The sequence below is a fragment of the Myodes glareolus genome, chromosome X (assembly GCF_982192425.1).
Source record: "Myodes glareolus chromosome X, mMyoGla1.1, whole genome shotgun sequence".
Lineage (NCBI taxonomy): Eukaryota > Metazoa > Chordata > Mammalia > Rodentia > Cricetidae > Myodes > Myodes glareolus.
The window spans coordinates 45174130-45296025 of record NC_142053.1 but is presented as its reverse complement, the minus strand read 5'-3'; the positions used below and the strand labels follow the sequence as shown (position 1 = coordinate 45296025).

Sequence of the window (121896 nt, the reverse complement as noted above, 5' to 3'; positions counted from 1 at the left end):
GAAAATGGGACTTCAGCACCTAGCTCAGCAACAAAGTGAAAATGAGTCTGCTATGCCACCCCTAATCCTAAGGTGGACACAGGCAGGCCTGGTCACTGTATGTGAGACTACTTCACCTTGGAGGCATCACCCCCTTGGAACCAGCTTCATGGGATTCAGCTCACTAGTTTCTTTTCAATCTGCACTTGGGTCTGAGATAGCCACATGGCTGGGTACCAGTTCCAGAGGGTTGGCCACCAAATCCAGGGCGAAAGCAGTATTTGTGTTTTCAATTGCATTGTGTTCGAGGCAAAATGAGGAAATCTCACCCTGTCCCACTATCTCTTGTTCAGGATGAGTCTTTGTCCACTATATCATACATACACACAATATATACATACATATATATATATATGTATATATATATATGTATATATATATATATATATATATATATATATATAACACACATATTACACACACCTACCTGTTAGCCACTTAGCAGGCATCTTATTACCAGACTAACCATGCAGTATTGTCATATTTGGGTTCACAGAACCCTTATTTGACTTAATAATAGTCACGAATTCAAGACGAGTGATGCCCATGTCTTGTATTACAGCATGCTTTTGCACCTATTCTTATTAATCTTTTATGGGTCCTAATTTATAAATGATGCTATATTATAGGTAGTACTAGGCATTTATTCAAGGACTTGGTATGTTTCCCCCTACAAATAAAATCTATATACTGTCACAGGAAGGGCCATTTTTCTTGCTGGTGATAGGGATTAAATCCAGGGCCTCAGGCACATTAGACAAGGACTCTATAATAGAGCCATATTTCCACTCTTAAAGGATCATTTTTAAAGAGATAGCATCTAAGGTTTTAGCAAAAGTAGCCTGGTTTCTAAATGGTACTTAAGATAATTCCTTCCATTTCTTGAGAGATTTCTTCCATCAGGCTTGGGATCTGGAAATTAGGGGGCTGCAGGTATGGAGGGAAGGCCTTTCAATACAGTTGCCAAAAAAGAAAAAAACCCAACTCCCCCAAACCAAAACCAACCAAACAAACAAAAAAGAGTCTAACAAGGGCTGGCTTAGCTGCAGTCTCCCATTTAGCTTTCCCTCTTGAAACTGAAAAGCCTGTGCAAACACCGATGGGCAGTTACCAAGAGTTCAACTGTTCCAAATCAACACTGGTTTCAGCACACAAAGGCAGAGCCAAAGAAAGCAGAAGCTATGTTGGATGAGCAGTCATTTATTTCCCAGCTCCCCCAGCTTGCAGCTCAGAGCCAGAGGTGCTTCCCTCCCCACCCTAGCTCACAGTGACAGGATCCCATGGTGATGATGGTGTCCCATGAACAGAGAGGAGGTGCCTAATCTACAAAGCTCCACTTGCCTTCTGAAGTAGCAGAGCTATTTAAAAGGTTCCCAGTGGGGCATGAAATCTAAAGCAGGAATACTGAGATTTGGGGAAGAATTGAGGGAGGCAGAATGTGGTTAGCGATGCTGAAATCTGTCCTGGCCATTGAGTTCACCACTAATGCCACAAAAAGAATGCTGTGGGCCCATTATAGTACTTTATTCTACCTGAAACTATTAATATGGCCTAGATGATTAAGAAATCTTAATGTCCCATTAAATACAAATGATGAAAATGAATAAACCACAAGCAGAACATGACTGCCTTAATAGAATACTAGCCCAAACCACAATAGTTCTTTAGGGCCTGAGATGGCTGATTTTAGCTACCATGATTGCCATAAGCACACGTTATAAAATTCACATGGCACTAGGGCTTTGGGGCAATGTAACTGAAAATGGTTCTGTTTATATTCACGTAGCAACTAAGGTGGAAGTGTGCAAGAGGAAAGTGAGACAGCAAATGACTGATAAGGAGCCAGAGGTATGTCAACAATCTGGTTAGTAGCCTTCCCATAGAAAGGAGACACAGGGCAGCAGCTGCCAGAAATCACACCGCCAGTGTCTCCCTTTCCTGATGCAAGATTCTTGAAAGTTGTGGCACCAGTTGCCCTACCCCCAAACCCAGGCATTTTCCTCAAGCTGGAAGCCACTCTGGAGCTGGCAATGTACGTGGTGGTCAGTTTTGGTGTGTAGCATGCCCACTGTGTACAGCCTTTGGGTTGCCACCTATACCGTGAAGATGGGCAAAGCCTGACGTCAAAAGAAACAGTTTGCACTTAATCAGGTGTTTCCCCCCATAATTTAGCAATGTCTTCTACAGCTTGTGAACAATCACCCTCAACTACAACGTGACTTTGAGGCTAGCCTAAGGCACAGGAGACCCTGTCTTTTAAATACAGAAGTACCATGACCCTAAAATCCCATCATGAGGCAGGTTAAATAAATTAATCAATCCAAATCAAAGATTCAGTTTTAACATTTTATTGGGTAAATGATTTTAAAGGTAATAACAATAGTGTCAAAACCACTACAATATCTTTCCACAGCCATACCGTACAGACCCACATAAACCTTTTCATATTTTTTTCTTCATTTTTAAAGCCATACAGGTCATATAAAATGCCCACTTCCAATAGCTTCCTCAAACTAGTAAGCAATTCAACGTGGGAGGGAGGACCTAGTTATAATGAAGGGGTTTCAGGGAGTCTGTGACGTCTCACTGTAATCAAACACCAGGTTCCTAAGAAGGAAAGGAAAAGCTACTCCAGGTAGCTTTTTGCTCGTTATATCTCACCATTGCATCACCAAAAACTCTTTATGCTGGTGACCGATTCAAAGTAATTTTGGGGAACATATAAAACACTAAAATAACTTAGAAACTAGATCCAAATATCTCAAAAGTAATCAACTTTGATATACAAAAGCAGTCAGAGGTGGTTATAAAAGTATTTTTTTGTTTGTTTCTTTTGTTTTGTTTTTCTCAGTGCGTCTATTTATCAGCGCAGTTACTGGGTCTGGAGCAAAATAAAAGGTTCATTTTCTTCTGAAACAGTAATAAAAAACAAGGAAAACATATCTTTGTATATAAAGGATCAATGCTGGTCTTAAGAATAATGTAATCAGAAACCCTTAAATCGAGAGGCACACAATGGGTTTCCACTTGTAAAAAATAAAAGGAAAGTCACCAGTTTATTTAAATGGAGGAGGTGCTCACACTCCTCAAATAAACTTAATTCAGTTTAACATCACTAGCAAAAAATCACTTAGAAACTGTACAAAAATAAAAAAGTTAACACATGTAATCCTGCAAGGTTTTTGTAAGGACTGGAAGGCAGGCTTTTGGAGCAGCATTTGGGCATGGCTGGGGGCTTCTTTGGTTTGATCTACAACACAGAAAAGATGGAACCTATTCCAGATGACAGTTTTGAATTCTTGCACATTTGAAGACAGGAAAAGAGGCCAGTAATCAAACTTCCGGTGTGCTATGTGTGCAATGGAACCATTTGTATTGGACTGGACATCCAGGTGTGGGGGTGGGAGTGGGGGGAAAGCAAGCCTTGCACTTCCTCCATCACTTTCACTGACCTCCTCTGGGTGGGGGTGATTAGAAAGGGTAGTAGCACATTCGTGCAATCAGAAGGCCACTTGAGGGGGGGGCAATTGTTCTTTTAGAATCTGGTACCTAGCTGACCTTGTTTAAGAACAACAGAACTTTCCAGAAGTGGAAGCCTTTTGCTACATACCAAAGTAAAATACACACTGTTTTCCAAGAAAATACCCAGTTGCATTTAAAAAACAAAAACAAAACAAAACCAAGAAGAAAAAAAGGAAAACTTAACTGGAACTAATTAACATTTAAAAGGGGCTCTGTAAACTTTGTGCTATTCAAATGAAGTTCAAGTATTACTTCTGAGCTGTTTAAAGATCACGGAACTTATACAATATTCTGGTGATAAAGAGTGCAATTCACATTTGTGTTTCTGGACAAATAAACCACAACTGGCTAGAACACAGCTTGTGCAATTAGAATCTTTGTCTGAGTTAAAGACACATGCTACATATTTCCACATGTTCAAAGTTATTTCAAACCACATATTTAACAGCTTTGTAATATACAACAGAAGTGAAAGGGCCTTTGTTTGTTTGAAGCACACCATTACAGCTTGTATAACACCCTTTACACTACAAACTCTTAGTCAACAGCTACTTAGACACAAAAATGCACTGTGTATCAACTTGAATACAAAAGGAGACAAAACTATCCTTTTCCCCCAAGCCATGGTGGGAAATATTGCTGACCTCGTCCTCTGAAGCCTGCAGGATGGTTATTCTTCAGTATAACATTATTATACTGGTAAGAAAATCTGTATAACATCTGCATATATCAAGGATTTAAAAAAATCTGATATGATTTTTAGAGTCCGCATGACCAGTCACGTGACCTGCTCAAGATTGATTAGCACCGTTAAATACATACACAGATATGCATGTATACATGTGTAAGTATATGTACACATACATGCATATATGTATGTGATAGATCTTTTCTTTAAAAACAATAACAGCAACAGAAAAAAAACTAGCTGTAAGCTCACCCGGGACGAGGAGCTATTGAAATGATGAGATGATGGATAAGATGGATTTCACAACAATATTGGTCTATTCTGTCTCTCTTCAATTTTCTTCCTTCTTTTTTATTTTATTTTTTTGCAGCAGACAATGCCATTTAGCTTGTGCTCACTTTCCCTATAAGGGCAAGAAAATGTCAGGTAGCCTCTTGCTTTTATACTGAAAGACTAATCTATCCCAACATGCTTTTAAGCAGAAACAACAGGACTTCAAAGCCCATTCTAAAGTCCAGAAGCTTATGTTTTTCTGACAAATCTCTGCATTCAATGGAACTGGCTACCGAGATTGCCTTTCGGGCTAGCAACTGGTTTCTTAGTTAAGGCATTATAACTGAAAATGGTTACTTCAACAATGGATGCTGTGGATGAAGGAATACCAAACTTCAAAGAACTCTCATCAAAAACAAGCTGTGCTTTGCTCTGGTGGCAAGCAGACAATTTCAGCCAAATGTCTTACAAACTAGAAAAGGATTTTCTGAACTACCAGTCTGTCATTTATCACAGCGATTAAATGTCTAAGCTTGACCATTTCAATAATCAGCGGCATGTCATAGTTTTATAGTATACATTCTGCAGCATAATTTCACTTACCACTTGTTATATTGACTTTGTTTGAAAACATTATATATTTTCCCAAATATATATATGTATATATATATATCTAGATATACCTATATATATATTACCATAAAACAAAGGTCATCTTCTGCCAGAATCATCTGTGGGTTTTCCTGGGCATAAAGATAAAGGCTTCCCGTTGACATCAGTAAGTTCTCTTTGATTGTGTCATGGGAAGAATAGCCCTGCAAATGAACTGGGCTCTAATTAAAATATCTGAGTGCCATTTTCACAGGTCCAACATCATATCTGTCAACATAGAAATGTGTTTCTATTAAAAGTATGTAGTGCAGAAAGAGATTCAAGCTCTTTATCAAATCTCGGAAACTCAGACAATTCGGAATCATAGCATGGATGAAATTTCCTTTCACTAGATTATCTTTATCATGTCTTAGATAGTAGCTAAAGTTGTCTCTGATCAATTATGACTTGTTGAAACCTAAAGCTAACAAATTTAAATTAATACAAAATAGACAAATGTCTTTTTTGGTTACTCGCTCAAAATAATTTTTCAGCTAAAAAAATACTTTGGAGTAAGGAATTTGTGTAATCTGTTGTTTCTTATATAGAAACAATAAAATTTTACAAGAATATTTCTCTAAATTGCCTTTTTAAAAACCCCTCTTAATTTGACTTAATTATAGTCTTCTCAAAGGCACTAAATTCTGCATCTGATCTCTTCCTAATATTTGCTGCCTTTCAAAATGATTTCTACATCCCATTTGAAAGGCAGCTTATGCTTTTCTAAAACAGTGTTTTAGATTGTAAATTGGTTCTCTAACTTGAGGCTGTCTCTCCTACGATGACCAGCACAGAAGGCTCTCTGTGACAAGCCCTATCATGGACCTTTGAATGTTCATTACTTAAACTAAAGCTTACTTGCTTTAACCATGGGAAAAACATGTACTTGACCCAAATACAAAGCTGTCATAGCAAAGAGAATTTCAGGCAAATTCAAGAGTAATATACAAATACCTGAATTTGTCATGAATTAATCCCCAACTCAGCTATCAAAAAATGACTATCTTACTGAGGAATACTAAAGACAAACCTAATAAATCCTCAAAAACTGCGTACTTTCTTCCATCCACAGTTAAAAGAAGGAAGGAGGAAGAAGAAAAAGAAAAGGGATAGAAAGACAGAAACCTGACTGACACAGCAAAGCAAAAATATACCTAATATTGTAAGGAAAGAAACTCCAAAAGCTGTATGTGCTGCAAAAAAAAATAGAAAAAAAAAATCAATGATCTAAAATAGTAACAAGATCTTCTTAACAAATGCCATTTTCCTACCCGTTACCATGATGGTCTTAACTGACAATGTTGAAACTTCACCATGGCAACGGAAACTATCATCATAAAATGGTACAGTAAAAGAGATAGCTAGACCAAGAAGGTGTAGGGTCTCCTGGAAAGAGGTCTGCAGAGAGGCCCAGGGACTGGTTGTGCGGCTCAGTGTCAGGAATAATGGTTGTATGGCGGAAGGGGATGCCCGATGCCATTTTGGAAGTGATGATGCTGGCGATGAGCAAGGTATTCAGCATAACTCAAGGTCATCTTTTCACTACGGTACCTAAAAGAGAGTCAGGGAAGAGAAAAGTTAATATCAAGAAACAGATGATATGCTATTGTCGAGCTAGGAGGTCCCTAAGTGATCATTTTATGTAGTAAGAAACAAAAAGCCCTCAGAGAAGCAGTTACTTGCTCAAGGTCACAATGTTGGTAAGTAGCAAAGCTGAGATCAGAACACAGGAATCCAGCCAAGCAGTGGTGGCCCACGCCTTTAATCCCAGCACTTGGGAGGCAGAGGTAGGTGCATCTTGGTGAGTTTAAGGCCAGCCTGGTCTACATGAGCTAGTTCCAGGACAGGCTCCAAAGCTACAGAGAAACCCGGTCTCGAATAAACAAAAACAAACAAACAAACAACAACAAAAAAGAACACAGGAATCCAAACTCTGAGTCCAGTGCTCTTTCTGTTCTTGTACTTGTTTAAAGTGCATTCCCTTTCACCCAATTTGAAGCAAGAAGAAATGGAGAGAGCTGATCTTTTTTGTCATCATATCTATCTGATCATATATACATCTCATTCACTGGGCTATTTTTCTTCAGAGACCTTCCATCTTTTCCTCCCTTACCATTCCTTTCTGTGTCCACACTTCTTGGCTTTTGACACTATGTTACAACCGATTGGCACGGGAACCCTCCTCTTTGCTTATATCTTGTTATCTTTCCACTGCCTTACTTTTCAAGGAGAAGCAGTTTCTCCCTTCGGTCTCCTTCTTACTCAATCCACTGACCAGCGTTCTTGGTTCTGCCACTGTTCATGGCTGTCACAGGCTTCTTTGGATTCTGTTGGACCTTTCCATGATGGTCCCACTTACTACTTGCTCTGTAGTCTCATGGTTTACACACCCCCACCTGTCCCTGGTTTTGTTCCAGATTCTCAAATGGCTTATCTCTTTGACAGTTGCTCTTACTCCTACGTTGTAGAATTTTCCTAAGTTCATATATTCGCTGTTTAGATTTTACACTCTGCCCTCCTCGGTACACCAGATCCTTAAGAGTTTCAACTTGGAACTTCTCATAGACTATTCCAAGATATCAGCTGTATCATGAACTTTACACATATACATTTTCAGTGTCATGTTAGACAGTTCTATGCAGACACAATTCAAATCCAGGACTGAAACATAAACCTAAGTCTTCTCTCATGGTTCCTATATGTTTTTTCAAGGAATGGCCTTGGTCCTTTTTATCTTGCCTTCTTCATGTCTAAGTGATAGTCAAGTGCTTCACTTCTTTCACAATATGCTTCTCCCAGCTTCCCTATCCTGCTGCCGCAGCTCTAGTTAAAGACCCACACTGTATTTTGTTTAGACTGCTGCACACATTCTTAGATAACAGGTTTCTTATATCATTTACCTGTCTGTTCCAATCCTATACTTCCCAAGTTGACATTTTTAGACAGAATCTTTCTACATTGCCCTGGATGTCTTGGAACCGACTATGTAGACCAAGCTGGCCTTGAAATCACAGAGATCCACCTGCCTCTGCTTCCTGAAGGCTGGGATTAAAGGTTTGTGCCACAATACCTGGCCTGGAGTATATTTTTTAAAACCCTATAATGGCTATCAAATGTCTGTAGAATCAGGTCCAAATTTCTTAGTGTGGAATACCAAGTCTTGCATGATCTGACTCCATTTACTTTCTGGGCCACATTTTCCTTTAATGACATGTCCTATATGCAATGAAAGACCAGCCAAATCATAGTGCTTTGCATTTCTTAAAACTGGCTTTCTACTTCACCACACATGCTTTGATTCATAACACATCTTCAGGGAATCCCTTTCCTCCCTCACTTTCTGCCTGTCATACAGTCTACCCATTTTTCAAGCCCAGCCCTAAATCCACCTCCTCTTTGGAGTCTTCTGTCGCCCACTGACTTCCTGGAGTTCCTCTTTCCCAGCATTATGATCCTACACATCCATAACACTCTGCCTTGTAATAGTAATTATTTTTATCCATGCCCTTCTATTCTCTTCAAACTATAAACTAGGGGAGAACAGAAAAGGGGGCATTTTCAAATTTATAACTATGCAGAGCTGAGAACAATCCATTTTTAAACCACAGGCATGAAATGCAATTTTCTGGAATTGAAATAAGTAAAAACAGTAACCCATTTTCCTAAAATGTTCGATACTTTCTTTCTTAAGTATCCCTATTATTCCATGATGAAATTTATTTAGCATTCAAGTTCAGCTCAATTGTGTTTTTCAATAAGCTTTCATAGTAGACTCCCATCACTGCCAACATTCTAAGGTTAAATTTAAATTTTAGGACTGCTTATCAGAATCCTGGGGTTCTGCGAGGCCATGTCAAAAGCTAGTGAATAGCTAATTCTGGTACTTTCTTCAATAAGGTAGTTTAAAATCTCAGGGGGTTAGTTGTAAAAAGCCAGAATAATCACACGGAGCTAAAGATAGAAAGGATGGGCTCATATATCATACAGTATTTACTGCCAAGCAGAGTTTCATTCTATCTACTCTCAGGATGGCCCTGCCATTTGTTTCCACTATTTTAGACAAGAGAAGCAGTGTAGTTCAAGAGACTGAAGCAATCAAAGCATTATACGCATACACTTAGAAGTGTACTGGTTAGTCTTATACTATAAAATGCCATGGTACCTGGTCAGCTTTATGGTTTTCCTGAATTCATTAGTAATCGGAGCTTTGTAGCCTCCTTTCCTCAGTAAGGAGTCTATGGTCTGAATATGGTCCCATCCTGTGGAGAGGCAATAAGACAAAATATCAGTCAAGCATGTATCACAAAGCACCTTTGGTTAAGTACAAAAATAACTTTGTAGCAGTCAGCTATCACTGTGGCTGTCAACTCCTTTGGTCCTAAAAAAAAGTCACAGAGAAGAGCTAAGATTTTATCTTGTACAGAAACAGGTTCATCACCACATGCCATAAATTGTCTAAGGAACTGTTCAGTCATGTCTCTGTACCAAATGTACTCTTCTCTAATAGTTATACCTTCAAAAAGGAGGGAAAGCCTAAATAAATAAAACATGACTTGTGTTAACTCACTAGTATTTGGGGATCCCATAACTATTTCATGGTGACTGCCGGTCTTAATGGCATCTTCTATGCTCAATAATCTAAATATGTGTGAAATATTCAAGGGTATTTTATTGTTTCTGATATGAATATTATTCTGATATCCTTATGAAGTCAATGATCCTGCAGTATTAAGATATTTTCTAAAGCAATCCAAATAAATCTTCACATAACTGCCGTAAAGATTAACATCTCATTTGAGGATTAGCACATTAAAATTTGTTGTTATACCTTCCATATTTGTGAGCATACACAGGGAAAGCACATTTCAAATGCTTTCTGAAAAGATAAGCTCTACAGAATCTTAAAAAGCATTCATTTGAACTAATGTGTGACTAGTGGCTTGAAAGGACAAAGTTAGAGCAAAGTTGCATGGAGTCACCATATTGGTTCATAAAGGTGTGTGGCATATCTGTGAAATAAGAAAATTGTTATCGATCATAAAGTATAGACTAAACATAAAGTGTTGCTTCGTGGATTCACAATGCTCCCAATCTTAATGGGAAACTTACAGTTTCAATATGAGCAGAATGAATAATAGCAATTACCTAAGAAGAATGGTTAGATACTGACAATAAGTAACGCTGACAATGAGACATGCCTATCTCTAAGCCCAAGGTCTCTTCATGCACCATGCTAATTACCGCACACTGATGCAGGGGAAAATTGTCTTCCAAAGCAGTAACAAACTGTTGCTTAAAATAAACCCCAACTTTTATAAATTGGTGCTACTTTCAAAGTATGGGTTTATGAGTATATGCTGTCAAATGTCACGGCAGAGATGCAGATTCTGTGTGAGTGATTCACCGATTTGAACCAGACATTGCAGTGGCAGCGATGAAAGGGTCACTTATTATAATGTGACGTTGATCAATTAGCGGACATAACTGCGAGGTCGGCTACTATACTTCAGCTTAAAATTGTCACTAGATCATATGAAATAAAGTACAACAATGACCTTGCTCCTTTGCAACCTCCGGTAGGTAGGTGGCGGTGCGTTTTGATCCTTTTTCATTGATGAATTCTATTCTAATGCCATGTACACCCACCTGAAAGAAATTGGCAGTTTTATTAGTACAGACTTCTTCATAGAAGCAGAAAGAAAAGGTTATCATTTAACTTTCAATGCAATTCTTCCCCACCTTTGTTTTTATTTATTTTTATTTTTCCCAGAGCTGAGGACCAAACCCAAGAACTTGTGCTTGCTAGACAAGTACTGTACCACTGAGCTAAGTCCCCAATTTGTTCCCCTTGTTTTCAGAAGTATGTAGTTTTCTGTTTTCCAACACAATGATTTTTGGATTGGAAGGCCAGTATTTTATCCATAGAGACTAAAAAAAGATGCTGACTTGTATATGTCCTACATATGCCAGGCTATGCTATTTTGTTTAGAATCTGAAACAAACTACATGCATAGAGGAGGATAGTTGATGGCAAGAATCCTGCCACAATTCCCAACCTGGAATAAGAAACTGACTTCAAAGAGATAGCAAAAACCCATGCAGTCACACTCACAACTTCAGGCTGTTTCTCCAAACTTCCTGTACTGATACCCTCACAAGTTTTAGTTCCTTTAAAACCTTAACTCCTATGTAGACAAACCAACACCATCTCATAAGTCTGGAAAAACAGGCTGGGCTGGGTGGTGCAAGACAGGCTGGAAGGCAAGACAGGATGATCATATATTTGAAGTCAACCTGCACTACACAGTGAGCTCCAGGGCAGCTTGGACTATATAGTAAGACCCTGATTCAAAGAAAAGACAAAAAAAGAAAGGAAAACAATCCGACTGTACATTTTATAATGTTTCAATTTAACAGCAATAAAGACTTCAAATTACCTCAGGAGAGGGCATTTGTGTAGTTTATTATCCTAGCCCAGAAACTACTGTAACGTTTTGAAGTGTGAAATAAACTTAGTGATACCCGAAAAGAGAAGTCTATTGACTGTAGGAAGATCTGTTGGTAATGTTTTGTTTTGTTTTGGTTTGAAGCAAAACCAATGTGCTTTCCCTTTGATTAGCATATAATCAAAAGGAAGTGGTCCTTTCCCCTCATAGAAAAAGCTGCATACAAAGCTGAAGAGAAACTATTCAAAGTTCTTAACCCCTTTAAAAACACTGATAAGAAAAATGTAACGTTTAAAGCATGACCATCCTGTTGTATTCTCGCCATCTCCATGTGCCTCAGATCAAGAGTGCCTAAGCACATACTATAAGGACGCTGACACACTAGAGGGCAGATGTAAAGGCAGATCCACTCTATTCCCAGACTGAGGCTTCTTCTTAGATCAGATGAGTGAGGGCAGAGTCACATGTTTCCATATGTGTACACATGTAAGAAGCTCTTGTGCTGTTTCTGCCCTTTGGCAGAGTTTTCTAGTTTTTCAGGGAATGAAATGTCCCTTGGGAAATAGATGTCATCCTATCTTCATATATGTACCACTTAAGCCTAGCAGATCTTTGGAGCAATTACTGTTTATTATTATTATTATTATTATTATTATTATTATTATAGCATGTCCTTGTGGCTATTCTATCTATTATATACCACTATTCCCACGAATCTCCTCTTGCTAAAAATGCAGCCAGGATGGCTGTTTAAAAGCCATCACAGTAAGGCCTATCAGATCCTGTGGGATGTGACCGTGGACAGCTGGGCAGAAATGCCAGTGTGTAGTTATCAAATATTTCCAGGATGAAGGGCATCTAGCAGTCACCCCAAAGTATGACACAGCATTGAGGCAATGACAAATCTGATACTTTATACTAACTTCCTGATCAGCGACTCCAAAAGTTTATTCTTTGACAATATCAGATGCTTTATAATTTGTTTCTTTAAAATACACAGCACAGGTAATTTATGCTCTATTATTCACTGCAGTGAATTTTGAATCGTTACCTCTATTTATCAAAAATTCTGTCATGTTAAAATTGAAAATAATTTTGGTGTTATTAAGATGTCTAGTCACAACTCTGAGACAGTTCCTTATCTGCACGATGAGAGTCAGGCAAGGATCAGTGATATTTAACTGTCTCGCAGAGAGGGCGGGAATGAAAACATCTGAATCGCAGGGCTGTTCACAGTTCAGCAAGTATGGTTTGGAAAAGGAGCAACTACTGGAGGTTATTTTTATCTTATCTAACCTGAATAATCTCTACTAACCAGGAAAGCTCTGGCAAACTACAAGCTCTGTGCCTACATATGGGGGGGGGGAATAATTAACTAGATGGAAAGCTGGTTTAGACATAAAAATCTTTTCTTTATAGGAACACATTCTCTTCAATGAGAATCTGACATTTTAAATCCTAGTAATTTAATAATTAAAAGAGGCTAAGACTAATTGCATAGTATATAAATTGTTTCTTGAAAAACTTGTATATCTGAGATCAAAACTGAAGAACATGCTGAATAAAATAAAAATTACTCACCAGCAGGATTGTTTATTTAGTTTTATATTGTGAGAAGACCCAGGCAACAAATCTGATTTTAAAAAAGCCACTTATTTTTCTCAGTTCCTATGATTTGAACAACTGAAAGTTTCTAAAAATGTGGTCATTTTAAAGTAAATGCTTTGTGAGAAGCAACGTGTTTTTTTCTTTTAGTTTTTTAAAATTTCATTTTACATTTCATCCACAGTTCTCCCTCCCACTGCCCCCTCCCCTCTCTCCAGCCCACCCCCATCTACACCTCCCAAAGGGTAAGGCTCCTATGGGGAGTCAACAAAGCCTGGCACATTAAGTTGGGGCAGGACCAAGTCCCTCCCCACTGCATTAAGGCTGAGCATGGCATCCCACCATGGGGAATGGGCTCCAATAAGGTAGCTCACCTCCAGTAGTTGTTCCTTTTCCAAACCATATTTGCTGGCCTGTGAACAGCCCTGCGATTCTGATAATGTTTTCATCCCTACCCTCTCTCTGAGACAGTTAATTATCACTGATCCTTGCCTGACTCTCATTGTGCAGTTAAGGGATAGATCCTGGTCCTACCGCCGGGGGCCTCACACATAGTTCAAAGAGAAGCAACATTTTTCATAGGTCAGAAAGTTATTCCACACAGCCAGAAAGCCCAAACTAGGATGACTCATTTTTCAACTAGCAGAATCGGGAAAATGGGAATAATGCTTTATTTGGTACTTGTTAAGTACTACTTGTGCTTGGACCCATGAATGCCAACAAATAATTATATTGAACAATCAACTCAGGAGAGTGGAAATCAATTCTGATCAGCCCATAGAAATCCCTGGCTTTGCAAACTGTCTTATTCACCAAAATGAATGATGCTATAGTTTCAATACAAAAAGTCCTCCAAAAACTCCTGTGCATGGACACTTGGGCTCCAGCTAGTGACCTTTAGAAGGTGAAGTCTTGCTGGAATAAGTAATTCAGGCAGCGGTGGTGAGGTGGTAAGGTTTTATAGCTTGGCTCCACTTCTTGTTCCCTCTTTGCCTGTTTCTGAACTACTGATGCATTGTGAGGTGCTAGCCTCACCCTCCTGCCACCCTGCCTTCCTCACTACAATGGACTGTATTCACCACGGAACTGTAAAGTCAAAATAAATGCTTTCTGCCTTAAATTGTTTTTGCTGGGTTGTTTCATAACAGCTACTGTTGAAGTTATCAATGAGATATGGGAACAGTTACATAGAGAACTGGGATTCCATGAAGTAAGTCTGCTCTAAAACTATCTTAGAACCTGTCTTAGAATGGAAAAAGACAAAGTATCTAGGAACAGAATGACAATCAGAAATATTTCCCTAACTAACTGTGCCACTCTCCAAAAATACAGCCAAGTAGGCAAAACCTGGAGACTTACAAATCTAGTTTCAAGGGACTCTGCAGGTCAGTTTCAAAATGATTAGAATGTCTGAGAAAAAAATGTTTTCAGGGTCCACTGCTGCTATAATATTGGTTTAGTCGAGACTGTACTTTTGCTAAGTAGAGCCATAAATCAACTAGAATTATAGTAAATTAAATATAGGACTTATAGATAAGAGGATATGGAGTTAAAAAGAGCTGTATCTATATGTGCTGAGCAAACATTATGACCAGTTCAACAGATTTCTATTTCATGCTAAAAAGAAAGCCATATTTATTCAGAGTCATTCCATAGCAAGTAATTCTTACTAATAATATACAATCTTTCATTTTAAAACACTGTTCAGAATAATTACATATCAAGATTAATGTTGAACCTCCAAATAAATTATCTTGATTATTCCCTATTTGATTGTCCAGTTTGGGGATTATGTGTCCCCAAGTCTAGCAGGCCTCAGCTCCCCATCATCTTTCCTTTCGTCTCCATTTTTCTATTTGTTCATTCTATCAGTGAGCATGTGTGTACAGGGAGAAGAGATACATGCAAATTAATCAATTTTGCTTCACGGTAAAAGGTTTGGTAGAAGAGATTAGAACTAATGGCTGAAATGAAGCCCCGAGACTGTCTGCAGATTTCATTTATCCTCATTATCTGGCCCCTTGTTAGAAACGTGGCTTCACTTAAAATTATTATTCTCTAATGCGGTGACCCTCAACGTAAGAGTATTAAAAAAAAGTGCCCTCTCCCACTCCATTATAATACATGGTCCATATTATGTTCTCTACAGCTGCATAGCCAAAGCTTAATAAAGCCTCATCTATCTGTAAGGCAAGTGTTAGTCTTATAATACACTAGCAGAACAACAAAAGGCTTCTGCTTTTATGGGCGAGCCTAATCAGTGAGCAGACAATCTGAATAGGTTAAAACATGAAGAAGAAAAAGAGGCATCTGGCTAAGAGTATAATTGCCTATAAAATGTGCTCTGCATTGAGTAGGCTCCATGAAATCTTTGACCACTGGGGTCTACAATTATGTCCAAAGTCCTGACCTTTGAAGTTAACTCTGCACCTGATAATATTTTGGCCAAGAATATTAATCCGTTTCCTCGGGTATTATCTTATCCCAGCCAGTAGTGGCAGGGCCACTTCCATTAATTCCCATTTCGGGGCCTCATGCTTTTTCAACAGTATGGCCACGGCTCACCATACTCCTTTCCAGGGAGTTCCCCTCGGATAACAAAGAAATATATAGCAGGAGGTCAGAAAATTAAAAGTTGTTCGGCATGCCTTTTTGGATGAAATCATTTGGCAAAACATGCTTTGTAATTAACAACACAGCTAGTTACTGGCCATTCACAAAAGACTGACCTGCTAGGCTTAATATACCAGTACTATTGAAGTAAATGAAAGGACTCAGTTCTTAATGAGAGGAACAGGGATGTCTGGCACACTCCCAGCTCTTTCAAGGCTTGCATTGCTGATGACATACATATGCATCCAGAAAGCAGCCTAGGATATTGTGGCCAGAAACAAGTGCTGCACAGGACAGTCCACAGATCAGACCCAGACTCTTACTTCTGGGTGGAAAAACTCAATGCTTTGTTTCCCTGAAAATACTACAAACCCACGGTGCTATACATCACCGTCTCAGACTCATCATATCACAGCAAATTTTGTCCCACTCTAGCTCAACCTACCACAATAGTGACTTTTCTTAGTGAAAGGAAATTCAACATCAACGACAATACCTGAAACCCAGGCCTACTTACTCCAAGTCTGCAATCTGGAATAATTCTTTGGGTAGGGTTTTAACTGTAAAAGATAATACTGATCTATATGGGCCCTACTCAGTGTTTGCCCCCAAACTCAGTAGTACCAAAAAATATTTAGACTGCATATTCTCTAGATCCTCCATTTAACTTCTCAGTCATGTAGCTGGCTGCGTCTCTCTGCCCACCAAAGTAGAAATTCTGGAGTTCTGCAGGTGTCTATCTGGTTAACAGGACCCCTCTATAATCTGCCTAAATTACAAAATTTTAAAGTCTTGCAGCAATTTGGATTTTTTCTTTGCTTTTGTTCCTTAGTAGCTTTTAATTTGTAAATTGTAACAACTGCAATCATGAATTTTTTTCAATAATAAGAGAAGCACACATGCAACTTCTCTTTAGAAGAATATAATGGAGGAAAGGTGGTAGATTATTCCGTAATCCCTAATATGACTAACAGGTAAATTAGTGACCTAAAAACAATTTTCTTCTAAACTGGGCCAATCAGAAGTACATCTTATGTTACTTTATCTATTACCCACTCAGTTCTTGGAACTCTCTTAATACCTCTTGAGATGTTTTGTAGAAAAAAAACCAGGAATATAAATCAAAAGAGATAACTGATTATAAATTTATCACTTAGACATTAATAATCTTTAACATAATTGTGTATAAAAACTTGCCTTCATCATCTACCTCAGCTAATGGATTATTTTTTGTCGTTATGTAACAACTGCAACTGTCCCCTTGAATAAAATGCATACATGCTGCTCTGGTCTAAAATCTTTATAAATTGGTCACCTTAGCTTAGCAATAAATTGATTCAGTCTCTTAGGACCAGTTCTTAGCTTCTGTAGTAATTTTGATTCATGTAGGAGATTTAGACATCATGGTATAAGGAACACAAGCCTGCCAATTTAGTCACAAAGACTCATGAACAAAAATCAGATATAGCATTTATTTTACCTAATAGGGTGGAACTCTAATGTACCTGAACTATCTAACAATAACCCCTATGAACTTTTAAAGAATCAGTTAAAATTTTAAATAAAGCAGTGGTACATTAAAAAGCTATGAAGCCCAATATATTTATATATCATTTTCAATGAAAGAAAATGTTCTTCCTCAAAGATTTACAGTGAACAAGGGACAGTTCAGAGTGTAATTACAGGAAAAACACCTCTATATTATGACTAATTATAATAAGCTTCAATGAAAGAAAATGTTCTTCCTCAAAGATTTACAGTGAACAAGGGACAGTTCAGAGTGTAATTACAGGAAAAACACCTCTATATTATGACTAATTATAATAAGTATTCAGAAAAATTGAACACTGAAGTTTCCCATGCAAAGTTCAGGCATCATAGGTGACCTTTAAATAAAAGGCCTGCTTTTCATCAAAAGTTATAAAAATGTATTCCTACCATTTTTTAAAAGAGGAAATAACAAAGGAGATGACTTTTAAGATGAGGAAACTGAAGTTATGCGTATTTTTCAAAACCTAGAGCTATGACTTAGTTTACTCTTCAAAGGCTGGGGTGGGGCAGTTGTCTCTGGTCAAACATGTTCTGTAGTAAATCTCTGACTGGTAAGAGATTAAGAAAAATGTGTCCCAGTTCTAACTGTACACTGAGTATGTGGCTCAGGATGGGTTAGCTCAGTTTATGGAAGAGGCTTGTTTCTAAACAGTTACATGGAGGTTGATTAATAAAAATGAATTAATCTTGAAATCATGAGGAAGACCATAAAGAAACTACACTTAATCTTTCTGCAAAGCAAAGTGCCTCTTGTAAAATGAATAATCTCTCCCTAATGTGACTGTTTCACTTCCATTTAAATATAAAATGCTGACTTAAAGAAATGACACAGTAATAAAATGGAGGCATTAATGGCTTAGAATATTTTGTTACCATAGAGAATTCTCTGTGAAAATGAAATGTAGAATGCATAATTTTAAAAAATGGACTCTTTGACAAGTTTTGGCCAACATTTACATTGACAATGACCATTTCAAAAGTTTGGGAACTCCTTTTTTTTATGATTTCTAAATAGCTGATTCATTCTGTGGATGTAAAATGAACCAGAAGCCATTAAAAAAAAAAGTGGAGGGGAGCCTGCCACAGAACCATACTGTCAAAGGGACCTTAGTCCAACCTTTTTAACTTCCTAGTACAGAAATTGAGGTTCAGAAAGGTCACAGAACTGGGGAGGGGCAGCTAGGAACATAACCCAAGTCTTCTTGTTCTCAGAATTCAGCACTTTGAAAAAAATGAAATGCTGGGACACATGCAAACCACAGATGAAAGAACTGTAACTGAACCTCCAGGCAAGAAGGAAGACAGTGTGGAGTCTAGGGCAGGAAACAGAAAAACTTCCTCCACCAAACAATACAGACAGGAAGGCGGGAGACCCAAGCTCGAGTGGACTCTGTTGTCCATTTTTAAGGGTCCAAATGAGTAATGCAAATATTTATGGACTAAATCCCTTTCTAAGAAGTTGCTTTAACTGCTTGCTTCCTCCTTAGGCTTCTTGTTCTGCATGAGGACTTGTTGATACCCAGCAAATCCTCTGTAGACAGTCGGTAAGAGCAAAGCACAGCAATGTTTCACAGCACTGAGAACAACGCTCAAAGCAGAGCTTCGTGACAAGGACTGGATTCCCATAACCACAGTGGCATCTTCTACTCCATCTAAGGTCCTTCTAAAAATAACAATGAGGCACAATTTCCAGAGCTAGGTAGACTGATTTTTTTTGTTGTTTGTCTTGTGTTCATAAAGGCAGGAATTTGAAGGCAGAAGAAAAACAGAACATAATGTACATCATAGTTGCGGAAAAATAATCACAGGGAAAACAGACTGTATACATGCGACTAGAAGTCATTTCACTTGGCGACTTTGTGAGTCATGCTAGCCATCTGTGTATGAATGGGGACTCTGTTTTCAGCTGTACATTAAGAGGATCTAAAAAAAAACTGGAAACCTTTATGGGGGAAGGAGAGTGAAAAAGAGAATATTAGCTTCTAAAATTTAGGGGGGGATAATGACAGTAGCCAATTTGTTCATCTCATCTGTTTATTCTCATGAAGGATGGTACAAAAGCGCCCTATTATTAACTGCAACCAGACACATCAGAAATGGAACTGTGCTTGCTTGAGAGGTGTGCATTAGAGGTTCTTTTGAAAATGAAGTACAGCTCTCTGAGTAGCAGGAGTCCTCAAGGCTCACACACAATGACAGATGCTTTGTTCTATTAGGGACAGAGTGGGACTAGAGACATGAGGTCTAGCTTTAATAGTCCAGGGACAGATTTTTGAATCACACAAGAATCATGCTGGCCGGCCCCATTAAGCATGGGATGGATGATTCCATGTCAGTGTGATGTACTAAAAATGAATCCCCCAGAAAGCAGTCTTTGAAGCCAGATAAGGAAGAAAAAGTCTTCAAGTTTGTGCAAGTGTCATTAATCTATGTAAATATGATCTAAGCTTCTGCTTTCGGATACGTTAGAAAACATTTCTTCTTCGTGCCTTTAAATGGTCTTCCTTCTAAAGCCCAGAAGTAAAAGATGCCTGATTGTAATTTAGTAAAATATTTTGACTTCTGTCAGTTATGTGCTATATTAGATCCCAACAAAATCATTGGTAGCATCTATGCCATACAAATTCTATAAACACGAAGGCTATTCATTTCTAATATCCTGAAAATGAGTGCCGAGGCGACTGTACCTAGCCTCAACCCGTCACACTCTGCCCCTTGTCATTTGTCTTACAATCTTTCATATTGTTTGAAAAGAAAACATGACTCCCAAACAGTGGGACTGTACTACTGTGTCCTTTTGGAAGATTCTGACATGCGATGTGAGGTTTTCTTTCTTTCTAAAGTGCCATGTCTGTCAATCATCCTGTCATTTAGAATTAGCATAACACTGTCAATGGAAGAACACAGAACGGTGGTTGTGGTAAGTTTTACGTTCAAACACAAGAGAGATTGTGTTAGAATTCTCCTTGAGGGAGGAATTTTCCTCATTTAACAATCATTTTAGCATTGCAGGTGGATATGACAACACATCAGTTTATGAATATTTTCCACAAATTACTCACTTTTCAGACCTTTAAGAGATCCCTTTAGTAAGGGATTTTACTGAAGTAATATACTTTATCAGTTGCCCTATTCCAACTTCTGCTTATATCAAATGTACTCTTTTATTGTTTTAACTTTATAATTCTTTAATAACTTTGTTTTCCCCTATGGCATAAGCACATGTAGAACTTCGCATTCCATGTTAAAATTAAACACAGCAAAAAGGGAAAAAGCTCTAATTACTTGACCATGTAAAACTTCTCAAAGAGAAGGTTATAGCTTTCATAGTATAGTCTGATTTCTCAAAATGAAAGGTTAAAAATATATAATTAACTAATATACAAGGATAAACCATAAGGTCATCTTTATAATTTTCTTTTACATAATAATCATATATATGACTAAGCATATACAAAAAGATTTACACAAATGTACAAAAAACATTTACACAAAGAAGGTAAAGAAACATAGTTTAGGATACTCAAGTCCAGTGACAAGACTAATGTACACATTTGGTAAGATGTATGCTTTCCAAACACTTTCAGTTTGTTGGATCTGTGCTTGTAGAGCCCACAGATGCTACTAAGGTCTTGATGTATTCAAATGGTGAGATTATAAGGGACTTATATTTCTTTATACTTTAAATTTTTTAGCGTTTTCTTCAATAAGTCAAAATTACTAAAGATTCTCTATGTGTGTATTTGTAAAATTTATTTTACTATTTTTATTTTGGTAAAATACAAGTAAAAATTTACCATTTTGGTAGGCTTTTTTGGTTTTAGCCTTTAATAATTTTTAAATCACACAATTCAGTGACATTAAATGTATCTGTCCTTTTATATAACCACCTCTGATTCGAGAACTCCTTCCCCACTGCTGATGGAGATGCTGTACCCACTAAGCAGTCACTTCCCATTCACCCTTTTCCCAAGTTCTGACAACCACTAATCCATAAACTTCCTATAGGTTTGTCTATTCTGGACATTGCACATAAATGGAATCATACAGTGCATGGCCTTTCGTGTCTGGCTTCTTTCGTGTAGCATGATGCTTCCTAGGTTCATCATGCTATATCATGGATTATGGCTGATATGGATACACTATTGGTAACAAACAGTTGGGTTTTCACTTTGTGGTTATTGTGAAAAGTACTGCTATGAGAATTCTTATTTAAGTTTTGGTTTCAATATCTTTCTTAAATTAATTTGGGTATATATATCTAGAAATGGAACTGTATCAGCCTATAATTAAAAATATTTTTACTTCCACTTTGACACATTGTTTAAAGCTGTAATGGTTTTCATAATTAGCAAAGTCAACCTTTAAACTATCCTTCCCAAAAGAACAGCATTCTATTTTTAACCACAATAGTGCACTTAAAACTAACTCACATTCTTAGAGTTAAAATTAGAATTGTTTCTCTGAGATGTATTTCTTGTAAGTTTCAACTGTCTTATTTGAAACAGTGATAACAGAAAGAGACAGTCTCTCCCTCCTGGCACAGCCATTATAGCAGTGTGTAATTCACTTTCAAATGCTGATATACTAAAAGTACAAAATCCTGTGTGTTAATTCAACAAGAGAATGTTACATAATAAGACAAATATTTATGCTCCCAAATACCAAGTCAAAAGAATATGGAATCTTGTACAAATTCAAGCTGGCAGAAGGTGGCACTTGATAGAATACATAGTGCTAATATTTCAAGTGCTATACTTCCCATCCACCTAGCAGAAAACAGATACATCTTATGAACATCAAAGCCAAACAGCAAGGTGAATTTTTGCTATTGAGTGCTCTTGATGTGAACTGAAGGGGATGTTATTAACTCTGTTTATTCATGCCTATTCATCAGTTACTTTTTTCTTTTTTTCAATTTTTTCTTTCCCATGAAACATATATACATTTACCCAATATGTACATATGAATAAAATGAATGTGTTTATACCTTCTCAAATTGTATTTTCAATTCAGTGGCTGCAAGTAAGGGTTAAAAGGGTGTCTGTAGCTTGACCATCCCCTTGATCTGAGACCTCCCCCCATTCTTACTCCCCATGCCACCACTATACACATTAAATTCTTCAATCTACAAAGCAAAAATTAAAACTCTGGCTAGAGAAAAGAAAGTAACAGTCCTAAAACAGTAAAAGTAACCACTGAACATAGTAAGTGTTCATCAGTGGGAACATGAATTGGAGCCATTAAATAAAAACTACTGGGAGATAGCTCCATAATACTGGTAAACTTCTCTTCAAAACAACAACAACAACAAAAAAAACAAAAACAAAACACTCTAAACATGCCTGGTATAATGGAGCACATATTCAATCCTGCTATTCAGCCAGCAGAGGGTAAGAGGATCTTGCATTCAAGGGCAGCCTGGGCAACAGGGTGGCAAACAAACAAAAACGTCAACAGAGGAAATGAAGAGAAGGAGGGAAGGAAAAGGGAGGGACCATCAAATAGGAATGTCAAACGTAACAAAAAATAAAGAAGGAAATTTTAGTGCTATAAAAGGGTTGACACTTTTCAAATTTTCCAGTATAAATGTTATTAAATTATTTCATTTCTTCCTTTATAAAGGTCATAAGATGCTTTCATATTCTGATAACACAAAAAAGCCTATCACAAAACTCAGAAAGGACACTTTCATCCTCTTCTATGCAAAAAGTTATAAAGTATCTCTGGTGTCACAAAAATAATTCATATCAGAGATCTTCTGAGATGAATCCCCAGAATATTACTTTGTACACATAGTAGTGAACTGCAGTGGAGTAAACCATCTGGAGTCTCATGAGCAATCATGGAAAAATCAAAACTAAAATTCAACTCCAGTTAACTATGAGGACAATGATCTGGTTACAAGGCAGTCTCAGTAACAATAGAAATGATTCTTCGAAAACAGCAGCAGAAAGAAAAGCTCTTGTAAGGATACAGTAATTCCGTTTATAAGTGGTGTGTGAGAGAATGCTATTTATCAACAAATGGCACTTGTTTCTTCTCCCACTAGTTTCTTCATATCCTGCATGTAAGATTCTCTCTGCATCACGGTAGGAATCCTATCTTGACATTTCTGTACATGCAAAACATTGCCTATAACACAGCTGTATTTAGGAATACAGGCATGGCCTCTGTTCAGCTATTTCAAGTGCCAAAGTAAATCACCCCAAGTTTTGAATTGTACATAGTAAATCAGAAAAATACAATTAACATAGGTTTCTCTGATAATAACAAGGCAAGACATACTCTAGATAGAACGGTATTTTCAGTGTAATTTCAAGTATGTATATTAATGTAATCAAGAATGAACTCACATTATTTAGTTCTAGTTTACTAATCCTCTGTCACTGTCACAAACTGCCTTCCCCCCACATGGTGTATTTTGCTAACTCTTTTATTGCTTCTTTCTGACATGTATTGTCTGACTGCCTAATCATTCAGTGGTGGTCACAGCATACTGCAGTGGAATGGAAAGACGGCAGAAATAGAGTTCAGTCAGTCTTTCTCACTACTTATTAACAGCCTTATTGGGTACTTAGGTGAGGTAGGAAGATAAAAGAGAACACCACATTCAGTTTGGAGAATCTAATGCCACAGAATATTTGGCCATAAAAATAAGCCCTTCACTTGTATCTCATTGTTCAATGGGGGAGCTTTATTTCAGTATTAGAATGGACAGAAAGCCTTATATTCTGGACTGAATTGGTAACGTCTACTCAGGAGTTACCTTCATGTAAAGTATATTATAATCTTACCTCCCAGTCCAAATAGTCACAGACATCTTCAAAGTTAGTGAGCAGAGACACCGAGCAGAAAAGCCGTGGCAGCTCATCCCTTGTCATTGGTGGAAAACGGCTGTCTTTAAGGGCACTGTTGAAGACAGAGCAGAGATTAAAGGCATTACTGGATGTAAAGGTTCCTAAGTGCAAACACTGACAATCATTTGAAATAGGTAAATAATTAAGAATCAGAAATGTATTAAAGGTGCAAGGGATCATCCAAGGTATTTTAGGAACCTAGAGATTTTATAAATCACTATTTGTCATTAAATAGATTGTTTACTGGCCAAGCCTGTGACTACTTCAACTGTAAAGAGTGAATGTTCACTCTCCTAAGCAAGTTTTGATGTCTCTCCATGTTACTTGTAAAAGCAGAACATGCTTTATTTTACATTTGAGGAGACTAAAACTAGAGTAGTGGAAACATGCTAGAAGGCCTCAAAATCACTGACTAGAAGAGGAAATGTATGCATGATCACAAAGCTGTCTTTTTACACATACAATTACATTGAAAACATATAAAAGTTAATCCAAGCTACAACAGTTACCACAGAACAATAACTCAAAAAGATAAATTTTTTTCATCAAAGAAATAAAATCAAAGAAAATGAAAATAACCATTCAAATAGTAGACTAAAAACAAGGATTTCATTGCCCAATAAAGGACAACTGAAGACAGGACTCAAGAACCTGAGAACTAAAAGAAAGAGGGCTCATCTGTACAGCAGAGGTCTATTTAGGAGATTGTGAGGTCATTAACCCCATCAGCGGAGCTCTGAGTTTCTGCATACATCAACTCTGATTAGACCCTTTAATCAAGTAGCACTGTGCTAAACTCTAGAGACCCTTATAAAGGATAAAATGGTTTTCTTCTAAGAGTAGAAGAGATAAAGCAACGGTGCCCCCACCCCACCCCCTTACTTTCTCTTTGCTTGTCACACACCATGTTTCTTGTAGTTTTTAATCATTTCCCGGTTAAGCGGAACACAGCTCTGATTATCTAACGTATAAGTGCAACTATTGAAACAGCATCCATAATCAAACAGCCTATATAGCAGCCAGGCTTAGAAAACGTTCTCACTGCTTCATTCTCACAGATTACAAACTCAGAAACATAATGAAGTCCATGGTCTTTGGAAATAACTTAATTCCCTTTTAAGTGACTCATCGCCAAATCCATTCTTCTTCCACTTTTGGATTTTTGAATCAGGCTCTCGTTATGCACCTTTTTTTTTAACAAAACAAAACAAAACAAAACAAAACATTTTCCTCCCTCTTGACATTCTGAAACTTACTGCATTTATGTTTTCAGTGCATTCTGGTGCTCCATCTATCCCACCACACAAAAGAAAATGTTCTCAGGAAGATACAAAGATGTTATATATTTATAAAGTATAAATATGCATGTCATTCAAGAGGCCACGATCAACCAAGAAAGTCAGGAAATTGCAAACTCATACTCCAAAAGAAGCAGTCCACTATTTTACAATTTAGCAACATAAATTTCCTATGGCTTGGCTCTCTTTATTTTCCTCCTGACAAATAAAATTCTTAAAAATATTCTCAGGCTTTCATCCCAAGGCAAGTTGAAGACACACTTATATTTAAGCACCTCTTTTACACACAAATACAGGAAGAAAATGCTAACACGTTGTGGAGATGTATCCCTGGTGTAATTAAAAGGCCAATCATATTTTTCCGTTTTCCTGTTAAAAAGAACAAAAAGAAAGACAATAAAACCTTTATACATTAGAACCATGTAAATACAATTTTTGGAATTAGGGAGGGGGTTTTATTGTGGTAAAATATGCATAAAACTTAAGACTTGAATTGTTTTAAGTATCTATGTTTTGGTAGAGTAAGTATGTTCATAATCATCAGCACCATCTATCCCCAGAAATTCACTGACTCCCCCCATGAAACAGCACACTCATTAAACACTCATTTCCCACTCCTCTTTTTCCTCCAGTTCCTGGCATAAAATATAAGTAAGTATACTTTTATAATTTCCGACAGTTGTGCTAGGATACATACCACTAGAGTTACCCTTTAAAAGTACACACTTTGATAAGTTGTAGTGTATTTAGAGTTGTACAGCTAGCAGTGTTACTCAACAGAGTATTTCATAACTTCAAAAAGAAATTCTCTGCTTATCATCAATGAATCCAAGTTCTCTCTACTCCCAGTTTCCTGGTAATCATAAATCTACTTTTTCCCTATGGATTTGCCTATTCTGAACATTTTATGCATATAGAATTAGCCATACAAAAAAGTAAAAATTATATTATAAATAAAATAAAAATATTGCCTTTTGTGCTTGGCTTCTTTCACTTAGCATAATGTTTCTGGGATTTCAGCTATAGAGCAGCACTTTATCCTTTCTATTATCTAATAATATTTCATTATATAAGTAAACCACATTTTGTTTTTATTTGTGGATGAATGGGCATTTAGGCTAGTTTCCTCTTTGAGACTATTATAAATTATACTGCTGTAAATATCTACATAAGCTTTAGTAAGGACATATTTTTTTTTATTTATCTTGGGTACATATCTACAAGTAGAAGGATCATTAAGGTAATTCTGTTGAACTGGAGATATGGCTCAGCAGTTAAGAGCACTGAGTTAGAGGACAAGGGTTCAATTCCCAGCACCTATCTGACAGCTAACAACCACATGTAACTCCAGTTTCCCTCCAGTTCCATGAGATCCAATGCCTTCTTCTGAACTCTACAGGATACAAGGCACACATGTGGTACACAGACATACATGCAAGGAAAACACACATATCAAATAAGCAAATCTTTAAAATGAAGTTTTTCTGTCTTTAACTTTGTGAGGAACTAGGAGTTCCCATAGAAAAGGCTAAATAATTGTACAATATATTAAGGTTGCCACTTTTTTATATCCTCACCAATGCTTGTTGTCATCTGCTGTGTTTTTTGCTTGCTTTCTCTTGTTATTTTGCATAATTCTGGGCCTGTTTTAAGATACATTTTGCATCCAGCTCTATCTTTTTACTAAAACAAGACATATAGTTCTCAATACTTTGTGGTAAATTACATTGTTTGCTGTATTTCTTAAACTGACCAATGAAAGCATAATTCAAGCCCACTAAAATTCAATCTATTTCAAATGGATGAATATTTCAAGTACCTAAAATGGAACAAATTTTCCTCGTGCTTTTGGGCCTTGCTGTTCAGTTACTCTAGGACTTAAGGGAAAAAAGGTATTTAGAACAATAACTAGATAAGAACTGATAGAAAATGACGGTGCTGCCTCAGTACCCTAGGATTCAAACACAATGCTTCAAAGCTTTGAAATAACAAAGGGACATTAGTCATGATGGAAATCTCCTGATTGTATCAAAGAATTCAAACAAAAATGTTGGTATTCGCGTTTTCCTCCCATCTCCAAGTAACTTTTCATTCAACTTGTGAGCAGAGAAACATCAATGGCTCTCAATGCAAATTCCTAGAGAAATACACTGGCAATGAAAGCCTAGCAAGGATTTAAGGGATCCTAAAGAGATAAAAGTTCCGCTGGGGACGCACCTCTAAGCTGTCAGGCCAGTGTGGATGGCTGATACCCAAGAGAATTGAGCTTATCTCGACCAAGCTCTTTTTTATAGAATACACCATACACAACTGTTAAACCTAGGGCTTTGGAGAGGATGCTGTGTTTTGAAGTTGGGCAATGACATATGAGGTGACTCAGCTAAGCTAAAAATGGAGGTAAACCTATAACTCAGATTTTTAGGCTCAAGTCCAAAATTAGTATCCACACATTAGCCTTCAACTTTGAATAGATAATAGTTTTAAATCTGAAAATGAAATACTTGTCTTACATTTTTTTCTAAGACAGGATTTCTTTGTGTAATAGACTTGGCTGTCCCAGAACTCACTCTGTATACCAGGCTGGGCTGGAACTCACAGAGATCCACCTGCCTCTGCCTGCTGGGATTAAAGGCGTGCGCCCCCACCGCCCAACAAAATTTGAGACAGAAGCAGATGAAGACTTCTTAATTTGTTTAATGTATATTGGTATCTTGCCTGCATATATGCCTGTGAGTGTCAGATCCCCTGGAAACTGTTGTTACAGATAGTTGTGAGCTACCATGTGAGTGCTGGGATTTGAACCCTGGTCCTCCAAAAGAGCAACCAGTGTTCTTAACCACTAAGCCATCCCTCGAGCTCCTTGGCATTTTTCTTTCATCTCAAACCTGTAGAGTCTCTGCCTAAAAGAAGATAGATAATCATTCAGTAGCATTCATTAGTAGCCAAATGGAAAGCATTCATAGATTTCTTGGCTACTGGAAATTACAAGAATAAATTACTAATATCGTCCACTGAAGATATCGTATATCCAACAAGTATCTGCCCATTTAAATTCTAGGGAGTTTAAGAAACGAACAGGAGGATCATGTAGTATACTGATCATAAAATTTCTCTTTAAAATGATAGGAAGCCATTTTCAAATGTTTAAACGGTACTAGGGAAAATAACCAAACTATTTATGCACAACATCAGCTGGCTGCCCCATCAACCATATGATGGATATGAAAGGTTTAAACAGTAATTTAGTTCACATACGAAATTCAAATGTATTCAGTTTAATCTGGCATCTTCCCAAGAAGACATTTCACCTAATTGAGAAGCAGCATTAACATCTGTCAAAGTTAATATCTAATGTTAAATAGCACTTCAATGACTATATTAAGAAAATAAGACTTCAACTATCAAGGAATCAAGAGGCTTGTGAGAGTATCTGCTAAGAAGAAATAAAGCAGAGAAAAAGAGGCACAACATTAGATACTACAAGGCTCATCCCAAACAATATTATTGCATGCAACCAAAATGACTGACACGCACCTGTCGAGCCATTCATTTGCTTCCTGAAACAGAGTCTGTTAATCAGTTAAGTAGTGGGAAGTTAACGAGGTGACAGGGCTTCCTATTATAGACAATCATTTTGAAGCACAAGTAATTAAATACACAATTAAGCACTGCTACTGGAATGGATAAAGAGAAGCCAATAAAGTGTATGTGAATTTTTTTTTAATTCTTTCTGAGAAGTTTAGGCCATTAGGAAATTCCTTGTTCTGTCATTCCTGGACACTGTGACCCCAGGAATAGAATGTATATGTGACACGTTTGCACCACACAAACTTAGAAAACTAGAATCTTAGAACCACATCTGAAAATTGATACATAGCTTCTCTTTCTCATTGAGTAGCATGTTTTAGCATTTTTAAAGAAACAATGGGGCACAAACCAAAATTCAAACATGTTACTCTTGTTCAAACTTAAGCACATTGCTAGCAGGGGATTAAAAAGGAAACCTGATTTTGGTAAGGGCTGTGCAGGGAAAAGAAATTTCCAACTCTATGTCATATGTACACTGCTGCCTGGCTGTGAAGTCTTTTTTCCTTTATAAAGGCAACTTACTTGCTGCTTAAGAAACATTTCTGTTGGTGAATCTTGATGCCCATTTTAGTATGGTATAATAATAGGCAATTCAAGAGGAATGGAGACAAGAAAACAGGGCGGGAACAAAAGGAAGTGGGCTGAAAAAAAAAAGAAGTGAGGAAAGGGAAATGGATGCAAAAAAGTATACAAGGAAGATACCTAGAAAAGTGGTAGAGATGCACATGCAAAGGGACAAAGAGAAAACATGGAAGGGAGGATTAGACGGTAAGGGAAATAAAGGGTGGTAGCTTCTGTAGGGTTTGCTATACATGTTTGGCTCCTATGAAATTCATAGAGGCTTCAAGAGTGCTATCACCCACTGGCCTTCTATTGGAGTTCTTGGATTCTTAAAATGTCTGCATGTATTTATATTATAATCTCAAACCATGAAAGAAACAATTGTTTTAAAAACCCGTGCTCTTTGAGATAGCCATGGCTGCCCACCAGAAATCTCTTTAAGCAAGAGTATCATAAGAATCTGCCTCTGTAGGCTGCAAGCTTTTCCCTTATACATTAGATGAATTGATTGCAATTTTGATTTAATGGAGGAAGACGAAAATTGCCAAATACATGATACCTAAAGAAACAGATGGCTAAATGTGCATATGGCAAATATGTCTCATTTCATCCCGTGCAATGTCCATGCAATGCTTTCTCTGTGGAGTTTCTGGATTACTCTACCCTGGTTTTGGAAACAACAACGAAAAATATATATCTTTTTTTTTTTACATTTTATGATGAAAGTCTTTAAAATATATTCTGCCAGAGTAAATGGTAATTTAATTTTACTGTATGAGTCAGGTTCATCTTTAAGACTCAATATGAGTTTGAGTCATTCATTACTACACACGATAAGAACAGTACTCTCATCATATTGAAAAGGAAAGGCTGTGTGGGCTTGGAAAACAGACTATAATATCGCCATGAGCAATTTCCATTTTGGCAAATTTAAAAACAAGATTAGTTCTGATTTCAAGTGACTGGAATACAATAATAAACTGATACAGACTAAAATCTCCCAAGGAGCTCACCCTCATTTAAATTAGAGCACTCTAAAGATGATTGAAGTTTTTTTTTTTTTTTTTTTTTTTTGAGAAAGGGTTTCACTATGTAACTTTGGCTAGCCTGGAACTTGCTATGTAGATGAGGCTGGCTCTGAACTTAGGGATCTACTTGCCCCTGCCTAGGATTACAGGTGTGCTGGGATTCAAGGCATACACCACCACACCCAGCTTATTAAATTTCCTGAGACAAGGTCTCACTACATGCCCAGGCTGGTTACTAATTCACAATATTCCTGCTTTAGCCTTCCAAATGTCAAGATTACAGGCAAGTACCTTCATACTTGGCTCTAAATGAATTACTTCTTAAAATAGTTGGAATGTATAAACTTTGTCTATATCCCTGAACCTTTGCTGCCATCGAAAACAAGTTCCAATGGTAGAGCCACTAATACAGCACCAAAAATGCAAAATTGAAGTTGCAGTTAACACACCTTTTAAAGTTGTTTGGTTTTCTTGGTCTTTCAAGACAGGGTTTCTCTGTAGCTTTGGAGCCTGTTCTGGAACTCACTTTGCAGACCAGGCTGGCCTTGAATTTACAGAGATCCACCTGCCTCTGCCTCCCAACGCTGGGATTAAGGGAGTGCGACCACCGCCTAGGTCACTCTTTACACTCGGAAAGAACCTAATATATTAACATGGTCAAGAGCTTGGGGTTCTGGAATCAGAAATCCTTGCATGTGGATATTGGCTCCATTGCAGATTACCTGTAAAACTGCCTTAATCTATGAAAGTTCTGTTTATAAAATGAAGATAACAATGGTACCTCCGTAGTCCTTATAAATGACAGATAGTGAGTGTATAGAATGTTGAAAACGAAGGAAAATGAAACAAAGGCTTTTCAAAGCTACTTGTTAAAATCGTCCTATAGTGTGACTAAAGGGCCAAGCTTAGTCCTGCAGCTCCTTTCCTTTCACCAGACCAGTCACTGGCCTCATGGAGTTATTATGACAATAAAAGAATAAATAACATAGCTGCAGAAGTGACTTGCATAGTGTAACTAGGTGCTTAAGAAATCATGCCTGCTGAAGAACTCTGATAGCAGGTGTATTCACTAAGTTTATCCCCAGGGGTGGTTTGGAGAGAGGAAAGGAGCTGCAGGACTAAGTGTGGCCCTTTAGTCATGCTATGGGATGATTTTAACAAGTTGCTTTGAAAGGCCTTTGTTTCATTTTCGAAATACTTATTAAGCACTTACTATCACTTGTGAGAAGGACTACAGAGGCTAGAAGAGTAATGGTTGACCATCTTAATGGGAAAACCTAAAGTCCAAAATGTTCCAAAGCCCAAAACTTTTTGAGCACCAACAGAGATTCATAATGTTTCTGATTTTAGAGCATTTCTGATTTCTGATTCAGATCAGGTACAGCAAACACCCGAACACTGGAAAACCACATCTGATCTTAAGCACTTCAGATCCAGGACACTCAGTTTTACAATGAGTGGATTACGAAATAACACATGGGTGTGTGTAAAATACCCATTAAAATAAATTATAAAATGCTGAAGAGGAATGATCAGACAAGGTTAACTCCCTTTTTGGAAAGATCTAACTACTGGTTTGCTGGTTGCCAAATGACATAGGATTGTAGGTAACTTTACAGAAATGAACTTGTTTTATCAAGTAAGGTATGCCTTCTTCAAGAATTACACCAACAAAGAAGAATGTAGTCATATATTATATAACATTTTCTTGAGTATCCTGAACTAGACTTTTCCTAACTCTCTAGGGCAGATTTTACTTCTGTGCAAGAGATGTTATCAAGCAATGAAGTTTGTACAATGAAGCTCATTTTATGCAATTAACATACACTAATATAAAGAAATAGTGCTCATGAAATTATAATCACTCTGTATTATTTTTTATTCTACTGGTTGCAACCTAAGAAAATGATCAGCATAAAGACAACTCCCTAAGATGCAAGAAATGAGAGTCAACGACAGAAACCAAGAGAGGCAGAGAGAGAAATGGGACAGAAAGAGAGGCACGTGGGGAATAGGGAGAATCAGACCCCCAAGGGCAACAGCTTTCTTTCCTTAGTGGTTTCCAACTACTTGGGTTGAGCATTTACATCAGGAAAAAAAAGGAATCCCAATTACCAAATATTAGTAGGGCTTAAATGTTTTCACATATTCTAGATAAAATGATCCTGTAAAGAATTTCTAATATTTTTTCCCATTCCTCACTTGGGTACATCTCTCTTTGAAGCTCCTGGCTGACTTTTCTTATCAAGTTTAGAAGACTGGTCCTCATGTACTTAGATGTGATACTTCGAGCCAAAGCAGCTTTAACCACTAGAGTCAAGATTTATGGAGCATTTATTGTGAGCCAAGCACTATGCATGGAGTCTTCTGTTTAGTCCTCAAAATAATCCCATTATATATGTGAAGAAACAGAAGTTGAGATTAAGCAACTTGTGTAGGGTCCCAAAACAGGTGAGAAACAGACTGTCTGAAGTTGGCACTGCCTGCTTCAAAAGCCCCATTTGGTTTTGGACACCAATATGATTATGAGGGCAATAACCATGTATGTATGTATGTGTGTATGTGTGTAATTATATATATACATGTATGCATATGTATACACACACACACACACACACACACACATATTTAAAACCAGTTTCAAGAATTTCCTCTTTTGGGGACATTAACTAGAAGCTCTACGTCCAAGTGTGAGCACACTCTGAAACCACTGCAGTGAAAGCACTCACTTGTTTTCCTTCCTCCTCTTCCTTCTCCCATTTTGATCCTGGTGATTCAGAGCTGTTGCCACTGAAAAACATCTGTTTTGTCTAAACTTAATAAGTCTTATTAGTGGGATACTAAGCCTCGCCTTATTCTGAAACCTTTCCACAGCTTGAAATTTAATCTGCTGGAAGTCATAATAGAGTTACCAAAGTACTAGGATTTGGACCTATCTAAACTGGTGGGCCTGTTTCTGATTTCTATCTGCTATTTGGACCTGAATAAGTTGTCTCATATTTGCCACAAATGTCATGTTATTTTTCTTCCCCTTTTCCATGACAATCAAATCTATAATTTGAACTTCATAAGCCACAAGACATGTGTTATTACTCTAACTTGTGTGCCTGCCATGTTAGAGCAGTTCAGTCTTACCTACTGGTTTAGTGTCCTTTCTAACATATTGCCAGTCCTTGATGGTGGGGCTGGTGACAGAGCGCATGATGGTTTGTCTTGTGTGACCTGTTGATAATTTTTATAGTTATCAGTGGCAGAGAACTAAAAGCAACTAAGGGAAGAAGTGAAGCTAACTATAAAGACCAGACACAACGTGAGCTTGTGTGCTCTATCGTAAGAAATAAAGAGAAGGGAGTGAGCGTTCCCTATTTCCTCATAATGTCTTCCAGCTGTATTCCTCCTCCCCTGTGTCTTTCTACATGTTTTCCTCTCTTGCCTGCTTACCCTAGTGAGGTAAGGAAGGAAAAGCAGTAAAATGCTAGAAGGAAGACATGAAAGAAAATGCTGAATATGGGAGAAGAGAAGAGGTGACTACCAGACAGATGCCCACAGTCGCCACCTATGACATTCCGTGTGCCTGCGAATACAGGTGCAACAAGCACCCGTGAGGCAGGTTTGTGCTCCTACATATTTTCCCACTGGGTTAAGATGACCTTTACCCTTCTGAACAGTTTTCCATGTTCTAGTTCATTTTCTGAGGAGACAGAGCAAAGTGAGTGGGGTTTTAGAGGAACCCTCATTAAGTAGAAAGGGGAAGGAAAGTAGCATGTCTTATCCTCACTGCCTACCTGCTTTACCAACCACTGTTCGGTGATGCCTCCTACCCAGTTCATCCGTACTTTCTCCATGGCCTGTTTTTCTACAATATGTGTAAGTACACAAAAGTTCTTAAAATCACTGTAATTTGCTATACGTTGATTTAAATATAACTATTTTAATATTGGCTGCCACAGGTTATCTTTGGGGAGAGGCATTCTTTTATTTTTGCTCATCCTTTTATTTTCCATGATATTTCACTGTTTTCAAAGTATGTTTACTTCTTTTACCTCGACACAGCCCCATGAAGTAGACAGAACTAATAATACATTTTGTTAGAAACTATAATAGAAGAATTCTAAGAACAAGTCCCCTATAGTCATGGGTTCAGCCAAAGGGTACTGCTAGAAATCCTTAGAGAACATGTATTCTTAAAGGGACAGTTGACTTCATGTATCCAAAGTTACTCAGCTATCTGGCAGCAGGACCAAGACTCTACATACATCTCCGGACTTCATGTTTCCACTGAGTGTTCCATTCTTCTGCCACATACTACTTGATCAGCTCCATCCTGATCCAATAACATGCCATAGCAGATGTTTAAGAAACAAAGAGGAAACTGGTGCCTTTGGCACCAGGGGGTAGCTAGAACAATAAAACAGTGAGCTGCTGCTAAGCATAACTCAACAGTTGGGCACCTGGCACTTGTTAGCCTTCCGAGGCCAAGGACAACCTAGAAACTGAGTAGATAAGGGAATGGGAGCAGCAGGGTACCAGATGGCCATTGTAGTCCTAACTACTACCCTCCTGCATTTCCTGTCCACTCCTTCCTTTCCTGCTCCTTATACATCTTACACAATGGGGCTCTTTCCCTGCTCTGCTCTTATCCAGTGGGGCTCTCTCCCTGTCCTGCTCTTATCCAGCGGAGTTCTTTTCCTCTCCTGCTTGTCCCTTGTTCATCTTATCCTGCATTCCATCTAGTCTGATGCATCATTTCTCCTTAGCTACTTAGTTACATAAAGGACCATTCAACAGCAAAAGTTACATAGTTCTAAAAGAAGATATTTCATTTCTGTTTATTAAAGTCTAACAACGGTAGAGTCTTGTCCCCATGGGAAAAGCCACTGTATGTTCTGTTTGTTTGTGTACAACTATGTAGGAATATAAGCTGGTCAGGGCAAGATAACCTCAGTGCTCATTTTCAAGTAAATAGCAAAATGCCATGTGTGGATTCAGTACAGGGAAAATATGTGGTGCTCGATGTACTCAAGCTCTCTTGGACTTTAATCCATCCTTCTCCCCAATCTTTTAAATTGGAACAGATTTTACTTCAGATTCTCCAATATCTTTAAACTGAGTCTGATAAACAGAAAAGGGCATTTCAACTCCTTGCTTCTTGTTTGGTTGTAGCTTAAGAAACCCAATTTTCAAAGGCAAAGACCAATTTTACTAGTATAGTTTTCCATTCTTTTACTATCAAAAATGGAGTAACTCAATGAAAAAGTTTCCTAATTTGATTGTTTTCATGAGAAAAGCACATAAAATATATTGGAAAGACTTCACAATATGCAGCTGAAATAGCAATTGCTGATTCTGCCCTATGATGCATTTTTATAAAACCACAACTGATACTAAAAGGGACAGCATCATCTGAAGGCAGAAAAAAATGCAATGGATAAAAGCCATTCAACTTAAATCATAATCACGCGACAGTAGTGGTTTCATCTATAGCAGAACTTGCTATGAACAGGTAGTGGCTATAATGACTATGGGAAGCAGGGAATAGCAAATGAACACGACTTATTTTAACAGATATTTGAGTGCCTGCTACAGTGAAAGCACAAGACTGTATCTAGGGTCATTCCATGGTCTACTCAGTTTTTTAGAATACCTTGCTTCATGGAAGTATCACTACACTACAGTAACATGAATAGATTTGAAGGGAGTTGAAATTTGAAAGGCCTTTTATTTGTACCATGTATATATTATAATTTAATTATACCCAAGGTGAATGGATATTCTTCTTATTTTTGTTCACTGCTATACATTCACTACCTAAAATACTGTAGCTGGTAAGTAGGTATTTAATAAATAAAATAAAAATATAGGAAAAGCAGTCTCATATAGCCTCATTTTAATACATATTTATTGGTAATATAATAAACATTAAAATAATTGTGCTGCATATACTTTATTAAATGATTGATGGTCCCTTAAATTCTTTCATCTTTTATTTTTCTGTATACCTTTTATTGCTCAGTTTAAAAACTATGCCATTTAAAGTGTATCTTCCTTTTTTAAAGCCATTAAATGATGTTCACTTAGAACGTGGCAACTGTTTTTTTTTTAGTCTTTATTTAGATTACTGTGCATTCCAATGCCACTGTTTGACAATATTTTTCTATCTGAAACTCACACAGTGTTATAAATAGATAATAATCTCCCATGATAGAGTTGCAGAGTGGCTTTGATCTCACAAGCCTTTTCCCCTTGAGGAAAACATGAATGCTCGCATCCTGACGGAGCTCAATAGCATCTTATGTTTATGTTGCTATTATTACCACTTTGTTGTAGCATGAAACATATAGGGGCTCATAATACTAACCCATTTTATGCTTCTCACACCTTCTTATAAAGGGACATATTATGAATTGGATGAATCATAAGACATCGACATCAAGGGTAGGCACAGATGATAAAAGAAGTACAAGGGTCTGTTTAAGTGAACACAAGCCTGGAGGAAAACAGCTAACAATTCACATATACTCACACTGTTAAAATAAATCCTGTTGCCACTTCCTGTTCTCCGATGGATTTCATGTTAGCAAATGCCCAATGTTCAAAGGGAGAAAAGGTCTTGTTGAAAATCAAGCTTCTGAAGCCATGGGGATTATTTAGTAGGAGAAAGCAGATTCTGTGGAAGGTGTGTGGGAATAGTGTACAACTGGCAGGACTCTCAAAATGTTGTCTTGGAAGGTCTTACAACTCACCAGGCTCATGGGGGGTTAAAGTATAAGCATGCACTGGCATGAACTCTATCAATCACATTAGACTTTAAAATTTCAAGGTCTGATTTGATTTTTTATGGAATAATGTTGGCTTAGAATGCTGCTCAGAGCCTGCTCCACAGGTATGAGACCAGCCTATAGCACTTCATTTTCATCTGCATCTGCCATGGCCTCTCTGGAGCCCCATGAAACTAAAAGCCACTTCTTAGACTTCAGTAAATAACATTAAAGAAACTGAGTGAATATTTTCTGTGGATTTAACTTTCCTGGAAATAATTATCAATGATGGAAAACAAACTCTCCAAACAGAATAAAGTCTCATTAATTTAAACTCTACTATTTCAAAAAATTGGCCTAATTCAAGCAGACCTTGGCTGAAGGTTTCCTTTAGCAAATCTGGAAAATAAGGATCCGCTAAGCAAATCAAGTCTGTAATTAAGGTTGTTAGGGGAATATAGAACTTGCTCAAAGAGAACAAATTAGTTTCCTGACTTTACTCATCTACAAGCATGATAACATGCTAATTACAAATCTTCTGTGTAGTTTAAAAATGCAGTTCTCTGAACAACCTTTGCTAGACAACACAACCTATTCTGAGACATCTGTGTCACTAAACCAAGCACAACTAATTTTAAAATAAATATTTCATTTATTCTCTTTTGTATGAATTTTTATTAATTAAAAATTTTTATTTATTTTACATCCCAATCGCAGTCATTCATTCTTCTTGCTTACTCTTGTCTTCCTGAAACTGTTTTGAATTTGGAAGCTTTTACTTGCACGGTGATATTACTAGCCACTTGCCTACTGTGCCAATGACCACTAAGTTTATGGTTTACAATAGGTCACTAATAACTCAAAGAAAAAATAAAACTAAAACATCTGGACTGAGTTTGATTACTTGCCCACTATCTGAAACAATTAAATTTAATATATGAGATAGCTCTATCCACAAAAGAGGGAGAACAGAGGGTAAGAAAGGATTATGTTCATGAGGTTAGAGGTCTACATACCAAAACAAAAAGCCAAAACAATGAATAAAATCTTTTAGAACACTGTACGTTAAATACTAAATATCTAGTCATTATAAAATAAATATCAACTAAAAACCCAAGGAAGTATCGACCCTGTCCAAAGGAAGCATTCCTGGAAGTTGTTACTCCTTATGCATCCACACTGGCTCTCATTTCACCAGCACAGGGCAGTCTTCCAGCTCTCTATAACCACTCCCTCTGCAAGTATGGCTCACTGCCTAGGAAGCTCTGTTACCCTGTCAAAAATATACATCTGGCCACCCTAACTATAGTGCTAGCTCTTGGATTTATACAGGTTTCCCTAAAGCACCAGACATAGTAAACTAGCACATCATGGATATTTTACTAGTTTTGCTTCGTTGGCCAGGATAAGATGCCTCCTTTCCATATACAGAATTGTAAACCACAGCAATTAAAAAAAAAAAAGGCAACAAAATGTCTTGTTTCTATGGAAACCTTGAAAACACCAGAACCAAATTTGTTTGCTTAAGAAAATTTGGGACACTAAAATTGATAGGTATCCTTTCAAAGGCCTATATAGAAATACTGAATAAAATAATCACAGGTCAATGTTCCAAGAAAAGTAAAATGCTAACCACTAAATTTTATAGAGGGGAAAATTCAAAATGGTTTTGGGCAGGAGAGTCACAAAGAATCTGTGTTCTAAATGGAAGCATCTTTATGCTTTGAGTTAATCATTTAGGTCTGCTCTGTATTATCAGTTCAAAAATCATCTAGAACAGGACATCATAAGCTTGTGACCCTTGAAATGAGACTTTCTTGGGACAATGTTTCCAAGATAGTCAATATATGCAGGGCACAAACCAGCTACTGAGTTATTCCATTTAGGGTTTGCTTTTCTACAGAACATTATAAAAATTAGTAAAACTAAATGTAGACTACATATGAATATTAAAAATAAACATAGCTATAAATAATTTGGGCATTTGTCTGAAGTTTTACTCCTCAGTGCTAATCTACTACAACATACCAGCATTAAGTAATCTGTTACCTGGAAATAGTTCTGTTTTAACAATGTGCATAGTACATCCATCCTCTTTTTTCACTAAATTTCAAGAATTTCCTTTTAGAATATGTGTCAACATCTGCACTTAATGAACCATCTTTTTTTTTTTTTTTTCAGAACCAGCTTGACCCCAGCTGGGTGCTGAAAATGTTATTTTCTTTGTTAATGTACATTGCTACAATGAGAGCTAAGCTCTGCCTCCAGAAGACTTTCTCCATCTTCCTTTCAAGAAGATCTAAAAGTCAAAGTCAGGAAGGCCAAGTGTCACAGGGCACCATTCTAAATACTGAAAAGGACCCAATTCTTTGGCTAGAATTCTAAATCACCTAAAAGTTCATACTTAGGACATCACTCAGCTATATCACTCAGCTACAATGTAAAAACAGATCATATAAACTGGAATCATATTCACAAACATCTGGAAAGTTCCCCAAGGGAGAACATATTACTCAAACGTATTGCTAAATAGATGGAGTAGAAGACACTGACTTTTATAACAATCGAACTGTAGTACTCAAAGGGTACACGAGTTACCTTTAAAGAAGCCTACCGTCTATTTTAATTCAGACACAAAACTCAGACATACTTAAGTAATAAATAGAGATATTAAATAACATAACAACCATCCAGGGCTTATAAATATTTATTTCCTTATAGATTTCTCATCCACCAATGTACTTTTTGTTAGAAAACTTTTTCACGGTTCTGCTGTATTTTAACAAATGTCCTAACATGTGGAGGTCAGAGAGCACCTCTGTGGAACGTTTTCTCTCTTTCCACCTTTACATCAGTTCTTGGCATCAAGCTCAATTTGTCATGCTTGCATGATGAGAAATGATTTTGCAAATGGGCCATCTCATCAACCTTCCCCTATCCTTTACAAAAGTAATTTTTATCTATAACCAAGAAATGAATTGTTTTTAAATTACTTTTTACGTTTTAGATTGTAATGTAATTATATTATTTCCCTCTTCCCTTTCTTTCAAATTCCTCCCATAGACTCCTCCTTGCTCTCTTCCAAATTCACAGCCTCTTCTTTCATTAATTCTATGCAGACACATACACACATACGTGTAAACAACCTGTTCTGACTGTATAATGTTACTTATATGTAATTGTTCAGGGTTGATCATTTGGTATGGGATAATCAGTTGGTGTGCTCTTCCCTGCGGAAAACTATTAAAAGGCTAAATACTATTTAAAAATCTCACACATGCCAGGCGGTGGTGGTGCACGCCTTTAATCCCAGCACTTGGGAGGCAGAGGCAGGCGACCTCTGTGAGTTCAAGGCCAGCCTGGTCTACAAGAGTTAGTTCCAGGTTTGGCTTCAAAGCTACAGAGAAACCTTGTCTTGAAAAAACAAAACAAACAAACAAACAAAAAAAAACACCCTCACACACAGGGAGGGGGTAGATGGGAGGTGGGGGGAGGGAACAGGAAGAGGAGGGAGGGAAAACTGGCTGGTATGTAAAATAAATGAAAAAATTTAATAAAAAAATCTCACACACATTAAGTGTACACTTATACATAAAAGATAAATGTTGGGGACCCAGAGAGACGCCTCATTAGTTTAGAGTACTGGCTTATCTTTTAGATGACCTGAGTTCAGTCCTAGCATTCACACCAGGAGTCTCAGAACTGTCTATAACTCAACTCCAGAGGATCCAATGCCTTATGAACACCTGCATTTATATGCGTAAACACACACATACACACACACACACACACACGCACACACGCATACGTGCATACACATACATACTTAAATTTGGCAAAAAGATAGCTCATGATGAATTCAAAATGTTTTTGACATTAGAAGATATAGCATATTTGTATCATTGTGCCCATCTTTGTTACTAATATCTGTCCTTTCCAATACATCTTATATGCGAGTAACCAGAGACATCCCTGATAACCTTGTTCTGCTGATATTTTTCAATGGCAATTCAATGCCTTTACAGTCTAATACTATCTTCCTGTCTCCACTAGAAGCCAAGCCATGCAGCATTACTTACAATTCTTCCCCAAATAACACACACTTTTATTTGGGGGAATATCTTAGTTCAAGATATTTTTTGGATATAGAATGCACATCCTTTCCATATCCTCACCCTTAGATGATGGAACTGAATCTTGAAATGTCCACAGAGATTCAGCTTTAAAGTCCAGTACTTAAAACTGTCAATCTATTGAGCCTCAACTAATTCCTCCCACTTCCGTTGTCACTGTACCTCCACCTAAGGTGGACGTTTTTACTTTCTTCATCATAGAGCTTGTGTATATACACAAGTATTCCTTATAAAACTGCCAGCTCCTTGAAGGAGGACATGTCCTGATGGTCATCATTGGTAGTACTATGGAGTACTTAGTTCAGATATGTTTTCAGAATTAAGTGTTCACAAAACATGAAACTGAAATGAATAAAACCTTAATTCGGTCTGATGTGATTAAGGAGCAAAACCATAAGGATTTATGAAAAAGTCTGTCTTTAACTACAGCTGTGTTGTTATAACTGCTGCATATTTAGAGAAAACTGAATGCATCTTTCAATCAAGCTTTGGAACTATAGTAACTATTCTGTGTTGGAATTACCTTATTAAGAAAATAAGTAGAAAACGAAAAGGAGAGCAAGCACACTGAAGCCTCTAGTAACATGATGCCAGCTGGAAACTAAAGACTTTACAGTAAATCCAGCTGTACGAGTTCAACCAATAATCTCCAAAGGCCTCTTTTTATTTTTGTATTAAAGTCCGGAATATAAAAAGGGCAATAGTAAGCTGATAAAGGAAAACCAACTAGGAGCCATGTGGAAAGTGTATTAGCACTAACTCACAGACTGCTCTGTCTTGAGCTAGGTTTCCATCTTCTCCCACTGAAGGGCGGAGTAGACCTCATCGCACTTCATGAGCCCGACAAAACCACAACTTGCAAGTGCCTGACTGCTGGCAATTGGTAAACATAGTCAATCCCTTCTCTTTCTAGACAACCCCTCAAATGTCTTGCATTCACAACTTTTTGTACCAGATGTTTTGTTAAAATGAATTCAGTCCTATCAAACGCACACCAGAAGGCTATTTTCCCACTGCATCTCAGCCTTATTACTTTAAACACTCCTTTAACCCCCAAACTGTTCTTTCACCACACAGACATTTACTGTGTGGTATTTATTCCACAGGGAATGAGGAAGAAAGTCAAGTTGAGAGAGGGGTAGGACTCTTTGGGGAATGGATATTATCACAATTAATGCCTGTAAATAGGAGCTCTTAGAGGCTAGATTTCAAAAGGGCTTTTTGAATTTGCTAAATTCAATGATAAAAATGACTCGATCACTAGCTCAATTCCTCTTCCATAGGAAAAAGATATTAAGTAAAACTTCATTTGTTGAATTAAAGTTTTATTTCTGTACCAACACAACCTAAGTGCTTTAATACATTAGTAAAGTTAAACATAATTAATTTGCTACTAATAAATAGCAAATATGAACCATGACCTCAGGTGGCTTGCTTAGAACTTTAGTCCTCCAAAATTGTTCCCCTAGCACAGAAAGGTCATTTCTGTAAAAATGACCTCGCCTACTCACTCAAACTTTGTAACACAGAAACTATAAACAAAATGCCACAGAAATGGTATCCTTCATGAGGATTCAAAATATACAGGCAGTAAATGTCTTCTGCAAAACAATTCTAACAATGGCTTTATAGCATCTTCTCTTACAAATGTTTATGAGTTAGAACTGTGTTCTATAGTGTACACACACACACACACACACACACACACACACACACACACTGTACTTGCAGCTTCTCTTCTAGCTACTGCTCTTTTCCATTCATCTTATGTGGAGATTACATACAGGTTTTTTCTTGAGAGATTTCAAACTTGTATTGCAACTGCCTCATTTTTAGACTAGCACAACTTCCTTACTACAAGAGTATCTAAATGTGAAACTGAGTATCTCCAACCTTTATTAAATGATAACTGATACCCTTATAACACAATGAGGTAGAATGTCATGATTTAAAATTATAAGTAGAAAACAAAATATAGATACTTCTCCATTCCAAAGTAAATTACTACAAATGAAAAAGGCTCACTTTTGCGAACTGATTTATTTTCATATGATGCACCTAACACATATTTTCAGGTTTCTTTGCTTCACACATCTCTTAATATAGGATTACAGTTCCCAGTGCTTTAATTGCCTTAACCACCTTATAAACAGATACTTCAATTTACTGAGACAACTGGCTCTTAGTCAAGCACTTATTTTGGTCTATACCTAACTCCTAACAGTTACCAAGGGAATGTAAAAGTGTGAAATATTTGAAATATTTGTTCTTGAGAGGGGATAATCAACCTCAGTAGGGAACACAAGCATGCAAAAAATGAAGCAGGCAAGATGAAGCAAGGGCTGTAACACAGGCACATGTGATGTGAGGTGAGTACACAAAAGGAGGAACAGTAACTCTGGGAAGCAGTGTGGGGGGGAATTTCAAGGTGAATTCTTTGGGAAACAGAAAAGAAACTTTACACTATAAAAAATATAAACAAAGCCACAAGCATTTACTTATTTATGTGCTTTAAGAAAGCTTGAGTTTCTTTCTGGAAATCGTGAATAGAAAATGGCATATGCCTTCCACAAGAAAAGAATAGCAACAACCAACTCTGACACTCAACCATTTGGCAAAAATACCACTGTACCAAGTCCTATCTATCACTCTTTACTTTAGCCTATGACTTCAGGCTACAAATGACACTTAAAGTCGTGGGCTGGAGCACTTCAGTGGTGGGGAGGAAGTGATATGTCTGCCCTGGGTCAGCACATCCTATGTAGCAAGCAGAGGCCTGGGTGGGTGGGTGGGGGGGGGGCGGGGGAGGAAAATGAAACAAGCAACGTGTTCTGGGAAAGAGAATTAAGACTCCTACTGAACCCATATACTAGCTAGCAGTTTCAGGGGAGCATTGCTACAGTTATAGTGCTGTGACTCAGCCAGGACCAGACTCATCCTAGGTCTCAGAGACCTTTCAACCTGAACCCTAAATTCACACCTTTGAAGTCTTTGTTCTTAGTCATGACTGATCTGGGATCCACTGGTGATTCATACACTGATCCACTGCTGTGAACAGAATGCCCCGGAGAAGCTGATTTTGCTGACCCTGTCACCAGATGCTGATACTTTGTCTTGTACAGCCACATCAGCCTGAGAATCCACATAACCGAACAGAGAAGTTCAGCTTTATGAAGGTTTCAGATGCAGTCATGTTCAATACTGGCATTAATCTGGTAAGCCAACCCTTCTTGAGGCCAAGGAAGGATCCATTTGCTGCTTGAATACCAAATAATTTTGGCCTTCATTCAGACACTTCTTCTATTAACTTAAAGATAGTTTGACTAGTTGTCTAGAAATACAACTTCTAGTAAAATATCCGAAAATGCTAGGATTTGCTGACATAAAACTTAAATTAAGAGTAGACGGCCAATCAGACAATAGGAACACATCTTATTTTGACAAGAAAGGACAACTAAGAAATAGCCACACAATGATTCATTGATAATGTCTTCTGGAAAAACGATTCTGAGACAAGAGGGAAAACTATCAAAATATAAAATGAACTCACACTGACTGTGATGGTGCATGTCTGTAATCTGAGCACTTGACTTGGGAGACTGAAGCAGAAGGATCATGGGTTAGAGGCCAGCCTATATACTACACAGTGAGACCTTGCCTCAAAAGTCAACCACAAACATTTGAATCACTTGTGCTAGACCTTCCAACTGTACCTAGACAGAAAGCAATGGAGAAGAAGAGTTTATATACAGTTACCTGGTACTAAGGTATAGTTGGATGTCTTCCAATTTATATTACTACTTGTACTCTGCTCATGGGGCTTCCTTTAGGTGCAGGTGGTACGTGGCTCTTTCATACCTACATGTTTCAGAAGCTACTGATAGAATCTACACACCCATCCAGCAGGAGATGGCACAACATCCCCAAATTCATGAAGGATGAAAAATGGGCAAAAACAAAGGGACTGTAAAGAGGGCCTGGAAGATTAGATTTATTTCAGGAAATTTCATACAAGGAGGAGTACAGGCCACTCAAGGGAATGTTGGTGCCAGCAGGATTTTCTCACAGGGAAGGACTCATCTTCCAGTTCTAGAAGGTTGCCCTCACAGCAATATCTACAGATGAACATTCCTGCTTTTCCATTCACCTTTTCTATAAATTGCAACTCTGCTATAGGCAAGGTAGAAACAAATTGAGAGTTCTCTTCCTTCTTGGTTCTGACTAAAATGGTAAATAAATTTTTTCATTTTTTCTTTCTAACACAGTGACATGAGTACTGCCTAGGCTCACTGCTATCCTAAAAGAACAAAATGTTACCAATTTCTGGCCTAGCATCTCCAGCCACTTGCTTGTTTTCAGCATTAATTTGCCATGTTGCCATGAGCAAGTATGGAAGCCCTGAATATGTGAAACGACAGTATAATACACTGGTAAAATTCCTTGAAACTCTAAGAGATAAGTAACATGAATAATGTCCCTCCAAAATCTATCAATTTAATTAAAATTATAGGCAATATGTGAATAAAAATTAAAAAGATGTTTTCACTGCCAAATTTAAAAATATCTAGCCTGATAACAGGGTTCCAGATATATGATTTGGCGCAAAGAAAAGTTCTTATGTGGATCAGGAGAAAATCCAGAGGATGTTCAATAATACCTATATTTCTAAGGTTTCTATTATTCTTTAACTCAATAAATTAAAGACAATCCATCTATTAAAATACTACTATAATTTTAAGTATTTTCACTTCTCTATTACGCCTCAAATCTCCAATAAAGAAAACAGTATTCAAAAAATGATTCTTGTACATCTAAATATGGTAAAAGAGGCATAAGCTTGATACCACATATACACAATTCCTTCCTGAAATCCATTTTTTTTTAATTTTTCTATGAGGAAAATGTCAGTCATAGGTACTTTATGTTCCACTTATAAAACTGTTTCTTCTTTTATGCTAACTTTTCTTAAGAGACAAATTACAAGGCAAAAAGGGAAGAAGAAAAGAAAATGAAAGCAATGTTTGACCTAAATTACCTAGAAATCTGGGCTCTTTACTTAATTATAATTTCTAAGAAATGGACTAACTTCTGACTCTCCAAATGAGGCTTCCATGTGACCGGTTGTAGAGAAGAGCAGAGTCAGGGTGACTCCGCACAGTCACCCTATGGGAAATCTTCCCCCAAAGCCCTGAAAGTCATAGATTTCAGAGTCGTACCTTTGTAGAACTTGAGGATTGAACTAGTATTCCATGTAAATCTGGTGAGGTTAGATGCACACCTTACACAGAAAGGGAAATCAAAGTGTTTAGACTGAGATTTCTAATGAGAAGCCAAATGAGAAGCTCTGACTGGAGTACGGGAGGTCATAAGACCTAAATTGACTAAGAAGCTTCTTGTGAAGAAATAAAGCATATTTAAGGAAATAGTACCTTGAGATTCTATAAGACAACCCAGGAGAAGAGAAATTACACTGGAATAAACAAACTGGGGATACAAAGGAAGTTGTGGAAAACTAGGAGTTGAGAAACTGAATGCCCAAAGGAGAAGAATGCTTACTCAAAGACTTTTTTCCATCTGACATGAGACTGGAAGATTAGTTGAGTGAATGAAGCAAGAATCTATATATAAAGAGAAGGGAGAGAAGTTATTGGAAGAAGAGCTGTGTAGGACTGCGTTTTGGAATGCAAGTTTTGGAGTTTGAATCCCAGTTAAATCTAGGTGCTATTGTATATTTGCTGTTTTTCAGTAAAGTTGAGTTTTCCTACGCCTTGGATTTCTCCAACTATATATAACATAAGCGAAATAACTTCAACTTGATATGGTTTCCAAAGAGATTAAATGAAGCAATGTATAAAACACTTAACAAAGATCCAGTACATAGAAAATAAAGGTTATTACTATGATTAGGAAAAAATAACTATTACTATGTTTGAGACATTGTTTTTATTATGTATTTTTATTAATACAATGTATATTGATCATATTCATGCCCCCTGTCCTCCTTCCCATATATCTCTGAGTGTGGGATCACCGCATAGAGTGTGGTTAACCTACCAGGAGTCACACCCTTAACAGAAACTGACTCTCCCTCCCTCAGAAGCCAGCAACTGTCAATAGCTCCTGAGGAATGGAAGCTTGTGTACCTTTCCCACTATTGAAGATATTTTTGATAAAAAGGAAACCTACCACAATAAACAAGGGTTTTTTCAAGTTCTTATAATAGCTTCTATTACTGCAGGTTTAAAAGATGATTATACTTATTTATTTAGTGTGAGTGTATACACACACACACACACACAAACACACACACGTGTAGAGGTCAGAGGACAAATTATAGTGGTCAGGTATCTCCTTTTACCAAGTGGGTCCAAAGAATCAAATTCAGGTCATTCTACTTGGCAGCAAGTGTCTTTACTCACTGAGCTATCTTGCTGGCCTAGTCTCTACATTGTACGGAAATAATGGCAAAAACATAATACAAAGCATGTAGCTTGAGAGTTAGTCTTTACATTATGAAATGATTCTTTTATTATAGCATTCCTTGAAATCACATACATGCTAGATAAAACTAAAATATATAAATATGCATACCCATGTCTTTTATCATGTAAATATAGTCCAAGACAATGTCAGGAGGCCTGTGTTCTACCTCTAGTTCTAATTCTCTGTCATGAAGTTTTAGGAAAGCTGAAAGATATAGTTGTGGGTCTAGCTTGAAGTCTCAGAATTCTACTGCCCATCTGACTCTAAAAGTTTAAGATAGTGAAAAAAGTTGTGACGGCAGGATCTTCAAAGGTTTTAAAACAAGGGGCCAGTTAAAATTCTTATAGATGGGTAAGGAAGTCAACTGTAAAACTTTTATCTTACTACTCCTAAACTTCTGAAAATGAGGATATTACTTAGAGGTTAAGTTTGACCTCTGCTAGTTAATAAGGCTTTCATGAAGAAGAATGTGCTACAGGCAGTCTGTGGCTTCTGGCATTCTAGTTGTTTCTAGTGAAAGAATAACGAGGCAAGGTTAGAGGTGTCCAAAAATGAAATGGTCTACTTAGCTGGTTGTGGGCTCCAAGTCAATGGAAATAACTGAGACAGAAACTAAATGCTCATCACTTGGAGGATTTAAAAGCAAATCAAATAAGGACTGGCCCAGAAGACTTCTAAGGGTCTCTTCCAGCTCCATGGTCCTACAGCAAGTATCAGTTCATATGGAGGTTCTTCCATCACTTAAAGCTATTAAAATGAGATAGTCAGTCTTGTGTTAATCTGCTCTGTAAAAGGTTCTGTACCCAGTTCCTGTCCTACAGTTCAATCAAACTGCAACTGGACTTAAACCAACTCTTCATTATCAATTAACTTCAGCATCTCTTTTTGGCTCAAGTACATTGACAGCACTGAAAGGTAACAGAAGTCAACAGAGGCAGATACAAAGGAAGAAAGAAGACATGGGTATCAGGACCAAGTAAGGTTGCTACCAAGCAGTGAGACTGGTTTGTGTTTATTTGCTTTGACGTGGCTTGGTAAACTGCCATTAAGGGCAATTTTATATCAGACAGACAAACATATAAAGTCAATAATGATACTCTGGTGGGTTAAATATTTACAACAGAGGCCTGAACAAAGTGCTGTGGGAACACAAAAGACTAACCAGTTTTGCTGGGGAGTGTCAAAGAAATTTCATAGAGGAAGTAACAAGCAAGCTGGGGCTTGAATAATGAGTAGGAGTTGACTGGGTGGAAATGGGGCAAGGCATGGCTGGCAGAGGAAAAAAAGGTTCAAAGCCAGAAAGACCTGAAAGAACATACATAGAAAATGGTGAATAACCATGCGTGGCTGGATTGGAAGGTTGCAGCTGGGTAGGGTACGCTGCTTAGAAAAATGGGCCTTCTTCTGTACAGCCAGAGGGAAAGAGTAGCTCCTTTAAGCAGTGCCATAGACTGTGTCAACACAGCAACTCTGGAGACTGCTCTGAAATGGTTTTGACAGGAAGCATGTGAGCCCCATGAGTCAAAATCAGGGCCTTGAGTAAAAGAGTGGCATAAACGTTTGAGATCGAGAGATGAATTGAGGACCCACTTGATAGTGCAGAACCAGCTGAGACTATTGACTGGTGACATTTTGTTCCATGGTCACATTGTGTGTATGTGTGTGTGTGTGCATTTAAATGAGGATTTCATAAACAAAAACAAGAGGGTAACAGATTATATTGTCACTGATTTATTTTTTAATGATGGTTTTGTCTTTTCATACAATAAGAATTCCTGCTAATAATTTACATGTGCAAGAGATAAAGGAAAACCTAAATTCCTACAAGTATATTTAAAATTTTATTTGTTCATTATTCTTACTATTTATTTAATTTCAGAGATAGAACCAGAATGTACTGATGCTATATATAAACATGCCTCCTAATTTTCACAAGAAACCTATCACACTGGTATCATCTCTATTTTACAACTCAAGAAACTAAGACACCATAGCAGATCTTTAGCTTTTCTAATTTCACAAAGGTAAGGACCGGGGTAACCAGCACTGCAATGCAGTTACTGCCTGCTCTGAAACTCCGGCTCTTATATGATCTCACACAGCCTCTTTTCTTAGAAATCAAATATCAAAAACCTGTAATTAACAGGCAAATATTGTTATTATCAATCAGAAAGACTAACACCAGACTATTCTAAGTTATTTACATTGAGACGTAAAGAGAGTCAATGAGATAAACGCATTGCTATCTGGGAGAAGATCTGTCCGGGTTGAGAAAATGGCATGTGCAAATGCCCTGAGGAGAAACTGTGCTTAACACGGTCAAAGAAAAACAAAGAAGCCAACAGGCTAGGGCAACTGAAGGGACATATGAAGAGCAAAGCAGATTAGGAGAAAGGGAAGCAAACAGAGCACTGTAACATTGTAGAATATTAATTTTACTCTGAGTCAATTACAGATTGTATAATGATATTGGCTTTTACTAAGGCAGAAAGGAGTAGTCAGAAATCTTGTCTCAGAGGGAGAGGCTAGCTATGCCAACGAGTGTCTGTGGGTACACTGGCTAATGGGTGAAGTATGCTGCTCTTAGCAATAATAAAACCTATCAAGTAGAAGAGGCAATTGCACAGGAGGGCACACAGTTTGAGACCACAGACACCCACTTTAGTGAGCTGCTACCTGAGGCACAGGAACATCTCCACCCACAACAGATGAGCACTTTAAAATGTAGCCTTTTTAGATGTACTTTTAAATGAGAAGCAATTGTACTTGATGGATTTTGCACACTGGTAAATTTAATCTAGTCCCACTGAAATATTTAACAGTGAGACTACTCTCACTAATTCTAGCCACTACTTTCTCCATTACAGGTGGGAACTCTGAGAAGTAATAATAAATTTCTTTGGGATTTGAAGTCCAGATTTTCTTTTTTTTTCCCATAGTATTTTCAGGCTTGTTGAAGACCAACCTACATTCTCTGTTTTCCTTCTACTCCAAAGAGCGAGAAACCTTTTTCCCCAAAGTCATATAGGCCCTCTTCAAAGAGCTTTCGAAAATGAATCACCAAGTTTTAATAAGCATACTTTTTCTTACAAAGTCAAAGCAAATATTAACCCCTCTCAAGATGGTTCAGCGTTAGAAGTCTTACTGTAGCCTGTCAGAAAACATGTTTGGGTTTTGTACTTGACTATGCACAAGCTCTTGCCTGAGCTTTACCTGTCAACTACCTGGGCCTGGGATACAGGATGCTATGTGGAACAAACAAAGCAAACTGCCCAAACTGGAACGTGAACCAATGACCTTATTAGTAGCATAAGTCTAGCCTAGTGAATGTTCACTTCTTTTCATGTACAATCATGCCTGGCTATTCCAAAGACTTCTCTGGATCTAGTTAAGCAAATCAGTTCCCCTTATCTAGGGAGTATCAAAAGGTCATTTTATAAGAATGACTTAGGCTAAAAGCAGTCTGAAAAGTAAAAGGAAATTCTCTGCCCTGTCACTGCCAACAAAGTGGCTACCATTGGAACCTTTTAAACTGATTTTGTGGAACACATAAAGCAGGCATAAGGGTACCTGGGTATAGCAACAGGAAATTGAGCTCTCAGGAAATCCCTGTAATGAAAGCTTCTGCAGAATTTTCTATATAAATGTTTCTTATTTTTTTCTCTTTTAGTCTACAGAAGGACACAAATTAGTATTTCAATGTGGCAATGTTAAAAAAGTTGGGAGGTGGTGGAAATGGGGACAATATATGCTAATCTCATTTGAACAATGTTCCTACAGTTTGAATGTGGATATATAGGTTCATTTTGTGTAAAATAAGGCTGTAAAATAAATAAAATAAATAAAGGCTGTAAAAAAAGGCTGTAAAATAAATAAAATGAGGCTGGAGAGATGGCTTAGTGGCTAATAGTACTTGTTGCTCTTGCAAAGCCCTTGGGTTCGTCTCCTAGAACCCCCATAGTAGCTCACAACTGCCTGTAATTCAAGTTCCAGAGGATCCAATGCCTATTTCTGATCTCTCCAGGCACCAGGCACACACATGTGCTGCACATATTTGTAGGCAAAACATTCAAACACATAAAAATAAATCTAAAAAGTAATAAAAAAGTTTTTTGATCACAACCAATTATTAGGCAGCATTTTTATATTCTTCATGTTAGAGATTTTAAATATATTAAGAAGTGTGCTATATAATCTCTCTCCACATATATGGATATGAATATATGCATATAATTTATTTTGTTAACTAGAAGAAATTCAAACAATGCAGCTCTTTGGTTCCTTCATTTTATACCCAATATTTGTGATTTGTTTAAAAGTGAAAATAAAATGTAAAAATAACTGGAAGCTGTTTCTAAGAAAAATATATTCTTGATGCAACATGAAAGGCTAACACAGTGTTTGGCCTTAGAAGGACAACAAACTGTTATCAGCAATAAAAAAAGAATTTTCTTCCAGTGACTGCTACTTTGAATATACACATATGAAACACTTTACAATCTGAGAGAAGGGCAAGGATCACAGAGAAAGATTTTCTTTTTGCCTTTTAAGGAAATCTTTTCAAAAGCATTTCTCATGCTCAAAAAAAAGCTAAAAATTTAATATGAAATTGCCATACCCAAACCTCAACACTTATTATTTTAAACCACCCATATCACTAGAGACATCGCTCCTACCACCCCCCATCCCTAAATGTGGAAAAAGTGTATTGTTTGTGTCAGATTCTAGAATAATCACTTTGAGCTTACATCAATATGTCTATCTTATTCTTCCCGAAGAGGAAGAAACAAATCTGTTTTCTTGTTGGTGAAGGTGCTACCGACTCAAACACTTTAGAACTAATATTTATCACTGAAATATTCAGACCAAATAAATCCACTTTTAAAGCCAGCCATGGAGGCACAGGTCTGTAATTCCAGATACTCCAGAGACTGTGGTAGGAATATCATGATTTTGAGGCTGCACTGTACATGTAAGAAGACTCTGTAACTCCCCCTAAAAAAGCAATATACATATTAAATACCTGAGTATAAGTTTAGGCATCATTTAATACAATAATGTCAGATAATAATTCTATTCTAACATAGCTTTACTAATTCAATATTTCATCAGAAGAAATGATGAGACCTCTGGATTCTTAGAAAAGGAGGTGAGTATCAGCTTATACTACAACAAAATATGAATTAACTTTAATGTAAATGGATCAGAGAAAAAAACATTAATTTTTGTCATCATCTGTCAAACAATAGGGCTATGATTTAACTTAGTTCTAGATATATTTTGGTAGTGTGTGCTTGTATTTGTGTGTGTGTGTGTTTGCATACTTATGTGTGTGTATATGTACACACATTTTTTGAAATAATTTAATCTTAAAAAATTTAATGTGTATGAGTGTTTTGTCTGCATATATGTGTGTTGCCCACGGAGGCTAGAAGAGTACTTCTCTAGGGCTGGATTTACAGATGATTGGGAGCCAATATGTGGGGGTTGGGAATTGAACCAGGGTCATCTGGAAGGGTAGTTATTACTTTTAACTGCTGAGCCATCTCTCTAGCCCAACACAAACACTTTTACAAGTCTTTTTATTTCAAAAGATTTTTTTCATACTAAGTTCATTTCCCCTTTTTAAAATATGATGTGCTGGGCATGGGGATATATGCCATTAATTCCAGCTCTTAGAAAGCAGAAGCAAGAGGCTCTGAGTTCAAGACCAAAGTGTTCTCTTTTATTTTGTATTTTTTTATGTTTTTGGTTTTTCAAGACAGGGTTTCTTTGGAACTTTGGAGCCTATCCTGGAACTTGCTCTGTAGACCAGGCTGACCTCTAACTCACAGAGATTTACCTGTCTCTGCCTCCTGAGTGCTGGAATTAAAAGTGTGTGCCACCGCTGCCCGGCCAAGACCAGTGTGTTCTATACACCAAATTTCATTGTAGTCAAAGCTACATAATGAGACCTTATCTCAAAGAAACAAACAAAAACATTAAATGTTATTAATCTCTTGAAATATCCAAAATCATATATAAGGTTACTTGGCTGACAACACTCTGAATAAATTCTTTTAGAAAAATTCATATAAATAATTTACACCTAGTAAAACAACTGGCTAGTTGAAATAACTGTATAAACTGTATTAAGGGTGTTTCTGTTTTATCACAGTGCAAAGTGTCTGTGTTCATCTCTCTTGTCTCTTAGACAAAAACCTACTCTGCTTAGGACTGAAATTATTTATTTACCTTCCTCCTACTATATCATATTCCTCCTACTATATCCATATATCTATGGCAAAACACAGATTTCAGGAAGAATAATTTAAACATGATTTAAAAAGAGAAATATCAACATCACAGGAGCAAAGAGGTTAAGTTCACAGATGTATGTAAGAATACAGTCAGTTTCTTGTATTTCACTCTCTGCCTGTCAAAGTCAAGAATCAAGAGGCCTGACATGGAAAAAGCCCCATTTGCAGCTCTCTCACAGCTTTTTTACAGACTGCCCTTTTTGCTTTTCTGCCCTAAGGCATTGTGCCTGTGGCACTTAATCAAAGCAGCAGGGGAAATCCAAGTGGAGACGCAGGAGATCTGAAAGATGTGATAGGGAATTAGAATCTGATACATTCAGTGCATTTAATTTCTACAGCAGGAGGTGCTAGATGAGTTCAGACAATTCTCTCTAATTCAGGAGCCATTAGCCATACTGGGAATGGTTCTTGCTCTTTCGTTTCCCTTTCCACATTCTGCTGGCCAATCTTTTTGGCCACATCTCTGCACATTAGCACAACCTTGGGATAATGAAAAGAGTGCATTAACCCAGCAGCTAAAATGAAGACCTCAGATTTCTGTAGCTAAGTATCCTCATCATGCGTTCCTAAGGGTAATAGTGAATAAAAAGCATATGATCATCTAGGTTCCAAACTGTACCTTAAGTTAAATAATCTATAAAATTTGGCAAATTTTCATTTGGTAATTGCGCTGAAATGACTACAGCAGTTGTGAGCTTTAGAACCCGGACCATCCTCTTTTTTGCAAAGGATAAAACATAGATTATAAATTAAGGTAATTAAGTTTACATTGTATTTCTAATAAATCTCTTTTCCCAAAGCATACTTGAGCCAGGAGTCTTGCCATAGACACAAAAATAGTCTGTCCTCAACATCTCAGGAATGAGCTGCTATGACAATAATGTACAGTCAGAAGCAACTCACTAATTAAAAATCAATCTGGGTGATGCTAATGTAAGGACCAATATAACACGAAAATAGAAAAGAATTTGTTTAATTTAATTATTCACAATGAGCCATGTGTATTGCTAAAATCATCAATCTCAAGAATTGTCGCATAATAGTCTATTCTGTCTGAGTGGAAAAACATAATTATGTTGCTTTACAATGGTTGTAAACGCATACTACTCTACAAAAAAGAGAGATTATGCTACCAAATATAAAAGAAAATTCAGTTTACAATGCATCTAGTCACCCAGAAGTACATAATCTAAATAAGACCTTTCAAAGAAAAGTAAAAAGCAAAGCTTGTTTGGAATTTTCAATATCTTAAACAATCTAATCAAAAGCAAACATTTTGTAACTGGCAAAGAACCCCTCACTTGCTTTTCTTGTTATTCCATTTCAGCATACACACATATATGTACATATACACATCACTCAGGCGCACAGACTCAAAGAAAATAAAACTCGAAATCAAAACGGACTCTTTTCCTTTTATATGGTTACTCCATTTCTTAGAGAGAACTAAACCTCTACTGCTAATTTCTCAGAATTCAGAGCACAACAAAAGCAGCATAGTGAGGATTCCAGCTCCAGGCCCGGCCATAACCTAAATAATTAGCTGCTCAGAAGAGACATCTATGGACAATGAAATAGAAGAGAAAAAAGACAGTCATCTTGTAAGTGTGGTGACTGGTCTCATCCCTGTCCTTGCAAAGTATCAGTCACTTCTGTATTCTAAAATACCATGTTTTCATCATGGATTTATATAAAGAATAAATAAAAGAGAGCTGTGCTTTCAAGAGCAAATTATGAGACATTTTCATTGAGTGAAAAGATTGCATTCCTCTCTTAATCCTAATTCTCCTACATACAAATGTATGTTTTTAAGTAGCAAAAATGATCTATTTTCTAGTTTATAAAAGCTATAAATATACATAAATACTATAAGCTATTGGTTTAAAAAAATGGTACACACTATAGACTACCTTTATTCACAAACGACTATTTCAAAGTATAGGCACTGCAAAGGAAGGAACTCATGTACTTCACCGCCAGTCTGTATTTTATGAATGTTTATCTGTGACTCTCAACTCGACATCCTGCTTCACTGTATCTTTCCTGCTTTTGTCTAAATGAGCCTCCCAAGAGAAAGAAAAGGTTGTCTTCCTGCAAGTCCCACATCGTAATTGTTACAAAGTTTTCATACTTTGTAATTATGTATTTCTATCGTTGGGAGAAAATCATCAGCCAATTTATAAAGTCTTGTTTCAATTTAAAAGAAATCAAAATTTCAATTAAGCAAACATTTTGACGATGAAAAATTTCAATTAAAAACTTCATTTATGAATCAAAACTTAATCCAGGGAAGATGTTTCATTAAAAAAAAACCTGGTAATTTTTAAAGAACTATTTGAAAAGATTAATGGCTTACAAGAAGCTATGTGGCTGTCATGTGAGAGAGCTATCTTCTAATGGAATATTCAGGTATTTAGCATACCCATCTTCATTGCAGTATTATTCACAATAGCCAAAAGGTAGACACTAACCACGGGACAGATTAAACTGTTCTGGAGATAAGCAGTGGTGACGATTACATAACAACATGAAAGGTATTTATGATCACAAAAGTGTATATTTTAAAATTATTAAATATTTTATGTACATTTTACCAGAATAAGAAAGGTATAACTGTAAAACTGAATGTTTACCTAATCACGGATGAAGACAACAAATAACTAGATATCCTCATTTTTAACCTATCTGTTACTAAAGAATGGTTCATCATTCTACTGCCCTACTTGCTCCCTGGTTAATACCTTCCCAGAGTCCTAAGTTCACCTGATTCTATTTGTTTGGTTGTAAGGTGTGGACTTTATGATGAGGAGACTAGACCCCCCCACAAAAGAATCACTATTTGCTATGTTTAGAAATTCTGAGTTCTTCTTGATGTCTAGGCTATGCAACCAAAAATTACAAGTTCCTATCTCAAAGTAGTATTTTACATAAGCATTTTTCTTTTATATAATAACTATTCAAATAAACTTTATTCATAACTCTTGACTAGAATTTTTGAAAAATTTTTGATTACTGACTTATTAAATTCATGGTAACATTTTGAGTTCATTATTTTCATGATAAAGCTAGAAATAAAATCAAAATAGTAATTTTACTTCTGTTTTAAGGTCTTATTTTAATCTAACTTAATGAAAGTTTCCATTAAGGGAACACATGACAGAGATTTGGGTATATACGTCACAGTGAAAAATATGTAGTCAGTCCCTGGCCTAAATTTGAATCTGAGTTCTACCACTCACTAGATGCATGACTGAGTAAATTATTTAAATTCTTTAATCTCCAATTTCTCACTAAAAATGTAGGTATTAATACCTAAGAGTTATTATGGAGAGAAGCACAAAGGTCCTTCCAATGTCTAACACAGAAATAGCTTAACAACAGCACAGCGTGTAGTAAACAAATGCACTGTTGGAGTCAGGCGAGGATGAGAGAAGAGCTCATAGGGCCCCAGCACCTCACTGCTGAATGATGTCTGCCTGAGGATGGATGCAAGGGGAGAAGGAGCCATTGTCTTCAGTTGTGTACCAACTAGTAAGACCACCAAGCTTCAATACATCGTTTCAAACTCATGGTCATACAGAAAATCCAGGTTAATCTCAGTGGGTCATAAACAAAACAAAGACATGGATGTGGGAAAAAGACCTGTAGGGAAGGCGGGGGTTGACAGTGATCTGGAGATAAAGAAAGTAGGGTAAGAATCAGGATGTATTATATAAAACTGTCAAATAACAAATTTAATTAATCAAAAATTATTTATCTTTAAAAACACCAATTCAAAATATATTTCTCTAGACACTCACACATTCAAACACACACATACACACACACACACACAGGGGTGGGTATGTAAGCATGCTTTTGGGACTCTAAAGCACTGTAATATTAAAACTTCTAAAAATGACTTCATACAGTTTGTGATTCTAAAATGAATTTAAACACTGATTAAATTTTATAAGATTTCTTTTGTTTATATTTTTCAAATAACATGATTTATAATATTTTAATTAGATTACATTGCACATAAAAATGGGAAGCAAACCAGATACATATATGTATATATAGAAAACACAAAGTAAGTATATATGCATGCATTCCTTTTCAATGTACTATATACAATTTAAGGAAGCTGTATAGAAATACAAGGAAAAGGTTGAAAAGTAAACAGGATGTTCCCAGCCACCAACCACAATGCAACGAGAGTAAAAAGGTACACAAAAGCAGGCACATTTTTAATTGTGTGAAAAATTCACTCAGTTCACATTAATGTAAAAATAAATTCGCCAGCACAGAAGAGTTGGATATTCTTATATCCCAGGCAAAAACCAAGTTCTTACCAGTGACTACTGCCACCATCACAAAAGATTTTAAAGTATGGAATATTTATAATGGAATTTTTTCCACAATTTCACTTAAAAGCACAAAGAAACTCTAAACTATAAATTCTGTGTATATAAACATAAATAAAAATTATAATTTATAACACTTGTAAATTTCATCACAGGCTCGTGTTTACAACGTTGTATTTCTTGGAATCCTAGCAGCATAAGACACTGAAGTAGAAGGAGAAAGGGGATCTGTAGTCAAATAAACTGTAGCCTAGAAAGTGTTGCATTATATAGTTTTAGATTTAAAACAAGACTTACACACAAGGGCCTGAAACTTGCTGCAATCAAGGAGAGTTTTTTACATTTATCAACTGGTGATGGTGTTTCCCAAGTTCACCTGGCACAGAACTCTTTCTTTCTCAGGAAATGTCAAGGAGCCAGTATGCCTCGTAACAAGTTACTCTGGGAAAAGTCTAATAAATTACCCATTACATGTAGTAAACAAGCAATTTCATATGTTTCTGTTTCCTCAAAATTGAGTCACTTAAAGAACTTATTAAGTCCCCAAATGAATCTATCTTATTTTATATCGAAAAATATTTATTTCAAGGGTAGCATTTATACTCTTTAGTGAACTGGAGTTCTTTTCAGAAGATAGATGACAGATGGATGGATGATTGATAGATAGATAGATAGATAGATAGATAGATAGATAGATAGATAGATAGATAGATAGATAGATGCATACATAGGTAAGTAGAAAGAATAGGTAGGTAGGTAGGTAGATCGATGGATGGATGGATGGATGGATGGATGGATGGATGGATGGATGGATGGATGGATGGATGGATACAGAAATAAAGATACTTTATCTCTCACGAACTTTGTGCTGTCTAATCAAGTTCAAACACCCAGTTTCTCACAGTTGAGAAGAGACAATAAATGTGTTCCCAAGCTATTGCATTTTTTTCTTGCAATTCACTATGCATTGAGAAAACCTTGCAGCTATGAGCTATTACATACCTTCAAAATGAGATTATTAAACTTAGTTTTTTTTATTAACTGGTGTTAGAAGTCTGAATTTACACAATTCTACAGCAAGAAAATGAATTTTTACGTTAATCTTGAAATAAAATAATTATGTCATTCTAACACCTATACTGAATATATAGAAAAAATACAAGAATTATTTTACCTATGAAGTTAGGCAACTTCTCCCGAGTACCAATAGTTAGTTAGCAAGGACCAATTTCTTATTGTATCAGTACTGTGTAGATTACAACCATGTGTCAAAGAGCCACACTAAAACATGAACAAAACCAGGAAATACCTTTAATAATAGCTCATTATTTAAGACATTTTCTCCTTCTGAAATAATTTTGGAACACAATTTGCTAGAAGTTGTGTTTTAAAAAAAATAGATGGCATGTTAGATAGCTTTCTGTGAGTTGAGAAATTAAGAGCAATGTCTTAAAAAGTGTAATGAGGCACTCATTACTTTCTCATTGTGTTAGAGGAAACAAAATAAGCAAGCTACAATTAACTTGAGGGTGAAGTGTGAATGTGAATGATTACAGTGCCAGGCTGTGACATCACTTTCTTCCTAGGATTTCTTTTGAAGTTTTAAAGCACATAAAAGTGTAGCAAAATGTATGAAATGAAGGAAAAACCACTCTTTTTTCAAAGGACTAAAGGGGAACCAATAAAGGCTGTTAAGATAGAAATAATACTTTTGGTAACTCATGGACATTTAGTCATTCATTTTCCAGTTAAACAAAATAAGATGCCTGCTGGAAGAACCAAAAAGATCACTTTAAAAATCTATGACAAGATATATGTCACCTGAGCATTTTATATAATAATACATAGCAATAATACTTTATAAGAGAAGTTAAGTGGATACTAAAAAGGAAAAAAAAAAACTAACAAGAAAGGAGAGAGGAATGTCAATAATTTAGTAAGTGAAAAGGAATTAAAGTATTAGGTTCAAGTATTGTAAGATTTTTTTTATAAGTAGATGTAAATGAAACAAAAATTGGTCTTCACCTGGTAAGTGTGTACTCCCTGAGTCCTGAATGCAAATTCATGGCAGAAAAAGTACCTATGCATCCACGCAATCTTTTGTCTCGACCAATCTTCCATGTTACAAACAGTGGGCTGTAACAGAACATAAAATAGGGTAAATCAGTCAATTCAACCAAGCCAGCGTTTACTGAGTATTTACCATATGCTAGGTTAGGTGACTGAGATATAAAGACTAAAGACAAGCCCTCAAGGGGTTCAACATTTAGCTCAGTAACAGTGTTTTCTACATTGTGTTGAGATGTCTTCTATACATTAGGCACCAATATTAATGTTTTACCGAAGTATTTTTGTTAATCCTCATCAATAATTCCTCATGAACAATTTTTTGTAGATTGAAGATATTAACTTCTTGTTTAAAGACCAAACATGGTAAAATAAACACTCAAACTTGGTAATGTTGAAAACAGAGCTTTAACTCATTACCAGTGTCTGCAGGATTCCCTGTTTAAACCTAGATCACTGACTGATTTGTAAGTCTGATTTAGAAAACTGGTAATGGGTAATCAAGCAGCTTTTCTGAAAACACAGGGGCAGTCACTGGTTTGCAGGAAGCCAGCGCAGAGACAGACACAGTCACAGCTAACTAACACAAGGCAGACGAAAAGAAGCATTATAAACCATGCCAAAAACGGCATCAATTAAGCTACAGGGATAGGAAAACATTTCATCAGACCTCCTAATCTTCAGTTTGCCCTAGTAAAGTCAGAATGGTTCAGATAGGTGAAGTGAACTGCAAACATTAATTAGCAAATACCTTTAAACGATTAAGTCTGAAAAAAATTATGCTGCAATTCAAATAACATTGTATAATCTACACGCTTTAGGACATTCTGCAAAAATATAAATACACCACAGGTAAAGGGATCTGTATTACTATGAATATTCACAATGATAGTGGCATGATATATTCTGCTTCCTAAAATATTTAGATTTATGGGGCTATACCATATTTTATATATTACTCATTATTCAGTAGTGTGTTAGAGAACATCCTCACTTTAAAATTAATGTTCTTTGGGAAACAAGATATTCCCTTAAAGAAGTTTAACCATTCACCTCAAACATTTAAATTATGGCAAGTTTTGACAAATAGGCACAATAGCAGACTAGGTCCCAAACAAATCCCACAGACAAGCCAGGGCACATTATGGCAATTTCACTTCTTCCACAAACTCAATGTTCAGTAGCAATGAAAACCATGACTGCAGTATCAGGGCAAACATGACGTTCAGGCACCAGATGACTTATACTAAAGGTATTAAAGTAAATACAAAAAAGACAGCCCAACTTTTCTGCTTTTCAGCTGTTATGTGCTATATAAAAATAATTTGAGATTATAACCATCCTTTTGAAAATTTTCCTCTAAATCCTCTTGATTAGCAGTTAGTTCTTAAAAAGACAAAAATTAAGTGGCAATTACACTATCATGATCTCTCTTCATTACTCAGAGAAACACTAGCATCAAAAGATTTATACATTCTTTAAGATAAATTTAACCTCTTTATTTTTCCATTTTCCAACTTAGTGTAGTCCACATCTGCAACCACTCCTATGGACAGCAATGTCATCAACTCTTTCTCATCACACTGACTAGACAATATCCCTACAGAAGACAGGTCCTCTGATAGCTTTGACACAGTGAAGTTAGTCATCCTGTAATCTATATAAATCCATGCATCCCAAGTACCCTGATGACTTTTCAATAACAGAACAACATTGTATATTCTCATCACCAGTGACTTAAAAAACAGAAATGGGAGTGAATTTATTTCTTACCAAAACACTTTAAATGAAAGCAATTATTCACCCCACTTCAATTATTTACCCCACTAGAACACATACATGTCATTCTTAAAATAATATAACATCTTCTCAAGTAAATTCTCAAAATATATAGGATAGGAGAACCACACATACTGACATCATTCTGAATGATGAAATATTTTGGAAGGGATTCAACCACATGGTAGGGGAAACTGTATGTTATTTGTTATGTTATGCTCATCCTTTGAAGAACTGGTAATATACGGCCAAGGGTGCTACAGATTGCATTTTTGCAAGGCAGCGTGGGAAGAAAAGGCACTTCACAATAACCCAGGGCATGTGGATACGAAAAACTGTACCGGAAATGGGTAGTCTGACAACAGCCTTTATAACTTGCTGTAGTCTCTTTCAGATGGAACATTCTTTGGATTTTTGACATTATTGAGTATGTGTTCTTAAGAGTTCTCATAACAGGTAAAGTAGATGATGCAAAATTATCTGTTATTTCCTATTTTTTCCTGCCCTAAGTAATACCCACTTTGAGAGTTCAGATTGCAGTAAAGCAGCTGTCAAGAAGGGGAGGGAATGACACTTCTAAGATGTTTGAAGATGTAAGAATTCAGACTTTTAATAGACATTAGAAAGTTTTTCTGTAAATGTTTAGGTCTCTCACATGTCATTTACAAACGGACATCCAATATTTTTTATATTTTTTTTAAAAAGGTGTTCACAGACCTAAAAATAAAGTGTCTAAAAGCATCATTTAATAGGGAAAAAGGGAATCTAGGCAGTTGAGCATTTTAAAATAGATAGATACATAACAAACCACTGAGCCCAAAGGTAGCATCATGTGCATAACAATGACACTATCCAGGCAATGCCTGCAGGAACATTCAATGCGTAGTACCTAAAAATAGTAACAACATATTTTCATTCCAAACAGAGGAAATGAATAGGTGATTTCATTCTTAAATATGGTATTAAAACATGTATGAGTTTGCCAAAGTACATAAGCTAAGCCACCAGCATAAGCAGAATCAGATCAAAGGGAAAAGGGGGGTTCTGAGCCTGCTGAGAGGAGCTATTCAATGGCAAGAATAAAGGAAAATAGTTCATAGTAAGGCAAAGACTGAATGTTTTTGGAAAATGCTTTTGCCATATGGTTTAAGGCCACCTACATACATTGAAAAAAAATACTACAAACTGCAAGAAGGATCAAAAATGAATTGAAATATTAATGGAAATATTTATCTGAGGGTAACCAGATGTAGCTTTTGAAGGAATTATCCTACTTCTGAACATTTTGTGCCGTATGTTCTGAAAAACATTTGGAGGTTGAGAAACATTTGTAGGAAAGTAAACCCCATCTCCCTAAGCCTGTACATAGAAACAGGAAACAACCACCTAATCTAGGTGAATCCTCACTGCCAATTGGCAGCCAGTAGTGTCAGATCAAAACTGACTCTCAGAAATGTAGCTGCTATGGAACAATAACGGTACAAGAAGCAATATAAATCTGTACAGGATTCTCCCGGCTTCATGCCACTTCCACTGCCCTCTTCTGAGATGGTCTATTGATTTAAGCCACAACACATTAGAAATGTGTTTGGTGTTTGTAGGACTGGAATACAATTACATGAGACATTGAGAAAGATGTATTTACTAAACAATAGTGTAGTGCAAAGCCTACCTCTCTGCAAAAACAGAAAATGGTAAGTTTAAAAATCATAGTCCATGGTGAACTCTCACTTCTGTTTAGAATGAAACTTACAGGTAACAACAGCAACACAAAAATATAAGCCTACTTGCTACGGACATTCAACAAGATATTTATTTTTAGAGGCAGATAAAAAGAAAGAGACAAGCCCTGTATCTTAGTTTGTTTCTTATACCACCAAATAATGATTGTCAAGTGTCCTTGGTCTCATCAGCAACTTAGTTCAAAAATCCAATTATGCTCTTTATACCATGCAACTAAACTCCAGGATCTAGGAAGTTTAAGTAAAAATAAAAATGATGGTGCCTTCTTTCTACCACTAAAGTAAGAAATTTCTCTTCAAATTTCAATGAGAAGTTGTGTGTTTCCTTTCCAAGCCATATAAATTACAGTTTTCATGAGTACAAAATATGCTGAATATTATTACATCCTGAATTAGTCAGCAAGGGCTGCTATAATAATTATCATAGGCTGCATTGCTTAAAGAAACTTTACTTATAGCTTTATGAGCTAAAAATCTCATGATCCAGGTTATAATCAACTTTAGTTATTTGAGAATCCTCTTCCAGGCTTATAGAAAGCTACTTTATCCTCACACGCCATTTCCTGTGAGCATGGTGAGGCAGAATCTCCAAGATAGTGAGTACACCTGTCATGTAAATTACTACAAGGTAAGAAAATTCTATGGATTCTACACAGTTCACCATATAGATGAGTAGAAGGGCCGGTCTCCTCCCATTGCTCCATCTCCTCTTCTCGGCAGTGCAAAGATTAGCTGAAAAGATGACAGGACGCAGTAGAAATGCCAGACCATCTACAACAGTGGTTCTCAACCTATCTAATGCTGTGACCCTTTAATACAGTTCTTCATATTGTAGTGACCCCAACCATAAAATTTTGTTGCTACTTCATAACTGCAATTTTGCTACTTTATGAATCACAATGTTAATATGTGTGTTTTCCAATGGTTTTAGGTGACCACTGTGAAAAGGTTGTTTGAACCCAAATGGGACACAACCCACACTGATTTAAGAAAGATCAACACCAATTTATAAAAGTTTTCAAACTGGTCCTATTAGAAACCCAGAGCAAAGCCTACTATTTCATCCTCGATGGATTTCCAACAGAAGGATGGCTTACCCTTTCTACCTCCCCCTGCCTTCTCATTTCATGTTCTCCTGTATCTACACAGTCATCATGAAATCCAGGTCTTCTGTCTATTCTCCACAAACTGTCCACTGAATGAAATTTTCCACTTACACGTGTTTAATGATTATTCAGCTAGGGATGGGATCTGATCATTTAATTATGCAATTTATATTACGGAATGAATAATGCTTAGGTTCCAGATAATCTGAATCTCAAAGTAACTAGAAATGAGAGAAAATAGGCTAAACTGGAAGAGACGGGGGAGAGAAGGTAAGGTTCAAATGCATTTGACACTTTTTGTTCAAACCATTTTTATTATAGAAGAAAATACACTAAACAACAACCAAACAAACACCATAGCTTTATGCTATACTCTCCCTTCAACCTCTGTATGTAGTCTGAGAAACTAAAGCAATACAGCTAGATAGCATAGATAGTACAGAAGAGCATAAATATCTAAAACTGAGAAACAAGAATTACTTTATTCTAATACTTTTTTGGTTTAGTCTTCACAGAAATAAAATAATAACAGCGTTATATGCTTCCCCTCCCATCTCTATATTTCTAATTTAGGTGGTAAATGCCAGAGGGAGGAGAGGTAAAGTCTAACAGAGCTGGAAATTCTGAATTCTCTTTATAATCAAGTCTAATCACACTGACATAGTCACCCCAATCAAATGCATACTTTAGATTACCCTGATTCTGCCAATTGTTGAAATGAAGAACCCATTTCTTCCCCTTAGCAAGACTAACTCAACCATTTTCAGCAAACTTCTTTAAAAATTCAGTTTCAGGTTGACAGGTTGTCTTATTTTTTATTACAGTCCAATTTAGATAAGAATGAATGATTACCTAGACTGGAAAAAATAACATACTTGTACATATTTTCTTTCCCTAATTTATATTGCAGTGGGCACTGAATTTAATACACGGCAACATTCTGAAAATGGACTAGCTATGGCTTCTTTCCTGACAAGTGGAACACACCACAATTTTTATTACTTACTTATCTAATGCACTAATTTTGGGCAACAATTTACTACAGATTTCAAAAATGAAATAATTTCCATTTGAATTTCCTACTCTGAAAACATTTTTCTCAAAGAGCTTTAAATGTTGCAACTCAGCTTTTGCTATAAAAAGGGTTATTTTAATATGAAACAGACTAAGCAAAAAGTGACTTTATTATTGACATCTGAAGATGCCTTGGCATGAACAAAATTAAGAAAATTAGGTCCAGAAGTTTTAGAAAGAATATTAATGGACAGAGTTAATGGATATAGTCTCCTCTTATTTCTTTCTACTACTAAAGATTTTTATGGGACTTTGCTTTGGCACTTTCTTGTGACTGAGTATGCAGCACAATCAGGGAAGCCACAACAATTTAAAGAAAACAACAGAAACAACTAAAGAATGGAATTCTAGAAACTGTATCTATATTTTACCTCCTCGGTTAATGATCTATACTTAACCATCTTGTCCTTGCTGTAGAGCCCACTCAGGAGAAATGGAGTAGATAGGAAACACGCTGATTAATTTAAGCACTAAAGTAAAATGAGCTGGAAAATCATTTTAGTTTCTTCATCCTAGATTTTATCTTCTTTCTGATTTCATGAAGATCTGATGAACTATGTCAGCTTAATAAGTAAGACCCTGTAAAAAAGCTGATGCATTTGTTTCTCATGTGCTTTCTGGATTTATCAAGATTAACTTTTTGGATTTTAAGGTTCTTCCTTGGAGTGCATGCTCTCACAGAAGACAAAAACTGGAAAGACAGCTTGAGAGCAGAAAATCAGCAAGACTGTCTCATTTTAGAGGGAAGAAAAGCAGATTCCAGGGACGAAGCAGATAAATGGCACTATAGCTGTTCTCTCCTTCTTTCTTTTCCCTTTCAAAGAACAATTGAAACTCCCAAAAAACCTCTACCATGAACTACATAAGAGGTTGAATGTATGTGTATGTGTGTGTGCATGTACATGTGTGTGCATGCACGTGTGGTGTTGAGGACTGAACCCAAGGGAGGTGTTTGTGTATGGTGTTGGGAATTGAACCAAAGCCCTTGTAGAAGTTAGGTAAACACTCTATCACTGAGCTAGACTTGCTGGACCTACAGTGTTTCTATAGATGGAATTGATATCTTTCTTCCAAACTGCTTCTTAAACATCACCGTTACCGAAATATAATTTGCATGCAAAAAATTACCAGGATCAAATGTAACATTCAACAAACTATGGTAAATGTACACATATATGTAAGTTGAATCACGGTCAAGGTTTGGAACACTTACTATATCCCAAAGAGTTCCCTCATGCCCTTTAGTAACAGCTTCCTTTCTTGAAATCCTAGACCCTGGCAAGCACCAATCTACTTTCTATCACTTTCTAGAATTCCATACAAATCATCATCCTATCTACCATCCATTTTTTGTCAGTATTCTTTCATCTAACATGCTGCTCTGGATATCTAAGCATTTTGTGAGCTCATTATTATTGCTTAGAACTCCACTGAATAAATACACCAAAAAAAAGTATCCATAAACTGCTGATAAATATGTAGGTTGCCTTTAGTTTGGTGACAGATATGTAGGGTGCTTACAATTTAGTGATGGGTATGCAGGTGGCTTCCTGTTTGGGACTATTACAATTAAGGACACTGATATTATTTCTCTTCTACTTTTTAACAGCTTTAGTTTTTTTTATGTGTCTGTGTTTGTGTGTATGTAAATATGCGTCTTTTTTTTTAAATAGGGCTTTTACTCAGCAGTGTGATACCAAGACTTAAGGTTGAATTTGAGATTCTGCAGGCTAAGACTCTCAATTAGCTGATATTATAGGCACATATCTCCGTGTCCATCAAAAATAAACACATTTAATACACACAATTCAACGAGTTTATATAGTTGCAAACAGCTATGACACTACCATCACAATCAAGAAAACACATTCATCAGCTCCTCCCAAACTGCATCCTTTTAGCTTTGTTTTGTACTAGGGATTCTTAACATGATATTTAACTTCATCAATTTTGATAGAAGCATACTATACTAACTAAAGGATTACACTGCATAGATCTTTACAGCTTATGGAAAGTGTAACTATAACTTAACACAGAGAGAACAACACTTCCAGCCCTGTCATAAGCGTCTAGTAAGCATTATTACAGACTTCTCACATAAGCATCATCACGCGGTGTTTTGTAATCATGCAGTGTTTGTCCTCCTGTGCCTGCTTTATTTCACTTAGCATAATGGTCTCCAGATTAATCCACATTGATGCAAATGCCTGGATTTCTCCCATTTTAAAAACTCCCGTTTTAAATAACATTTCCTTTATTCGTTTATTGTTAAGAGTTATTTCCATACCTTAGCTACTGTGAATAACGCCATAAGGCATACTAGACTGGGAATAAGCCCTGAGCTTCTGTTTTCAATTCTTTTGAATATGTACTCAAATATGGGACTACTGGAGCACTGTGGTGATTTTGAATTAAAAATTGTCAGCAATTCCTACACTGTTTTCCATGGCTGCTGCACACCAACAGGTTCCAACATCGGCTGCCTCATGGCATGAATTCAGAAGAGTTCTATTGTCCTCTATATTCTGAGTTTGGTTTATTTGTTCTTTAAACATTTGATAGGATTTACCATTAAATATATCATAAATATATAAAAAATAGAGTTTTAATTGTTGAATGATATTTGGTAGTACAATTAATGTCAATTTTCAGATTTCCTAGTTTTTCTGTCCATTTTGATCAATTGTACCTTTCTATGAATCTTTTCATTTATCTACATTTTAGAAATCCCTGGCATAATATTCAGCAGAATATTCTCTTATTCTTCAAATGGCTTTAAGAGCTGTAGTAAAATCTATTACATTGTCTCCAACATTGGGTATTTCTGTGAACGTGTCTTTTCTCCCTTTTAATCTTTGTAAGTCTAGCTATAAGCTCAGCAATTTTATTGCTCTGTGTGCTGGTACCAGTTTTGTATTTTGCCTGTATTGCTTGTTTTCCATTCACTTGGTTTAACTTTTCTACATTTCTCTTATTTACCTGGAGGGATCTGCACTTGTTCATTAGTTTCTAAAGGAGAAGTTGGTTGACTTTAGGTTTTCCTTTTGAAGTTGTTTCTATCCACCCGCATCTCATAAATTTGCATATGTTGTATTTTCATTCATTATTATTTATCTAAAATATTTCCTAACTTCTCTTATGATTTTGGCTCATTATCTTTTTAGATGTATATTAAAAGCTAGGCATGGCAGCTCATGATCATAATCCCAGTACTCGTGAGGCTAAGGCAAGAGGCTCATCATAAGTTCAAGGCCAGCTTTGGCTACATAGTAAGTTCTAGGCTGGCTAGAATTACACTGTGAGGCCGTCTCAAAACAGCAATAACAACAACAAATATACTGTATGATAGCCTAATATTTGAGCAATTAAAGATATTTTTGATACTTCCAATTTAATTTCATTTTGGTCAAAGAACATACATTATATGAGCTCCTTGTTAAATCTGCTGAAAGTTTATTTTATGGTTCATACTAAATGTAACATGAATTTAAGAAGAAAATAAATTCTAGAAGTGTTGTGTACAATGTTTTATATGTCAATTAGATTCAGTTAGTTGTGTTATCTGCCTTTCATCTCCTCAATAAAGCTTTATCCACTATACCTAGTTCTACCAACCACCAAGTTAAGACAGCTAAAATATCCAATTCTGATGACAGTTTTGTCTGTTTATCTTATCAGAATATGCTTATTTTCCATGTTTGACTTTCTGTTAGAGGCATATTTCTGGCCACTGTCTTCTTGATGAATTAATCAGTTATCATAATAAAATGGCCAGCCTTATTCCTGGCAATACCACTCTTACTAAAGACTACTTCATCTCATATTAATATGGGCATTCTGGTTTCTTTGTGGTTACTGTTCACATTATCTTTCCATATTCTTGCTTTGAATGCATATTTATTCTTAAAGTTAGTTCTTATCTATAGTATATTATTAGGTCTTGTAGTTTTGCAAACTTTAAGTGCAGTGGCTACATTACTTATATTTAACTTATTGGTATGGTTCCATTTAAGTTTACCATATCTATATTTGGGTGTGCATGCATGTGTATGGGTGTGTGTATGTGTTATGTGCATATATATGTGAGAAGTGTTGGGCACTTGCATATCTGGTGGCTAGAGGCTGAAACTATGTGTCACCAAATTTGGACCTCACCATTTCAGTTAGACTGCCTGGCCAGTCAGCCCCAGGACCTACCTGTCTCTGCTCCCATCAGGCATTATTATTCTCCTTCTAAAGGATGCCATTAATGTTTTTACAGTTGAGGTGTGCTAGTACCTACTCTTCCCATTTTCATCTCAAAACACCTCATTTCACCCTCACTTCTTTTTTCCCTTAATTTTTAAGATACTTTCATTACCTATGGATTTTGTAGTCGGAAGTACTATTTGGTTTTACATTTTGTTTGTTTCCTCACTTTAAGTCCTTTAAGGGCGCCAGTGTGTCATCTTTGTCAATGTTTTTGATGAGAAGTAAATGGCTCTCCTTGCACTTAATATGTTTTTGTTTTTCTCCAGCAGCATTTAAAATGCAATCACTGCTTTTAACAAGTTGATTATAATTGTTCTAATCTTGTTTTCTTTGTAGTTTTTCTGTTGCTGGTTGCTAAATTTCTCACATCTATGCAGAGAGGTCTCCAAAGTTTTCAACATATTTGAAATTTTATAGTCATTACTTCACTATTTTATTCTGCTTTTTCTTTTCTTTTCTTGACTCCAGTTACATGGCATAGAAATATGCTTGATACTGCCTCACTGTTCTTTGAATCTCCCCCCAAATTGGGCTATTATGTCTGAAATTGGACAATTTTCACTCTCATACTGAAATTCATTATTCCTTTTTTCTATAATGTTTAATTTGCTATTTATCTCATCAAGTAAATTTTCATTTCATATGGTACACTTTTTCCTTGCAGAAGATCCTTTTGATTCTCTACAGTCTTCTATTTCTTTGTTATAATTATGCTTTTCTTTTAATCCTTCAAAGTATTTCCAAAGTTGCTTTAAAGTCCTTTATTAATTAACTGCCATCATTTCTGGTTCTCTTTCTATTGACTTTCTACTACTCACAGCTCATATTTCACTGCTTCTTAGAAGATGTAATAATCTGGGGAGGGTACTGAACCTTTTAATAATTACATTTTTGAGTATCTGATTTTGCCTTAGTCCTGTGGACAGTTACATTATATTAGAGAGTCATTTTCAAGGTATGGTTTTGTTTTGTTCATCTGGGATCAGAGTAGCCTTACTCTAGGGTAAATTTAAGTCTGTTAACATGCTAACATCACTCTTGGGTCTCTACTGTATGCACCTGGTATTAGATAGTTTCTCATAACTCCTGGTGTAGTATCTCAGATGTCCTTTATGATACATGCTCAGATTTACATTTCTGCGGAATTTTGGAGTTATTTCTGTGAGTGGCTCCCCATCTCTAATAATCTCTTCAGCCAATCCCTGCTATCTACTCCTCCCTGTCTCTTAAATTCAGCAAGACCTCAAGCTCATTGACCTTGAAAGTTCCATTTTGCAGACAAAAGTCAGGGTGACTGTAACACTCATTCCACTCATTCGTTCTCTTTCTTTCAAAGATTGCAGTCTGTGTGTAATGTCGGAACACAAGTTTTTTTTTTCATACATTTTGTCTGGTTTCCAGTTGTTACGGGAGATAAGACTTGAAAAATAACCAGTCATGTACCAGTTACTCTTTCATGAACAGAAGTGGAAATCTCGAAACCTTTCAACCCCAAGTCACTTTAAGGATCAAACTCTGGTAGGGTTCACATCAGAAATGTGGAAAAACTTGCCACACACAATAGAAGATTACTACCAGCAGGAAAATGGTTCAGGAAGCAGAAGGCAAAAGGGACAGATCTCTTCAGCTTTGGCAGGTGATGAAAAATATTAAGTGACTCAACCAATTTCAGGGGCAACACGCTGCTCAGACCTAAGGGTTAGAGATGTCACTGTTAAAAATTTCACTTTGAAAACTCTAATGTCCAAAGTTATGAAAGAAAGGGAAATAAAAGCCAATGCACTCAGGTAGAAACTGAACTTGACAAAAGTGTCAGTTAACAGTCACACTGATATTCCTTTCAGTCTCTGCTAAAAATAGACCACTTTTTATTCTCCTTCCATGAGTTAGAAAACAAAAACAATCTGAACAATCATATTTATAATATCTGACATACTTGAAGATGGTCTCAGTAATCATGAACAATGTCTGATGTATATGCTGCTTTTACTCTATTTTTTAAACAGCTATTTTAGCTGTGATTATTTAAAGTCTTACATCACAGCTACTTACTTCATTGTGACGAGAGATAACACTAAATGTATCAATTTTAATAGTACAAATCTTGCAAAGGCAATGTAATATTCATAAAGGAACAGTTACCGAAGGACAGGAACTCAATATGAAGAGAACCAAATATACAAAGCCCTATATCACAAAACAGAAATAAAAACCTGAATGAGATAATACCATTAAATCATTATACCCAAAAAATCATTTTAAAAGTACCCCTACTACCACACCAGGCAACACTATGACAGTTCAATATTCATAGAATAACATGAACTATTTCCTAACTGTGGAGACAAAGGACAAAGTGAATTTCTACAGAAAATTAGGATAGCAATAAGAAAGTCAATGCAGACATTTGAAAGGAAACCAAAATCCATGAATGATAATGGCAGAGAACTCCAGGCAGTAAGATGGTAAAATGAGGATATCTGTTTTTGTATATAGCAGTCTTTTTGTTTCACCCTTCTCTGTAATGGCCATATATAACTGTCTACTTCAAAGCCTACATCTCTGTAAACAAATCAAATAGAAGCCAAACAAAGGGGCCAAGTACCCTGGGAAGATAACAGAGAAAAAAACCAAAAACGACAAAAAAAAAATCAGTAGTTTTACTAACAACCTCTAATACAACAACTTGCTGCGTGTATTTAAATGCTTCGATTTAAAAAGTCTCCAACTGAACTGCTAGATACATGGTGAAATAGAGATTAGTATATAGTCTAGGAATGAAAACAATCAACTTAGATTAATCATAGCAATAAGAGAAGAAAACACAATTTTTCAGGCCTGGAGGCACAGACCTATCATCTCAGTTATTCAAAAGACTAAGGCAGAAGTGCAAGTTCTAGGTCTGCCTGGGCTCCAGTGAGTTCAAGAGTAGCCTGGGTAACTTAGTGAAAATAACTTTACTGAAAATTACCTTAAAAATAGAAGGTAAAAAGAGAGAGAGAGAGAGAAAGTTGGGAATACAATTCTGTACAGCATGCTGGCATCCAGTATCAAAGTGGCAAGAGGCAAGCAAAAAAGAAGGGAGGGAGTAGAGAGACCATGAAACAATCTCTTCTTCAATGGAGGGAAATGAAGCAATGACAAAATTAATTAGGCATGAAGAAGTAATTCATTAGAAATAAACCATTAGAATTAAGTTAAGTTCAAATCTGTGGGAACACATTTGTAATTTTCTAATGTAAGAGTACAATTTCCAAATGATTGTTTTACTTAAAATACTTCTTGTAGTAGACTGCAAAACTGTATAATACGTAAGTGTCTAGCCCAATGAATGATTTCAATGAAAGGTAGCTTTCTTTACACCATCAATATGTCTGGGGAGAATAGATTCAATTAGAGAAATCAAGATTGTAGCGTTTGAAAAGAAACAAATATAGCTCTTTTGAGATATACTGACATCTGTCCTTCTCCACTTTTCCTACTAAATAAAGTAGGGCTTTAATGTACAGGGTAAATAATAGATTAGAATAGCTGGTAATGAGAGCACCAGCTTTATATGGGGGGAATGGTACTGTGCACTGAATCCAAGACTTTGTATTGGGAAAGCACTTTACTGTTGAAAAGTAGTCTTCAATGTGGAACTGAATTGTTGTTCTTTAAGGAGAATACCTAAAAACTGAAACTAACAAAGATAAAGCCATACCAAAAGTATCAAAATAAACATTAGAAAATTAAAAACTCATTACAAAGAAAAATGTTCTAAAGATAAAAATCTGGAAAAAAATTGTATCACAGTAATAGAAATTTGATTGGATAGTAGTAGAAATTGTCTCACTGAGGGAAAGGATGGAATGCTTATAGAACACGTGTATTCACTATGAATTTAATCTACATTGGCTATACATGATTTATAGTACAGAAAACTAAATAGATAAAACTATAAACTTTCCAACACAAAGAACAGGAAACTTTACAATGGAAATAGTGTCTACAGAAGAAGGCTGGAGGTCTAGGTCAGTGCAGTAAAGTGACTGCCGAGTACATGGCAGGCCCTAGGCTTAAGTCCCAGCACTGGTTTTATATAGCTTGTTTTTTTCAGTTGAATTGCATAAACATGTTCCTGCATGGTTAATATTCTTTAAAAATATTTGAAAGGCTCTATGATATTTCATTACACAAGTTTTCCAAACATTAGCTAATCATTTCCTTCTTGGTAAACTGTTGGGCAAAGTGTCTGTGCATTATGGGTTATCAGGATTTGAGATTTATTTTCTCAGTACAGATTGCTTAAGGAACAAAATTACCAGATGAAAGTCTGAAACTATTTTATCATTCTATGCATTTTATCAAATGTCTTTATCAGTGCTTTCCAGAAAGACATTGGCACTAAAGAGATAGGCTTCAATGAGTTAAAACTCCAAGAATATTTATTTATGACCAGCACTTATGAATTGGTTGAATCAATGGCAGCTGTGTTAAATGTTTTTCTCATTGTTAAAGATGCTGCCTTAATTAATGGTCAAACCACAGTTATGGTTTAAAAATTAAACTCAAGTATATTTACTCCACAGCAAAAATGGCTTCTTTGCAACTTATGGGCTCCCTCTTCTTCAAATCCTATATATAAAAAAGAATTTATTCCATGGTTTCAATGCCACAAAACTAAAAGCATTGAATTAGAATGAGTTTTATATAATCTTTTTCTTTTTTACTTTTGTTTCCTTGTTTTTTTTTTCCAAGACAGGATTTCTCTGTGTAGGTCTGGCTGTCCTGGAACATGCTCTATAGAACAGACTGGCCTTGAACTCAGAGAGCTGCCAGCCTCTGCCTCCTGAATACTGGGTTTAAAAGACTTGTGCCACTACCACCCAGCTTTATAAGAACTTCTTAAATACATCAGAGTTAAATATGTATTTTCAAATATGTAATTTTCATTGTTCTTAGTATAATACACTAGAAGGCAAGTCATTTGAAAGAATAAAAGGTAAAATAAGTCTGAAATGATATGAGATTGCTTCTCCAAAACTGTTTCATTCTTAACTTCCTTTCTCAACAACCTGCTTGGTCATGCCCTTAAACTCCAATTTGATCATGGTTGTCACAACTATACAAGGAACAGCCCAAATGATGGAAAAGAAGGTGAGCTCTGCAGAGAGCTCTCAAAGACATTGTTCCTCCTCTAAGGTCATCTTCCCAGTGCTAACTTTGTAAAAGGGGCAACCAGAAGCAGCTGTCATAATTGAATAAGATCCTTACATAGATAAATTTTGAAGTGCTTCATGACTTTATAATAACTATCATTATTTTTATCATCCATTTTGCAGATTGTAAGTCCCAAGGGACAGAGATCCAATCTTTTAAATGGACATAACCATTGCCCCAGCACATAAGGACTAAACATGTTTGTTCAAAAAAAATAGATGAAATAATTAAATCTAACAGTTCTAACAAGCATCTGTGGCACTAAAAATCATTTCTGTTACAATCTAAGACCAACGAATACTGCTTTTGAATGTACAGTGCATGTCTATCTATAACACACAGGTGTACACCAAAAGTATTAAGTAACATTTAATGGATTTCTAAGCCCCACACTTTAGACTATCATAGGGAGAGAAGCATCCCCAGGATAAAACTGAGAGGAAGCAAAGAATACATTATTCTTAGAAATCCAGTAAGTATATACATCACATACCAGACCCTCACAGTTCAAACCACTGCGGCTTAGTAAGACAAAGGTGATGGAATAAGGCAGGAAGGAGAAGGTTATCAACAAGATATGTGCTTAAGGTAAAACATTCAGTCAGAAAAGTATAAAGGACCTAATTCTCTTGATCCTCAGACATGGTTACTTGAGATGGAGGCCACACATTTGATGGTTTGCTGTAGGGATCTGTTATTGTTTGAACGTAAGATGCCTCCTGGAGGTGGAGTATCTTAACACTTGGCTCCTAGCTAGTGGCACTGTTTTAGCAGGCTGTGGAACCTCTGGCAGTGAGGTCTAGGTATAGGAAGTAGGTCATTGGGGCAGGCTTTGATGTTTATAATCAGATCCCACTTCCTTTTCTCTCTGTTCCCTGATCCTTAGAGATAGGAGCAAAATACCTCATGTTCCCACCTCCATAGAGAAGCCAGATCTAGCACCATGTCTTCCCAGCCCACTGTGGAGTTAGATGAAGGGCCAAAAGAAGCCCTTCATGCCTTAAGTTGGTATTTGATCACAGGAATGTGAAAAATAAACTAATAAACAATCCAACAACATTACTGATTAAAAGAATTTTGCAAACTGCCATATAGTAAATCCCTATCAATAGAGGTGTAACTCTAAATGTTACTATTATTTTGGGCCAATGAGACCCCTCAATTTCCTTGCTTAGCTACCTAGGAGAATAGGGAGTGTTCTAAGTACTGTGATTAATAATAATAAAAAAAATCATTTAGCAGTTAGTTCATGAAATGATTCCATGTCTAGAAAATGTAAGCCTTTGGAGCTACTATGGATGCAAACAAGGGACTGCACCTTGATCAGTCAAATGGCTCAGACTTAAGAATGTCAAGAAGGAAAATAAGAGTAAGCACTAAGTAAAAGCATACTAGGTGTGAGTACTATTGGGTACTTTTGTATGTGTTTTAACTTTCATAGCAAGACTCATTTACACATAACCTTTACAGTTTTACATAAAAGGTAAAATAAGTTTAATTTTGATTTTAAAGAGATGCATTTATTTGCCAATGATATAATATAGAACAGACTTGATCAACCAAGGCTATTTGACTTCAAAGACTCTGAAAAGGCTTCTCGTTTCCAGATATAAGAAAGCTTGTACATCATTTCCTCTTCTGTTATTTCACTCAAATTAGTTAATATATGGGTTCAAATATATATGTACATCAGAACCCAAACTATTAAAGATAAAACTATATTCATGATTAAAAATTACTTCTCAATATGAGCAAAGAAGTTAAGTCTGGCCCCTTTGTGTTAGTGGATGGAAGATAGTGTATTATTTATACATGAGATGTCTTTTCCAACTTGAAAAACTTTTTCCAACTTCTTTGTCAACCAGAAACGTCTATTTCCAGTATTCTCCTTCTGGTAACTATTTTTTGGTTTAGGAATTCATAGATTGTTGATAAGTAAGTATTTTTCTTAGAAGTACCTAAAGAAATACCTAGCACCTTAGTTCATTTGGATTGCCACAATAAAATAACACAAAGTAGGTAGCTAATAAATAAGACAAACTGATTCCTCACATTTCTGTACACTGTGAATTTGCAGATAAAGGCACCAGCAAAAAAGTTTTCTGGTAAGGATCAATTGCTCATAGACATCAACTTCTCACTGTATTTTGACATGGCAGAAGAGATAAATAAGCATCCTTGGGCCTTCTTTCTATAAGAACAGTAAGTCCTACTCATGAGGCTCACACAAAAGAATTTCTAATCATCTCATAAGATCCTTAACTCCATCAACTTGAGAATTACGACTGGGTATATGAAGTTTGAGAGGAAATAAATATTTATATCATAGTGCTTGGTGAGAGACCCTTTTCCTGCATAGGAAAAGAGTACCAAAGAAACTTTAGTCAAAACAAAATAAAACTGGACAGCAAGAAAATAGTTCCAGAGACAGAATGTTCCAAACAAAAGCCAGTTAAATCAAAGCACGGAAGGTCCAAAGCATGGGAAAAAGAGAATAAGTCATCAAACATCAGAGCTAAAAATCTGTCATCAAAAAATATGAGCAGGTGGGTAGAAAATATCCTTAAATTAGATCATAAAATAATGAAAATAAAAATTATTACCAAAATTTTGGAAAATATACACATAGTGGGACATTAAACAAATGTTCTTAAACAACAAATGGGCCACAGAAGAAATATAAAAGAAATAAAAATGCTTTAGTCAGAAGAAAATGGAAGCCAGGCATGGTGCCATAAACACCTACAATCACAGCACCTAGAAGGCTGAGGTTGGAGGACTGCCATGAATTCAAGGACAGCCTAGATTCTAGAGAAGACTCTAATTCCAGGAAAAAAAAGTCAGACAAGAGAAATGGAAAAACAACATACCAAAACCATACTTTCAAAAAAAACCCTATTAGTAAAATTAATAGCTATCAACCAATATATTAACCAAGAACAAAGATCACATATAAGCAACATATATACAACATTTACTTCAAACATCTAAAAGTAGAACAAACTCCAACAAAACTTAGTAGAAGAATGAAAATGAGATGAGAAACAAATGAACTATTCTAAGAAAGTAAAATAAAAGAGAACAAACAATGAAAAGATTTGGCTTTTGAAGAGATAATAGGCAAATCCCTAGCTTAACTAATGATGAGAAAGGCTACTGAAATAAGACCAAGAATTAAAAACATGGCACAACTGATATCAGCAAAACACAGAGGATCAAAAGCAATTTCCATGAACAATTCTGTTAACAAACTGGATAACATACAAGAAACTTAATTCCTAAAGACATAAAACAAACCAAGAACAAACTGTGAAGGGATAAAAATTCTGAACACATCAGTATTAAGCAAAAAGATTAATAAAATAATAAAAATTCCCCCACTGAAAAATACTCAAAGATGGGTGTATATTGCCATGACCCAGGAAACTAAGAAAATGATAAGGCAGTATTCCTATTAAATATAAGTTTAAAAAAAATCTTCAGAAAAATATTGGCCAAACCAAATTCAGGAACACATTAGAAGAATTAGAGCTGGAGAAATGGCTCAGCAGTTAAGAGCATGGGCTGATCGTGCAGGGGACTTGAACTTGATTCTTAGCATCCACATGATGGCCTATACCTGCCTGTAAATTCAGCCCCAGGGTCTCTGATGCCCTGCCATCTTTTGACCTTGGCAGGCACCAGGCATGCATGTGGTGGACAAACATACATATAGGTAAAGCACACACACACATATATATAATACAATAAAATAAAATTTTAAAAATATTTTCAAGTAGTTTTAAAAACAACTTCATTCTTAATAGTAATAAAATTTAAAATATTTATATCCAAATTTAACCAAGGAGATACATATTAGTTATAGTTCCTCTTACTGTGGAAAAGGCCCACAACCAAAGCCTATTAAGGGGTTATTGGGATTTACAGTTTGCTGGTACAGCCATCCTGGTAGGAAAAGCATGGTGGTGAGAGCAGCTCTAGCTGTGGGGGCAAATGTTTGAGGAACCTAGCCACATTGTGTCTGCAGTCAGGAAGCAGAGCAATGCATGTCAGGGCTCAGCTCACTTTATCCTTCTTATTAAGCCCTGTACCCAAGCCCATGGTCCCCACATTTATGGTAGGTCTTCCCTCCTTAGGTAAACTCTCTGCAAAAACCCCAGAAACACTCTTAAGGGATTCTAAATCCACTCATACATTTATGGTCAACTGATTATTTCTTTGTTGGTTTTACAAAGAAGCTAAGAGTACACAATGAGTTATGGGTAGTATCCTTCAAAAACAGCTTAAAGAAAACTGGATATCCATATCCAAAGGAATGAAATTAGACCTTCACTATATGCAACATACAAAACACCCCCCACCCCGCAACCAAGGAACAAATGAAAGAGGGACTAAAGGAATGTAAAACCTGGGGCTGGAGAGATGGCTCAGTGGTTAAGAGCACTTTGCAACTCTTCCAGAAGTCTCGGGTTCAATTCCCAGAACCCACATAGTAACTCGGAACTGTCTGTAACTATAGTTCCAGGGGATCCAACACCCTTACACAGACATGAATGCAGACAAAACCCCAATGCACATTAAGAGAAAAGAGTGTAAGAGCCAGAGGATTATAAGAATCCTATGAAATGCTTGTGGACACGCCATGGCTATCACTCATGAACTCACAGCAGCTGAGGTTACCTACATAAGACCTGCACAAGGTTAAGCTAGCGAAAATCCCGGCATAAATGGAATAGATGATCCCAGGTTCCAAGTCTTAGTGGGGAGCTATTGGCAGCTGATAGCTTCTGGGGGAGGGAAAATCATTCTTTTGTGAGAGTGTGGACACCAGTGTGTTTCCCTCCAATACTCTAGTGGATGGCCCTATACGATGCAGCACTACAGGCAGCACTAATTGGATTTAGTGGGTTGTCAAAAAAAAAGACATGAACTTGGGAGGGGGCAGTTTATGGGAACATGGGGGATGCTGAAGGAAAAATAGAAGTGTATATACATTTTATTGTATACATATCTGAAAAAGAAAGAAAAATACAAAAAGAAGAGTTCAAGATAAATAAAAGGCTTAAGTGTAAGATATAAAATTGTAAAACTACTAGAAGAAAACATAAGGGTAAGTTCACCAACAATAGTTTTGGGGTTTTTGTTTGTTTGTTTGTTTAGCTGGTTGGTTTTTCAAGACAGGGTTTTTCTGTGTTACCTTGGCTGTCCTTGAACTAGCTCTGTAGACCAGGCTAGCCTTAAACTTACAGAGATCCACCTTCCTCTGTCTCTGGAGTGCTGGGATTAAGGATGTATGCCACCACAAATTTTTTTTTAAAATTTTTTTTAAAACTTTATTTAACTTTATTTCATGCACATTGGTATAATGTCAGATTCTCTTGAACTGGATTTACAGACAGCTGTGAGCTGCCATCTGGGTGCTGGGAATTGAACCCAGGTCCTCTGGAGGAGCAGTCAGTGCACTTAACCACTGAGTCATCTCACCAGCCCCACAAAATTATTTTTTGAGTATGATCCTGAAAGCACAAGAAATCCAAGCAAAAATAGATAAATAGGATGACATCAAGCTAAAAATTTTCTGCATAACAAAGTTCAATTCTTTCCTTATTTCACTTTAATGTTAGTTGGTTCTTAAATGTGTGATACATAAAGATGAGCAGGGTAAAAGGACAATGATAAAATGGAAGAAAATAAGTGCAAACTATACAACTGTTAAAGAACTAATAAATGTCCAAAATATATAAGAAACTTTCATGACTCAATAGCAAAAAAAATCTGAGTTTTAAACAAGCAAAGAATAGAAGCATTTTTCAAATGACGACATACAAATAGTCAAGGGATTCATGAGAAAATGATTAGTGTCACTGATCATTAGTAAAGCATACCAAAACCACAATGAGATACTTACTGCCTTGTGTGTCTGTTAGAGAGGATACAAATCTGATACAGGGAATACCAATACTCAAATATTGTCAATAAAAATGTAAATAGGGCATCCATGGTTAAAAAAAAACAGTAGGGAAGGTTTACTTTATTTGCTTTGTTTTTTGAATTGAAATAAAAATTATTATACAGGGTTGTAGGTATAGATAGCTCAATGGTACTGAGTACATTTCCCAGCACTACAAAGACAAAACAAAACAAAACAAAACAAACCTATAGTACAACACAGTATTCCTATATCTGGGTCTCTATCCGAAGGGACTGAAATCAATGTTTTTTTTTTTTTTTAGGGATATCTGCCTTTTTTGTGTTCCCTACAAAACTATTCCTAACAGTCAAGAAATGTAAACATCCTAAATTTTCATCAATGGATGGATGGATGGATGGATGGATGGATGGATGGAGAAAATTGATACATAGAAATGCTAAAATACCAGTCAGCCTTAAAAAGGTAGTAAATATCCTTTTCTTTTGATACAATATGGATAAATTTGGAGAATATACTATGTAAGATAAGTTTTCACACAACTATAAATACTTCATAATCTTACCTCATATGTGAAATCTAATATATAGTCATGCAAGAAAAAAGTGTAACAATGATGGCTACTTGAGGCTGGAGAAAGGAGGAAATATAGAGTTCTTGGTCAAAGAGTACAAAGTTACATATAGATATGAGAAATAGATTCTGTGATCTATTGTCCAGCACGGTGTCTGTCTATAGTCTACAAGGAGTCACTAAAGCCAAGGCTCTTTCCCCTCCAGACCTAGCTCACTAAGAACTTTCAAGCAGTTCCAGTTTCTTCTCCAATCCTGAAAAAGAGAAGCCACCTTGTTGCTGTAGGAGAAAGGACACCTAGCTATCAGTATTCTAGTCACAACAGTGATAAAAGCTGGTATGACTTATTCTAATTTCTACCTGAAGCAGGTGGGTTCCTATTGGATGACTACAGGGATCCTTGATTTCCTGAGTTTCATTGTTCTGAGGACAGAAATGATTGTATATTCTGCTGCTCTGAATCCCTTGCCTCAATCACTACTTGCACTTCAATCTACATGCACCATCTTGAACATGGTGAAATGTGGACATTACACCCATGGAGGATTAGTGTGTTACTTGGAGGCAAGTCAGAAGTATTTCAGATATAGGTTACCTACATTAAGATAAGACTCCAAAGAAGCCTAAGGGCTTTTCCTTTAAAGACAGAATTGGTTAGGGTGCAAGAGATAATCCCATAACACAGACAAGAAGAAAATCCAGATTGCAGTTGATAGGGTCAATTTAACTTAAAAAAGCATTATGGGCTACAGAGACGGTTCAGCATCCAAGAACAGGTACTGCTCTTACACAGGACCTGAATTAAGTTCCCAGTACCCACACCAGGTGACTCACAGTCACTTGTAACTCCAGTTCCAAGAGATTTGATGTATCCTTCTAGCCTCTACATGTGCAAGTACATACAGAGACACATATGAATAATTAAAAGCAAAAAATAAATCTAAGAGGTCGGGCAGTGGTAGCACATGCCTTTAATCCCAGAACTCAAGAAATAGAGGCAGGCAGATCTCTGTGAGTTCGAGGTCAACCTTGTCTACAAGAGCTAGTTCCAGGACAAGCTTCAAAGCTACAGAAAAACCCTGTCTTGAAAAACCAAAACCAAAACAAACCAATTAATCTAAGAAAGAAACCATTATGAAGCATCTTCTCTATTATGTGCCATGTGCTAGATAGGAATAAAAAATTAAAAGGTCATCCACCATCCCTAGTCTTCAGGAAATAGTAAGGAATGGGAAAAAAATTAAACATAAGTTTGATACAAAAGCAGTACATAGTAAATATATAGCTATGAGCCAGGTGGCGGTGGCGTGCGTCTTTAATTCCTGCACTCGGAAAGCAGAGGCAGACAAATCTCTGGGAGTTCTAGGCTAGCGTGGTCAAAAGAGTGAGTTCCAGAACAGTAAAAGCTGTTATACAGAGTAACCTTGTCTCAAAAAACCAAAAATTAAAAAAGAATATAGCTATGAACAAGAAATGTGAAGAAGGTCACTTACCCAATTTTCAAGTTCAGGTAACTAAGGAAAAAGAGGATTACTAAGGAGAAAGTATATTATATCTGTATTAATGTCTTTGAGCCATCAGAAACCACAAATCAGTAGAGGAAAAGGAAAAAGAGAAATGCCAGAGTACTTAACAATTTTATAAGATAGAGGACCTGATAGAATGAGCAGTTTTCTTTCAACAAAGTGCCCACTCAATAGCACACTAGCATACATGCCCTCATATGTATTGACTTAGTGGAGAAAAGTAAAAATAAGTATGTGGAGCAACCAGCCAGGCATACATCATATATTATTTTCTCATCCAGCAGCATTCATTTCTTTTGATTTAGCTTCACAAAAATTTCAAGAGTTTAGTTTGTACACTGTCAAGAATTGATAGAAAACTGGAGATCTGCAAAATAGACCTGGCAGCAAATTACAAACCATGCTGAACAGGGCTTCATCAGTGTGTGGCTGATCAAGCTCTCCAACTCTCTACTTGAAAATGGCACAGCCCTTCACTTTGGAAGAACAGAGCTAGCCTAATAGGAACCTCCGAACTATCACCCACATTATTTGATTAAATTCCAAATGATGCCCTTCCTTTCTTGTTCTATTATTTGCACCCATTTGTTCTTCTCAAATATAATTTCACAACTACGTCTTATGTAGACCAGAGCCTTCTCTAGGCTGTACACTTCTAATGATCTCTTTAACAATGAGCTGGTTTTATATATGACTTTCCCTCATTCTAATTCAAGCATATCACTCTTATAGTATTCCCCAGTAAGTCAGAAAACAAAGTAAAGATGAATAAACAAATGCTATAATTTCAAGTCATTTCAATAAGAATATTGGAACTCACTTGATTCAAGACTGACTACACTGATGGTGGTGGCACACACCTTTAATCATAACACATGGGGCAGATGCAGGCGGATCTCTGTCAGTTTCAGGCCAGCCTGGTCTACAGAGAAAGTTCCAGGACAGCCAGGACTACACAGAGAAACTCCATCTCAACAACTACAACAAACTCTTAAATATCCTTACTACCCTATAGTTCACAGAACAAAACTAGTCATTCAGGCCTGCCTGCCCATGATCCTCAATGACTGGAATGTCTAGCTGTCTTCCTCATAATAAAATTCCAATCAGTACGACTTGAACCATAATTCAATCTCATCCCTGAAACCTTCCTCACCAAGGAAGCTCATGAACTATAAAATGACCACTATGTACACTCAATTCACCATGTGACATTTCCCTTCTTTGAGTTTTCCACAACCCACTCCACTGAAAGCAATGGAGCAAGATTAAGAAGGCACACAAATGAGGGAACAGGTCAAGAAAAAGAGGCAAAATCATAGTACTATGTAGCACTATTTACACAAGGGCCCCTCACAAAAGGAAGGATAATGGCAAATGATAGTCATCTCTCTATATATACTTAAATCTGAATTGTCATAGTTAAATTGTACTCACACACACATGTATAATTATAGGTATGTGGATATATGACATCAATTTTTATTAAAAATTGACACATACTGCACAGACACAGAAACAGTCAATCACTAGGTTCCATAGAAGAGAAAGCATGTTTCCATATACCCTAAGACTAAATGGGTAAATCTGAGTAGATGCCAAGTCCACAAACCAAGATCACTATAGGATGTGTATGCATAAACACACAGTCACAGCATAAATGTGCCCATCCTGGTCACTACTACAAAAGCTTGTGACACATAAAAGATACTGTTCTAGTCTCTAAATTCCGATTAGTCTGCAATAAGCTGTCAAATACTATACAAGGCATTCGAATGGTAGTTGACAGCAATAATTCAAATTCACTAGAAAAATCAATGTTTCATCATAAAAAATCTCAAAAAACAGCATCCTGAATGTTAAAGCATTCTTATAATTATATGGAAAGTTATACTGTAATTTACTTAGTATAGCCAAGAATTTATAGAATCGTGATTCAGTATTGCACACAATCTGATTTTAGCACTAATGCTGAAAAATAAACCTACTGGAATGAAGCCAGCTTGCTGTATTTCTTAGAACACAGGTAAATAGCCTGCTATAATTAACAGCAGGTTAACAGAGCTTCTATGAAACAATGCTTAGTCTCATACTGAACTCACAATCCTTTGTTGCTTTGACTCAAAGAAAACTGTTTGCAGCAAATAATCTGGAAAAACAAATGTTTTCTCCAATTCTCTTTAATAATCATCTTTTATGATGAAAACTATTTCTGTACTGCTAGCAAAGCATGTCTCACTTAACAATTCACTGTGATCATGACAAATAAAGGGCAATCTCTCTTTCACAGCCTCTTCCAACAGAACTTCTATCTCATTAACTATTGAACATAACTGCCCATTATGGATGGCAAGTAGTCCATTCCCTCACTTTAGGCTTACTTTTCAGAGCCATGTCATTTTCACAACTCTTGTTGCCTATATTAACTATTGCTACCTATTATGTTACTTGTGGCAGATGTGCTAATCAGGCTGAATGGTCGATCTACTAATTTTATTTACTAATATGAAGTTGATGCAAAAGATGTAATCAACAAAATAATAGTTTCCATTCTTCCTTGTCTGTTTATAGCAGTCATATATATATAAACATGTATGTGTATCACATGTAATTCCAGTGATGTTTTAATAAAATATTTAATAAAAACTTATAAAACCTTTCTAGTGCTTAACAGTAATGATAAGACCAGTTTAAAAAAGATATAGCTTCCTTCCTAAATCAGTGACAAAATTAAGAACTGATAAAATGTGAGACTTTTATGGATAAACTTTATGCACTATCTCAGAACCACACTTACTTAACATAAGCATACCAGGCATATAATAGGTGTTTGGCTTGTTCTGAATAGAGCTTGATATGCTTTCCTTGACTTACAACAATATACAATTCTTTCACATACATCAAGTTCTTAACACACCCTTATGGAAAATTCTTCTTCTTCTAGTGGTATAATATTCAGTGGAACTAAAACCCAACAACCTGCTTACAAACTCACAAGGAGTGCTGTTACTCTGGTTTTTCTTCCCAAAGCTATAATCCTTCATGCTTTTGAAACTGCAGTACCCCATCATTACCTGGTTGATTTCACAGCGTACCCTTCTGCTCTCTTACAAAAATGGTATGTGTGGGTATTTTAATTCAAATAATTTGAGTTTTCAAATTTCAAGACACTTTCATGAAGTACTGAGAAGCAGATTTAAAATTCACTGTTCGTGGCTTACTTAAGAAAAAAATGTCAACAAAAATTCTTTTAGCACCTTTATTTGAAAATAATATTCGGAGAGAAGAGGAAGAGGAGAGGAGAGGAGAGGAAGAGGAGGGGAGGGGAGGGTAGGAGAGAAGAAAGGAAGGGAGGGAAGAGAAGGGAGAGCAGAGGAGACATAAAGACGTAAGGTCTCTGGTGTCGAAGGGCCTCACAGTCCAATGGACAGAGTTGTACATGGTAGAAAATATACAACACTCGAAGTACAAGTGAGGAAGACATATGTGCTATGCCTTCAAAATTTCAAACTGAAACACTAACATCATGTTGAAGAATTTCAAAGTATACTCCATTATCAGACTTGGGTTCCCATATGGATCCACAGAGATATGCATGTAGAGCTGCTAAAAGTAGTTGCTCTAAGTTTATTCTGGTTTCCAATACATGTGCTTATAGGGCTATATACATTGAGGGCATTTTTTTTTCTGATACAGGTAACATATGTTTGTAGTAGCTGTGAATATACAGATGTGTCCTGTTTTTTGCCCTTCCTTGTGCTAGCAACACTACAATTTGAATGCACATCAAATAAAGAACTGAGTATATAAAAATCTTACACCATATGTTGAGGGCATTTGGATGAGTCACGGGGTAGAATAGTTAATTAGATACTTACAAATATTATCTTGGTATTGATGATGCATTATATTTCTGTAAGATATCACTAGTAATGGAAGCTGTGATGAGTACATAGGATCTATTTACAATTTTTATAGTTTCTTGGGAGTCTGTATTTCAAAATAAAAACAAAAAGGAAACAGAGACGAATTGGGCGTTGCTAAGTACACTGATGATATAAGTACGTACAAGGTCTGGAGGGGCTACTCTCACTCACTACTGGGAGGTGGGGGATGGTCCAGTCAATTTTAGAAGAGCTTGGCTGTTACTCGTATTGTGTGATCCAGCAATTATTCTCCTTGGTATTACTAAGAATAACTTGAAAATTTATGTCTACATAAAAACCCATGCACTGATGTTTAAAAGTGGCTTTATGCCTAATTGCCAAAATCTGAAAACAGTTAAGAGGTCTTTCAACAGACAAATGGATAAATACAGTGTGTTCCATCCAGATAATGAAGTAATATTCAGCACTTAATAAGAAATGAGCTAGTGAGCCACAGAAAGACAAGGACGAAACTTAAAAATCACTAAGTGGAAGAAGTCAATTTGATTACAACTATAAGTCATTCTGGAAAAGATTAAAGCATGAAAACATCAAAACAAATCAATGATTTCTGGGGGAAAAGGGATAGGTAAAGAATATAGGAGTTTTAAGACCAAGAAACTATTCTACATGAGCCTATGATGGGAGACATTTATATATGTTCAAGTCTATAAAATTTACACCACCCACAGTAAGCCCCACAATAATTGAATTTGAGGTAATGATTTGCCAATGAAAGGTCATCAATTTATAAGATATGTACTCTCGATAATGGATTGTATGTATATAGGGGCAGAGACTAGGAAATGTGGTGTCTCTCCACATACGTCTCTATTTTCTTGCTGTGAAATAAAACTGCCCCCAAAATAAAATCTTATAAAAGTAACCCCAAAATCAACTCTTAATGCTGAGAATGCATAGAAGTGTATGTATATAGAAAGCTACTTTTCACGTAAAAAAAAGTATATGTACTATAAATACCAGTCTATACATAGAAACTCTTTAAAGACAGCCACCCAAACAACTGGCAATAAAGATGGTTGCCTCTGGAGAGGGAAACTAGGTAGCCGAGAGCTGAGGTTGGGGTAGGGGGTTACACTGCATTTTTTTCTTACAATATCTGAATATACTGTTTCCATAATGAGCAAATACTATTTGCTTAAAAAAGAAGTCCTTTCTGTGGTCACATTTCTTTTCCTCTTACAAACTTTGAAGGTATCCCCCCCCCCACATCTGTCATATTGCCTTTTACCCAACTGAGAAGGTCTAGAGATCACGGGGATAGGTTTTTCCACTGATCCAGCATTCTGAGCTCTAGGACATCATGAGCTACTAGGTAAGGTACTAGGGTAAGGTACCACTCACTGTAGGAGCTGTTCCTGTCACAATGACTGACACAGACCCTCACCAATTAATTCAATCTATTAGCCTGAACATTTCATTTGATCTACTCTTAGAACCCCAGGTCCAGAAAACTAACCAATGGTGCTGTCCCTGGAATGACAATATTAAAAAATTAAGTTCTCACTAGTATAAGTCAGTCCCCAGTCAAAGGCTGCCTAACTTTAACCATCAAATACTAAAAAAGATGCAAGCTTATACAGTGAAGGCAGAATTTCTTCTGGAAATAAGTTACTTATACATTTCTTCATGCTAACATTCTGTATGTCAGTGAAGCCGAACCATTTGTCTCCTTAGCTAAAACTCACCAAGCTTTATTTGGACCTCTGTAAGGCACACGTTAGTAGGCTGAGCTTAGAACTTAGTTCTAGTAGAAGATAACCTTCTTCAGGGTACTGCAGCTTTGTGTCCGTTACAGCATCTCTCACAGCAACTATTATGTAGGTCACTCATCTTTGAGGATAGTTCATTTAACATTTCAAACTTTAAAAAATAAGTAACTTTAAAAATAGAGTTTAAAGCCAAACTAATTGGGCTTAAAATAGAACAGTGGCATTGTTATAAAGGCAATGAAAATGATTTCGTAAGTGTATTATAGAAAGCAATGGCATGCTCATAACTAACAAGGCTTTATTATCCCTTGGGGATGTTGTTTTGACTTTGTGGGTGGGAGACCAGCATTTTGTGCATTAAATAAAACTGTTTCCCTTCTCCTGCCATTCACCATGCAGAGAGCATGCTACTCGGCTGAAGCATTATTACAAAATTGCTAAACTACTCTCTCTAAACTTGGTAAACAAATGCTAAATAAGGAGACCAAGATCCCTGGAGGCAGAAGAAGATGGTAGTCCCTTCTGAGAGAATTAAGTTCAATAGCTTCAACTAGCAAGGAATCGTGCTTTTACTGCTCACATCCTGGATCCAGAAGGCCCCAGAATCATGCAGTCCTTATTTGGTGCTTCTTGCAACCAATTCAAGATAACATTTGAAACTATTCAGTTTGGACTCCCTTTGTCTTTCACATTTTCCCCCTTAAGTAAACAGAACTGAAAACAAGTCAAAGGAGACCAGACTTTCATCCCATAGGACAAATCAACAATATTGTTATTTAAATTATAATATTACTTATGATACAGAACTCTGTTCATATATTCTGTAATTAAGTTATGTAAGTTTGTGTAGTTCCAAACGGGCAAAGATTAAATTCTCTTCAACAGAACTTTATCAACTTTAAATTACAAGAACTCATAATTCACTTTAATGTTCTGAGAATTGATTGTTGTGAACGTTTAAGTATTTTATTAAAGTTTATCCAGAAAGAAACTAAAGTACTCTACTTAGGTAAAATATCTATATTTAGTTATAAGAGATGAAATATATTGTCAAAGTTTAATTTTGGAAATACCATTTATTATTTCAGTCTCAGAATCTAGATTCTGAGTTTCTGCCAAAACATTGAGATTCTAATGCTAAATACCAATTCTTAAGCCATTTTCTTAAGGGTTACTGTGGTTAGAATAATATCTTAAATCCATCCATTTAAAATTAACACAAACATCAGTAATGTACAAAACCTCTCTATGTCTGTTCATTACCACCTCATTTATTTGTACTATTCTGCCATTCAGGCTCCCTTATTTCTAAGATAGGTACCCAGGCTGGCTTGGAACTCACTATATAAGCCAGACTATTTTGGAAGATATGATCCTCTTGCCTGAGCCTCCCAAATGGTGGGATCACAGGTGTATACTGCCATACCTGACTTCAAACAGTGTATCCGTAAGTGATAATCCTATCAACAGTTTTACGATCACTGTGTTATGCACCTTCTGTCTTTTAAATTAGAGAAAACAATTGTAATCAAAACAAAATACTTTTATTTTTACCTTTATATTCTACCACTGTTCTTTCTTTGTGTGCATTTAAGTTTATATCTACAGATACTCAACTTATGTGGTGTTAACATCCCAATAAACCAATCCATCATAAATTTAAAAAAATCATAAATCAAAAATATATTTAATATACCTAGCCTGCCCAATGACCACAGCTCAGCAACACAGAACATTGCAGAGTCTCAGTTGTTTACCTTTAAGATCACATGGCTCAGTGGGAGCTGGGGCTGACTAGTACTGCTTGGTATCCTGAGACATCGTAATACCTCCTATCCTTAACCCAGTAAAAGTTACAAATTCAAAGTTCAAACTAGGGTTTCTACTAAGTATGCATCACTTTGATATCAGCATAATGACTAATAAAAACAAAAAAGACAACCTAAGCTGAACTACTGTAAACTGAGGAATGCTTGAGTTTCTTTTCATTTAAGTCTAAAGGATCCTTCCCCACTTCAGTAATTTCTTGAGGACAGGCAGCAACAAATTATCAGTTTTTAGTTAGCTGATAATGTTCTTATTCTCTTGTTTTTAAATAAAATATAGCCTTATTAGACATAGAATTTCTAATTTAAAAGCAGTTTTTTTCAAGGTTTGACCATTTTATTCCACTGCTCTTATGGTTCAAAAATTCCTGATGCAAAATCATCTGTTAATTTCACTGAGAGGCCTCATCTAGGATCAGTTTTTGTTGTTGTTGTTGGGTTTTTTTGCCCTTACAAGATTTATTTTACTTTTGTCTTTCAAAAATCTGAATACGCTTTGGGGTTTATCTGAGTTCACCAAACTTCTTGGACACTGAAGATTTATTTTCAACAAATTTGGGGACTATTTATCTGTTATTCCTTCTTTCTATTTATTTATCTGTTATTCCTTATTTCTATCCTTATCCCCAGTTCAGAGACATTATGTATACATTGGTACCCATGTTATAACACATATCTCTTAGACTGGCCAATTTTCTCTATTCAAATTTTTTGTTCCTTAAATAGAATCATCTAAATTAACCTGTTTTGAAATTTCTTGATTCTGTCTGGCATGGTGGCAAATGCCTTTAGTCCTATCACTCTAAGAGGCAAAGACTCTGTGAGTTCAAGGCCACCCTGGTCTACATAGTCCGTTCCAGGCCCAGCAGGGTTATATAACAAGACTCAGTTTCAAAAAAACCAAAAAATAAAAAATAAAAGGGGGGGACTGGAGAGTTAAGAACTGGTTGCTCTTCCAGAGGACCTGGGTTCAATTCCCAGTACCCACATGGCAGCTCACAACTGGCTGTAACTACAGTTCCAGGAAACCTGACACCCTCACACAGACATGCAGGCAAAATACCAATGCACACAAAAATGAATATATCTTTAAAAACTAAAATAAATGTATTGATTCTTCTTCTTGTTATATAATTTGTACTTTTAAAAGTACAGTTATTGTACTTTTTAAAATCCAGATATTTGTTTCTTTTTATCTTTCTCTACTACATTTGTCAAGACATCATTCCTATAATTCTGTGGATATGGTTTCTTTTAAATGAATTTGTTTATAATATCTCAAGTACTGTCTAATATAAGAAGAGTATCTGGGCTTCCTCGGAGACAATTTCTTACTGTCTGTTTATTTACTTGTGTATGTGTCTTGCTCAGGAAAACTAGACATTTAAATAATAAGATGTAGAATATTCGAAAATCAAATTTCCTCCCTCCTTTGTCATTGTTGCTTGTTTAGAGACTTTTCTGGACTAATTCTGTAAAGCCTGCATTCTCTGTCATGTCTGGCCACTGAAGTCTCTCTTCTGTTACTGTAATAGTTAATGATGAGGATAGGTTTTTTTTTTTTAAATCAAAAGATGTTCACCCTCCATCCAGGTGTCCTGTACAGGGACATACCTTCGATAGTGTGGGAGAGAAAAATCTTGTATTAGCTTTTGCTTCCTGTTTACACAGCGGTCGTAAAGTCAAGCACTTCAGGAAGATGCATGATTAGAGTACTGTCCCTGATGCTTTTCAACAAGTGTCCTGGGATTTTCCCAGTGAGTGAGGATGAGAAAGATAAACGCAAATCAGATGGATACAGCCTTTTCGTGGAGCTAATAATAATGAAGTCAAATAATGAAAATGATTTGAAGATAGGGATACTACAGAGATTCCTCCTTGAGGTGACTACATAGTTCCAGTTACCATGTTTGTGAGGTTGCTGGCTTTCAAGGCTATCATGGAAATGGAGACAATTAAGAGAGATTAAAACACAACAGAGCTTACTGTTATAATAAAATATTAGCTATTTTATAGAGTAAAGGTTTTCATGCTGCTGGAAGCATTTGAATGATTTTTTAAAACCACAAAATATTTTAATTATACTATGTGTGTGTGTATGTATGTGTGTGTGTGTCTGCGCACACTATGGAGTATGTATGGAGGCCAGAGGACAATTTGAAAGACTTGGTTCTCCCCTTCCACCATGTAGGTCCCAAGGATTAAACTCAAGACAGCAAGCTTTGCAATAAGCACCTGATAAGTAATCTTGCTGACCCCCCCCAAAAGTTTTATTTCACAACTATTGTGAATAGCCACATTGATTTTATAAAGGAGTAAATTTTCTAAAACCTTTATTCCTTGAGTTTGAGAAATCATACTGGTAACGGAATCCCTTAAAAATTACCGTCATCTCTTAAATTTATGCAGTAAAATATGTAGGGTCCCAGGTGATATTACTACCCAGACTACTATTTGAAGATGTTCTATAAATGTACATAAAACCAGTAGAGGAAAAAAAAATACGACCTGCCTTGATTCCTGTTCCTTTTTACCTTTGGTGACTACAAAGAAATAAATGTATCCAGTAAAAGATACAGTGGAAAATATTTGTTATTATCAGTATTCTGCTATGGTTTTAAAGATTCACATATATCAATTTTATATAAAAACATGAGGAAAAAATGACTGATACTAGCCAGTCAGGCCAATTACACAATGCTTGTAACACTGTAACTAAACAGATGAAAAGTTTCCACAAGGAATCAATCCATTTCTTTGATGAAATGAAGAACACAATAATTATAAACTCTAAGTCTTGATTTTCAAAAATAATCAAAAATCTTTAAAAATTCATTTCAATACAGAAGTTACTGTTTTATCCACTACAACTGACTATTCATGATGTTACCAAAACATATTAGACTATGATAGTTTAACAACAGTAACATAATCTTAATATTAGATCAGGAGATATAAAACATAAAAGTGACTATCCACTTAGAGAGCTTTGAGGGTATGAGTAATAACATAAATACAATGTGTGTATGCATTCATATGTGTGGAGAAGGAGGGATGGGGAAGGGAAGAGGGTGAGAGAGGTGGAGATAGTGAGAGGCAGGAAGAAATGATGAGATAGAAGACAGGCAAATACGTACCATTTTTCTACCCCTATTAAAATAGCACCTGGAATTATACATGAGAATAGTCTGGGAGCTCATGTGGCAGTGTACAGATTTCTACTGCAGGAAGAAAAATATTCAAAACCAGTGGCAATGTATAAGAAGTAATTCAAAGTCCAAGACCTTTTCGGGGAAGCCAGTTTAAAAGAACAGATACTGAATATAAGAAATCACTCACCAAATCAGCAATAGCAGTCTCGATACTTAGGACACTGTCACCTTTTCAGGGTTTCACTGTTGTATTTCACATGGACTTTACAAAAAATAGCGTGGACATACAATGCATGGAGTACAACATAAATATTCACTACTAAACCTTGAGAATCTATGGGATCAAAATGTGCAATTCCAAAAATTTATCAGCAGAAAACTTATGGATAGCCATTAAGGTCCCTGATTAAATAAGCTTTCACTTAACTGGGGCATTAATTTGAAGAATGTAAATCCTATGTGTTTTAAGGCTAATGTGTGTGAATAAGTTGCTTAGTGAGTCTGTCACATCATCTGACCAGGCTTAGATGTGTTCTTTGCCCAGTAAATTATATAATAACTCATGATGTGCTAAAATTCTCTTTTTAAAAACACTCTTCCTAAATACCTAGTGCTGGCAATTAACATCAGGAGTGGTTTAAAAGTTGTAAATTATTGCTGGTTCTTAGCCAAAAGATTAATTTTGGATAAAGACTAATGCATTGAATTCAGTTTTGACTCAAACCCATGAAATAAACAAGTCAGCCATAAAACATTTTTGAGAGAGATTACATATGAAAATAGTATTCGTGCTTTCAAAGATACCTTATAATCCCTTGGATCAGGCTTCCTCAAATCTGTTTTTCTACATTTTATTAATGTGAGTACAGACACATCAAGACTTTTTATGTAAACTAGGCTGGGTGATGTTTAGGAAAAAAGAGCTTGCCTTGAAAGCATGGGTGCCCAGAACCCTCCAAAAACAAACAAACAACAAACAAAAACCAGAACAGTGGGAGCATGCCTGTAACTCCAGAGATGGTAAGATAGAAGAAGGCAGAAACAAGATCCTTGGGAGCTTGCTGGCCAGTTAGCCTGGCATAGTTGGCAAAACTCCATGTCAACGACAGAAATTTTTTCAAAACAAAAGGTAGAGAGAACCAGAGAAATGACACACAAGGTTGTCCATGCACCTTCATATGTACAGGTGTGTGTGTGTGTACATACATATATACATACCCCCCACCATGAACAGACGTAAAATAATTTCCACAAAACCAAAGCATTATCTTTTTAAAACATTCAATTAAAACTATGGTATAAACCTGACCTAGCAGTTCACATCTTTAATCCCAGCACTTATGAGGCAGAGGCAAATGGATCTCTGTGAGTTCAAGGGCAGCCTAGACTACATAGCAAGTTCCAGGATAGCCAGGGCTACAAAGAAAGAACCTGTCTCAAAAAAATATAGTATATATCTATGATACACAGGGCGTACTTATGTATGTTTTATAATGGTTATGACAATCAAATTAACATATCCATCACCACACATACTATACATCAGATCCCTAAAACTTGATTTAGTTCATAGCTTATATCCTTCAATCAACATTCCTCGCATCCCTCACCTTGACCCTGACATTCTACTCTATATTCATGTTATACTATGTGTTTGATTTGATGGATTAAGGACATAATATGGCAAATTTTGTATCTGGCCTATTTCACTTAGCATAATCTTCTCCAAGTTCATCTATGTTGTTAAAATGGAATGATTTTCTTCTTTTATGGCTAGATACCATTCCAAAGTATGTTTGAGTCTGTATGTGTATCAATTTCCTTATCCACTTTATCAGTATACACTTCGGTCATTATCTTGACTACTGTCAATTAACTTGACTATTGTCACTAATGTAACAACCTACTATTTTTTTTTAACAACCTACTATTTTTGTTCCCTTCCAAATGTATACCTGAAAGAGCTTTACCTGAAATCATGGGAGCTCTCTATATTTAAGAATTTCTACCAAGGTTCGATTCCTAACACCCACATGGCAGGGCACAACTGTCTGTGACTTCAGTCCCAGGGAACCTGACACCTTTATACAGACATAGAGAGGCAAAAACACCAATACATATAAAATAAAAATGAAGAATTTCTATATATTACTTTCATGATTCTAAGAGTTGACTGACACTGATTCCAAAAGTATGTAAGAGCTTCTTCAATCGGCATCATTGTCAATATTTGTCATCTTTTCTTTTTTATAGCAGCTATCTTAGTAAGTATAAGGTGATATGTATTATAATGGTTCTGATTTGCATTTCCTTGTGAGCCAGCAATATTGAAATGTCTTTCATTTACTTGGTGGCTATCTATTATCTAATTAGGAGAAATGTTTATTCAGGCTAAAAGAAATTTTTTTTCACAAAATGTAGGCTACCCCAAATGTGACAATAATATGACAAATTAATGAGTATTTGGTAGAAATCAGTTTTCTATTACAGTACCTTGATCATTTTCTAACAAAGGATTCTTACTAGTCCATAATCACTGGGCCAACATACCATGAAGTTTTTAAAACTACTCAACTATCATGATGTAGAGAAAGGATGAAGAAGTATACACAGGTCAGTTCTGATTAGAGCTGCAGTGAGGAGAAACTGGTCAACGTTGTGTTAAGTGACAAAGCACCTGAGCTCATCAATGCAAGCAGAGGAAAGGCTTGCTTTTGGCTCACAGTTTTAAACATTTTAGTCAATAGTGTTCTGCTTCTGTTGTTTCAGACCCGTGGCAATGTAGTAGATTGTGGTGGGGAGCACGTGGAGCAAAGCTACTCACGTGATGGCCGCCAGGAAGCAGAGAAAAGAAATAAAGGGACCATAATCCCATTACTCCCTTTTAAGGGCTTGTCCCAGAAAACCTAACTTCCCCCTTTAAGGCTCTATGTCTCTGAGGTTCCACCACCTCTCAATACCACCAAGATAAGGAATAAATTGCCTTTGGAAAAAAATTCCATATCCTACCAATAACAGTGGCCCATTACAACAGCAATTTTCTTTGTATTCTCTTGCTTTATTTTTGTGAATGTACATGCTATACTTATTCCTGTGTTTTAATATCAAATATGTGTTCTAAATTTTAATTCTAGAAAGCTGTGTCTTCATTGATCTTCTTGCATTTGTTATCTCCTACTAGATAATTACAGGTGCAGGCAAATGCTTATGTCTTAAAGTTTCTACAGTCAGGAGGTCATAATCTAGTTCCCAAACAAAGAGTGTAGGTATTCATGTTTAGCTAAATGCTTAATTCTTTCCTAAAATGTCTATATTCAGGGATTCTTAGTGTCTAAGAGTAGATCTCAGACGTTTGCCAAACATAAGGAAAGTTTGTATAATATAGGACATCTCATGCATTCTCTGCTTTAAATATTATAAAAAAATCTACAATCTTTTAAGAATTATACTATCACAAATTCAAAACTTGTCCCATTAAACAGTGTATACAGAGTCCTTTATATACTCAACTCCATTGCTTGAAACAACTTGACTGCTATTAGTTTAGAGTCCCTTCCACTCATTACTCCTCTCGGTTCCATGAATGGAAGAAAGAGTAATCCCAGCACATAGCGTTCCATATGATAGAAAGGAGTAACACTGCTAGACTTAAAGTCATACAAACTATAATGCAGGTGTTGGCGGGCCTTTAGATATGGAGACTGCTGCTCTTGAAGTTGGTGAGACAACAGAGAGGAATGATGCAGTGGAAAGGGGACAAGGCTCTTCCTAAAGTTATATATCAAATTCAAGGTGAGGCAGACTGGGAGACCAAAGTATTCCTGTTAACACAGCAAGTCTGAGTACATGAGGGCCACAGAGGCCATCCTGGGTTGATGAAAAAATATTTAAGGTAGCAAATGGTTTTATACCTCTTCATGAATGTTAAATGAAGCTTCAAGATTAAACAACTGTGTAAATAGGGTTATGTTAAGGACTACAATGAACACAAGCATTAGACTAATAGATATTTAAACCAATTTCAAAAACTATATTGTTCGCTAATTTGTATACAAACCTCCTATAATTGATATAATTCTCAGTACCTTCATTATATTAAATAAATTTTGAATATCCAAGCAAAATTCCATTAATTGTGGGAGAAAAAAGTGGTTTGAAGTATTTAATTCTATAATAACTGGGGTGGTTTATTTTTTAATTATATAATCTTTGTAGCAAGTCAGTTTTTCCAACTTCACATTTAAGACATGGAGATTTAAAAGAAAAGGATGCTGGACACAGAAAGCACTCATCAGAGTATGTCGTAACCAATGTTGTAACTGACTTATGCTTAATATGTATTGATGAATGAAAGCACTTCATCATTTTTGTCTACAGTGGACTCCTGCTTCTGCTATTTCCCAGTCTTATTATACAGGCGTCATGACCTTCATGATATTAAGAGTTGCTAAAGCATAATTAACTGAACAAAAGGGAAGCTTTAGCAAGAAAGGGGGAATTCATAGGACCATTACTAAAAATTGTCAACTGGTAGAGCATCATTTCCCAATGCCTGAATTACAACTAACTCTTAACAGATCCCCTTCCTTGTAGGCTCTCCATCACTTCAATCTACCTTTGATTGGTGTCCAAACACCAATGCATAATGCTCATTTTGACTGCTTTGTTCCCCACCCCTCAGAATGCTTTTTCTGTCTATGAAATTCTACCCCGATTTAATTCCACTTTGTCTGTGAAGCCCTCCTATACAATCCCAGGCCACATCAGTCAGTCTAAATTCCTAAGAAGCTCATTGTCTCTAACATTTATTCAGTCACTGAAGGATGTAACTTCATTATGCATTTCATGAACCTCCACTCCTCAGTATGACTACAAGTTTTTTTAAGGACAGGAATGCCTTTTTATAGACCTCTCACATCCACTCAAAAAAACACACTAGCACAGTTTTCTGCCCACAACAACTCTACTGTTTGAACTCAATGTAGTATTACAACTAACCATAACATAAAGAAGATACTACCCTAAAATAACACTGGCCAATACATCTCAAGGTATGGAGAATGTTCATTTTTTAAAGTCTGTTAGAAAAAGTATAATCATGGCAGAAATTCTATTTTTAATTTAGAACTGAAAAGCCATCATTAAATAGAAGAAAAAATGTTCCCATATTCAAACTGACACTTTATAATCCTATGGTAATGTTTCAAAATATCTGCATATCCCCACTAATGATAACCTCATGTTGGCTGGGTAGCAACAACAGAAGGAAAATAAAACTTTCAAGATCCATGGCTGGACTGCATCTATTATTTCACATTTAAATGACATTCTTTTATTAGAAACAAGTGTGTATAGTGTATGAAGCAATATCAAGAAGTGCCTTAACTTAAAGTGGTCTATGGTACACATATGGACTTAAAGGCCCTACTTATAATACCCATTATACAATTTATCTTCCAATTTTCCATCTCTCTAAAAAGCACATTTTCTCAGACAGATTTCTTAGAAACTGTCAAAAATAATTTTCTCCTTTAATGCCTTAGTCCTTGTACCTTTGAAAGTGGGTGAACAAAGGCAAAGCTTCTACCTGTCGTAGACATTTCTGTATATTATTATTAGCAGATTCACCATAAAACCCTAAAGGACAGAAAGGAGAAAAATAATGTAAAAAGAAAACTAGGAAATCAAGTTTTTCTCAAATGCAAGCACTAAGAATTAAGTATAGCAATAAAGCAAATGATAATTATGAAGTCAATTTGGAAATTCTAGTAGTTTAAAGCATTTCAAATATCTAGTTGTGGTTATTATACTTTTTAACTTAGTTTAGTCATAATTATCAGTAAGTTTAGAAAAAAAATATCTTAAACCCTAAATTAAGCTATACTATAAATAGCTATGGACCCTCTACTATATGTCTGTAAGTTTAATTTTTAAAGTATTCTCAAAATCCCTAAAAAAAAAAAAAGATGAGTTGCTTTTAAGTGGAGCCACTATCATTGGACAATAAGTACTCTTTAACATTAGTTAGCGATCAATTTTGTTATGTTTTTACTACAATAAAAAACTTAAAAGTAGCCAGGCAGGATGGTTCAAGTCCATATATTGCATCTTGAGAATCTGAGGTAGAAGGATCACCATGAATCTGAAGCCAGCCTTGGCCTACAGAGCAAGTTCCAGGTCAACCTCGGCTAGAGTATGACTCTAGGTCCAAAAGAAAACAAAACTTAGGCTGGATGAACAACTCAGCAAGTAAAGCACTGTTGGCACAAGTGTGAGAGCTGGAGTTTTGACCCCTTAACCCATGGAAATGTGTGTGGTGGCCCACCTGTAATTTCCAGCTTTTTGGAAAGGTGAGATAAAGGATCACTGAAGCAAGGTGGCTAGCTACACTAGCCAGAATTGGGAAACTATAGGTTCAACTGAAAGATTCTGCCTCAATGAATAAGGTGAACAACAACCAAGAAAGTCATCAGCATTGGGCCTCCACAGGCAGTACATATGTAGACACAGACACAGACAGCCCATACACATATGCACACACATACTCACAAATGTTTATAAACACCAGAAAATGGGCATTTCTTTGCCACAGTAGGCAGAATGTCAGTCTCATGCATGTAAAATAAACTAAAATCAGCAACATGTTTAGGTTAAAGATGGCTGACACTGTGGGTCTATATGAAAATTAGGTTAAGGGTCATAGAAGACAAAAATGTAAATGATATAGGAATGAGTCTTCATATAGATGTAGCTGTACAATCAAATTATAGAGTAGGGGTAAGGATGACCTGCATTTGATTTCCAGTACTATGAAAAGGAGGGGGGGTGAGAGAGAAAATTATAGTTGGGTCTATGTTTTAATATTACCTGTCTCATAATCTGTTATAAATAATAAGTGGGAGCAAATGAAATAAAAGATACACCACCCATATCTAGTAGAGGCTGTTACTATATAAATATATAGGCATAAAAATATTAGCTGAATACCCAAGAATCTATAACTATAGTCACAGCAGGATAAGAAAATGAGGGTAATGATAAAAAAGACATTTATAACTAGGGTAAAGTTATTTGTCTCATATTTGTTTCAAATATTGGCAAAAACTTCAGTCTGATGAATTCATGTTAATGGTTCTCACCATGGTCTACTAAAAATACACAGAGGACCTATAGTTGGTACTCATTATTTGTTTCTGATGGAAATAATTATTTTTATCAGGAGTACCATGCTCACTGGTTCTAAACGAGAAACATCTCAGTTTGTATGCTATAAACAAACCAGTCAGTGGTGGTGCACACTTTAATCCCAGCACTCAGGAGGCAGAAGCAGGTGGATCTCTGAGTTTAAGACCAGCCTGGTCTACAGAGTGAGTTCCAGGACAGCCAGGGCTGTTACACAGAGAAACCCTGTCCCCCCAAAAATGAAACAAAAAAAATGCTTTCTTGGAACTCTCCTCCCCAGACAATGTGCCCTAAATCCAGGTTACCTCACTTACTACAATTTATTTTCACCCTCCTTTATTCCTATGAGCCATTTCCTGCCTCCAGTTCTTTCTGACTCTGCATATAACCAACATTTTCAGTGTCAGAGGGAGAGAAAGTGAGAAGGGGCAATAGTTGGTACTAGAAGCTAGTTCTTCTAGTCCTTCCAAATTGTCCTTTAACTGAAGTTCTGAAGCTTTTAACTTCCTTGGACAGTCCTCCATGAGGCAATTTTGTTGAAGGTTGTATACATAACAAAAAAATTATAAGAATCGCTGACTGCTTTACAAACTGGCAAGCCCCAAGACTGAATGTAAAAATATACTTCAGGGAAATGCAATTTCAGCCAGTTATTTTTTACTAGCAGTGCGAAGTTGAAAACTATCTCAGATCTCTGCCCATCTGAGCCGTTTGAAATCACTATGTGGCTGGAGGAGCAGAAGTGATGCCAAGAGACTAACCAAAACATCACAAGAGCTCTGCGGCTGCTCTGTGGTTTAGACAATTTGGAAAGAAATGGCTTTGGTAAAGGTGCTTGCCATGCAGGCCTAGTGACCAAAGTCCAATTCTCGGAGTCCATGGAGAGGTAGGAGAGAACCAACTCCACAAAAAGAAATGACATTTAACAAGTGGCAACATGTGGAACTATACATACCAAGAGCTAGGATTTCACCTGTTGGACCATTTGTTTCTTCCCATTTTCTCTGGTGCCTCCTGCCACAGGCCTCAGCCTTACAAGCTCCAAATCATGTTCAAACCCTCTCTTCCTTTAATTGTTCTATCTCAGCAATTGGAATTCTAAAGAGTGCACTGGTTATCGCTCAGTTCTGTTAGCTCATATGCAGCCACCTAGCTTAGGACCTTCTTCCAAAAAGCTATCCTATCTTTACACTTGATCCAAATTCTGTCAACCAATGTCTTCTTTCTCCTAAGCTGTGCTCATGAGCAAATTCACAGTCATTCCAACAGACTTGCTTAACAAACTTTTTTGAGCATGAGAGAATAGCCAGGCAATGATGGAAGCCAAAAAACAGGTGAGCTGCCATCTTCCCACTCCTACACAAAACCTGGCCCTAGAGTAGGAATGTCTGAAAATGCTGATACCGTCTTCCAATCCTTCGTTCTGCAGCATTCCCACAGCCACAATCACCACTCAGGGTCAACTTTCCCACTTTCCAACACTGCTTTCCTATGACCAGATCATCTAAAATGAACTCTAGCTGGTCTCTCCCCTCTGAAGAGACATCCTCCAATCCATCTTACATTCTAGAAGACTCTCGTATGTGCCTGATCTCTAATACAAGAAATGATCACCTAATTCAAAACCTCTTATTCCGACTTCCTTGGAAACTTCTGACACTAAGCATAATTTCTTTGAAGTTTGATTTATTAAAGAGGCCAGAGCACAGTGGAATGGTGGGAAGAATGCTGAGACTGCAAGGCGCTGACTGAAGACAGCTGCTGGGAATCCCCAAGTACTGTGGAAAGGGTGTGGTGGCAATAGCAACTGCTTTGAGAACACCCAAGTTAGAGTTCAAAATTGGTTGCCCATAAAAGCTCTTCAGTAATCCATGGACTTTTTTCATTTATAAACTTGACTGGGAACTCATTCCTTCCCAAATATCTTTTTTCTGATCACTCTTTTATGCCATGCCTTTTACTTTTGCCTGCATCTTATTGACCAAGCATGGATGCGTTGTGCTAAAATAATTTTAAGCAACTTTCTTATTTGTATCATTGAATGAATAATACAGGAAGCTTTGAGGGAATGGGACCATGTCTTCCATTTCACTGGTATCTAACCACAGACTTCAGCATTATGTTTATTGCTTAAACACACACACACACACACACACACACACACACACACACACACACTTTTCCCCCAGTGACACAGAATTTCCAGTCAGCTATTCAACATTAACATATTTTAAGGTTGAGCAAGTTTTAAAGTATGATAATAGTAAGAAATGTAGAAAATACACCCACATTTAATACAAAAGATGCCATAATTTTCCTCCACCTAACCAACAATATACTATTACACCATACATCTTGCTTTGGATTTTTTTCTTTATACTACATAAGCTCTGGTTCATTTTTGCTCTTAGCGACAATAACTACAGAAGCTCATCTCTAAATAAGTTTACTGTTGGGAATCTAGTCTTCCCACCTACATAACCACTGGCTTTCCACAGTCCTCAGTGTCTTGTGAGCAACCGCCCAATTACTGAATGTGGAAAGACAGCTTACACACTGAAGGTCCATTCTTGGCAGCCACTGGTTTTTACTGCTAGTCCTCCCTAACTTTGCTTAATTGATTCAGAACAGTATAAAAAGAGACATTATTACACAAGTTTGAAAAAGAGACTACTTACAAAATGTAAAAGCTTTGGTCATTGTGCCGCTTTAAAACAGGCAAGCATGTGTGACATAGAAAGCAGAGAATAATGCCTATTGAAATCAAGGAAACCTGGGAACTCTGACTAATCTCATTACACAAGTTTAGTGTTCCATACACATACATTCTCCAAAAGTGAATTTATCCATAGAAAGGGAAAACACAACTGACTTCAAAATACAATCCATTGTTGCAAAAGGGTTTTGCATCTGATACAACCTCAGTAGCAGAAAGTGTACAGTTTTTAAGAAAGAAACACACTTAGAAAAGCAACCCACACATGTGTTAACAAAGCACCTTTCCCACTTACGATCCTCCCATCGAATTGAAGATACTAGCAGAGATTCCTCCTGGCCTGCTATGAATTAGCGGAATCTAAACTCAACAATGTATAAGTAAGAAAAATTATGGGCTAGATTAGCACTCCTTTCAGCCATATGGAAAAAAATGGAAAATAAACACAGCTCTACCTTTTAAACTAAATATACTTTGCTGTACATACACCTGTACATACAGTTATAAAAATAATTTTGAAATTATGTTTATACATCTTTCTGTGTCAACCACTGATGGTTTTGTGGTGCAAGTAAAAAGTGAGACCATGCTATCTTCTCTATCAGTAAGAAAAGGCATTAAGTTGTTTTCCAATGTACATCAACATTGGTGAAAAGAATCATTTATACCTTCAAAAGGTTCAATAACTATCAGAAATGTTTTTCTTTTGCAAGAAAAACTACACAATATGGTCAGAGAAAGGAAGTTAATACCATTATGTTAGCGTGGATAAGGAAATCGGTCATGGCCCAGTTGTATCATCTGCAGTAGAGATACTCTTTCTACTTATTTTAGTCATTCTTCATTCAAAAAAGACAATAGCAATGTAATAGCTTGTGTTTAAAATGCTAATTCACTATCATTTGAACCTGAATTTCATTATCAAATCAATCATCTTTTTGATAGCTCAATAAACAGGATTGCTGCTACTCTGCTAGAACAAAATGCCTACATCTCTACCACAATCTACTGTCTCCCAAGCATAATGAGAACAGTAATTTTATTATTCTGATAAGACGAGACTTAATGTTCAATCCTTTGACTTTACCCTTACAAGATCTCCATGTCCAAGAATGGATAAAAAAAAAAAAGGGGAGGGGAGTTTATTTCTTGCAACAAAAGAAACTCACACTTACTCATATTTAAAAGCAAAACATCCATATGTAAATGTCACCATAAATTCTAGTATTATGTTAATTTTCCAGGTGATGAGATAATCAAAAGGTTCATGATATAATACACACCATGACATTAAAAATCTAAGTGTTTTAAGCGGGACCCTTTTCATATTTCTTTACTAATGAGGGAGATCCTTTAAATGAGTCTCAGCACCCATAAGTATAAATAAAGACTTTGAAAAATCTTATCACATCGTGGTATTTAGGGAGCCAATCATAATAGTACTTTTCATGAAAACAAGAGGGGTCTTTCCTTAAAAACATTCATGTTAAGATATTCTATTTGTGAGGCTTTTAACTCCTGAAATAGACCCTTCACATGCAGCAATTTCTCTGAAAAACCTAAAATCATACAGGTTTCCTAGAGCAACCCCATCTCCACACCATCCCCAGAACCTGATTTCCTACTCTTGGTAGCAATCCATTTTGCTAGTGTTCTGCGCGAATGCTGAGGACAGAAAAACAGAATGAGGATCGTGCCAGTTCAAACTGCCTCTGAAGTCACCCATATAGGCCTTCATTTCTCTCTAAACCACAGTTGCTCAGTGTGTGACCCTGGGAACTGTAGCATCAGCATCACCAGGGAGCTTGTTAGAAATGCAAATGTACAGCTCCACCCCAGAGCAACTGGATCAAACTCTGGGAAAGTGCCCAGCAACTTGCATTTTTAACAAGCACAACAGAAAACTACAATGTATGCTAAAGTCAGAGAACAAGTTCGCCACAAACTTTAATGTGCATAAATCACCTGGGGAGCTTGTTAAATGCAGATTCTAATTCGGGGTGGGGTGGGGTGGGGTTGAGGTGGGGCTTGGGAGCCTACATTTCTAATAAGTTCCTGAGTGATGTCTTTTATGGCCCACATTACAAGTGTTTCCTAAATCGGTTCTTTGGCAAAATTACCCAAGATGCTCATAAAATATGGAGTCCGTGGCACAACCCCATATCAAATTAATCCAAATCTCGAGAGAAAAACCTAGAAAATATCCAGCAGTTCTTCATTCCAACTACACACTAAAATTACCTGGGGAGACTGGAATAATTCTGATTCCCAGGTCCCATCCGTGATTGACTAAATCAGGATCTCTGGGGCTAGAGAACAGGTTTCCACATTCTAAATGATGCCCCAGGGATTCCGATGTGCAGCCGTGGTCGAGAAGGAATATTCTAAAGTCTTACTGAACTGGTTCAGCACCTGCCACAGTGGAACCTTTTTTGGTAGCCAACAGGTTCTTCTAAAATGGCTTATGTCAGCTTCCTCACCTATAAGTGCTTGTATTGTTCAACAGGAAAATGTAACTAAAATTATGGTTTCCTTGTGTCTTGAACCTTATTTCTGGAAGAAAAAAAAAAGTGCTCTCTGCGATGGTTAGGTACTCAAAAGACAGGAGCAACCTTGACGTTTTTGTGTCTATGTTTGGATCATAGGATGACCTCTTTCTTCCCCAACCCTGAAACACAAATAATTGAAATATCTGATGACCTTTCAGACTGGCAGGGTAGCCGATGTATCTGTAACTTATAAACCTATAAAAGTCAGATTCCACCAGTTACAGGAATTCTGACAGAAAGGTCTAGGGGACGACAATGCTGTGCTTTTACATATGACAATTGGAAATTGTCAAGAGCATGTCTTCTGGTAGACAGGCAAATTTAGTAAAATACCTTAAATATACTGCCCATGACATGGTATCCATACGTCAGTAGGGGGAAGGCTACACAATGCCACACTAATAAGCACACAATATCATCAAATAGGTTAAACGGAGAAATGTGTGGTGTTACCAAGGCATTGTGATATAATCAGTTATTTCCCTCCCACAGTCAGAAGATTTTCTTGAATTTGACATCATATACTTTAAAAATGAGTTTAACTGAAAATGAGACGCAGCCCTTCACCCTTCGGCTGCTCAGGTTCAGTGCCTTCCATAGCTAGTCTATGGAAATGGGACATACTGAAAGCCCACCTAACCATTCAGAGCTACAGTTCTTCCAGCAGCTCACCACATTCACAGTGGGCACATGGGTGTCTTATTTATCTGCTTAATAACTTGAGAGGCAGAAATTCAGCAATGAGGGTATTAAAAGAGAAACAACCTAAGTATGTGTGCAAAGTGGCCACTGTTTAAAGCATTTTGAAAGCATTTCCTTTATGAACTGGCCAAGTTCATTTTCGTCTTCACTGTTGTTATAGTCATTCAGTTAACCCAAACTCACTTTAAAATGTGCGAAAATAGCACCTCCTCAGTGTGTTCTCATATGCTTTGGAGCAATGGAGCGTGAATGCTAAAACAGTCTTTCCAAACTCAAGGAGCGGCTCAATAACTGAACAGGAGTAAATTTTTACAGTCCCATGACTTGACAGAGCCAACCTAAGAATGACCCCAGGTCTAGCTTTTGCTACATCACAATCATCCGAGAGAAGGCACAAGTAAGTGACTTAAACTAGTGAGGATTTTACAGATTTTTTTTAACACACCCATCTTTTTAAAATGAATTTTACTTCTTAATGAAAAAAAAATAAATAGGTCAAATAAAGGTGTTGACTTAGGACTTAAGCTCCTAGAATTAACCCTAGGAAATTTACAAAAGTACTTCATTTACTTGACAGTGTCCACCTGGGTGCCTTTTCATACATTTCTCAGGAAATGATGCCCAAAGATGAACCAAATCTAAGAAATGCGCAGAGCACAGCAGAGTCATCGGAAATTAAAGACATTTAAAGAATGAAAGCAAAGAAAACAAACAATACGAATGCACAATTTCCAGGACACTTTATTGTAATTTCCACTTTACATATTAATTTAATATTTTAGTAGAGTCAGACGTGTTTATAATTATCCAGCGGCAGTTCAGTCTTCTAATCTCACAAAATGAAAAGCAGCAAGTTAAAAAGCACATCAATTCAGGTATTTATGCTGTGGGAAACAAGGAAACAAGGGGCCTTCAGGCAGAAGGGAGGGGGCGTTGATGGTTTTCAGTTTGAGTGCACTGAAATTGTTTTCTGTGTTTTTCTTGTGGATGCTAGTATTCATAATAAAAACAATTGTCGTCATCCCCGCCCCCCCCCCCGCCAGTCTGCCTTCTTTTGGACTTTACATTCTGTCTAGCATTTAACTTGGAAAGTCAGTTTACACTCAGTTTACACATCTTAAAAGAAAAGCCATATGCCCCGTCTCCCACACATCCAAATGGACAGAGATTAGAAGTAACCTGGCTCTTAGCTTGTAACAGTGCTATTTTAAACAATTCCAACCATATACTTGAAGGGTAAAATCATTGTAAAGTACAAAAACCAAAGGAAACCGTAGAAGTGCCTACACATTTGCCGGATTGTTTAACGATTTCCTCAAGCCATTGAGTTTAACATAGGTTGCTTAAATTGAAATCTACACAAAAGCGAATGCATGCTTAGTACACATTGACAGTGCCTTCTGGGGGGGGGGGGGGGAGACACGACACGACAACGTTCTTTGAATGTGCTATACCCAGACACTGAAGAAAAAAAAGAAAGAAAAAGAAAAAAGGTCTCACTCTTCAAATGTGAGGAAGCTGGTGGTGCGCTGGCTTCACTGGAAACCCGTTTTAATGGGTATGTTCAGTTAAAAATAGGTAGTAAGCCAAAAGGTGTTTTAAGAAACCTCTCCCCTCCACAGGGAACCGGGAAACCCGAAGGAAAAGATGGGCAACCTCCCTGGAGCTCGAGAGCTAAGTTCCATCACTAGCACACTAGAAGTTAGATCACTGCTATTTTTCACCCTGCCATGGGATAGTAGCTCTCCATGTGCAAGGTACGCGGGGCGGGAATACTGGCGGGGCTTTCACGTGGGGGTAATGGCGAGCAAAGTGAGGAGAGGTCCGTACCAACAGTGATCCCGATCTCCAATCCCGCTGCCGGGGTGGAGAGTGAGGGGTAGAAGGGATCGAAAGAAAGGGTCAAAACTCCTGGAAGTTAGCGCAAAGAGGAAGCGGAGTAGTCTGGAAGCCCAGGGGGCCATGTCTGGCAAGCAGCCCCCTGCTCCAAGTGTGGGGTGCTCGCCTCGTGGAGCAGAGGAGCGCCAAGTGCCCCTCGAGTCGGGCGACTCTGGGGACCCGAGCGGTGAGCGAGAGGGGCTGAGGGGCACCCGTGAGCAGGAGGCGGAGGACTTGTACTTTTGCCTCAACTCTGAGCCCCATCCCGAGCCCGGGGGAAGAGGGCGACGGGGAGCGCGGTACTCACTAGGGCTCGTTGGTGAAGCGGGGGGTCCGGGGCTGCTGATATCCATACAGGTGACAGTAGAGCACATCGAAGCAAAAGCAGCACATCTCCGCTGACACCACCATCTTCCGGGAGCCCGGGGGATGAGGACGAGGAGGACGGCGAGGAGGCGGTGGCGGCGGCCGGAGTAGAAAGTAAGGTTCCCACTCCGCAGCTCAGAGGTGGAGACAGCGAGATGCCCCCGCCGCCGCCGCCGCCGCAGCCCTGGGGGGGAGAGAGGGTACAGCCGCCGCCGCCGCCGCCGCCGCCGCCGCTCAGCCCGCCCAGTCCGTTGAGCCGCGTCCCGGCGCCTCCTAGTCCCAGCTCCCCGGCTCGGCACTGGCTATCCCCGCTGCAGTGGGAGGAGGAGGAGGCGCCACCACCGCCGCCCGAGCCGGAGGGGGGCGAACTGGACAGTTTCTGCTTCTTCACCCCACAGCAACCCGCCGCCATCTTGGAACAGTCTCCCCCACGCAGCGCTTCCGACCCATAAGTGAGGCGAGCTGATGGCGGGGGCGAGCACGCTGCGGCCCCGGCCGCCGGGGGGCGCGCCTGGGGCTCGCGGTCTACTCGCGCGCGCGCGCGACTCTGCTGCCGGGCTGCCCGGCCTGCCGCGGCTCGGGCGTGCGCGCGTCCCCGCCTGCGGCGCGCGCCACGAGCTTTCGTGGCTTGGCGCCTATGGTGGGTCCCGCCCGACTCGCGCCTCCCGGGAGCCCGGCTCCTGGAGGAGGATGGAAGACGGAAAAGCCAAGGGGAAGGAAAAAAAGAGAACAAGACAGGGAGGAGTGGGAGGAAAGACAGGAGGTGGGCAAGCTCCGAGAGGAAGCCGGGAACCAGAAACTAGTGTAGGGGGCGGGAAAGAAAGAAAAAGTCTGAAATAAGCATCCAAGTTCCAAAGCACACCTTGGCGATACCCCATTGCATGTAGGGTTAGTGACACTCGAGCCCCGTGAGGTGGAACCTGAGCCACCGGCCTCAGATACACTGGTTCTGAACTGTTGGGAGTGTGAGCACGCAGGTGCTCCCTGGAGCTCACACCTGAGACAGCCGCTGTAAAAAATGTACAAAGCCGTCCGGGAAATGGCCACGCAGCGGTGTTTTTAAGACTAACCTAACCGGACACCACGGTTGTTCCGAGACTGTGCTAGAAACGCAGTATTTCTCTTTTTCCTGATTGACGAATATTAAAGCCCAATTCAGGCAGCCTGTCTTGGACTTGTTCCCTCCATCTTCTCCTCGTAGTTCAGGGAGAACATTTAAAAGCAAAAATAAATATATAAATAAGTGCCTCACAAAAACCTTACGATTCAAAGATGTTCGTTGTGTTTTCAAACTCACAGCTGTGGGCTTTTCAGGTTTGATATTTGGGACATGAAAATAAAGAAATTCGAAATGTATCTGCAATGTCCAGACCTTAAAAATAAATATATCGGTCAGGTGGTGAAGTTATAGGTTAGATTTTGTTCAGATGTATAATGGGATAGCTCTTAATTCTCATTTAAAAAATTGTCACAAACTGCTTAAATGAGTGAGGAGGTGTATGATGGAGTCAGTTCCTTTCTGGGCGCTTAATAAGGGGCTGTAAAATGACAATATTCAGATGTAAATATTCATTTAAAAACGAACCTGATAGAAAGTAAGTGATCTCCTGTTGTGTCTACACCATGTCAGAATAGCTCCACAAAGTCAGGAGTCTGTCTGTTTGTATGTAAACAGTAGAAGATTGATTTTGGAGCCTTTGATCTAAGTGTGTGGGACCTTACAAACAGCTGAGAGCATTTCATTCCACTCAGGGGGGAGAAGAGAGAGGTTTATTCCCTTACTAAACATTGAGCCTCTATGCACATCCTAGTGCACTGCTGTTAAAAACTGACGTGTGCAGAAAATACGTATTCTTCCCACTCTTTCACTTATAAATTAAGGCAGATCTGTCTACATGATCAGAACAATTGCAGCTATTTATTAAGTACGTTTTAGGTGTCAGTGTTATACCTATCTTACACCATCGTCCTAGACAGTAGTGTATCACCTCATTTGATTGTCACAGGAAGAACCCGAAATTTACTTAAGAGTTAAAACTCTTCTTGCCCAACAGTAGACACCTAGAAAGGGATAGAATCAGGATTTAAATGCAAGCATGTCCCATTCTAAAACCTATGCCACAGGGCTGGAGGTGTAAGCGGTCAGTGGTAGATTGCTTGCCAAGCATTGCAAGGACCTGGGTTTCATCTCCAACAGTGGGAAATAAACAACTAAAAAACTATGATGTTATATTACATTTCTGCTCAGCCACAGTATATAATTTAAAAAGTAAATAAGAAAAGAAAGTGACATTAAACACTAATAGAGTAGTACCAGGTTATACTGAAAGAACTTGTGTGTGTGTGTGTGTGTGTGTGTGTGTGTGTGTGTGTGTGTGTGTGTGTTTTGAGACAGAATTTCTCTGTAGTTTTGGAGCCTGTCCTGGAACTCACTCTTGTAGGCCAGGCTGGCCTCAAACTCACAGAGATCCACCTGCCTCTGCCTCTGGAGTGCTGGGATTAAAAGCATGCGCCACCACCGCCTGATTTAAGAACTTGGTTTTTATGGATTGAAAGACTGAAAAACAGTGTAATATGTTACCAAGAAGGAAATTCATTCCAAAAAATATTGTATGAAATGGACAGGCAACTGGAATGCTTAAATACTGTCCACACACCCCCCTACACACACATACACACACACACTATTTAAACTGGGTGGAGTGGCACATATCTGTAATCCCAATACTCAGAAGACTAAATCAAGAAAATCATAGGTTCAAGGTCAACTCAAGCTACATAGCAAGGACACCACGTCAAAAACTCAGATGAAGGGAAAGAGGATGAGATAGGAGAGGATGAGGAAGGGAAGAAAGAGGAGGACGGTTTAACTGGTTTATAATAAAGAAGGCAAATAATCATTGTCAGCATTGTAGTAAAAGTGTGTCAATTTTTTTCCATGTTGAAAAAGAGAAAACAAACTGCTTTAAAAATTAAAAGTACTATGATTTATATACTGTGTCTATCATTTTGCTTTGTACCTTATCATACATACGAACCTACTTTTTGGAACTGAATCATAATTATATCTTAGATACATGTACTAAATAATAATACTGAAAGCCTTAAGTAAGTACAAATATTATATTTAAATTAAATAAATTATTTTTAAAAGAAAGAAAAATAAAATCATACTGGTGTGAGATAATGACTATGTCACCTAGCTTGGTTATGGTGATCATTTTATAATATATACATACATTAAAAGACAACCAAGTTTCAAACCTGAAATAAATACACTTTACTTGTCAATTATACCTCAGTAAAGGTGCGGGGGGATGACTAGATTAAATACAATATTATACTATAGGTGTCAATTTACTCCCCACCCCACCCCCAAATGAGAGCACTTGTGGAGTAGAAAACCTGAACCATTTAGTGGCATCACACCACAAAGTAGGGTACCATGGGTGCTGCTTCTGCCGAGGGAATTTAAGAAAGCAGAATGCAATCTCCCGATTTAGAATTTGGCCAGGAGACAAGAGTCTAACGCCCCTACTCTTGTGAAAATAGCAAGGCATCTTTAATAAGCACCAGTAGTCATGTCCTTAGCTCTGCATTTCATCTAAAAGCTAAAACACTGCCGTGGCTGTCTTGCCAGGCTAAGGGACTGACTGATGCAATGGGAAACCCAACAACAAGGACACTCCAGCTGAATTACAAAAATAGCTTTTTCCCCAAGGATTTTTAATTCCAATTCCGAGCTTCACTATCACAAAGAAAACAGACAAACACAAATGTGCTCATTGCAGAAAATACACCATTACCTGACCACTAGGGCTTACTCATCTGGAGTCCTTTGTTGTACTGCTTTGCTGGAACGAGGAACAATAAAGAGCAAGCTTTTTCTGTGTTTTAACCTCTAACTTAGCTCATGGTCCATACTAACCTGGCAAAGTCATCAGCACAGAAACAAACGCATATAGACAGATACAGATATATACATGGTTATCATTCAAACATATATAACCTACAAAATAAATTCTATATCTCTCTATAAATTGCATTCTGCATAGGAAACTGACCATGATCAACATTCTCTTGACTCAAAGTACAAATGTCAAAGTAAGATAGTGTGGCGTTTCTACCCTTTGCTGATCCTGGAGTGCAGAGATAATACTTTCCAGAGGAACTTTTGAGGCACCTTTTGCTCTTTGTAACTCACTGTCGAGCTGGGAGCTAAAGATTCCACATTTCTCTTAAGTAATAAAAAGAAAGTAAATAAGCTACTGACTCTCTATCACCCTTCAAATTGGCCATGCAGATTGAAACCATCTCTGTGTCCGCATCTGCCTCCAAATAGATATTAGTCAACTGGTCAAACATTTCGTTTTTACAATAGTGGAAAAATTACTCAAACAGAGAATATGCACACCGTTTACTATGTGGTAAACTGAACTGAATTAAACCCAATGGCTACTGATTATTTTTCATTGCCTCAATTTATTCTCATGTTTATACAGGATATTTTTCATTTTAGAAAACAATAATAATTGTAATTTGATGTGATAGTGATATTCATAATGTTGCAAAAATTATTCTTAGGTTTCTGGAGTTTATGGTAAGATGAGAAGCACTCACGTTGCTGAATTAAAAACAAAACATCATTTATGCCCAAACAAGTGTTATTTTTATCCTCTGCTATCCAACTTTCTCAACTGTCATCCTTGAACAACTGCAGAATGGAATATTCTTAGCTGCCACTTTGATCTAAGCTTGTACACATGTAACCCATGGTGGTGGTGGGAAGACTGGAGAGTAGTTCGCATTTTGCGTTTAATGAATATGTGAGATAATACTAAAATTCCTTACCTGGCCTTAAATACAAATAGATGAATCTGTTTTTGATTTCCTGGCTCCAAAGCATTTTCTTGCCTCTTAAATCCTCGCTTTTATGTAAAGAGCATATTTATAGGTGGAAGCACCAAGATCTACCTTGCACTATTTTTCCAGTTACTCCATTTACGTTTCCTATATTTTACTGGAGTACACACTAATTGAATGGTGTTTTGCTACCTATTTCCTTGAGACAGAGTTACGCTAACTCTTTCATGAGACTTATATACGATAATATGAACACTGTGTGGAATAAATGATAGAGCTAGCTCATTGGAGATTAAAAGAGAAAACTTTGCAGGGAGGAGACAATGAAAGAGTATTATGTGGGGCCTAGTTACAGCAAGCAAAACACGGAGGTGCCAAATGCAGTTTGGACAATCTTGATTCTTTCTTTCTCTTTTAAGGCATTTATCTATATATCCACTAAGGTGTGGACATGTATATATTACAATGCTCAGCCTCCAAGTTTATTTACCACTATATAGTTGTTTTCTATAGCTAATCCCATCACATTCTGGAAAACCTACTCCAGTATATTAGAGGCACAGGGCAGGCAATGTGAGGATTAACTTTGTTAATTAAAAAGTAAAAGTCTATTGTGAGTTAAGGCCCTCGTTTGTACAAATAAACAATTTAAAGTTCAAACTCACTTGTGAAACTGAGGAGTAGAAATCTGAGTCTCATAATTTCTACGGAATTCTGACTGAAGTGTAATTTATTTCGTTTTGTTTTTACTATATTCCTTGTTGAAAGGTCCATAATTTATGTCTCATTCTCTCAGCATGGGCAATGCACCATGATGATGTCTCTGGGTTCTTAGTCTTCTGGATTCCTACCCCCAACTCCTAGAGGTGCCATTAACCCAATTTCTATCCAGCTAGCTTTGACTATTTATGTCACAGACTCCTCTTTTGAACAGTTCTCCCCCATGCCACAAAAACTGCTTGCCAAGTCAGCTGCTACCAAATCCTCAGCTGTCTTCTGCATCCGCAAGGAATTCCCCACCGAATTCCACCAGGAGTTCTGGATTTCTCTCATGGGCTCCTCTAACTAAAACCCATACTGTCATTTCTACTACAAATGCTTCATAAGAGCACATGGCTGTTCAAAACCACTTCTAATATCTCATGCTCCACCCTGTCCTGGATTTCTCCCACACATTTTTAGTTGTTTCCTCTTTTTATTGAGATATACAATCCGCCATGCATACAAATCACACATTTAAGTTTTAGAATTCACTGTGTTTTAGAATATCCATGTAGTTGCACAACTATCAATTTTGAAGCAAATTCAGCCAAAACAAAACCCCGTGCCAGTTACCAGTTATTGCCCACATCTTGTCACTGCTTCCTGTCTCTGACAACCACTAACATGTTTCCTATCTCTATGGATTTTCTTTCTCACTCTCATAAATGGAATCACACAGTGTTTGCCCCTTATATCTGGCTTATTTCATTTAGCACAATATTTTCAAGATTTCTTCATTGGACAGCATCTATCAGTAATTTATTCCTTTTTATAACTAAATAGTATTCCATTATTTAGGTGGGCCAAATTTTGTTGGCCAGTTCATGCATCCCTTGATATTTGGGAGTTTTCACATAGTGATATGAATATTGCTTCCATAAAGATTTATATATACAATATTTTGAATGTATTCTTTGAAAATTTTATACATACATACAATATATTTTTATCATATGCCCTTCTCCTCTTCCCTTTCAATTTCCTTCTGCACCACTCCTCAATATATCTCCCACCCATCTTCATGTCCTCTTCTCTTCTTTTTACTTTTAAAAAATAGCCAACTGAACCTAACCAGTGCTGCCAGTGTGTACACCAGTGTGGGATCACCCACACTGGAGTATAAGCAATCTAGCAGAGGTCACGCCCCTGAACGCAACCGACTCTCCCTCCTTTCCTCAGCAGTAATAAACTGCCAATAGCTCTCAGCTAGGGGTGGGGCCTTGTGAGCCTTTCCCCTATCTTGGTTGGAACGTTCACTGGCTTGATCTTGTGCCGGTAACCACAACGTTGTGTGTTCCTGAGTATATCAGCCCTGTCATGGCAAGACGACAATGTTTTGCAGGACTATTCCCCAGTCTCTAGATTTTATGATCCTTATTATGATATTCCTATGATGTTTCCTGGGCCTTGCGGGTATACATGTGGTACATTTAGGGCTGTGCACTTCACAGTCCCTTACTCTTTGCATTCTGACTAGTTGTGAGTCTCTGGATTAACCAGTATCAAGTGAAAAAAAAAGAAAAAGAAGAAGCTTTTATGAGGGTTGAAAACTTCACTAATTTATGGGTATGGAGATAAACATTTAGAATGTGCTTTGACACTATGTCCATTTAGCAAATTAATGACAGACTTTCAGTGTAAATACATATCCTCATTTTGTGTAGATATATGTTCTCTTGATTATATATTTCGTAGTAAAATGGCTGGGTTATATGTTTAATCACTTTGAACCTTTACAGGAAGTGGAAGATTTTTTTTTTCCAAACAGGCTACAGCATTTTATAGTCCTATTTGAAAATATATCAAGATTCCAGTTTCTACATCTTTATGATCCATAATTATTGTTATTATTTTTACAAAGTCCAATTTACTGTTTTCTTTTATTAGTAAAACTCACCACCATTTGCTCTTATTGATTATACTCTGGATATTGCATATAATAAACTGTAGACAAATACAAGACCATGAAGATTTACACCCATACTTGCTTCTTAAGATGTATACAGTTTTAGCACTGATATTTGGATTATTTACTTAAACATGTTAAGTTTAAATAAAAATGGAACAGTATGGAGAGATCATTGAGCGGGTAAAGGGCTTGTCCCACTTCTGTTAGAGCCACAATTTGTGTCCCTGAAATCTGAGGAAAAGTTAGCTGTGTTTGACAGCCTACATACAATGCCAGTGTGCAGGAGACAGAGTTAGGGAAGGAACACCTGGAAGAGCAAGCTTGCCAGCCAGGTTAGCCAAATAAGTGAAATCTCGTTTAGTGGAAAAGCTTGCCTCACCATGCAAGGTGAAGAGTGAGCAATGAAGACCCTCTCTCCACCTCATGCTTCCACATGCATGCAAGCATGTAAAATACACACACATACACACACCAATATAAGACTAGGATTGAACACTAAACTTAGAGTTCACCTTTAATTAATAATTTTAGATGAAAGAAGGAAGTTTCACCAGTGACAAAGACAGAAACTAACAGATTATTATATTGTGCTACTCTTTCCCCAAGCAAATATTTTAAGAAGCATGGAATGGTTAACAATGTAAAGTACCATGAGGAATTCAAATAAAACAAAATAGAGGAGACTCTATTAGATTTGGCAAGATAGAGGTTGCTTGCTGCAATAACACGAATAGTTTCTTTAAGTGCTGGGGCCAGAAGCCTGACTGGAGTGGATTGCAAAAGGGTGATGCGGAACACATAAACAATTCTGTCAAAAATATTTGTTTCTGAAGAGAAACAGAGACATGAGACAGTAGTTAGAGAGAAATGATGGATCAAAAAAGGGCTGTTATTTAATTAGGGATACTTTTTAGAGCTCTTATTACTAGTTATGATTATCCTTATTGGAATTATGCTTTTGATGGCCATCATTAAAGTCTTCTGTGAAGTTTATCTACAAGCAGTTGTTGAACAGAAAAACTTCTATCCTGAAAATTCCAAATCCTTAAATCTTAAAATTATCAATTATTCTTTTCTAGTCTCATAAATAGGGACATTAATAAGACAGAACAATCCAAGAAAAAGAAGGACTAATCTAGGTGAACGGACTGGAGTCTGCCAAGTTCATAATTGAAGACAAAGAGGACATGTGTAATGTTATTGTGTTGCTACTGGCTCAGCAAACTTTTGTTCTCCTGAATCCAAACAGAGCCAAGTGGGTGCTTTGCACGTAGCTTGACTGAGGCTCCAGGAGCTATCTATTCTTAGGCCTTTCCCACAAGGTTTGTTCGTCTAAGGCACAACTTCAAACATGTTATTTAACATCACCCTCTTTATACCCTCAGCTGTGTATCATTAGAACATGCTTCATAAAATGATCGCTAGGATTTAAATAAAAGAATGTCATACACGTGTTGCATACACACTCGTACACATAAAAATTAAATAAATAAATCTGTTTTTGGAAAAAAAGACAGCATGTCTAAATTGTTCAGCATGGTGTTTGTATTGATTAAGATAGACTTCGTGCTCTAACAAGTAGAGTCAAAGATGTAAGAGCTCAATAAGGGACTTCTGTTTCTTACCTAACAATTTTGAGCGTTCCTCTCAGTAAATGGCTCTCTTAATAGGGTCATTCAAAGATCCAGTCTAATTCCATTTTGTAGCTTTGCTATTCTATGAGCCTTGTCGTCTAACTGGTAGAAGTGAATTCAGAATGTAGGAAGGTATTTACTCTTTTTAGAAGCTGTAGTTAAAAAACTTCACATACATAAAAAATAATTTATTTCCATTGTTTAAAATGCAGTCATATAGCCACATACAAGTTTAAGAGAGACTAAGAAATGCAATCTAGTGTTTGCCTAGTCAAAGGAAACAATAACAGAACAGGAGAACTGGAGGATGTCATGAAGCAATGTATACTACCACTGTGTATCTTGGTTTCCTTATCTATTAAATTTAAATCATGCTGTTTCCTCTGGTTATCTTTTGTTGTTGCATTTCAATGATCAATGGACTGACTGGTTTTGTGCAGGGGCTCATGTAGCACAGGCTGGTTTCAGACTTGTTGTATAGTTGAAAACGAACTTGAATTCTTAATCCTTCTGCTTCCACCTCCAAGGTGTCAGGATTATAAGAGTGAGCCACTACTCCTAGCTTCTTATACAGTTATCCCAAGGACAAAGTGAAGTCGTGTATAACATCATTATTATATCTGATACAAAGTAGGCAATCAAAATATATTAGCTTTCATTATTATTAATGATATCTATATATCTGAACAAATTCCCCAAGAAATGGATCCTTAATGAAGTAGCATTTGAAATAAAAAAACACAACTAACCATTATTTGGGGTTTACTATATGCTAGAAAACACTGTGCTAAGGTCTTTCGGATAGACTATCATTTAGGCCTCAAGACAGCTCTCTGATATTGGGATCATTATCATTACAGCTCTACAGATAAAAAAAAAACAAGGCTTAAAGAGTCTAACTCATCCACGACCATATTGAGAACTTGGACGTGTGGGAAATGACTAGATCTTTAGAGATCTGGCTGAATCAATAAGCTAATCTCCTGGTAGATTCACAATAAGACGACTTTATGGCAAGATAGAGAAAAGTAGAAAGTGGAGTCTTGTTGGAGGAAATAGATTGCTGATATCATGTTTTCTGGAGCTACATTTCTCCATGGACTCTTCCTGTATTCCCTTTCCTTGCTTTCTGTCTTCCATGAGGTCAGTAACTTCTGCGTGTTTCTTGCTGCTGTGACCTTCTGCTTTCCCATGGACCAAGAGTCAACAGAACTAAGGAATATGAACTAAAATTTCTGAAACTGTGAGTCAAAAATAAACCCTTCTTCATTGAATTAATTCTCTTCAGTGTTCAGTCACAGTGAAAAAAAGCAAATACACAATTTGGCATAACCTCATAATACACCACGAGGGGTTTCCCAAAAAAAGCCATGAATGTCTAGATTTGGTAGGAGGATGGAGCCACTATACTTTTTTCATCTAAGGTAAGAACAATGCTGTGAAGAGACATGGTCACCAAGACAAAACGACAGCCTACAGAATAGGAAAAGGTCTTTACCAACCCCACATCAGACAGAGGTCTGATCTCCAAATATACAAAGAACTCAAGAAATTGGTTATCAAAAGAACAAATAATCCAATAAAAAAGTGGAGTACAGACCTAAACAGAGAACTCTCAACAGAGGAATCTAAAATGGCTGAAAGACACTTAAGGAAATGCTCAACATCCTTAGCCATCAGAGAAATGCAAATCAAAACAACTCTGAGATTCCATCTTACACCTGTAAGAATGGCCAAGATCAAAAACACTGATGACAACTTATACTGGAGAGGTTGTGGGGAAAAGGGAACACTTCTGCATTGCTGGTGGGAATGTAAGCTGGTGGAGTGAGTCCCTTTGAATATCAGTGTGCCAATTTCTCAGAAAATTAGAAAACAGCCTTCCTCAAGACCCAGTAATACCACTTTTGGGTATATATCCAAAGGATGCTCAATCATGCCACAAGGACATGTGCTCAACTATGTTCATAGAAGCATTATTTGTCATAACCAGAACTTGGAAACAACCTAAATGCCCGTCAACTGAAGAATGGTAAGGAAAATGTGGTATATTTACACAATGGAGTACTACACAGCAGAAAAAAATGACATCTTGAATTTTGCAGGAAACTTGATGGGGCTGGAAAACATTATTTTGAGTGAGGCAACCCAGACCCAGAAAGACAATTATCACATGTACTCACTCATAAGTGGTGTTTAAACATAAAGCAAAGAATACCATCCTACAAATCACAATCCCAGAGAACCTAGACAACAATGAGGACCCTAAGAGAGACATACATAGATTTAATCTACATGGGAAGTAGAAAAGGACAAGATCTCCTAAGTAAATTGGGAGCATGGGGACCATGGGAGAGGGTTGAAGGGGAGGAGAGAGGCAGGAAGGGGAGCAGAGAAAAATGTAGAGCTCAATAAAATCAATAAAAAAAATTTAATAAAGAACAATGCTGTGGGTCTTTTCTTCTGCTCTCATAACCGAACATTAGGCAGAACTCAGGGAATCCCACAGAAAAGGGGGAGGAAGGATTATGGGAGCTAGAGCAGTCAAGGACAGCACAAGAAAATAACCCACAGTTGGCCAGGTGGTGGTGGCGCACATCTTTAATCCTAGCACTTGGGAGGCAGAGACAGGTGGAACTCTGTGAGTTCGAGGCCAACCTGGTCTACAAGAGCTAGTTCCAGAACAGGCTCCAAAGCTACAGAGAAA

At 37.0% G+C, this 121896-nt stretch overlaps 1 protein-coding gene across 1 annotated transcript; it reads right to left on the bottom strand.

Annotated features, from left to right (window-relative positions):
• Positions 1-2371: 2371 nt before the first annotated feature.
• On the bottom strand, positions 2372-110471 carry Ammecr1 (AMMECR nuclear protein 1). Its single transcript, XM_087902490.1, has 7 exons — positions 110148-110471; positions 109963-110080; positions 60768-60878; positions 24186-24300; positions 10729-10819; positions 9336-9432; positions 2372-6724 (listed from the first exon to the last, which is right to left on the bottom strand). Exons 1-7 carry the CDS (start codon positions 110431-110433, stop codon positions 6610-6612), a joined length of 933 nt encoding a protein of 310 aa, XP_087758616.1. The 5' UTR covers positions 110434-110471; the 3' UTR covers positions 2372-6609.
• Between the last annotated feature and the right edge of the window lie 11425 nt (positions 110472-121896).

Coding starts and splice junctions, on each gene's coding strand:
- Ammecr1 (XM_087902490.1), bottom strand. CDS start 110,433: ATGGCGGCGGGTTGCTGTGGGGTGAAGAAGCAGAAACTGTCCAGTTCG. Junction 110,081..110,147: donor TCCACCTCTGAGCTGCGGAG/TGGGAACCTTAC, acceptor GTCCTCATCCCC/CGGGCTCCCGGAAGATGGTG. Junction 60,879..109,962: donor CGCTTCACCAACGAGCCCTA/GTGAGTACCGCG, acceptor GTTCTGTTACAG/CCCACTGTTTGTAACATGGA.